The sequence below is a fragment of the Balaenoptera musculus genome, chromosome 2 (genome assembly GCF_009873245.2).
Source record: "Balaenoptera musculus isolate JJ_BM4_2016_0621 chromosome 2, mBalMus1.pri.v3, whole genome shotgun sequence".
Classification (NCBI taxonomy): domain Eukaryota; kingdom Metazoa; phylum Chordata; class Mammalia; order Artiodactyla; family Balaenopteridae; genus Balaenoptera; species Balaenoptera musculus.
The window spans coordinates 120181518-120325696 of NC_045786.1; positions in this window are offsets into that span (position 1 = coordinate 120181518).

A 144179-nucleotide genomic window follows, 5' to 3' on the forward strand; every position below is an offset into this window, starting at 1 on the left:
TTTCTCTTGCTCTCTCTTTTTTTCATTCTAAAAGCTCTCTCTCTAGTAAATAGAATGTTCAACCTTGTAACAAACTTTGTAACAAACATGCTGCTGGAAGATACAGACTTGCTCTCACCTTCAGTATCCACATTTTCTCCATTCCTGGGAATGAGTATCATCTTGGTGAATATTCTCATTCATGAATCACCTCTTTTGCAGTTGCATATTATGTATGATTTCCAAAAATGCAATCAAGAATATAACACCCAGAACTTTAAAAAATGATATTTTATTAATTACAACAAATTCCTATTTCTCAGAGGTCTGTATGCTATTCCAATTCTGTCTTAAGCATAATTAAAAGTTATTAATTACTAGACATAAAATAAAACTACTATTCTAGATATATATTGTGATTCTGAAATGCCCACCTCTTTCAATTTCTCTTACCATTTTTTACGCTTTTATTAAAATTGGAGTATAGTTGATTTACAATGTGTTAATTTCTGCTGTACAGCAAAGTGATTCAGTTATACATATAAAAACATTGTTTTTTACATTATGTTCCATATGGTTTATCATAGGATATTGAATATAGTTCCCTGTGCTATTCAGTGGGGTCTTGTTGTTTATCCATTCTGTATATAGTGGTTTACATCTGCTAACCCCAACCTCCTACCCCATCCCTCCCTCCTCTCCCCTCTTCTTTGGCCACCACAAGTCTGTTCTCTATGTCTGTAAGTCTGTTTCTGTTTCATAAATAGGTTCGTATCATATTTTAGATTCCACATATAAATGATAGTATTTATCTTTCTGACTTACTTAACTTAGTTTGATAATCCCTAAGTCCATCCATGTTGCTGCAAATGGCATTATTTTGTTCTTTTTTATGGCTGAGTAGTATTTTATTGTATACATGTACCACAAGTTCTTTATCCATTTATCTGTTGATAGATATTTAGGTTGTTTCCATGTCTTGGCTATTGTGAATAGTGCTGCTATGAACATAGGGGTACACGTATCTTTTTGAATTACAGTTTTGTCCGGATATATGCCCAGGAGTGGGATTGCTGGATCATATGATAACTGTATTTTTAATTTTTTGAGGAACCTCCATACTGTTTTCCACAGTGGCTGCACCAATGTACATTCCCACCAACAGTGGAGGATGGTTCCCTTTCTCCACACCCTCTCCAGCATTTGTTACTTGTAGACATTTTGATGATGGCCATTCTGACTGGTATAAGGTGGTACCTCATTGTAGTTTTGATTTGCATTTTTCTAATAATTAGCAACGTGGAACATCTCTTCATGTGCCTGTTGGCCAGCTGTATGTCTTCTTTGGAGAAATGTCTATTTAGGTCTTCTGCCCATTTTAAGATTGGGTTGTTTGTTTTTTTGTTGTTGAGTTGTGTGAGATTTTGTATAATTTGGAAATTAAGCCCTTGTCAGTCATGTCATTTGCAAATATTTTCTCCTAGTCTGTAGGTTGTCTTTTCATTTTGTTTATGGTTTCCTTTGCTGTGCAAAAGCTTGTAAGTTTGATTAGGTCCCAATTGTTTATTTTTGCTTTTTATTTCTATTTTTGTTTTTCCTTGGGAGACTGACCTAAGAAAACATTGGTATGATTTATGTCGGAGAATGTTTTGCGTGTGTTCTCCTCTAGGAGTTTTATGGTGTCATGTCATATTTAAGTCTTTAAGCTATTGTGAGTTTATTTTTGTGTATGGTTGTGAGGGTGTGTTCTAACTTTATTGATTTACATGCAGCTGTCCAACTTTCCCAACCCGACTTGCTGAAGAGACTGTCTTTTTTCCATTGTATATTCCTGCCTGCTTCAGTGTGGGTTTATTTCTGGGCTCTCTGCTTCATTGATCCACATGTCTCTTTTTGTGCCAGTACCATGCTGTTTTGTTTTGTGCCAATACCATCAGCATGGCACTGTCTCACATCTCAGGGTTATGCCTCCTGCTTTGTTTTTTTCCCTCAGGATTGCTTTGGCAATTCTGGGATTTTTTATGGTTCCATATAAATTTTAGGATTATTTGTTCTAGCTCTGTGAAAAACATCATGGATAATTTGATAGGATCGCATTAAATCTGTAGATTGCTTTGGGTAGTATGGCCATTTTAACAATATTAATTCTTCCAACTCAAGAGCATGGGATATCTTTCCATTTATTTGAATCATCTTCAGTTTCCTCTATTAATATCTTATAGTTCTCAACATATAAGTCTTTCACCTCCTTGGTCAGGTTTATTTCTAAGTTTTTTTGCCGTTGTTTTGTTTTTTTTGGGGGGGGGATTTCAGAGGGATTTTTTCTTTACATTCCTTTTATGATATTTCATTGTTAGTGTAAAGAAATGCAACCTATTTCTGTATGTTAATCTTGTATCCTGCTACTTTGCTGAATTCACTTATCACTTCTAGTAGTTTTTGTGTGTAGTCTTTAGGGTTTTCTATATGCAGTATCATGTCATCTGCATATAATGACAGTTTACCTCTACCTTTCCAATTTGGATACCTTTTATTTCTTGTCTGATTGCCGTGGCTAGGACTTCCAGTACTATGTTGAATAGAACTGGTGACAGTGGGTGTACTTATTTTGTTACAGATTTTAGTGGGAGGCTTTCAGCTTTTCACCATTGACTATTATATTGGCTGTGGGTCTGTCATAAATAGCTTTTATTATGTTGAGATATGTTCCCTCTATACCCCTTTGGAAAGAGTTTTTGTCATGAATGGATGTTGAATTTTATCAAATGCTTTTCTGCATCTATTGAGATGATCATGTGTTTTTTGTCTTTTCTTTGGTTGATGTGGTATATCACATTGATTGATTTGCATATGTTGAACCATTCTCTTGCCTTTTAAAGTCACCTTGGTCTATACTACAAAATTCAAATTTTGCTTAAATGTGTGGTCTTTTTAGTTATGTCAAATTAAAAATATATTAAGATGAAAAATTTCCAATGTGGTTATGTTTACCATAACATCACCTAGTTATAGCTCCATCAGTAAAATATCTATCTAGATCAAAGTTTCTCAGCCTCTATATTACTGGAAATATGAGCCATATAATTTGTTGGTGTGGGGAACTGTCTTGTGCATTTTAGGATATTTAGCATCATCCACGACCTCTACTCACTAGCTGCCAGTAGCACTTCTTCCTTACCACTCCTCCTCCCCACCAGTATGACAATCCTAAAGGTCCCCACACATTGCCAAATATCCCCAAGGTTGCAAAATGTTCCCCCATTGAGAATCACTGCTCTATATGAAAGGTTACCAAGTAGAAGTATTAGTATTTTCTAAGTGTTAGTAAAACATTTTTTTTCTCAAATATTGAGAATGTGAATGACTCTAATATCTGGGTATCAAATCCTCTTGCAAGACAGTTTCAAATTTGTTTCTTCAGCGTAATAGAAAGGAAGAGCTAAACAATTTGTCAGTCAATGATCATGGACATTAATTTTTAGGGTAGGTCTTTATTGATTTCTTTGGCCTATTTGCAAAATCCTATAAAATTCAAAGAATGAGTTTAAATAATTTTCCAGTTCTATCTTTGCACATATATGTGCAAGTTTTCCCAACACTCACATCTATAAGTATGAAAAAATAGGATTAGAATTGATTAAATGAGAATAATTGAATAAATGAGAGTAATTTATTATTCTCATTTCAACAATAATTTAATTTATTCAAATATATGAGTCAAGTGAAGAAAACTACCTTCATAAGCTTTATAAGATACATTTCTAATAAAATGATATCCTTAATTCTTAATATGTATTAATATTAGAAATATGATTATTATGAGCTACTTTGCTCTAATAATGGTTATAAAAATAACTCATTTTGGAAAAATTGAACACTTGGCATTATGACCACAAGAAATAATAAAAAATGCATTTAAATTTACATATATTTTTCTTTAGAGCCGTATGATGGTGAAATCAATGAGACTTCAGAATAAACATATTAACTTTAAGATAAATGTCTGTAGGAGAAAAGGAATAAAAGTAGGCATTCAAGGGAAAAAAGAAGTAAGCTTTCTGGCTTTTACAAAAGAACTAGTTCATGAAATTATTTGAGTATTCTAGAGAAACTAACCGTTCTAAGGACTATGGAAACATGTGACCAATTATATATTTTAGATACGCTGTCAGGAGCAATTGTAAGAGGTTCTGATAAGGATTTATGCAGAACAAAATGTCAGAGGAAGCTTGATAAAGAATCATGAAGCAATAGAATATTAGAGTTAACCTGATAACGAATTATGAAAAACAGGGCATCAGAGTAAGCTCAAAGCTACTGATGTAGGCTTCCCTGGTGGCGCAGTGGTTAGGAATCTGCCTGCCAATGCAGGGGACATGGGTTTGAGCCCTTGTCTGGGAAATTCCCACATGCCGCGGAGCAACTGAGCCCTGTACCACAACTACTGAGCCTGCGCTCTAGAGCCCATGAACCACAACTACTGAGCCTGCGTGCTGCAACTACTGAAGCCCATGCGCCTAGAGCCCATGCTCCACAACAAGAGAAGCTACCGCAGTGAGAAGCCCGCACGTTGCGATGAAGAGTACACACAACTAGAGAAAGCCCACACACAGCAACGAAGACCCATCACAGCCAAAAATAAATAAATGAAATAAATAAATTAAAAAAAATAACTACTGATGCAAATTGAATATCTGCTGACTACTTACTAAAAGTGGGATATATATAACAATTGTAGGTTTAACTGCATATAAATGGAACAAGAAATTTATTAAACTCCATAGAGTTTAGATTTGCTGGCCCTATATAAATTCAGGGTATCTGTGGTGGTCAAAAGCAAAAGTAAAACAAAAAATTCTCAGCTAATCCTATATTTTTGATTTGTCATGTTCCTTTAGGGCTTGATTTATTTTCTTCTTGAAAATATCAGATGTTAAAGTAATTAGACACTATTGAATACTTTTAAAGTGGCTATGACATTTTTGTTTAAATTATCCATAATTATAGTATACCAAAAAGTAAAGAATTTGCAACTATTTTAAATTATAATAAAAATGTTAGTTATTAATGTGGAAATGTGTTAAGAAAAGGAGTGTATTCTTTTAGGGGTTATAAAAGCCAAAACGGTTTGAAAATCCTATGCTGTACCCTAACAGGCATATAAATCCTGCATAAAACCAAAAAGTTTTCTCAGAAAACTTTAAATAATGAAAACAAAGTTGAAATATTTAAAGAAAATTATAGGCATATTTTATAAATAGTCCAATTACTTCAAGTAGTGGAAAATGATTTTATTGATGTAGCTACTTGATTGCTATGACTGTTTTATTGATAAAACTGATTGAAATAATTAAAAATTTTTAAATAGCTGAAAGCTTATTCCAAAAAAGATTATCGTATACAGTGATTATATCATATACATTATACTGTTATAATCAGTGATACAGTAGAAAACATGTAGAGTTTAGACATGAGAAAGTCCAAATAGTTTTATTACCTTTTACCTGTTTAATCTTAAGCATATCTCTTACCTCTTTAAATCTTAGTTTATTACTTATAGTAAGAATAAGAATATTCTATTTGTTCTGAGAACTTTAATAAGATTAATATTGGTTCTTGTCCTTTCATAATAATCTTAAATTGTTTTGAAATTAGTGTATGTACTTAAAATCTATTCTGTGATAGAATATCTATTAACATTTAAAAAATCAATATATAGGAGCAATAAACCATCTTCTTAATATTTTCATAAGTAATTTTACTGAAGGCAACCTCTTCATGCATAACTTTTCTGACCGCATCCGTGTAACTCATGGATGCAAATCCCCTGAGACTTTACTACTGTTAATTATCAACAGTCACGTATGTTCCTGGGAAATCTACAGGTTTCAAAGTCTAACACTTTTCAATCATCATTCTTACCAAGAGATGATTGATAAAATATCATACAATGTATCTTGAAAGCTACCAGAGTTGTAAGAATGCTATCTGGGTAATGTTCATATAAATGATGAGACTAATATTCTTTCTGACAACTTGCCAATTACAATGTTGGAGAAGAATGAACAAAATCTAACATAGACCCATTATTTATATTTCTTTAAAGTCATTATGAAAATAATTTGAGAAATAATTCAGGGAAAAATACAGATAAGCAAACAGAAAAATTAGCCACTTGAAACTATCCAACAAATCAGTTTAAAATTTAGAGAGATAGTATAAAAGATCAAAAGAGAGAAGAATTATGAAGATAATAATATTTTTACTTTTGATCTGAGTTGATAATTGATTTTTTATGTTTACCCATATGAATCAATAATTAATTATTTCCTGATAACCATCTAAACACAAACTATTCTGTTTTTCCCAGGTCTGGTAGAAACTATTACTATGAATCATAAATTTCAGACAATTATTAATTGTGAATGATCATATGATTCAACATATGCCTGCCTCTTTATAGCTTTCAAAGATTTTTCATCTGATGTAATCATCCTAACATCACTGGGAAATTATTATTAAAATATTCTAATACATAAATGAAAAAGTAATAGCTAAGACTCTAAATAATGCCTTCTGATTTCAATGTAATTTATGAATAAGTATAAAATAACAATTTTTATAAAACAGCATATAAAGAGGGAAGTAGGAGCTTTTCAGGAACAATCAAATTTGCTCATAATATATGTTTTCAGGATAGTACAACGTCAGCAAACTTGATTCCTTTGCAGGTCAAGGAATCTATCCATGTTTTGGTGTTCACAAAATAAAGTGTATAAATACATCTTGAAAGCAAATCTTTCAGATGCATAAGGATAACTACTATAATAACAGACTAGCATAAGGCAAGGAACAATACTAACTAAAAATGTTTCTTCAATCCAGCGTGCTCCTTCTTGAGATGTGAAATCTAGACTCCACTTTCATTTTTCTACACCAAATCAGAGAGAAAGATTATTGTATTGGGTAGGTGTAATAAGATGAAGAAACTTTTGTAATTCTCTCTCATAATATTGGAGAATTGTAAATAAGTACATTACAGTGAAGAACATGATTGTCATCTCTGTATTAACTTATTTAGGATGTCTTGCAAAAATTATGTTGGCATAAACTGATCAGTAATAATAAAATAAAAATTCTATAATTGGTTCTGTTTGAATACTTTAAGAAATCTGTCATGCCAGAAATATTGTTTAACCACTAAATATCATTTTTCTTTACACTATGTAAATTAGTCATTTTCCTTAAAAATTTTCTAATCATTTGAAAATTTTGAATTGTTTCCAATAAGTAAGAATAATAAAAGTTCAGATAATTTAAAGAATTTTATAAATGATAGTAGAACAATTGAGTTAGATTCCAATTTCTTTAAAAATTATGATGTGATGAAAGTGATGAAAGTGATGAAAGACATCTCTAATAAAATATTCACTGAAAATTGGAATTTGAAAAATTTATCTGCTAAATCTATGAAAGTAAAATAAGAAAAAAGAAACAGATATGCTAAATGAATTATATGTCTAACTCAATACAATGCAGGGAAATACTATTTTAAATCAGTCAGATTAGGAAATATATAATATTTTAAGTTACCATGATTGTTACCTAAAATCGTAAAACTACAAAGACATCTAGATATATTTCAACATGATTCCTTTTTTGAACGATTTTACTTTATAAAAATTTTCCTATTTAAGTAATCCATCATGATTTCCAGGAAAGTCACTGAAACTCTTTGCTTTAAATTTTGTAAAGATAGCATAAAACGTGAACATAGGAGGAGAGAGCTGAAGAAGATAATGATAATATTTAATTTCAATTTGATCTAAGATGATAGTCTTGTGTGTTTACCCATTTGTATTAATAGCTACCTTTCCCTTAAAACCATCTGAGCAGACTAGTATTCTTTCTAAAACTTAGTGTAAAACATTTTTCTTGTGATATGTTTTTATGACAACACTAAAGCGTCAAAGAAAGCGCTACAATTAAAATTAAAGTAAGCAAGTACTTTAGTTTTTATTTCATGTACTCACACATATAGATCTTGTGTCACTACAATCATGTACCTACTGAAATGAAACCCTACAATCCCAACTGCCAGCAGCAACATGGTTTTTTGTGTATTTAGAAAAATGTAAGTATTTTAATGTATTACAAAGGGTATATCTCCAGCATCATTACCATTACCATATTTATAATTATGGTTATAATAAGATATGGTTAATTCTCAACCATATCTTAATGTTAAACATCCGTCACTATTATGGCACATACTTCATTAAACTTGAATATTATACCTTTTTGATATATAATTCTTTTTGTTGTCAATCTATAATTAGTGATTCAAATTGATTCATAATGGTTTTTTTTTAAATTAATTAATTAATTTATTTATTTTTGGCTGTGTTGGGTCTTCGTTTCTGTGCGAGGGCTTTCTCCAGTTGCGGCAAGCGGGGGCCACTCTTCATCGCGGTGCGCGGGCCTCTCACTATTGCGGCCTCTCTTGTTGCGGAGCACAGGCTCCAGACGCGCAGGCTCAGTAGCTGAGGCTCACTGGCCTAGTTGCTCCGCGGCATGTGGGATCTTCCCAGACCAGGGCTCGAACCCGTGCCCCCTGCATTAGCAGGCAGATTCTCAACCACTACGCCACCAGGGAAGCCCCATAATGTTTTTATAAATTATAATTTAGGATTGACTTGATGCCTGAATTGTCACCTTTGCACTTTTCAAATATTTTTGTGTAACACAAACACAATTTTCTTTACTACTTTCGATGATTAGGGCAAATTCCACAAGCAGCGAACTGAATGTGCTACGTAGTCAGTATTACTGTTTACTAAATAATCCCAGATCTTTACTTTCCAGACAAATGGTAGGTTTGCACTTTCTCACCTTTTTTTACTGAAGGTAATCATGGCCGCAAATTTGGTTGACAAGTGAAATGCAAACCATAGTGACTTAGCAGACATTAAGTTTTGTCAGTTACAGGTGGGAGGTTTAAGAGCCAGCATGTGACTTCCTACATCCTCTCTCCTCTGCTACACGATCTTGGAGAACCTACATATTGATGGGAAGCCTCAGTCAGCCTCAGTGACTGCAATGAGAACCATCCTAACAAATGGATGTATACACACACACACTCATGCCCATACCCACAGTGGACATAGAGAATCCGTGATATATAAACTTGACCATGTTTATCTGCTGGCACTTTTCAGTTGTCTGTTACCGCATCATAGCCTAGTATAATCTCACTGATGCACAGAAATAAAAATTATACTGAATTTTATATATAGGATAATATAAAAGCCTTGAAAGGAATATACAAATGATTTTAATAGTTACTGGGATTGTAAAATTATTTTTCTTTCTTACAATATGCTTCATTAAAAATTATTTAGAAATAACATCAGAAGTTAGAAACACTGTTATTGTGAACATATCATAAGGTTTATAATTCACTTATACAAAAAATTCTATTTTGTGCCTACATGTGCTCATCACTGGGGACATTATGATGAAGTGAACAGATAAGACCTCTGCCTCTTGGAGTTATATTCTATGGGGGAAATCAAATATAGAATGTAAGAGAACTAGTTTGTAAAATAATTTCTAGCAAAAATACTGCTGTTATCAAGGATATGTGGTCTAATTCCTACTAGTGACCATGACTTTGAAAAAGTCTATTTAATAAGTTTATGGTTGATCCTTGAACAACATGGATTTGAACTGCAATGGTCAACCTATATACGGAAATTTTTCAATAGTAAATACTAGAGTATTATATTATAGACCATATATAATCTGCAGACCAGATTATATATGGTCTGCGGTTGGCTGAATCTGCAGATATGGAGGAACCCCAGATATGGAGGGCCAACTATAAGTCATACAAGGATTAACCCTCTGCGTTGTTCAGTTGTCAACTGTACTTACTTATAAAGAAACATAATAATTATATTTATGCTCAGACATTACCGAAAACTGAACAAACCATCAAAACTCATTCCCAAATTCCATCTTTCTCCTCTTCTTGAAGAGCCTTTAAAATATTGATTTAAGCAATGTGCTAGGTCCTCAATTTACATCTGTCTTTCTGCAATCTCCTTTGCATCCTCTCTGGGCCACTGAAGCTACTATATGAGAAGTCATTGATGACCTCCAATCTACTTGCAGACCTGGATCTATCTGAAGCCTTTATTTTTCCCCTTGGGCAACTTTAACCTGTCCCATGACTTTACCTACATCCATTCCTTGATTATTGTTTTATATATATTTTGCAAATTGAAATCTGTAGCCATAGCCTTTGTCGTGATATCCATTCTTAACCTTTCAAATGCTTTTGGACATTTTAATGTATGTTTAATGCTGAACATAATTTTAATCAAATATATTTACAAAAGAAGAATTTCTCAGATTGATTAGTTGATTAAATTGTGTTAAATTTTTAATATTAGCTTTAATTTAGAGAATTGAGGGAAATTACTTGTTTTGTTGACTTAATCATTTTAATTAAAATCTTATTTTTATTAATAATATCTTCTCAGAAATTAAAGAAATAGTTATCCTCCATTATAGTTTTTACACTCAAAGATGTTTGATAACCAATTCAATTGATTCTTCTTTTAGTTAAATTAGTTCCTATTTATTCCAGACACTCTCACCAAATATTTCATGGCCCTTTCCCTCACATGTACATAATTTGAACATTTTCTAAATGATCTCTCTAATTCTTCTTTTTCTTCAGTATACATAAATTTATGTACAGTCCAGATTATCAAAAGCCCTATTTAACTCAGGTTCCTTTGAAGAAGATAGAAAAATATTTACAGTCTATACTTCATTGTCTAGAAATAAGTCAAATTTATGCTTAAATACTTGCACATTTTATCTTGCCAACTATACTACCAAGGCTTTGAGGGCGTTTTCAGTGGTATACTTTATTTACTAAAGAATTTAACATCTGTCTTGCACTTTGTGTGCTCAGTAATCATTAGATTACTGATTTTTCAGTAACAGTTTTAGCAAAATTATGCCATATTGTGAAAATATGTATATTTTATTTGGCCCAGATGGGGCTGGGAAAAAATAATTACAACTTTTTTTCTGCATCAAGAGTATAATAGCAGTAACATACATATTAACACCCACACACGAGCATGCACACACACACACACAGCGACACATTTTAGTCAAAATAATAAAACAATATTTAGATATAAAGCCAGCATAAAATTTCATATTTCCCTTATTGTTCTTTCGGTATTTTTATCACTTTTTTTCTTTCTCCTGTATTTGGATGCCTAAGGAATTTTATTAAACTACAGACTATAAATCACTTTCCTTTTTGTCACATGAGAGTGTATATCACTTTGTATTGCATTACTTTTGCATGGATTTTATTAGGATTAATTGGTTTGCATTTCCATTGGAATCTCCTCAGCTTGCTTAATGGATTCTTTTCTTCCTAGGCCTCAACAGCTTTATCCGTGATTCTATTACATGATGAAGTAATGCCTGCTGGCAGTAGTAAAATGCCCTGTGGTATTTCTATTTCTGATACCATATTTCATAGGTTTAGCACCAACCATAAATAATAGATGTGAAACTAGAAGATAAATTTTGACTTGGGATTTTTACAAGTGCTGAACTAGTTCAGCTTTGTTAAATTTTACTGCTTCTTTTTTTTTTTAATTTGTAGATGGTAACGTGCTAATTCTGCAGTTTTATGGTATTTATAGCTATGCTAACTTTTGAGAACATACATCAGTTAATTGGGATTATATAAAGTATCCTACATTCAGAAAACAACCGTAATTTTTTTTCTTTTATTTCTGCTAAGGAAACTTTACCATAAATTAAATTGTTATTAAAAATCATTCTGTGAACTAAGTTACATATTTATGTTTGTTATATGCTACGTGTTGAAAATCGCTTTTCTCCCTCACATTCCTAAATAATGTAGATTTGCATGATATACAGTTTGGGTCAGGTCACTAACTTTCAGGTCACTAAGTATCAAACCAGTGTGGTAGTAAGGAAAGTAGAAACTACCTGATTTATTCCAGGGAATTATTATTTCATTTGATGATTTTGAATAAAAGTATTGGAAATAAGATTTTTCTTGTTTAGACTATTACCTCTGTAATGAAACTATTTTAACCATAAGTTTTTTTTTTCACACACACATGCTGTATTTTATTTTTACAAGAGATAAATAGACTGACACCAAGCATTGTATATGGATGACCACAACAAAAGCAACAATGATTGCAATTACCAAACATGAAACACACTCATACTATGTCATAATATTGACATTCAGTCCAGTAATCCTCCACTGTAACAGCTCCTTTACTTTGCAGTGAAAATTGATTTGTATATTCTTTGCCTCTGAGTCCTTGTGGGATTTTTTTTTTTTTAATTCAAACAGAAAGTCACAAAAATTATACTCATCCTCATCAGTTCACTCAGTCCCATGTAATTAATTTTTTTTTTCATCTTGATCTTTTGTTAGCACTTTTATGAGTTCATCAGTTTTTCATTAGAGTTCTGAAAATGCTTATTCATTCAGTTCAGCAGTACAGTCAGCTACCAGAAACCTGTACTTGTCAGAGTCTTTTCCATGAATTCCTTGAAGATGAAACCCTTTTATAGGAACATATTTGCAAAAGCATCAGAGTACACCCAGAACTGTCTGTAAATGACAAAAGACTTAAAAATGACCACGGTTAAAGATTTGATGAAAGTTCTTAATAATGCAGTTGACAAGAAAATTAGTTATTTCTGAGATATACATTTTAAAGTAATAACTAGGTTTATGACTTATAACATTATACCAGAACATATAAGATTTTTAGAAATTTCATGTAATGTCTGAAACATTTATATTAACATATTTCCATACAAATAACCCAATGAAAGTTTAATTTTAGTTGTTTTGTTTGTTAGTTTGTTTATACTGCAGGTTCTTATTAGACATCCATTTTATACACATCAGTGAATACATGTCAATCCCAATCGCCCAATTCAGCCCACCACCATCCTCACCCCACCGCAGTTTTCCCCCCTTGGTGTCCATATGTCTGTTCCCTACATCTGTGTCTCAACTTCTGCCCTGCAAACCAGCTCATCTGTACCATTTTTCTAGGTTCCACATACATGCGTTAATATATATTTGTTTTTCTCTTTCTGACTTACTTCACTCTGTATGACAGTCTCTAGATCCAACCACGTCTCAACAAATGACTCAATTTCGTTCCTTTTTATGGCTGAGTAATATTCCATTGTATATATGTACCACAACTTCTTTATCCATTCGTCTGTTGATGGGCATTTAGGTTGCTTCCATGTCCTGGCTATTGTAAATAGCGCTGCAGTGAACATTTGGGTGCATGTGTCTTTTTGAATTACGGTTTTCTCTGGGTATATGCCCAGTACTGGGATTGCTGGGTCATATGGTAATTCTATTTTTAGTTTTTTAAGGAACCTCCATAATGTTCTCCATAGTGGCTGTATCAATTTACATTCCCACCAACAGTGCAAGAGGGTTCCCTTTTCTCCACACCCTCTCCAGCATTTGTTGTTTGTAGATTTTCTGATGATGCCCATTCTAACTGGTGTGAGGTGATACCTCATTGTAGTTTTGATTTGCATTTCTCTAATAATTAGTGATGTTGAGCATCTTTTCATGTGCTTGGTGGCCGTCTGTATGTCTTCTTTGGAGAAATGTCTATTTAGGTCTTCTGCCCATTTTTGGATTGGGGTGTTTGTTTCTTTAATATTGAGCTGAATGAGCTGTTTATATATTTTGGAGATTAATCCTTTGTCCATTGATTCGTTTGCAAATATTTTCTCCATTCTGAGGGGTGTTTTTTCGTCTTGTTTATGGTTTCCTTTGCTGTGCAAAAGCTTTGAAGTTTCATTAGGTCCCATTTGTTTATTTTTGTTTTTATTTCCATTACTCTAGGAGGTGGATCAATAAAGATCTTGCTGTGATTTATGTCAAAGAGTGTTCTTCCTATGTTTTCCTCTAAGAGTTTTATAGTGTCCAGTCTTACATTTAGGTCTCTAATCCATTTTGAGTTTATTTTTGTGTATGGTGTTAGGGAGTATTCTAATTTCATTCTTTTACATGTAGCTGTCCAGTTTTCCTAGCACCACTTATTGAAGAGACTGTCTTTTCTCCTCTGTATATCTTTGCCTCCTTTGTCATAGATTACTTGACCATAGGTGCGTGGGTTTATCTCTGGGCTTTCTATCTTGTTCCATTGATCTATATTTCTGTTTTTGTGCCAGTACCATATTGTCTTGATTACTGTAGCTTTGTAGTATAGTCTGAAGTCAGGGAGTCTGATTCCTCCAGCTCCGTTTTTTTCCCTCAAGACTGCTTTGGCTATTCGGGGTCTTTTGTGTCTCCATACAAATTTTAAGATGATTTGTTCTAGCTCCGTAAAAAATGCCATTGGTAATTTGATAGGGATTGAATGGAATCTGTAGATTGCTTTAGGTAGTATAGTCATTTTCACAATGTTGATTCTTCCAATCCAAGAACATGGTATATCTCTCCATCTGTTGGTATCATCTTTAATTTCTTTCATCAGTGTCTTATAGTTTTCTGTATACAGGTCTTTTGTCTCCCTAGGCAGGTTTATTCCTAGGTATTTTATTCTTTTTGTTGCAATGGTAAATGGGAGTGTTTCCTTAATTTCACTTTCAGATTTTTCATCATTAGTGTATAAGAATGCAAGAGATTTCTGTGCATTAATTTTGTATCCTGCAACTTTACCATATTCATTAATTAGCTCTAGCAGTTTTCTGGTGGCAGTTTTAGGATTCTCTATGTATAGTATCATGTCATCTGCAAAACAGTGACAGTTTTACTTCTTCTTTTCCAATTTGTATTCCTTTCATTTCTTTTTCTTCTCTGATTGCCGTGGCTAGGACTTCCAGAACTATGTTGACTAATAGTTGTGAGAGTGGACATCCTTGTCTCATTCCTGATCTTAGAGGAAATGCTTTCAATTTTTCACCATTGAGAATGATGTTTGCTGTGGGTTTGTCTTATATGGCCTTTATTATGTTGAGGTAGGTTCCCTCTATGCCCACTTTCTGGAGAGTTTTTATCATAAATGGGTGTTGAATTTTGTCAAAAGCTTTTTCTGCATCTATTGAGATGATCATATGGTTTTTCTTCTTCAATTTGTTAATATGGTGTATCACATTGATTGATTTGTGTATATTGAAGAATCCTTGCATCCCTGGGATAAATCCCACTTGATCGTGGTGTATGATCCTTTTAATGTGTTGTTGGATTCTGTTTGCTAGTATTTTGTTGAGGATTTTTGCATCTATCAGTGATATTGGTTTGTAATTTTCTTTTTTTGTAGTGTCTTTGTCGGTTTTTAACCATAAGTTTTGATTGGGATTTTCAACAGTTTTTTAAAGCAATCTTGTATGTAAAAAAAGCAAATTATTCCTGATGTACATCAAGTAAGATCATGTTATTTAGCTTTTACCTTGAGATGATTGCTGTATATTGAAAGAAATAATATGTATATATCTAGTATTTAGAAGAAAAAGATATTTTTATTGATGACCAAGGGTTAACATTTTTATTAAGTACATGAATTAAATTTTCTCTATCTCTTCAACAGATAATCTTGGAATAAAAATACAAAATACTCAGACTTGACTACATTTTAATAGTTAATCTAAGGGTTGTTCACACTCCATCTGGTAATCATGTTTTCTCTTATTTAGTTTGACAATAATAATATGTCAATGTCTTCCTCATAGAATAGAAATATTTACCAGCAATGTTCATTACATATGTGTTAACAGAAATACAACAATGTTTGGTACATCTTCTACCTTTAATGAGCTTAACTAAAATCGGAGAGTGACTACATATTTGTGAAGAGCTAACCATAGTCTAAATAACAGTAATGGTATGAAACATGAAAATTCTCATATAAACTGCTGTGTATAAACTAGCAAAGTTAGTTCATCAAAATCTTGGTTGAAGATACAGCTTCTGTTGATCCAGAAGTTTTTTTCACTCTTAGCTTATGTGATAGAGAGATTCTCAAGTTTGTATGCAAAGAAATACAAACAAGGATGTTCATTATACCAATGTTTGTACTATAAAACATTTTAAAACTACTGTCCATCAGTGTATTAGTATTTTTAGGGCTGCAATAACAAAATACCACAGACTGAGTGGTTTAAACAGCATAAATTTATGTTCTCACAGTTCTAGAGGCTGAAAGTTTAAAATCAAATTTCGGCAGTTTACTTTCTCCTGAGGACTCTCTCCTTGGCTTGCAGATAGTTGTCTTCTCGCTGTTTCCTCACATGGAAACATGTGAATGGAAAGGAATACCTTTCTCTGTGTGTTTCCTTGGTATCTCTTCTTCTTCTTATAAGGACACCAGCTATCAGATTAGGGCACAACCCTCATGACATCATTTCACCTTAATTACCTCTTTAAAGGTTCTGTCTCCAAATATAGTCACATTGGGGGTAACAGCTTCAATGTATGAATTTGGGGGGGGCACATTTCCGTCAATAACAATCAACCAAAAAATAAATAAAAATTTTTGGTCTATATACACAGTTAAATATTCAATAGCAATGAAACTAAATTACATCAGTCAGCTTAACCTATACTTATGCTGTGCTAACAAATGATCCCAGTGGCTTACAATAAAGTTTATTACTCTCTCACACTACATCATAGATTAGCCTCTGTCCTGTTTTCCAACCTTTGCACTCTGGAAACAAATTGACAAAGATATTTCTATAAGGATCATCAAGATTTTCATGGAAAAGAGAAAGAAATCACAAAGTCATACCACTGACACTCATCACTTTCCTTCACATTTCATTGTCTAAAACAAATCTTATGGCCATTTCTGACATCAACAGGACACATATAATTCTCCCACTGGAGAAGCAGAAAATATTTTATACTCTACAACAGAAAAAAATCAATTTCATTTTTTAGGTATCAGTATAGATAAATCTCACATGAACGAGTGATAAAAAGGAAGCTGAAGATAGATACAGCGTAATATGGCACTAGCATAAAACACAACTTAATACTTTGAGGATATTTATTTAACATCAGTATAAAGGCACTCAGGGGAAATAGTAAGTACAAAATCGGGGATATTGGTTACTTCTGAAGAGAGCATGAAGATGTGTTTGGGAAGTGGACAAACAGATGTGCGTTATATTATTCTATGTATCTTCTTCATGTTTGAAAAGATTCAGTATAAGAACATTATTTTAAAAGACCAGAAATAGTTGTTATGAGGATAATGAGATCTCTATTGGATTTTCTGACATATATTAGTGGTTTATTATTATTTTTGTATTGAATTAAATCTGATGGTTAAAGAGTGCGTGATAAACTTTCCTAGTTGAAAACTTCTGCAATGTAAAACTTTTTACTGTACTTATGCTTGTATATCTCTTGGACTGTGTGCAGCTTAAGGAGGTATAGGACTTAATCACTTTTACATGAACTGTGCCTAGAATGGTAAACATATATCTAGAGGTAATAAAGCTTCTTTAAATTCAACTTCTTCCTTTATTCTATATTTCAAGTGTTTTACATCATGCAAGGATTACATTTTAAGAGAAAAAAGTAAAATTCCATTTAAATTTCTGTCTTATGCTTCCCAGTAATCAGTGTGCTATTTGACATTTAATTCCTTGACCTTCTTATCACCAATGACCTTCTCCTCCACTTAATTTACTAGCTGTCATGAATAAATCTTCTATATTGTCATTTCTCTATATTTAAAAATATTGTAAGTCAAACATGTCACTTCTGATCACAACCTCTTCAATTTTTCACAAGTACTCAACTTTGGAGTTTTACATATGGATGTGACAAAGTGACAGAAGGGCAAGAAAGTTTAAGACATTGGCAAAATTACTATTAAATGGTGAACTGTAGCGAATACTGTAGTTATTTACCTAGTACACTTTCCTCAGTTTTTTACTAACAAAATCTCTTTTAGTTGGAAGCAGCACCAGAAGATGAATCAAGATGGGGGTCGGGGAGAGGACACTTCTGGGAATCTTTTTTTACTTTTTTACGACAGGAACACCCTTTGGCTGTTCTTTTTCTTCCTTCTTATGTGAGAAGTTAGTGAGAGGACAATGTTTGGGACTGCAGGATTCTTCTTCTCACCATTAAAGAAATACCAAAAAATTTGCACAGACACCAACGCCCTGATATTATTGCACTACTGGAGGGACTCAAGTCTTTACCTCCAAACATTTTGTTGCATGAGGAAAATTAATGTACTTTTATAACCCATTCAAAGTCATGCATGTGTTTTGTGTTTAGCCATAATCTAGATTTTAGAATCAAAGCTAATTAAGTAGGCAAATTTCAAAGGAAATAGACATGCTACACAGATTGGAAGCAAATAGACTAGGTGAAAATTAGGGGAAAGTATTGAGAGCTGGGTTCATAGAATGCAACCAACTGATCCTAGAATTACTTTATAAGTTAATAAAAGGCTACCAACTTCAAATGGACCAGAAATATTTCCCAAATTCTTACTAAGTTTTTCTGCTCAACTTAGTCTTGGTTTCCACAGTGAAATCTTCACTCTCCTCAGACTTCTGTCTTCTGCTACTTCTGAATCCTTGTTTTCCTCAGAAGACATTTCCCTCTTTACAAAGAGAAGAGAAACTCTTTAGCGAGAACTTTCTGAACATTGTCTGCAGATCAGTCTTAGAAACTGAGTTCCATCTTCTCCTTCCCTGCCTCCCTCTTACAATCCAGAGACTCTTCTTTCTCTCATCTAAGAACTACTCTTCCACCATTTCTTAAGGCTCCTATTCCTCCTCATCCAGAATCAGATTTTATGTATCCTTTCTATTTCCTTTGAAACTCCCACTCAAGTGGCTTTTTAAAAATATCATAAACTCTTTCAAGATGTATCTGACCAAATCTTTTGTCTGTTTTTCTGTTTGGTTGTCCACCTTTTGCTTACTAATTTGTAGTTCTTTTCATATTCTTCAAACATGTTAGATATTTGTATTTTGAGAATTGTTAGACATATCTATAGTAAATATTTTTCTCACCCTGCCCCATGTATTGCATGCTTTTTTAATTGAAGTATAGTTGATTTACAGTATTGTGTTAGTTTCAGGTGTATAGCAAAGTGATTCAGTTATACGTATATATTTTTATCAGATTATTTTATATTATAGGCTATTATAAGATACTGAATATAGTTCCCTGTGCTATACAATTATTCCTTGTTGCTTATCTATTTTATGCATAGTAGTTTGTATCTTTTAATTCCATGCTCCTAATCTATCCCTCCCCCCTCCCTTTCCCCTTTGATAATCATAAGTTTATTTTCTATGTCTGTGAGTATGTTTCTATATTGGATATAGATTCATTTGTATTATTTTTTAGATTCTACATATAAGTGATATCCTATAATATTTGTCTTTTTCTGTATGACTTACTTCACTTACTATGATATTCAGTAGGTCCATCCTTGTAGCTGCAGATTACAATATTTATTTCTTTTTCATGCCTGAATAATATTCCACTGTATGTAATATATACCATATCTTATTAAGCCAATTGTCAGTTGATAGGCACTTGGGTTATTTCCATGTCTTGGTTATTTTAAACAGTGCTGATATGAACACTGGGGTGCATATATCTTTTAGAATCAGACTTTTTGTCTTTTCCAGATACATGCCCAGGAGTGGGATTGCTGGATCATATGGTAGCTCTTAGTTTTCTAAGGACCTCCATACTGTTTTCCATAGTGGCTGTACTAATTTACATTCCTACCAGTGGTATAGGATGGTTCCCTTTTCTCCACATCCTCTCTAACATTTATTACTTGTAGACTTTTTGATGATAGCCATTGTGACCAGTGTGAAGTGATACCTTATTGTGGTTTTGATTTGCATTTCTCTAATACTTAGTGATGTTGAACATTTTTTTTTTTTATGTACCTGTTGGCCATCTGTATGTTTTCTTTGGAGAAATGTCTGTTTAGGTCTTCTGCCCATATTTGATTGGAATTTTTTTTTTTTTTGATATTGAGTTGTATGAGCTGTTTGTATATTTTGGATATTAAACCCTTGTTGTTTGTATCATTTGCAAATATTTATTGATGGTTTTCTTTGCTGTGCAAAATCTTTTAAGTTTGATAATGTCCCATTTCTTTATTTTTACTTTTATTTCTTTTGCCTTGGGAGACTGATCTAAGAAAATATAGCTACAATTATATCCAAGAATGTTTTGAGTACATTCTCTTTTAGGAGTTTTATGGTATTGTGTCTTATATTTAGATCTGTAAACCATTTTGAGTTTATTTTTGTATATGGTTAGAGGGTATGTTCTAATTTCATTGATTTACATAAAGCTGTCCAGCTTTCCCAACACCACATGTTGAAGAGACTGTCTTTACTCCATTGTATATTTCTGCCTCCTTTGTCATAAATTAATTGACTGTAGGTGTGTGGGTTTATTTCTGGGCTCTCTATTGTGTTCCATTTATATATCTGGTTTTGTGCCAATATCACACTGTTTTGATTACTATAGCTTTGCAGTACTGTTTAAGTCAAGAAGATTTTTGTGTCCAGCTTTTTTCTTTTTCCTCAGGATTGCTTTGGCAATTCTGGGTCTTTTGTAGTTCCATATAAATTTTAGGATAATTTGTTCTAGTTCTGTGAAAAATCCCAGAATATGGGATTTGATTTTTATTTTGTTCTAGATTCAAGTATAGAAAATAAAAATTTGAAATTTCAAACATTTTTTAACTCCAAGATGGTTTCCTATGGTTGATTATGTACCAAATTTAACTAAATTCTTATAATAGTAATCTATTAGCACAATAATGAAAGAAATACTAGTGTACCCAAAATGAACCTAAGTGGTATTACAGTGAGGCATAGTAATATTTTTACACATGAGCATTATTGTAATATGATAGATTACTTTTTAAGAATATGTTTAAGGACAGCAGTCTAACATATTTTTTTAAGGAGTAACAAACCAGTGTGGAACAGAAAAACACTTCTGGTTATATTGAGTATATTCTGAGACCTTCAAGATGGTGGAGGAGTAAGACGTGGAGATCACCTTCCTCCCCACAAGTACATCAGAAATACATCTACATGTGGAACAACTCCTACAGAACACCTACTGAACGCTGGCAGAAGACCTCAGACTGCCCAAAAGGCAAGAAACTCCCCACGTACCTGGGTAGGGCAAAAGAAAAAAGAAAAAACAGAGACAAAAGAATAGGGATGTGACCTACACCTCTGGGAGGGAGCTGTGAAGGAGGAAAGTTTCCACACACTAGGAAGCCCCTTCACTGGCAGAGACAGGGGTGGCGGTGGGAGGCTTCAGAGCCACAGAGGAGAGTGCAGCAATACGGGTGCAGAGGGTAAAGCAGAGAGATTCCCGCACAGAGGATCGATGCCGACCAGCACTCACCAGCTTGAGAGGCTTGTCAGCTCACCCACCGGCGTGGGTGGGGGCTGGGAGCTGAGGCTTGGGATTCGGTGGTCAGATCCCAGGGAGAAGATGGGTTGGCTGCGTGAACACAGCCTGAAGGCGGCTAGTGCACCACAGCTAGCCAGGAGGGAGTCCAGGAAAAAGTCTGGAGCTGTCTAAGAGGCAAGAGACCATTGTTTTGGGGTGCACGAGGAGAGAGGATTCAGAGCACTGCCTAAAGGAGCTCCAGAGATGGGCGCGAGCTGTGGCTATCAGCACGGACACCAGAGGCATGAAATGCTAAGGCTGCTTATGAAGCTACCAAGAAGACTGTATGCAACAACAGGTCACTATCCACACTTCCCCTCCTGGGAGCCTGTGCATCCTGCCACTGCCAGGATCCCATGATCCAGGGACAACTTCCCTGGGAAAACACACAGTGTGCCTCAGGCTGATGAAATGTCACACTGGCCTCTGCCACCGCAGGCTCACCCCGCATTCCATACCGCTTCCTCCCCCCAGTCTGAATGAGCCAGAGCCCCCTAATCAGCTGCTACTTTAACCTCATCCTGTCTGGGTGGGGAATACTCACCCTCAGGTGACCTACATGCATAGGCAGGGCCAAATCCAAAGCTGAACCCCAGAAGCTGTACGAACAAAGAAGAGAAAGGGAAATTTCTCCCAGCAGCCTCAGGAGCAGAGGATTAAATATCCACAATCAACTTGATGTACTCTGCACTTCTGAAATACCTGAATAGACAAAGAATCATCACAAAATTGAGGAGATGGACTTTGTGTGATTCTGTCTATATAGCTTTGCTTTTACCATTTGTCCTAGGGTTCTGTTTGTCCATTTTTATTTTTTAAGTATAATTTTTTAGAGTTTGTTATCATTGGTGGATTCGTTTTTTGGTTTGGATGCTCTCCTTTTTTTTAATTACTTTTCAATTTTTTGTATTTTTAATTATTTATTTTTTATTTTAATAACCTTCTTTTCTTTTCTTTTCATTCTTTCTTCTTTCTTTCTTTCTTTCTCTCTGTTTCTTTCTTTGTTTCTTTCTTTTTTTTTTCTTTCCTTTTTTCTCACTTTTCTTCTGAGCCATGTGGCTGACAGGGTCTTGGAGCTCTGGCCGGGTGTCAGGCCTGTGCCTCTGAGGTGGGAAAGCCGAGTTCAGGACATTGGTCCACTAGAGACCTCCTGGCTCCATGTAATATCAAACAGCAAAAGCTCTCCCAGTGATCTCCATCTCAATGGTAAGACCCAGCTCCACTCAACGACCAGCAATCTACAGTGCTGGACACACTACACAAAACAACTAGCAAAACAGGAACAAAACCCCACCCATTAGCAGAGAGGCTGCATAAAATCATAATAAGGTCACAGAGACCCCAAAACACAACACTGGACACAGTCTTGCCCATCAAAAAGGCAAGATCCAGCGTCATCCATGAGAACATAGGCACCAGCCCCCTCCACCAGGAAGGCTACACAGCCCACTGAATGAACCTTACCCACTGGGGGTACACCAAAAACAATGGGAACTACTAACCTGCAGCCTGTGAAAAGGAGACCCCAAAAATAGTAAGTTAAGCAAAATGAGAAGACAGAGAAACACACAGCAGATGAAGGAGCAAGGTAAACACCCACCAGACCAAACAAATGAAGAAGAAATAGGCAATCTACCTGAAAAAGAATTCAAAGTAATGATAGTAAAGATGATCCAAAATCTTGGAAATAGACAAAATACAAAAACGTTTAACAAGGACATAGAAGAACTAAAGAGCAAACAAAAAATGATGAACAACACAATAAATGAGATTAAAAGCTCTCTAGAAGGAATCAATAGCAAAATAACTGAGGCAGAAGAATGGATAAGTGACCTGGAAGATAAAATAGTGGAAATAACTACCTCAGAGCAGAATAAAGAAATAAGAATGAAAAGAATTGAGGACAGTCTCACAGACCTCTCACAGACCTCACAGTCTCACAGACCACAACATTAAACACACCAACATTCAAATTATAGGGGTCCCAGAAGAAGAAGAGAAAAAGAAAGGGACTGAGAAAATATTTGAAGACATTAGAGTTGAAAACTTCCCTAATATGGGGAAGGAAATAGTCAATCAAGTCCAAGAAGTGTAGAGAGTCCCATACAGGATAAATCCAAGGAGAAACACACCAAGACACATATTAATCAAACTATCAAAAATTAAATACAAAGAAAAAATATTAAAAGCAGCAAGGGAAAAGCAACAAATAACATACAAGGGAATCCCCATAAGGTTAACAGCTGATCTTTCAGAAGAAATTCTGCAAGCCAGAAGGGCATGGAAGGACATATTTAAAGTGATGAAAGGGAAAAATCATCAACCAAGATTACTCTACCCAGCAAGGATCTCATTCAGATTCGTTGGAGAAATTAAAACCTTACAGACAAGCAAAAGTTAATAGAATTCAACACCACCAAACCAGCTTTACAACAAGTGCCAAAGGAACTTCTCTAGGCAGGAAACACAAGAGAAGGAAAAGACCTACAATAACAAACCCAAAACAATTAATAAAACGGTAAGAGGAACATACATGTCAATAACTACCTTAAATGTAAATGGATTAAATGCTCCAACCAAAAGACATAGAGTGGCTGAATGGATAAAACAACAAGACGCATATATATGCTGTCTACAAGAGACCCACTTCAGACCTAGGGACACATAAAGACTGAAAGTGAGGGGACAGAAAAAGATAGTGCATGCAAATGGAAATCAAAAGGAAGCTGGAGTAGCAATTCTCATATCACACAAAATAGACTTTAAAATAAAGACTATTACAAGAGACAAAGAAGGACACTACATAATGATCAAGGGATCAATCCAAGAAGAAGATATAACAGTTATAAATATTTATGCACACAACATAGGAGCACCTCAATACATAAGGCAAATGCTAACAGCCATAAAGTGGGAAATCGACAGTACACAATCATAGCAGGGGTTTAACACCCCACTTTCACCAATGGACAGATCATCCAAAATTAAAATAAATAAGGAAACACACAAGCTTTAAATAATACATTAAACAAGATGGACTTAATTGATATTTATAGGACATTCCATCCAAAAACAGCAGAATACACTTTCTTCTCAAGTGCTCATGGAACATTTTCCAAGATAGATAATATCTTGGGTCACAAGTCAAGCCTTGGTAAATTTAAGAAAATTGAAATCATATCAAGTATCTTTTCCGACAACAATGCTATAAGCCTAGATATCAATTATAGGAAAAAATTTGTAAAAAATACAAACACAAGGAAGCTAAACAATACACTACAAAATAACCAAGGGATCACTGATGAAATCAAACAGGAAATCAAAAAATACCTAGAAACAAATGACATGAAGACATGATGACCCAAAATCTATGGGATGCAGCAAAAAGCAGTTCTAAAAGGGAAGTTTATAGCAATACAATCCTACCTCAAGAAAAAAGAAATATCTCAAATAAACAACCTAACGTTACACCTAAAGCAATTAGAGAAAGAAGAACAAAAAACCCCAAAGTTAGCAGAGGGAAAGAAATCATAAAGGTCAGATCAGAAATAAATGAAAAAGAAATGAAGGAAATGATAGCAAAGATCAACAAAACTAAAACCTGGTTCTTTGAGAAGACAAACAAAATTGATAAACTATTAGCCAGAGTCATCAAGAAAAAAAGGGGGAAGACTCAATTCAACAGAATTAGAAATGAAAATAGAGAAGTAATAACTGACACTCCAGAAATACAAAGGATCATGAGAGATTACCACAGCAACTATATGCCAATAAAATGGACCACCTGGAAGAAATGGACAAATCCTTAGAAAAGCACAACCTTCAGAGACTGAGCCAGGAAGAAAGAGAAAATAAAAACAGACCAATCACAAGCACTGTATTTGACACTGTGATTAAAAATCTTCCAACAAACAAAAGCTCAGGACCAGATGGCTTCACAGGCGAATTCTGTCAAATATTTAGAGAAGAGCTAACACCAATCCTTTTCAAAATCTTCCAAAATATAGCAGAGGGAGGAACACTCCCAAACTCATTCCACGAGGCCACCATCACCCTGATACCAAAACCAGACAAAAATGTCACAAAGAAAGAAAACTACAGGCCAGTATCACTGCTGAACATAGATGCAAGAATCCTCAACAAAATACTAGCTAATAGAATCCAACAACACATTAAAAGGATCATACACCCTGATCAAGTGGGGTTTATCCCAGGAATGCAAAGATTCTTCAATATACACAAATCAATCAATGTGATAAACCACATTAACAAATTGAAGAATAAAAACCATATGAACATCTCAATAGATGCAGAAAAAGCTGTTGACAAAATTCAACACCCATTTATGATAAAAGCCCTCCAGAAAGTAGGCATAGAAGCATACTTCATAGAAGTATGCATAGAAGAAACTCACCTGAACATATTAAAGGGCATATATGACAAGCCCACAGCCAACATCGTTCTCAATGGTGAAAAACTTAAACCATTTCCACTAAGATCAGAAAGAAGACAAAGTTGTCCACTCTCACCACTATTATTCAACATAGTTTTGGAAGTTTTAGCCACAGCAATCAGACACGAAAAAGAAATAAAAAGAATGCAAATTGGAAAAGAAGAAGTAAAGTTGTCACTGTTTGCAGATGACATGATTCTATACATAGAGAATCCTAAAGATGCTACCAGAAAACTACTAGAGCTAATCAATGAATTTGGTAAAGTAGGAGTATACAAAATTAATGCACATAAATCTCTTGCATTCCTATACACTAATGATGAAACATCTGAAAGAGAAATTAAGGAAACACTCCCATTTACCATTGCAACAAAAGGAATAAAATACCTAGGAATAAACCTACTTAAGGAGACAAAAGAACAGTATGCAGAAAAGTATAGGACATGGATGAAAGAAATTAAAGGTGATACAAACACATGGAGAGATATACCATGTTCTTGGAATGAAAGAATCAACATTGTGAAAATGGCTATACTACCCAAAGCAATCTACAGATTCAATGCAATCCCTATCAAACTACCAATAGCATTTTTCACAGAACTAGAACAAAAAATTTCACAATTTGTATGGCGAGACAAAAGACCCCAAGTAGCCAAAGCAATCTTGAGAAAGAAAAACGAAGCTGGAGGAATCAGGCTTCCAGAATTCAGAATATACTACAAACTTACAGTAATCAAGACAGTATGGTACTGGCACAAAAACAGAAATATAGATCAATGGAACAGGATAGAAAGCCCAGAGATAAACTCACGCACATATGGTCACGTTCTTTTTTTTAAAGGAGGCAGGAATATACAGTGGAGAAAAGAATGCCTCTTCAATAAGTGGTGCTGGGAAAACTAAACAGCTACATGTGAAGAATGAAATTAGAACACTTCCTAACACCATACACAAAAATAAACTCAAAATGAGTTAGAGACCTAAATGTAAGACGAGACACTATAAAACTCTTAGAAGAAAACATAGGCAGAACACTCTATGACATAAATCATACCAATATCCTTTTGGACCCACCTCCTAGAGAAATGGAAATAAAAACAAAAATAAACAAATTAGGCCTAATGAAACTTAAAAGCTTTTGCACAGCAAAGGAAAACATAAACAAGACAAAAAGACAACCCTCAGAATGAGAGAAAATATTTTCAAATGAAGCAACTGACAAAGGATTAATCTCTAAAACTGACAAGAAGCTCATGCAGCTCAATATTTAAAAAGCCAGAAACCCAATCCAAAAATGGGCAGAAGACCTAAATAGATATTTCTCCAAAGAAGATATACAGATTGACAACAAACACATGAAAGGATGCTCAACATCACTAATCATTAGAGAAATGCATATCAAAACTACAATGAGGTATCACCTCACACCAGTCACAATGGCCATCATCAAAAAATCTACAAACAATAAATGCTGCAGAGGGTGTGTAGAAAAGGGAACCCTCTTGCACTGTAGGTGGGAATGTAAACTGATACAGCCAGTATGGAGAACAGTATGGAGGTTCCTTAAAAAACTAAAAATAGAACTACAATACAATCCAGCAATTCCACTACTGGGCGTATACCCTGAGAAAACCATAATTCAAAAACAGTCATGTACCACAATGTTCATTGCAGCTCTATTTACAATAGCCAGGGCATGGAAGCAACCTAAGTGTCCATTGACAGATGAATGGATAAAGAAGATATGGCACATATATACAATGGAATATTACTCAGCCATAAAAGGAAATGAAATTGAGTTATTTGTACTGAGGTGGCTGGACATAGAGACTGTCATACAGAGTGAAGTAAGTCAGAAAGAGTAAAACAAATACCATATGCTAATACATATATATGGAATCTAAAAAAAAAAAAAAAAGGGTTCTGAAGAACCTAAGGGCAGGACAGGAATAAAGACGTATATGTAGAGAATGGACTTGAGGACATGTGGAAGGGGAAGGGTAAACTGGGAAGAAGTGAGAGAGTGGCATGGACATATATACACTACCAAATGTAAAATAGATATCTAGTGAGAAGCAGCCTCATAGCACAGGGAGATCAGCTCAGTGCTTTTTGACCTCCTAGAGGTGTAGGATATGGAGGGTGGGAGGGAGACACAAGAGGGAGGAGATATGGTATATATGTATATGTATAGCTGATTCGCTTTGTTATAAAGCAGAAACCAACACAGCATTGTAAAGCAATTATACTCCAATAAAGATGTTTAAAAAAAAAAGGAAAAGAAAAAAAAAAGTATATTCTGTAGAATAGAATTTAATAAATTATTTTAAGGGACTGTGATATATATCTAGAAATCAGTTTTAGAAAGGTATCAAATCAAATACATTTTCATATTTGTAGTAACATATCCATGTTTTTCATAGAAAATCCTAGTTTTCAGTTTTATAACATCTTAAAGTATGGAAGTGTCCTGTATTATTCTCTTTAAAAAGTCATTTAGTTTTGGCTGCATTCAACATTTAAAACTTATAATTGGGAAAAACATTTTTTTCTATAAATAATAATCACAGTAATTTCAAATGTATTTTCGTCTGTATGTAACCTAAGAGCCAGTATTATAGGAATTTTTGAGACTCTACAACAGAAGGATAATAACAGAAAGGAAAATATTATTCCATATATTTTCAATTTTACATGTTCTTCATGAAATAAATTGAACTATCATGAAATCACTGCAAAATTATTACTATATGCTTTTGTTTATCTCTTTTTTGCAAAAGGGAAAATTCTACTTTCTCCACATGCTTACAAAGATAATGTGGCATACAAGGAATAACACATGAGAAAAAAAATCAAATCATCTGGAAATACGGAATTCTGTCCGAACAGTTTAGATATTACTGACTGGTAAGACTGGTTAATTGTACTGAGAGTTTCTCTAAAACATTTCCAACCTGAGTGAAAATGAATCAATATTTACTGATGAAAGATTATACATCTTTGAAAGAAGCAGACAAACTCTGAAATTGGTCTCTTACTACCTGAAACAAACTCCTGTTAGTGTACAGTCTGTGGGATGTAGAATAAAATAACATTACCTTTGACATGTAATTGATTTTAGTTTTTAGAAGATACTAAACTAATCAATAACAATTATGATGACAGGAACTAGCGTCTCACTTTCAGAAGTTCACTAAAAAATATTCTCTATATTCATAGGAATGTGAAGGTAATAGGCACGAGCTCTCTGCCATAAAATGCCTCTCCAAATAGCTACAGTGATGTGCAAATCAATATATGTCCAAAGCAATGGGTGATATGCAGAATCTTCCAATTGAGTACAATAGTATAAAGTGATGGTAAAATCAAAACTCTGAATTTCAGTGAGACTGCTTTTGGCTGTAAGTATAGCAGAGCCACCTATAATAGATAAAATAAGAAAATATATTTGCTCAAACAACTAGAAGTCCAGAGGTACAACTGATTCAATCTAGCTAAATCCATTGCATCTAGTCTGTATCTCTGCAATTTCCCAAACTATGAATTCATCTGTCTTCATTCCTAAGGTAGTGTCCTTCATGAGAACAAAACAACTATGGAATGTCGAAGCTTCACAGTCACATAGCACAAAATTAACAGAATGAGAAATTATATCTTCTGGTGGTTTATTTTAGGAAATAGAAAACTTCTTTATCTTTAGCCCCCAGCAAACCCCTTTTTCACCTCTTTGTCTTGGAGTCAGCCATATGCCAATCCTAGAAGCAAAGGGAATTTGCAGTTAATTGGTTTAGGGATTACCATTGGATTTATCAGGCTCCTCCCTGGACCTGTAGATGAAGGAAGATTTCCATTTTCTATGAAGAAAATATAGTAACCTGAAAAAAAAATTAGAGTACTCCCCAAATTAGAAATAAGATAGAGTTTCATATATTGGCAAATAAAAATATTATTAAGCTCTATTTTTCAGCTATACTAAAACAATAAAAATTATACTCAAAAGGAAAATATAAGCTTTATCTATAAGAGGAATTGTCAAAAAAAAACAACACAAAAACAAAAACAAAAACAAAAAACAGTGGCCAGGTAAAATCTATTTATTCACACATTCATTCTTTAATGACATCTTCTCCTCATTGAGATTATATTCTAGTTAGGAAGATAAACAAATCAATAATTAAATGAACAAAATAACTACATAATGCTAAAGATCTATGAAAGAAATAAACCAGGAACTATGATAGAGAATAATAGGTGGAAGGTCGGACTACTTTTTGTAGAATGATCAGAGAAAGATTACCTGAGGAGACAACATTTAAACTTAAATATGAATGTTGAAAAACAAGTAAAGAACAATGGAATAGAGAAGGTTGCTTGAGAAAAAGGAAACAATGGGTAAAAGCTCTTTGATACACACACACATTCTGGCCTGTGGAATCAAGACTCACGCTGTTAAGAGTGAAAGTGAGGTAGAAGAGACTTACAATAACGAAACAATGCAAAATAAGTATGTAAAGTTGATCAGTGCTTTCAACAGAAATAAGTGGGGAAGGCTTGAATAAGATGGGAATGATGAGGATAGGAAAAGGTTGGACATGTTAAGAGTGATCAGGAAAGAGCTTCAAAGAAAAGGTGAAATTTGAACAAACACCAGAAGGAAATGAAAGAATAAACCATTCATGGATCTGGAGGAAAATTGGCTTAGGCAGAGGGAAATGGAAATACAAACACACAAGATGAGAGATTGCCTGATGTTTTTGGTAAAAGCAAAAAGGCCAAGTAGCTAAAGCAAAATGAGCAAGTTGGGAGAGAAGAAGGAGCTGAAGTATTGTATAACTTTGTAGGTCTTGGTAAGAACTTTCGCTTTTACTCTAAGATCAAAGCCATTGGAGGATGAGTTGAGTAAGAGCTACAATGATCTACATGATCTGACAGATTTAAAAGATCACTCAAGCTGCTGTGTTGTGAATTAGAATACAAGGGGGCAAAGGCAAAATGGGGCCTTATTAGGATGCTGTTGAAAAATCCAAGTAGTAGATAACAATTGGGACAAAGCAGTAACAGTAGAGGTGGTTGACAATGGTTGAATTCTGGATATGTATTAAAGCAAAAATGGAAAGGAAAGGATTTCCTGATGGATTAGATGTGGGTCTGAGAAAAAGTATCCAATCTATTAGGAAAAAAAATGACAAGTTCCAAATTTCTAGGGGAAATGGCTATTCCCAAGTATATATAAATATAAATAATGTAACAAGATAAAAATTGCTTCATGTATTGTAATTCTTCATGTCTTTTTCAATAAATTTTATTACTTTTAACAAAGAGAATCTCATAATGGTGAGCTTAACTTTACTTCTGGAAGTAAGTTATTCTGTGATAAGTAAACAATGAGCAATTACACCAACATTATTTTTACAAGTATTGTTTATTTATTTATTTTGTTTTGTTTTTAATTTTTATTGGAGTATAGTTGATTTACAATGTTATTTTAGTTTCAGGTATACAGCCAAGTGAATCAGTTATATATATATCCACTCTTTTTTAGGTTCTATTCCCATATAGGTCATTACAGAGTATTGAGTAGAGTTCCCTGTACTATACAGCAGGCTCTTTTTAATCTATTTTATATATGGCAGTGTGTATGTGTCAATCCCAATCTCCTAATTTATCCTTCCCCTACCTTACCCCCTGATAACCATAACTTTGTTTTCTACATCTGTAACTCTATTTCTGTTTTATAGATAAGTTCATTCGTACCCTTTTTTAAATTTCACATATAAGTGATATCATATATTTGTCTTTTAGTGTCTGACTTACTTCATTCAGTATGACAATCTCTAGGTCCTTCTATATTGCTGCAAATGGCATTATTTTGTTCTTTTTTATGGCTGAGTAATATTCCATTGTATATATGTACCACATCTTCTTATCCACTCCTCTGTTGATGGATAGTTAGATTGTTTCTTTGTCCTGGCTATTGTAAATTGTGCTGCAATGAATATTGGGGTGCATGTATGCTTTCGAATTATGGTTTTCTCAGGATATATGCCCAGAAGTGGGATTGCTAGATCATATGGTAACTTTATATTTAGTTTTTTAAGGAACCTCCATACTGTTCTCCATAGTGGCTGTACCAAGTTACATTCCCACCAATAATGTAGGAGGGTTCCCTTCTCTCCACACCCTCTCCAGCATTTATTGTTTGTAGATATTTTTGATGATGGCCATTCTGACCAGTGTGAGCTGATACCTCACTGTAGTTTTGATTTGCATTTCCCTAATAATTAGTGATGTTGAGCATCTTTTCATGTACTTTTTAGCCATCTGTATGTCTTCTTGGAGAAATGTCTATTTAGATCTTTCACCTGTGTTTTGATTGGGTTGTTTGTTTTTTCAATTTGAGCTGCATGAGCTGTATGTATATTTTGGAGATTAATCCCTTGTCAGTTGCTTTGTTTGCAAATATTTTCTCCCATTCTGAAGGTTGTCTTTTCATCTGGTTTATAGTTTCCTTTGCTGTGCAAAAGCTTTTAAGTCTCATGAAGTCACATTTGTTTATTTTTGTTTTTATTTCCATTACTCCAGGAGGTAAATTTAAAAAGATATTGCTGTGATTTATGTAAAAGAGTATCTGCCTATGTGTTCCTCTAGGAGTTTTACAGTATCTGGTCTTACATTAGGTCTTTAATCAATTTGAGTTTATTTTTGTGTATGGTGTTAGGGAGTGTTCTAATTTTATTAGTTTATATGTGGCTGTCCTGTTTCCCAGCACCACTTATTGAAGAGGCTCTCTTTTCTCCATTATGTATTCTTGCCTCCTTTGTAACAGATTAGATGACCAAAGGTGCTCTGGACTTCCTGTCCTGTTCCATTGATCTATATTTCTGTTTTTGTGCCAGTACCATACTGTCTTGATTACTGTAGCTTTGTAATATAGTCTGATATCAGGGATCCAGATTCCTCCAGCTCCGTTTTTCTTTCTCAAGATTGTTTTTGTTATTCATGGTCTTTTGTATTTGCATACAAACTGTAAAATTTTTTGTGCTAATTCTGTGAAAAATGCCATTGGTAATTCGATAGGGATTGCATTAATCTGAAGATTGCTTTGGATAGTATAGTCATTTTCACCATGTTGGTTTTTCCAATCCAAGAACATGGTATATGTCTCCATCTTTTGTGTGATCTTTTATTTCTTTCATCAGTATCTTATATTTTTCTGAGTACAGGTCTTTTGCCTCCTTAGGTAGGTTTATTACTAGGTATCTTATTCTTTTGGATGCAGTGGTAAATGGGATTGTTTCCTTGATTTCTCTTTCTGATCTTTTGTTGTCAGTGTATAGGAATGAAAGAGATTTCTGTGCATTACTTTTGTATGTTGCAACTTTACCGAATTCATTGATGAACTCTAGTAGTTTTCTGGTAGCATCTTGGGAATTTTCTGTGTATAATATCATGTCATCTGCAAACAGTGACAGTTTTTCTTTTCCAGTTTGGATTCCTTTTATTTCCTCTCCTTCTCTGATTGCTGTGTCTAGGACTTCCAAAACTATGTTGAATGATAGTGGTGAGAGTGGACATCCTTGTCTTGTTCCTCATCTTAGAGGAAATGGTTTCAGTTTTTCACCATTGAGAATGATGTTGGCTGTGGGTTTGTCATATATGGTCTTTATTATGTTGAGGTAGGGTCCCTCTATGCCCACTTTCTGGAGAGTGTTTATGATAAATGGGTATTGAAATTTGTCAAAAGCTTTTTCTGCATCCATTGAGATTATCATATGGTTTTTATTCTTCAATTTGTTAATGTGGTGTATCACATTGATTGATTTGTGTATATTGAAGAATCCTTACATCCCTGGGATAAATCCCACTTGATCATCGTGTATGATCCTTTTAATGTGACGTTGGATTTTGTTTGCTAGTATTTTGTTGAGGATTTTTGTATCTATGTTCATCAGTGATATTGGCCTGTAGTTTTCTTTTTTTGTGACATCTTTGGTTTTGGCATCAGGGTGATGGTGGCCTTGTAGAATGAGCTTGGGAGTGTTTCTTCCTCTGCAATTTTTTGGAAGAGTTTCAGATGGATAGGGGTTAACTCTTCTCTAAATGTTTTAGAGACCAAACATTTAGTCCATCTGATCCTAGACTTTTGTTTGTTGGAAGATTTTTAATCACAGTTTCAATTTCAATACTTGTGATTGGTCTGTTCATATTTTCTATTTCTTCCTGGTTCAGTCTTGGAAGGTTGCACCTTTCTAAGAATTTGTCCATTTCGTCTAGCTTGTGCATTTTATTGGTGTATAGTTGCTTGTAGTGTTCACTTATGATCCTTTGTATTTCTGTGGTGTCCATTGTAACTTCTCCTTTTCATTTCTAACTTTGATTTGAGTCCTCTCCCTTTTTTCTTGATGAGTCTTGCTAAAGATTTATCAATTTTGTTTGTCTTCTCAGAGAACCAGCTTTTAGTTTCATTGATCTTTGCTATTGTTTTCTTCATCTCTACTTCATTTATTTCTACTCTGATCTTTATGATTTCTTTCCTTCTACTAACTTTGGGTTTTGTTTGTTCTTCTTTCTCTAGTTGCTTTAGGTATAATGTTAGGTTGTTTATTTGAGATTTTTCTTGTTTCTTGAGGTAGGAGTGTATTGCTATAAACTTCCCTCTTAGAACTGCTTTTGCTGCATCCCATGGGTTTTGGATCATCGTGTTTTTGTAGTCATTTATCTCTAGGTATTTTTTGCTTTCTTCTTTGAGTTTTTCAATGATCCATTTAGTAACATATTGTGTAGCCTCCACGTGTTTGTGTTTTTTTACAGTGTTTTTTTCCTGTATAGCATTGTAGTTGGAGAACAAGTGTGATATGATTTCAATTTTCTTAAATTTACTGAGGCTCGATTTGTGACCCAAGATGTGTTCCATGTGCACTTGAGAAGAAAGTGCATTCTGCTGCTTTTGGATGGAATGCTGTATAAATATCAATTAAGTCCATCTTGTCTAATGTGTCATTTAAGGCTTGTGTTTCCTTATTAATTTTCTGTCTGGATGATCTGTCTGTTGGTGTAAGTGGGGTGTTAAAGCTCCCCACTATTACTATGCTGTTGTTGATTTCCCCTTTTATGGCTGTTAAGATTTGCCTTATGTATTGAGGTGCAACTACGTTGGGTTCATATATATTTACAATTGTTATGTCTTCTTCTTGTATTGATCCCTTGATCATTATGTAGTGTCCTTCCTTGTCTCTTGTAATAGTCTTTATTTTCAAGTCTATCTCGTTAGATATGAGTATTGCTGCTCCAGCTTTCTTTTGATTTCCATTTGCATGGAATACCTTTTTCCATCCCCTCACTTTCAGTCTTTATGTGTCCCTAGGTCTGAATTGGGCCTCTTGTAGACAGCATATATACAGGTCTTGATTTTGTATCCATTCAGCCATTCTTTATATTTTGGTTGGAGTATTTAATCCATATACATTTAAGGTAATTATCGATATGTATGTTCCTGTTGCCATTTCCTTAATTGTTTTGGATTTGTTTTTGTAGGTTTTTTTCTTCCCTTCCTTTTTTTGTTCTCTTGTAGTTTGGTGACCATCTTTAGTGTTGTGTTTGGGTTGCTTTTTCTTTTGTGTGTGTTTATCTATTGTAGTTGTTTGGTTTTAATTTTTTAAGAAACCTCCATACTGTTCTCCATAGTGGCTGTATCAATTTACTTTCCCACCAGCAGTGCAAGAGGGTTCTCTTTCTCCACACCCTCTCCAGCATTTATTTTTTGTAGATTTTTTGATGATGACCATTCTGACTGGTGTGAGGTGATACATCATTGTAGTTTTGATTTGCATTTCTCTAATGATTAGTGATGTTGAGCATCCTTTCATGTGTTTGTTGGCAATCTGTATATCTTCTTTGGAGAAATATCTATTTAGGTCTTCTATCCATTTTTGGATTGGGTTGTTTATTTTATTGATATTGAGCTGCATGAGCTGCTTGTCAGTTTTGGAGACTAATCCTTTGTCAGTTGCTTCATTTACAAATATTTTCTCTCATTCTGAGGGTTGTGTTTTTGTCTTGTTTATGGTTTCCTTGGCTGTACAAAAGCTTTTAAGTTTCATTAGGTCCCATTTGTTTATTTTTGCTTTTATTCTATTTCTCTAGGAGGTGGGTCAAAAAGGATCTTGCTGTGATTTATGTCATAGAGTGTTCTGCCTATGTTTTCCTCTAAGAGTTTGATAGTGTCTGGCCTTACATTTAGGTCTTAATCCATTTTGAGTTTATTTTTTTGTATGGTGTTAGGGAGTGTTCTAATTTCATTCTTTTACATGTAGCTGTCCAGCTTTCCCAGCACCACTTATTGAAGAGGCTGTCTTTTTGACATTGTATACTCTTGCCTCCTTTATCAAAGATAAGGTGACCATATGTGCATGGGTTTATCTCTGGGCTTTCTATCCTGTTCCATTGATCTATATTTTTGTTTTTGTGCCAGTACCATACTGTCTTGATTACTGTAGCTTTGTAGAATAGTCTGAAGTCAGGAAGCCTGATTCCTTCAGCTCCATTTTTCTTTCTCAAGATTGCTTTGGCTATCTGGGGTCTTTTGTGTTTCCATACAAATTGTGAAATTTTTTGTTCTAGTTCTGTGAAAAATGCCATTGGTACTTTGATAGGGATTGCATTGAATCTGTAGATTGCTTTGGGTAGTATAGTCATTTTCACAATGCTGATTCTTCCAATCCAAGAACATGGTATATCTCTCCATCTGTTTGTATCATCTTTAATTTCTTTCATCAGTGTCTTATAGTTTTCTCCATACAGGTCTATTGTCTCCTTAGGTAGGTTTATTCCCAGGTATTTTATTCTTTTTGTTGCAATGGTAAATGGGACTGTTTCCTTAATTTCTCTTTCAGATTTTTCATCATTAGTGTATAAGAATGCAGGAGATTTCTGTGCATTAATTTTGTATCCTGCTAATTTACCAGATTCATTGAGTAGCTCTAGTAGTTTTCTGTTAGCGTCTTTAGGATTCTCTATGTAAAGTATCATGTTATCTGCAAACAGTGACAATTTTACTTCTACTTTTCAAATTTAGATTCCTTTGATTTCTTTTCCTTCTCTGATTGCTGTGGCTAAAACTTCCAAAACTATGTTGAATAATAGTGGTGAGAGTGGGCAACCTTGTCTTGTTCCTGATCTTAGTGGAAATGGTTTCAGTTTTTCACCATTGAGGACAATGTTGGCTGTGGGTTTGTCATACCTGGCCTTTATTATGTTGAGGTAAGTCCCTCTATGCCTACTTTCTAGAGAGTTTTTATCATAAATGGGTGTTGAATTTTGTCAAAAGCTTTTTCTGCAACTATTGAGATTATCATATGGTTTTTATCTTTCAATTTGTTAGTATGGTGTATCACATTGATTGATTTGCGTATATTGAAGAATCCTTGCATTCCTGGGATAAACCCCACTTGATCATGGTGTATGATCCTTTTAATGTGCTGTTGGATTCTGTTTGCTAGTATTTTGTTGAGGATTTTTGCATCTATGTTCATCAGTGATATTGGCCTGTAGTTTTCTTTTTGTGTGACATCTTTCTCTGGTTTTGGCATCAGTGTGATGGTGGCCTCATAGAATGAGTTTAGGAGTGTTCCTCCCTCTGCTATATTTTGGAAGAGTTTGAGAAAGATAGGTGTTAGCTCTTCTCTAAATGTTTGATAGAATTCGCCTGTGAAGCCATCTGGGCCTTGACTTTTTTTTGTTAGAAGAGTTTTAATCACAGTTTCAATTTCAGTGCTTGTGATTAGTTTGTTTATATTTTTTATTTCTTCCTACTTCAGTATCAGAAGGTTTTGGTTTTCTAAGAATTTGTCCATTTCTTCCAGGTTGTCCATTTTATTGTCACATAGTTGCTTTTAGTAATCTCTCATGATCCTTTATATTTCTGCTGTGTCAGTTGTTACTGGTCCGTTTTCATTTCTAAGTCTGTTGATTTGAGTCTTCTCCCTTTTCTTCTTGATGAGTCTGGCTAATGGTTTATCAATTTTGTTTATCTTCTCAAAGAACCAGCTTTTAGTTTTATTGATCTTTGCTATCGTTTTCTTCATTTCTTTTTCATTTATTTCTGATCTGATCTTTATGATTTCTTTACTTCTGCTAGCTTTGGGGGTCTTTTTGTTCTTGTTTTTCTAATTGCTTTATGTGTACGAACACATGGATCCTAAATGATAAGCTACTAAATAACAAAGAGATCACTGAAAAAATCAAAGAGGAAATCAAAAAATACCTGGAAACAAATGACAATGAAAACACAATGATCTAAAACCTATGGGATGCAGCAAAAGCAGTTTTAAGAGGGAAGGTTATAGCAATACCATCCTACCTCTAGAAACAAGAAAAATCTCAAATAAACAACCTCACCACACTACATTGATCCCACTGATGTGACAGTGGTTTAAAGGTAATTTAAATACTCAAGCTGAACAGATATGACCTGTGACCCAGCAATCACACTTTTGGGTTACATATGACACAGAAATGTGTACATACATTCACCGAACACATGTACATATATTCATAACAGTATAATTTGCAGTATGAAAAAGCTAGAAATAACCTAGATTGGCCAATAGAATCAATAAATCATCATATATTCATTCAATGGAATATAATACAATGCAAAAAATTAGTTTATTGGCACTGACAACCATATGGGAAAATTGGACAAACCAAATGATATTGAAAGAAGCCATTCAAAAATAAAAAATACAGTATGATACCATTCTTGTAAAGTTCCAAAATAGGCTAAACTAAACTGTGGTGTAGCGGGTGGGCTGCAGCAGGTTGCTGGATTCTGGATGCTACTTCTGTGCTATTTACTGACCCAGGTTATGGTTACATGGATGTATTCACTTTGTGAAAATTCATCAACTTATAATGTGTGCACTTTCCTGTATGCATGTGGAATACTCATGTAAAATTTACCCCCCACTCCCCCAAAATGGGTAAATACAATAAACAGATATAGGGAGCAGGATATTACATGAAAGAAAATATATTTTCTCTAATTTTATTATTTTCATATACTCCTAGAAATATAAAATGACAAAGTAAAATAGTAAGTATATAAGTAATTTACATAACATCTGGTTAAGAATTTGTAACATAGTGATTTTTTAATAATATATCACAGATAATAGCTCAAGATTACTGTTTTCTGATCTAAACATAAATGAAGTTTTGTGGGAGCTCCTTATTCTTTTAAATATCCCAAAGATTTTTAGTGGTTAGAGATGACATATATTTTCTTTACTTCCATTCAATTGTCCTACTTCCTTTGAATTAATTAAAATGATAGATGCTTTCACTGTTACATCCTGACACAAAGATACCATGGAAAACAGCTACAGTCTTTGATTTTTCCCCCAGATAAAAACAAATCAAGTATATAAGTGTCTGTGTATTTAGTACACTTCACTGAAGATTAGCAATATGGAAAGATGAAGTGAAGCATAAATTTAGCCTTCCTTTTTTCTAAAAAATCTCTCTAACATTTTTGTCAACTGAGATCTCAGCTTTTAAAGGGAAAAGGAAAGGAGGATGGGAAAGAGAGAGAGATGGGGTGGGGGAGCGAGGGAAAAAGGGAGAGAGAGAGAGAGAAGAGACAGAAGAGAGAGACAGGAGAGAGAGAGAGACACACAGGGAGGGAGAGAGGGAGAGAAAGAAAGAGAAAGAGAGAGAGAAATTGACAGAGAGAGAACCAGTTGATTTTCCTATGCAGAGTATTCTCTCTCTTCCTCTAGGTCCGATCAGATGGACTCCAAAGGAAGAACTCAATCCCACAGTGGAGCTCTTAGCCTCCCTGAGAATAGCCAAAATTCATAAGTATGTACATTTTCTCCTAAAGGATGGTCATCTATTCAGGATCTTACCCATTTTTTTTCTATTCCACTAATGAATATAAGTGAAAGGAAGCAGTAGAAAAATTATTTCTATTAATACAATTAATTATGCATAAACATTAGAAGGCAGAAGAAATTATTACCAGTTTTAATTTTAAAAATTCCCATTTGTATTTTTATTAACAGGATACAACAACTTCAACATTAATTTCTAATGGTATATGCCACCATGAGCAAATTCATTTTAGCATTATGATAAAATGAATAGAAATAAATACATACTATATGTTCAAAAGCTATTATTAAAGTATTATAGAGAGAAGAATATTCTTTTCAATTATTCTGAAAAATGTATATGCTTTCATATACTTTTTTAAAAATTAATTAATTAATTTATTTATTTTTGGCTGTGTTGGGTCTTCGTTTCTGTGCGAGGGCTTTCTCTAGTTGCGGCAAGCAGGGGACACTCTTCCTTCGCGGTGTGTGGGCCTCTCACTATCGCGGCCTCTCTTGTTGTGGAGCACAGGCTCCAGACGCGCAGGCTCAGTAGGTGTGGCTCACGGGCCTAGTTGCTCCGCGGCATGTGGGATCTTCCCAGACCAGGGCTCGAACCCGTGTCCCCTGCATTGGCAGGCAGACTCTCAACCACTGCACCACCAGGGAAGCCCTATGCTTTCATATACTTCTAAGGCTTTGTTTACAATTGCATATAGGCTTACTCAATTTCTCACCAACAATAGTAAGACAGTAAAAACTACAATTATAGACCATATTTTAAAATGTTTAATCATTATTGTAATGTAGTTCTTATTCTATTCTATGCATAAAATCTTATTTTGAGAAAATGTATGGCATACATACAAGGAAACACTTCTATGTACTTAGCATTCAGAATTAAACAAATATTACTATAGAAGAGTAACTACTGGGATTTAGCAACACATTTTGGATTTTCCAGCACTTATTTGTAATATTTGTGTTTAGGAGAGGGAAGAGGGCATTTAACATAATTTTTAAAATACGAAATACATTCACATATTACAGAAATTAACAACTACATGATAGTGACTACATATGCACTTAATTTATCAAAACCTAATGATTAACAATACTTTGAGCAAGTTATTCCTTAGTAACAAAAGGATCTTAGAAAATGTTAACACCACTACTATACTCTCAGTTGATTTTGAAAAAGTATCATTATTGTAATTCTATCTGTTTTTTTAACTGCACATATAATTATCACTGTTTAATACAATTGGCATTTATTAAGATTTATTCTTGAATTTACCAATTTATTTTTGCTCCATTTGTTCTGGTATCACAGGCGTCCCTTCTGAGATCACTTTCCTTCTGCCTGAAGGACAGCCTTTCAAATTTCCTTTAATAATTGCAAGCTCTGTATAGGTCTGAAAACATCTTTGGGAGTATAGATTTCTAGGTTGAAACTTTTCTTCTCAGTAAGAGAAGGCTTCCATTGTTGCTGTTTAAAAGTGAGCTATCAGTCTTACTATCACTCCTTGAAGAATATTTTTTCCCTTAGACAGGTTATAGCATTTTCTCTTTGAATTTTTCTTTTATTGTTCAGTTTCACTTTGTCATCCTTAAATGTAAATGTTTTTCTATTTATCTAGCTTGGGATTCATTGGGCTTCTTGAATCTGTGGCTTCTGTCTGTCCCTTAATTCTGGAAAATTCTTACCCATTATCTCTTCAATGTTGCATCTGACACATTCTTGATATTCTTTTACTATGGTTAGGCTTTCTTACTTATTCACCATGTTGCCTAACTTATTTTAAATATTTCCAGTCTGTGTCACTATCTGCTGTATTCTGGATAATTTTACTGCTCTATTTTTCAGGTCCTTTGTTGCATTATGAACTGTATTTAATCAGCTTGTAAACCCATTTACTCAGTTTTTCTTTTAGATTACTCCATATTTAATTTATTCAATTTCTCTTTCCTTTTTTTTCCCCCCAAATCAGATAGGTCACTGTATATAGTGTCTATTTTCTATAGAAGTTTTGAAGACTAGAAATATTAAAGTAAGCAGAGCTATTTTGTGTGTCTGATATTTATTATATTTAAGGCTTCGTAGGTCTATGTTTGCTATCTGTTTTTAAAAGCTGATTATCACTCATGGTGCTTTTTCCTTGGGTACCCTTTTATTTTTTTATTCTAAGCTTCAGGTTTTTCTTGAAAAAATTTTATTAAACTACTTTGAGCCCTAGGATGAAGTTTTATTTCTCCAGAGAGAAACAACTTGCTTTGAGCATTTTTATTCCTTTTTAGCAAGATGGTTTGTCTGAATAAACTAGTCTGCCATAATACTGGAAATGAAAGTCCTCATGCCATCAATTACTATATCTTTAACACATAAATAAAATTTAACCTAAAAATGTATGTTGCTTTAGTGAGTACATCCTTTAGCTAATGTTCAAGTTTTAGTACTAATTTGTTTTCTCTTAGGGACATAATAGAAAGACTTATTTGTAGCTTTTCTTTATTTTCTCTCTTACTCTTTTTAATTTGTTTTCTTCTCTTTCTGTTCTTTAGGACAGAATTTTCATGTTCTCCTTATCTGAACACATATTCTATGTTTTGAAAAAAATTTACTTTCTTAAAACAGCTTTATTGAGGTATAAATGATATTTTTAAAAAACTGAACGTATTTATTGAATACAATTTGGTGAGTTTGGGGATATGATGAATATGTTTATTGCCTTGACTGGATGTCTGAGAAGTTTTACTCTTCATTTTCACATTTCACAATCTTTCTTTTGTGATTTCTCAGAAGCTAAGTTAGTCCACTGTGGGTCTCAGTAAAAAGTTCTGAGGCAAAACCACAAATACCTATTTAATTTCTAGGGAAACTGAAACATTCGGCTTTTGTAGAAAAGATTAAAAACAAAAACAACAACTTGAGGCAGCATAACTAAATGAATAAAAGAGAAAAAGTTTAAAGATGAACAATGTCTCTCTTTTCTTTTTTGAATTTATAAAACTAAATGCTGATGTTTAAGGATGGAGATGCAAATTTAATTGGAACTTTGATCACAGTTTTGAACATATTTTCTAACCAGTTTAATGGATTTAAATGTTTATAGCAGTATGTCTCTATAATGTTTCATTTCACTTTAAAAGCTCATAAATATATCATTAGATCTGAACCATTTATCACTAGTGTCTTTCAGGAAAGTCATATAGGAAGTGAATGGAGGAAACAATGAGGACAAGTTTGAAAATATTTTTTCCTTGTATGGTAAGCAGGTGAGGTAAAGGAGAATGGAGAAGGAAGAGTTGTTAAGGCATCTAGCCCCTATTATATGCTCATAAAAATAATGTCTCCACTGATAAAAGCTTCAAAGAAAATGCAAGTTAGTATTTTGGCAAGGTCTCCATAATTAAGGAGGGAGTGTGAAATAATAGAAAGATTTCTGCTACTTGTCTGCTTGGTGATCCTGGACAGGTTAATTGTTTCAACCTCAGTTTCTTCCTGTGTAAAAGGGGAGTGATAATATTGACTTTTTCAAACTACTAGAAATATCTAAAATAATGCATGTAAAATACTATATGCATACTAGGGATTGGAGAGTGTGTACCTCCTGTTATTAATGTTGATTTTCTTGTGATTAATTTGATCCTCCTGCATTTCATATGTGTATATCTCACAGCTAAAATTATATTAATTCCATTCTCTTTCATTCAAACAATTATTTAGTCGGTACAGTGGGTTGCATTGTGCTAGTCACTCTAGAGCAGGCAGGAGGCTAAAGAGTCAGTGCAAGGGATCTGTAATTCATACAAGAAACACATTTTTTTCTGGAGACTGAATAAATAACATCATCCACATATAAGTACTACTGTTTTCCAGTGCATGTGGTTGTGATTAATAAAGATGATTAAAGACATTTTTAAGGAGAGGGCTCTTTATTTATCCTTTGTTTTAAAATGATTACTAGAGATGAACACATGCTGGCTGAGAAGAGTTGGATGTATAAGCATATATAAATGAATATATGTTCACATGAGCAAAAAAGGGAATAAGCATAGGGAAGGAAGCTGATTAGTTACAGTAACTAATCATTACTAATCATGTGGTAAGAACATTTAACAAATATTAATTGAGCACTTTGAACCAGGCACAGAACTAAGTTCTGTTCCAAGTTAGGATTATAAATACTTAACAGGTAAACATGATTATGTGTGATTCTCTGATAGGAAGAAGAGAAGAAGTGTTGTACAGCTCCTATCTTTAGTTCCCTGCAGTGTTTCCTCAGATAGTTCAATCAGGCCAGAACAATGAATCTATCCATCCAGGCCAAAGTCCATGATATGGGCTAGTGCATGTTTGTAGCCCAGAAATTGTGTGTTAATAGCAATCATCCTCAGAGTTTCCACTTGTCTTCACACGCTGCTTATCACAGGAAGGTGAAAATCAAAACAAGAAACTGTTTTTTATACATCAGTGAATTTATTTAATTGTTTTTGAAAAATTTTACTAGTGAAACTGCTGTCTTTAGGCACTAAAATAACATTTTTTAAAACAAGATTTGTGAATCAGTATCTTATTTTTCAAGGAATTCTAATTTGCTAGAATATAGTTTATAAACTCTTCAGCAATCTTTTCCTTTGAGACTAAGGAAACTATACACACGTAGATTTTTCCCTGACTCATTACGCCTACAAATCATACCTAATCTTGGTCGTCAACTCTACTCAAGTTCCAATGTCTTCTAGCAATTGTTTAAGTCTTTTATTGAAAGATCTAAATTGTGGACATAAGCCCCAATCTTGGCTGATTTATTGCCATTAAACTTATTATATATTGAGTTATATAGATTTAGATGTGAAAATCCAGGGTAATTTTATTTGAAAGAAATACTATAGCTTCTCCCAAATTTCTTGTTTTTATATGACTATTCAGATGAGAATATTATCCAAATTGAGACATGTAATACATCTGTCAGTTTTGCATAAAATTTATTTAGAAAAACAATGAAGATATGTAACAGAATTAATATTTTTAGCTTTTTTTAAACTACATTTCCACCTCTGTCTGAAAAGAATAAAATCTATCATTCTTCATTCTCAACCCCTTCCTCACTATCTAAATCTCCATGCTCTCATTTTTTAATTTTAAAGAATGGATAAAAATTAACTATGGTGATACTTACAATTCAGATGAATTCATAAGGAAAGTATATCTTAATAAAATTTCACTTGGTTTCTAAAGCATTATAGTGAAAATACTGATTTTCACTGATAATTTCTATTTGTCACAAATGATTTGAATAAAAAAAGTCAGCTAGTGATCAGGTAATTCTATAATTAATAAAAACTTTTAACCCAATCTTTTTGAAGAAGTAATAATTTACAAAATCCTAAACAACTACACAGAAGTCATACACATTCATACTCTGAATATTATGTGGTCATGTTATTTATGTCCTTATGAGACATAATGTTTTTGCAAATTTTTTGTTTGTTTTGTTGTTTTTTTACCTCTGGTGAGTTTTTTTTTTTTTTTTACAAAGTTGCCTTGGGTTTTTTTTTTTTTTTTTTAATATTTGGCTGTGTTGGGTCTTCGTTTCTGTGTGAGGGCTTTCTCCAGTTGCGGCGAGCAGGGGACACTCTTCATCGCGGTGTGCGGGCCTCTCACTGTCGTGGCCTCTTTTGTTGTGGAGCACAGGCTCCATACGCGCAGGCTCAGTAGATGTGGCTCACGGGCCTAGTTGCTCCGCGGCATGTGGGATCTTCCCAGACCAGGGCTCGAACCCGTGTCCCCTGCATTGGCAGGCAGACTCTCAACCACTGTGCCACCAGGAAAGCCCGAGTTTTTTTTTTTTAATAAATTTATTTATTCATTTATTTAATTTTTGGCTGCATTGGGTCTTCGCTGCTGCACGCAGGTTATCTCTAGTTGCTGAGAGCGGGGGCTACTCTTTGTTGTGGTGCACGGGATTCTCATTGCGGTGGCTTCTCTTGTTGTGGAGAGTGGGCTCTAGGTGCGCAGGCTTCAGCAGTTGTGGCACACGGGCTTCAGCAGTTGTGGTGCACGGGCTTAGTTGCTCGGCAGCATGTGGGATCTTCCCGGACCAGGACTCAAACCTGTGTCCCCTGCATTGGCAGGTGGATTCTTAACCACTGCAGCACCAGGGAAACCCCCCTCTGGTGAGTTTTTAAACATTTTAAATTTCTTAATTTTCTTTCCCTTTGAAATTGAATATATATTTTTCATAATTGACTTAAAATGCTTTTGTAGTTTCTTTTATGAATCATTTCCTAAGCATTCATAAATAGTGCATGAGAGAGTGGCATGAACATATATACACTACCAAATGTAAAATAGATAGCTAGTGGGAAGCAGCTGGATAGCATACGGAGATCAGCTCAGTGCTTTGTGACCACCTAGAGATGTGGGATAGGGAAGGTGGGAGGGAGATGCAAGAGGGTGGAGATATGGGGATATATGTATACATATAGCTGATTCACTTTGTTTTACAGCAAAAACTAACACAACACTGTAAAGCAGTTATACTCCTATAAAGATGTTAGAAAAAAAAAAAAAGATTAAATGAATTCATGCATGTAAAAGTCTTAGAAGAATGTCTAACACATAAGTTCTATGGAAGCTTTACTTCTCTTTTATTATTAAGAATAATAATAAATAAACAATGACTGTTTCAGTCATTGTTCTAAGAGTTAAAAAAATAAATTAAATAGTGCCTGAAGTACTTAAGCTGTAGGGAAATGACTCAAAAACAAACAAAAAAAGATAAGCCTTTCTTAGCAAAACAAGGGAAAAAAATGACAGGAAATCTACTGGTCAAAGAGAAAAACAGGGCTTCCCTGGTGGCGCAGTGGTTGAGAATCTGCCTGCCAATGGAGGGGACACGGGTTCGAGCCCTGGTCTGGGAAGATCCCACATGCCGCGGAGCGACTAGGCCCGTGAGCCACAATTGCTGAGCCTGCGCGTCTGGAGCCTGTGCTCCTCAACGGGAGAGGCCGCGATAGTGAGAGGCCCGCGCACTGCGATGAAGAGTGGCCCCCACTTGCCGCAACTAGAGAAAGCCCTCGCACGGTAAACGAAAACCCAACACAGCCATAAATAAATAAATAAATAATTCCCATTAAAAAAAAAAAAAAAAAAAAGAGAAAAACAGGTTCTTAAAGTCCAATCAAAGAGCATTTAGATGTGAAGGAAGTTGTAATGTAATCAACAGTATTAATACATCAAAAAAGTAATATATTACTGTAATAAGGATGGTCAATTGAGATACCTAGAAAATGAATGATGAGAGAGCAACAGTTTGACACTATTTATTCAATGTATCCCCCATCCAGTTTTGAGGGATGCTAGTATTATGAACACTCTATTCTGGGAGGTGATCTCTGCTATGTGACACAAAGTGTTCACTGTACCTGTGATAATCTCACCTCCTTTCGCTCAGACATGTTCACCAAAACAACTTTCTGATTTTTTATTCCAGTTTTTTTTAGGTTTTACAATTTTAGAAATGGAGTGCCCTGGATAGAGGGCAGAAAAATTTCAGTAATTATAAAGGAATGATCTAGTGAAATGTTGGTATATTGACCATATAGCTTATTCATCATTCTTTTATAATTTTAAGAATTTAAGGACTTCCCTGGTAGTCCAGTGGTTAAGACTTCATTCTTCCACTGCAGGGGGCATGGGTTCCATCCCTGGTCTGGGAACTAAAATCCTGCATACCATGCGGCGTGGCCAAAAACAAAAAGGAATGTAGTTAAATACAACCAGTCCACCCCTGTTGGCATTCAAGTGGAGTTAAGAAGCTTAATTGAGTTTTTGCACATACATGGTAAGAATAGAACTGAGACACATGGTTAATTACTTCTACCCTAATAGGCCTTGCCCTAGATGCCAGCTAATTCTTCATTCACGTCTATATGTAGAGCATATATATGTTATGGGCTCTAGAGTTTCTTTTTATTTATTGCAATCCTGTATGTCAAAAATAAAATATTTGGGGATTCTGGAAGGTGTAAGTTAGGACTGGAACAGTGTTATGAAGCTCATAGCAGTCATTAACAAGCCTATTGAAAATCACTCTGTATAACTGAGAAGGGTGGGGAATACAAATAAATCCCAAGGTATTTATATCTTGGTGGCGGGGTGGGGGGTGTGGTGAATTTCAGAAACTCTCCTATTCATTGTAAATAAAATTAATCAAATAACAGTTCAAAACAATAATATGAGAGGTGTCTCAAAGCAGTAGATGGTCAAATACCAATTAATGATTAATGTCATGGGAATTCAGAGGAGAAGGAGATTACATTTTATGGTGGTGATCAAAAGCAGGGTAAGATAAATTGGGTTTTAGAGAGGAAAAGTAGAGAATTTGTAGGACTGGGACAAGATACAAATTGATATTCAACCAGGACAAAGAAGACAGATTCTGATCTGTTTCTAAACAACGCAAACTATAACCTGTGCTAAGGGATTCACTCCCAAATGAGACACAGTGCCAAATAAATAGTCCATCTCCCTTTCTGTATCAATTTTATGATTGTGAGAGATCTTGCAGAAAGTCCTCTTCTGTGAAGTCCAGTTCTCCAAAATATTTCAATTTCCTTTCAATTTGGAAAGTATAAATCTTACATCAGCTATGGGGTACAATCTCCTGTGTATACCATGTCACCCCAGCTCCCAATAAAAATATGCTTTATTATCTAAATATACTAACCCGCCCTAATGTTTTAAGTATTCTCAACTGATTCTAAGTTTTGTTTGTTTCATTTTAATGAGGAAACTGCATTTATCTATTTATCTTTTAAACACTGAAGATAGATGACAGTTTGGGGGGGGTGTTAATTGCAGTAAGAACATTTAACATGTGACGTATCCTCTTAACAAAATTTTAAGTGCACAATACAGTATTGTTAACTACCTGCACAGTGTTGGACAGCAGGTCTCTAAAACTTACTCATTTTGCATAACAGAAACTATATCCATTGAACAGCAACTTTCATTTTCCCCTCCCCCCAGTCTCTGGTAACCATTCTACTCCCTATTTCTATAAACTTCGCTATTTTAGATATCTCGTATAAGTGGGATCATGTACTGTTCTTCTGTGTTCTTCTGTGACTGGCTTTAGCAATAGTCAGGAAACGTACTATACTATTTGATGAACTGGGCCCCTAACTGGCTGAGCCAAAATTTTTTGGAGGGAATCTTTCTCCACAGTACAGGAATACACCTCAAGACCCAATGAATAAGCATGAAATTTTAACCAGAATTTTTAATTCTTTCTATCCTCACCACTATCTTTTATTATTTTCAGAATTTTCACTGAACTGGCCAGACTTTTTATTTAACTAGAAACGTGCTGTCTATGTTTTGGCTACAACAGCAAGTATTTAAGCACAACCATGTTTTTTGTTTTATTTTTACATTTCTGTGTATTTTGAGTAGAAAGAGGTAAGAAGAAGAAGTGCTGTTCTGTCCCCCAAAACAGCCAATTGCTTATTTTTATGTCTCTGTCTACTGTATTATATGAGAGATAATCCAGGGCTCTTTGATTCCCTCAAGTCTTTGCTGCTACTAATACTCTATGATAGGAGGTGACGCTGACAAAAATATTGTTTGCCATAGCTTGTTTCACTAACACCAAAAAATACCTGTAAACATGTGAAAACAAACTTTGAAGTCCTGAGATGCCACATATTTCTATAAAAATATTCTTTCTTAACATTTAAACTTAATTTTCCAAGATGATTTATTTATGTATCCCCAGGTTGCTTATGTTAAATTATCAAATAGCCAACCTTGAACTTAACAAAAAGAGCAATCCTCTATGACCTAATTGGTACAGCAAGTGCATTTAGAATCCTTTGCTTAGATATAGAGTTACCCCTTTGCCAGTGGCAATAATAACCATGGAGTAGAATATTTCAGCACCTTGAGTGACATTGTGATATCTCCTCCTCTATCTGCTTTGGCTATATGTTAAGAGATTAAAAATTCTGAGAAAAAAGAAAAAGTTTAAAAGTTGGCAGCCCCTGGCAATATTCATTAAAGAGCACGGCACAGAAGTTGAAAAGCTCATCTTGGAACTACAGTCAGCATTAACACAACAGGGCTTCAGCACTTTACCAGAAAATGCGACACCTCTAGGCATTCTTTGAATTCTGATTGCCAGCGAAAGCAGAGCACCAAAGGCCAGAAAGAGTAAGAAAAATTGATCTTCTGTCAGCAACCTAAATGACCCCATAATCTTTCCCTACTTGCAAACTGTTAGTAAGCTGTGAAAAGACTTGGGAGAAGGAAATTTGGTAGAAACATCTTTCCTGAGATCCTTCCAAGATACTATTCTCAAATATCTTAGAGAATCGTGTACCCACGGATGCTTAGGGAAAATGATAAGAAACAGAATACTTTATGTTTGCAATGTAAGAGGTACTATGCTGAGCACCTTAAATGGATAATTCTATTTAGTTCTTAAAACAACACTATGAGGTAGATACTATTATTTCCCCCATTTTACAAGTGATGAAACTGAGGTGAAATGAAATTAAGTAACTTGCTCAAGACTACATCACTAGTAGATGAAAGAAGTGAGGCTCAAACCAAGTAGTCTAATGCCAAATCCTGCTTACCTAACTACTATAATACATGGCCTCAAAATAACATCAAAATATAAAAATTCAATCTCTCCTATGCCAAAGAGAGGCTACTCCTTTCCTATAAATATACCCCAAAATGACTATGAAAAAACTAAGAGTTGAAAAGGGTCAATCATTTGACAACAAAACAAGCGACTAATTATGTGAAATCCCCTTTGCTCAAGAATATCATTTAATCTTTGGTACTCTCTATAACCATGTAATTTCTTTCCCACAAACATCTTTCTAACTATCTCTTTTCATTGTCCTTCACCAATATGAAGAGGCTTTTCTTATTATTACTGTATTTCTCCTCAAACAGAGAATCCTTGAAGATAGTTATGCTCCTATATTTTAGAAAGACTAGGTTCATTAAGCAGATCTTGTACATTTTCTAAGTATAACACTTGACACCATGCCGTTGATGAGGTAAGTAAGGAATCCATTTGCTCTGCCAGAAGCTTCATTAATTCTTGTAAAAAGTGGCAGAAGTTCAATAATACAGGGAGGCATTCTAAAGTTCTACCAGGAGATAAATATAAATACTGGATTGCATAGTTATGCTCAACCAAATGGGTTAGAACTGAAAACAATATTTATGACACCACACCTTAGGCTAGGATTTTTAAAGATTCATACAGACATAAAATATATCTATGGAATAATTATTTTCTCATTAATTTTCATATTTCATTTTAGATATCTTTTTAATGATAGTGAATAAAATTAACTCATTGTTTGAATTGGATTTTACATATGTATTTTACCAGAATCACTTTTATTATGCAAATTATTTTCTTTTAAAAAAAGTATCAATGATTTAGCCTGACTCCCTTTACAAACCTATTTTAAATTTATCAAGGATTTGTAATTCAAAAGAGCAAGTATTTAGGTCATTGCTAAGCACATGAACAGCAGCATTATCTTGCCACCAAGTGGTAGTTTCTGAATTGCATTGTCAAAGTTTGTTGTAATTTCACAAATATGTCTTTTATATCATCTTTAATATTTGCTAAGAAATCATCAAACCCATTGTGAAGGTGAAATTAGCAGTAGCTAATGATATACGCTTTTCCAAAAATATTCATATTTAAGGTGTTTATGATAAAAGGACTTGATATTTGTTCTTCCCAGTTTGTTGGATTGATTCAAATTCCATCAAGTTTTAAAGTACCCAAGATAAACAGAAGGTGATTAGATGGAAGTACTCTAAGAGCTTCATTAAGGACTTTGAATTTGAAGGCATGGTATCATCCTTTAATCTCTGTTAAGGATGTAATACTGTCCTTCCAAAAGGTATGGTGAAGCCTTAACCCTCCCAGTACCTCAGAATATGACCTTATTTGGAAATAGAGTCATTGCAGATCAAATTAGTTAAAATGAGGTCATATTGGAATAGAGAGATCCCCTAATCCAATATGACTGGTGTCCTTACAAGAAAAGGGGAATTTGGATTAGATGGATACACCTTCAAACCATGGAATAGCAAGGATTGCTGGTTTCAGAGAACCCTAATGACATTGTGATTTTGGACTTCTAACCTCCAGATCTGTGAGACTGCAAATTTCTGTTATTTTAAGCCACCTAGTTTGTGGTACCTTGTTATAGCAACCTCAGAAAACTAATGTAATTTCCCTTTCAAATTTAAAATATTTGTGCTAGATAACTAGTTAGAAACTGATGCTGAGAAGGCAAAGATTTATAAAAATGATTAGTCTTAACTGAGTTCCTCAAACAAGAAACATCTTTACTGAATTCTTAGTTCATGCACTGTTATCAAGGGATAAAAATCAATGCAGTTTCAGAGAAGTGAATGTCAAGGTAGAACTGAGAGTGAACAAAAAACAAAAAAACAAAACAACTGAGGTGACCATCTAAGTTGGCTAATTTGCTTTATCCAAAAGAAAAACTTCTCATATCTTTAGTCCAAGAGGGAGTTTTACAAATAGAAGTTAGACTCTTACCCTCCCACAAAGACTGAGAGATAGGAAGGCTATCTTCCCTAATGAGTACATTTCTAAGAGAAAGTTCTCAGGTCTGCGAGAAAGATAGCCTTGTTTCTGTAAATTGGGAAGAGGCTTTTAAAATGATTCATATCTCAAAGGGGCAGAAAAAGAATCGCAAACAATTTCAAGTACATGTTTTCTAAATAAATGCTCTAAGAAAAAGGAAGACCTCTGTGGTTAGGCCTGGGTGAGAAGGAAATCAGGGGCCTAGAGGCACAAAGAAGCCTTTGCCAAGTCTAGTTAGGCTGAGGGAAATGTGAAGGCCTTCTTTTCATGTCAGAGAGGAAGAAATTGTCCTCTATCTTCCTAGGTTCTTCTGGCTGGTTTATGAATTAAATTAATGTGATACAGATTAACAGGAGGAAATCATATAAAAGTTGAATACCATGTATACCTGGGAGAGATTCAGGAAAATTGAGTAACCTGTCAAAATGGCTGAAACCCTTACCTTAAATATCATCTTCAGCTAAAGACAAAAGAGAATGTTGGGGGTAGTGGTTTGGGACTTCAGAGTGGGGAAGGCAATTGAGATAGAGATAGAAAAGCAAATGTTTGATAAACAAATGTTTGCTGGGCCATACAGAGACAGTGGGACACAGAGAGGAATTTAACTGACTTTGCTAGGTTCCTCCCTGTCTACATGCCTAGTTCATACTATAGTTATCTATGGTGATATCTCCCTTCCTGGAACAGGTCTTCTATCTACATTCTTCAGGCAGTTAGGGGGAAGGTCAAAGGTTCTTCCTGAGTCTCTCTGGGCCTTGATTGTTTTCAGCTTAAGAAAATCCACATGCCAAAGACATTTTGAGGTGGCAAGTTCTGCTCCCTTAGAGTCACTCCTTATGGTTAGTTCTTTTCATACCTGATAGAGGCTATGGGTATCATTCTCAAGGTCTTCCTCTCACTCAGGTTCAATCCCAAAGCCTTTGGTTTTTATCTCCCAAATGTTTACATGGTCTTTCCCTTTCAAATTATCCCCAGATTCTCTATCATTGGTCAAGTGCTCTCTCATGCTCTGGCCAGGACCATAATAATAGCCTCTTACTGATCCTTTTTTCTCCATCTACTTTCTTATCACTGTGACTATTTTAGAATTTGGACTTGTTTCTTGTCATTTGGTTGCTTAAAGTCTGTCACTAATACCTCATGTCAAAAGATACAAAATCCAAGCTTTGAGGAACTTCATTAACATTGGAATACTTGTGTCCATTCCTTGCAAAACAAACGTCATTAACCAGGTAAGAGGAAAGTAACCAAATACAGACTGACTTGATAGAACTGCATTCTTATAGTCAGTCTGTGCTGATAACTAACTTTATGACATTGAGCAAGTTTTGTAACCTTTGGTAACAGGACCATGTAATCAATCAATCAAAGTTAAATTAGAAAAGGGACCTCCTGCTCTCCAATCCCACAGTTTATTTTGGCGACTCTCTCCAATTCCACAGTTTATTTTGCCGAATGGGATTGGCAGCACAAATTTTCCTTCTTTGGTCTTTTACCTTTTGGTTAAATATGTCTCCTAAGGATACAGGAAGGCACAGCACCAAGGAGATTATATATACAATAATTTCAGGGACTTTACTTACTTTTTTCTTAAAAGGTTTGCTAAGAAAAAAAAAAAAGAAAGATTCACAAGGCTGTTCTCTCAGGCAGTTTTCTTGAGTTCTAATTACCTAGGCCATTAAAGGTGTTATTTTTACTATTGCCTATGGATATTTGTGTGAGAATTTTTGATAAGAGAATGGAAAGGAGAATAAAGTTCATAACCCTCACTTGCTAAGACACCTACTCTGGAAGGATACTAAGATCTCTTGGGTAAATTTACTTTAAACTGTTAATATCAATTTAGTATAGTATTTCTCTAGAAGTCATTTTAAAATATGATGGTACAACAAGTTTTTGACCTTAAGAAGATTGTGTAAAGAGAGGAAAAATTACTGAAAGCTAACTTTGGAGTCATATTACAGCACAGAAAAAAATCAGAATAATACATGTCTTAGAAGCTCAATTTTCTATCCCAATTAAAGTAAAATGGGATTTTTAATTCAGAATGTATAAGCACCCCATATGTTTCCCATATTGTGATTGTATCAGAACACTGTCAACATATTTTTGAATCATTGCCAATTAGAAATTGTTTAAAGAAGTACATGCAATTGTTTAACTTTAACAACCAGAAAATATCAATTATTCCAGTCTTCACATAATGACAATTTAAACAATATCTCCAGGGGCTGTTAATGCCTCTGATATTAGAGCAGTTTTGAATCAAATATTAAAGTTTTCACTCTGATTTTAAAATAACCAGGGGATTTTGTTTGTTTGTCTGTTTGCTTTGTATTTTCCTTTCTTGGGAGATTTTTAATTTCCTTAATATAGCCACTTCAGTTTAGTAATGTCTATAGAAGTCATCTTCCACAAAATATATGGTTCCTTATATGTGTATTATAAAGACATAATATAGCAGTAAACACTTTAGGGCAGCACGTAAATCTAATTACAATAACTATATTCTGATTTACCATTTGATAATGTGTCCTCTAAGAATACATAATACAAATAAAACTATTTTACATGCAGAAAGCATATTATGCAAAATATCCTCATATTTTCCCATTTGACAGGTTTTATTAGCTGGATAGAAGTGAAAACTATACTGGACAATTAAGAGACAATGAAAATTACATAGAAAATTAGGTTCACTGTCTTTTCTCATATTTTGCCAAGTGATTATTTGATATAAAACATTAATTTCCTAAATCAACTTGAGATAATAGAAATACAATCTAAAGGTAATATATAAAGAAGACCTATGTAAATTAGTATATGCATTACATGTTGTAAAATCTTATTAATTTGCTGCAAGTGGACTGCACATTCAGCTTTGAATACTCTAGCAGTAATACAAACATGGGAACAGGATCAATTTTAAATAACCCATTTCTCAGCAGAATCAACACTATTCCTACAACAGAAACCAGAAGGAAATTTCACTTTTAAGAAATCTGAGTAATCTAATGAAAGATATAATAAATACTTTTAAAGTAATCAAACAATGAATCTTACAGGGTTGTTTCTGACAGTAAAGATAGTAACAAGAACTTAAATAGCATTTTTATGTGTCAGGCACCGTCTCAAACTCTTTATATATTTTCATTCATTTAATTCCATGATAATTCTATGGAGTAACTACTATTAATATTCTCACTTAGCAGATGAGGGAACTAAAAATCAGAGAGGTTAAGTAACTTTCCCAAGGTCACACAGTTGGTAAATTGTGAAACTGGAATAATAAACTCAGGAGCTCCAAATTCGTTGTTCTAATAGCTACATCAATTACTTCCTAAGATGACGTAAAACTAAAGCACTGTTACTGAATGGAAGAAACACCATTTATCAGGAGCTAACAATAATTAAGCCATTCAACTAATTAAACATTTTTAAAGTACTTATCTTTGCGAGGCACGGAATCGAACCTAGGGATACAATTATGAACAGCTAGCCCAGGGGCCCATTAGTACATACAAGACCTCTGGAAGAATTTTAAAAAGAACCTGATAATCAACTGCAAAACTGTACTACATCTGGTGGGAAACTGACAGAAAGAGCAAATGGCTTAGTAAAGAGTGAAACATAGACCGAAACAAAACATGCACCCTTGGATGGGCAACTTTGTTCAGTATATGAACTGCAAAATCCTGCTGAATGGGCCTGAGGTAGACATAGGTGTTGCTCTCACCAAGCTCTAGTCTAATAAAAAATACAAATAATAAAAAGAGCAAAAACAGAAAGTGTAATAATAATTACAAGCAAGGGAAAGCCTGTGCTGTGTGAGTTACAGTGTAAGAACACATACCTAATATGCTGAGACTTGAAAAAAAGTTAAGTAAAAAAGATAGGAGTATCAGCATTTGCAAGGCTTATAGCAAAAAGAAACCATCAGTGGTGGGGATTTCAGAAAAAGAAAAAGTCATGATGGTGACCTAAAAGTAGTGAGGAGGGGGATGAGAAAGATAACAGATCTGACTTTATTTTAAAGAGAATGGAAATTGATTTATCTTTACAGTGCCACTGTAAAATATTAGCTTCTTATAAAATATTATAATGCCCCTAGACATGTTAGTGAGGCAATATGCAAAAAAACAAAATAAGACCAAAATGAAACCATAAAGACACTATCTGAGGTGAATATCATAATCTCATCATACTAATAACCCACATAAGCACACTCAAAAGTGATAATTTTAAAAATGTTGAAACAGCTGAAATAAAGTGCTTAATGAAGTTCAATGTACTGTAGATTTATCAAATGCTTTTTCTGCATCTATTGAGATGATCACATGACTTATCCTTCTTTTTATTAATGTAGTGTATCGCATTGACTGACTTGTGGATGTTGAACCATCCTTGGATCCAAGGAATAAATCCCACTTGATCATGTGTATGATCACTTTCAATGCATTGTTGAATTCAGTTTGCTAATAGTTTGTTGAAGATTTTTACATCTATGTTCATCAAGGACATTGGCCTGTAATTATCTTTTCTTGTGCCATCCTTGTCTGGTTTTGGTATTGGGGTAATGCTGGCCTTATAAAATGATACAAGTGTTCCATCCTCCTTGATCTTTTGGAAGAGCTTGAGAAAGATGGGTATTAATTTTTCTTAAAATATTGGGTAACATTCTCCAGTGAAGTCATCTGGTCCTGGACTTTTCTTTGTGAGAGGATTTTGACTACTGATTCAATGTCTTTACAAGTAATGTGTCTGTTCAGATTTTCTATATCATCATGATTAATTCTTGGTAGGTTGTATGTTTCTAGGAATTTATTCACTTTTTTCTAGGTTGTCCAGTTTGTTGGCTTATAACTCTTCATTGAATTCTCTTATAGTTGTTTGTATTTCTGTGATATCAGTTGTAACCTCTCCTCCTTCATTTCTAATTTTATTTATTTGGGCAATCTCTTTTTTTCTTGACAGTCTGACTAATGGTTTATCAACTTTATCTTTTCAAAGAACAAGCTCTTAGTTTCATTGGTCTTTTCTTTAGTCTTTTTAGTCTCCATTTATTTACGCTCTAATCTTTATTTCCTTTCTTCTCCTAACTGTGGGCTTTGTTCTTCTTTTTCTAGTTCCTTGAGGTATAAAGTTAGGTTGTTTATTTGAAACTTTTCTTGTTTCTTGAGGAAGGCATATATTGCTATGAATTTTCCTCTTAAAGCTGTTTCCATAAATTTTGGTATGTTATATTTCCATTTTTGTTTATCTCTTCATTTTGTATTTATCTTTTGTTTTCTTCTTTGACCCATTTATTGTCCAGCAGCATGTTGTTTAATCTCCACATATTTGTGAATTTTCCAGTTTTTGTTGTATAATTAATTTCTAGTTTCATACCATTGTGGTCAGAAAAGATGTTTGATATAAGATGCTTGTGGTTGGTCATATATAACAAGCCCGCAGCTAACATCATACTAGATGGTGAAAAGCTGAAGGCTTTTCCTTTAAGATAGAAAAAAGTAAAGGATATTTACTCTTGCTACTTCTATTCAACATAGTATTAGGAGTCCTAGCCAGGCCAATTAGATAAGAAAAATAAATAAAAGGCATCCAGATTGGAAAGGAAGAAGTAAAACTGTCACTATTTTCAGATGGCATGGTATTATATAGAGAAAACTAAACACTCCATCAAAAACTGTTAGAGCTAATAAATTCAATAAAGTTGCAAGATACAAAATAAATACAGAAAAATCTGTTGCATTTCTATACACTAATAACAAACTATCAGAAAGAGAATTAAGAAAATAATCCTATTTATAATTGCATTACAAAGAATAAAATACCTAGACATAAATTTAAGGCAGTGAAAAACCTGTATATTGAAAACTGGAAGACACAAATAAATTGAAAGATATTCTGTCCTTATGGATTAGAAGAATTAATATTATTAAAATGCCCATACTATGCAAAGTAATCTACAGATTCCTCAAATTTTCACTGGACTGCAGTTCCAGAAAAGAACATGTTTCTTCTTTAATTTTGGTGTCTACTTCCACTTTAAGGTCTACCTGTCTACATAAGATCTACATTTTTTTAAATGTACATAAATCAACATAGGGGAGGGAAAGAAACTGAAATGGTTAATTTGTCATTCATATGCCTAAAATGTTTTCACTGGAAATGGAGAACTCAGTCACACTAAGTATTCAGGGGGAAGGACACTTGATTTGGCAACACAGACCTGGTTTTGATTCATGACTTTGCAACTCAATTAGCTGTGTGGTCTATGGTAAGCTATTGAAAGTTACCAATCTCAGTTTGGCATTTGTAAACATAGAATGAGATTCTATTTTAAAAATTGTGTTAAGGATTATATAACATAACATCTAAAGTGCCTAGCACTGAGCCGAGCATAAAGAAGGCACTTAAGAGATGGTAGATACTACTAAATATTTCAATTTTCCTGTAATGCACTTTCCACTGTTTCATTCCACATTACCTTAATGGCTCACAGAGTAGAACTATTTTGCAACTATGGCAAAATCTTCTGACATAGCTCTTTGCAAAAGAATTGATAGGTGTGCAAATTTACCTTTCAGTCCTGTTAAGCATTGAACTATTAAGTATCTTCAGGCTATTTCTTTGAATTAAACAGTTACTCCTTATCTGAAGTACCAGCTACCAAATCACTCTCAGCAGGGGCAAACACATTTTTGCTGACACTGTTAAGTATATACAGGAAAACCAAGAAATTCATTCATACCTATAAATTTGGGTGCATTCCTTTTACCTTGAAGTCCCACCCCTCAAATCTACTAACTTTCCTAAACTACCAGCAAAGACCTGGCAAGTCAAAGAATAGGTAACAGACCAGTTTCCTAGAAGGGTTTTGTATATGCATTGCTTTCACATATGAAGAGCAAACTTTAATGGCAGGCTTGTCACTCCATAATAAATGAAATCTATTCTCAAGTATGAAACTCTAGGAATGGCCTTGTTTGTACAATCAGTATGTCTAATTATATCCTAGTACAAAGGAGGACAGTTTCTTATTGAACATATGTAAATAACTATGTAGCCATTCAAAGTAGAGACTAGTTAAAAGTATTTCTTTCTCAATCCTAAGGGTTTGTCAAGAACAAGATACAATTTTTTAAATGTTTTGTTATGGTTTGCAAAACCCTAGTCTACTAAAATGAGAGTTAAGTATAGATCAAGAAGAAAGAGAAGAGTCTTCTTTATAAGACTGTCAGATAAGAAAATGTTCAAAAATCTAACCATAATACATAATAATAAAAAATAAACATATTTTTCTCATTCATTTACTCAGTCCTACATAATTAATTCTCATTCTGTCAGATCAGGCAACCTATTACTCCGAATGATAACAGCTTCTTTTAAAATATAGAAGAAGTAATACAATTATAAGGATTTTTAAAACTGTTTAAGGAGTGAAGAAATTCTGTCATTTGTTTGTCATTTTTAAAATAATTACGGGCAAGACAAATTCAGCACAAAAGCACATAAAGTTATTCTAGTATGGCAAGAAAGTTTTCATGGCTGGGCAGACTACATTACCTTTCCTTAAGAGCAAACTGCATAATTCCAAATCAATTTGTCACTTGAACAAAAAGAAAACAAAATTCTAGTCTTGAGTAATATAAAAAATGGCAGTAAAGAGCTCATAAGATTTGATTTTCTTTAAATAATCCAATCCAAACAGAGTTAACTTTGTCAAAATTTTTGCACATTTCATTGTTTCTTTTCAGACTCATTACTTGCAGGTATTTAAATCAAAAGATATCAAGTTCACTTTCCCTTAAACCTTCTACCACTTTCTATATTCCTGCAAATTGATGTTTTAGTATCTTCTTTCACCTGCTGGTACAACCACACATTTTTACTTTAAGAAAATAGTGTCTTTGTTTCTCTCTCTTTTTTTTAATAATCAGAAACGACAATCCTGATTAAAACACACACATACACTATCTTCAATGCACATTTGCATTCCTTTAATATCATTGGTTCTATTAGAGTCTTGATTATCTATATTAATTTTAATTGGAACTGAAACAATGATTTTTCTTATGGACATACAGAAAATAGGGAGAAGGGTATATGTTCCCCTCCAATCACACATGCCCGTTTACATGTCTTAAAGTGAGAAAAGATATAGCATTGATACTATATTAGTTTTCTATTGCTGCATAAGGAATCACTACCATCTTTCCAGCTTAAATTAACACTAATTTATTATCTCAGTTTTCATGACTCAGGAGCTTTGGCATGGCTTAATTGAGTTCTGTGCTCAGTCTCACCAGGCTGAAATCCAGACAGCACTTTAATCTTAACTGAAGTTGGGGCTTTTTCAAAATCCATGCCAGCTGTTAGCATAAGTTCCTTGTGACTGTAGAACTAAGGTTCCATTCTCTTTCTGGCTGATACTAGGGGTCACTCTTAGTCCCTGGAAACTGCCCTCAGGTCTTAGCCACAAGGCTCTCATACAACATGTCATCTTACATCTTCAAAGCCAACAGGAGAATCTCCACTCGGCTTCTCTATTGTTAAATTGTGATTTTTGTGGGCAGCCGAGGACTGAGAGTTCCTATCCTGCAATCTTGCTGATGTGGAAAGTTCAAGGACTTTTTTATTAACTAGCTTTCCAGGGAAAAACAAACCAAATCCTTAAAAATTTTAGATATACACTTTTATTATATTCTATACAAAATTTTCAAAATTAGTTTTTGTTCTAGCAGCTTCGGTAAGAAGGCATTCTTCTGAAAAGTCTACTATATTTAAGGTATTAGAAGTTTAGCTTCTTTCTTCTTTTTGTACACCCAAATTGAATCTCATGAGCATTTCTATCAGATTCATTTATTCTTTATTAGCCAATCAGAATAGGAACTTCTTTAATGTTAAGAAACTTTATAATTTAATGTGTTATATCTTAGGAAAAGATTTCATGTTAATATAATATTAACACAATAAGAAATAAAGGCTCTTTTCTTTTATAGATAAAATGCCTAAGATCACAAAGAGCTTTGCAACTTCCCTTTTACAACTTTTTTCATAGATGAAATAAAACACAGGCACAAAAAGACATAAAAACAATTCCTGTAGGGTTAAGTGGACCAAAAAAAAGCCCACAGAAAATCCAAAAAAAATTTCCAATAGGCAAATCTTTAAGAAATGGTAATTTCTTACTCTGATAAAAATATATGTATACTTTACTCTTTCTTCAATTATAAGACCTACAGGCTCCTGTGGGCCACTACTTTCCTTCCCACTTACTTTGTGATTCTAACAACCCTCCACCCGCCCCACCCAAGCCATGAAATTCCTTAAACAAAAGAAACACTAACAGACATCTGAAAGTTGATTATTTTATTTCACCATTTGAAGATTTCACAGATTTTCACATTGAAGCAGTGGCATCCCAGACAGTATGCCAGTTGCAAAACTAAAAAGATAGGTGTCCAAGCAGAGCCAGATATACAAGGCTCTGACTCTAGAGGAAAAGAAAATGCCACCATGAACTCCAAGACCAAGTCAGACTAAATATTTCAAACTCCTATTTGAAAGATAATAGATTAATGAGGAATTGACCATCTTTTAATCGACTGTCAGTCATTACTTATAGGTTTTTTTTATTTTCTAACTTCTGGAAGATAAAGACACATTAGGTCATTAGATATTAACATATGGGAGCTCTGAAAATAAGGCCATTCTGCCACAACTCAGCAAGAACTTACTGATCAGTAAGGTCAGAGGTTTCAAAGTTGCACTTGTAATTTCCTTGATCCATGAGCTGTTTCCTAATCCAGTGAGTGTAACATCTCAGTGGGACTTCCATAAGAGTCAGTTATAATTCTCAAAATGTTAAAAACATAATGCTCAAACAAATAAAATTTATATATCAAAATTTCATTTACTTAATGAGGGAACCAGCAGGATGCAAGGCTAGTTCAAAAAGGATTTGAGAACTGACATTTTATACAGTCAGTGAAGAAAAGGAAAAAGGTAGAGAGATCAATAAGTTACAAACAACTGATTTTTTGATAAACTTTTGAAGGGCTACTGTCTTTTATTGGACAAAAAAATCATGCTTTATTAGTTGTATACAATTATAAACTATACAAGCCCCAAGATATTGTTCAAAGTTGCATTCCTCCAAAGAGTGAGGCAGCCTCACTCACTCAGGCAGCCTTGTTAGAAAATGCTCTAGTATAGTCTTTAAAGATTACATAGTCATTTTTTTTATCTTAATTTAAATTTGGATAATTTTTATTAACATATACAAGTGGATATCTTTCCTTTTACTATGACAAATAATCATACACACACAATTCATGCATAATAAAGATATAGTAAGAACCCATTAATCCACAATCCAAGTTAGGTATCAGGAAATGGCAAAATAAGTATATTTTTGAGTGCTGTTTATACAAATCACTGATTCCAACTCTCTCTCTTCTCACCCAGAGGAAACTAATCACCAGAATGTTGTGTTTATAATTTTGTGGTTATAGTTTTTGTGCAAATCTACACATGCCTAACCACATACTGTTTAGTTTTGTATGGGTTGCTCTTTATATTTAGCATTATCATATTGATTATTTTCTTCTCTGACTGAGTAGGAACTGTATCCATTTTGATACATTCAACTATATTTCATTAATGTTCACTATATGAACATGTTGTAATTTATTTATCCATTTCCCTATTGATGGAAACAAATTGTTTCCAGTTTTTTCCTATTATAAACAGAATTGCTTGGGCGTATTGGAGATGTTGCCTGGTGCATAAGTCTATTGAATATATATCAAGGATTATAGGTCATAAATTGTTTACCTTCTCAGTTTTAAAGATAATATCAAAATGGTGGTCCAAATGATTAGACTTTTTTTCATTCATAAGTGAGCATTTGAGCATTGTTTTTATTTATTCCACGTCTTTACATGAAATCTTGTTTTATAACATATATAGAAGAAAATATATGAAAATGTCAATGGCCTTTAACTAACGACCACCAGGAAAGCACCTGCAGTAAAATACAGTTTATTACTGTATTTATTACTGAGTTTATTACTTATTGCAATGGGGTAGAACACATAGCATTGAGAACTGTAGAGTGCATTAGTAAGAGGTTGTTAGAAAAATCCTATTATAGTGTTTAGGCTTTGGTTGGGAAATTTGGGGAAGGTACTAAAGAAGCAGGGGCTCATTCTAGATTGGGTGCTGTCAGAAAGTGGGACAACTGCATGATTGGGCATTTCCATAAATTTTTTCTACAAGAAGGCAGACCAAAATGAGGATAAAACTGTAATTGGTAAAGACACTTAGAATGAGGGATATTTAGTATTTTGTGAATTTTCTAGTGACATTGTTTTTGTCTCCTTATATCATTATCTCAGAGTAATCTCATCTGATACAGATATTCTGTCACATTGTTATGTTCAATAGTAAAACAAAATGACTAAACTGTAAGCATTAAATCATTTTGTAATAACATCAAGGCTTAGCTATGAGCATTAGACTAGGTTCTGGATAGCAGGGGCTTCTTTTTTTTTTTTTACTTTTTTCAACAAAAATATCAGCAAGCCTTGGAAGAAAGAAATGGAAGTATGCAGTTATGAGGTTCTTAAGGGACCTCATAAGGGAGTATAATATCACTTAAAGGTAAAATGTGCTAATTTAAACATATATATAAATCCTAAAACAACCATAAAAGAACAAAACTAACAAGTCAACAAAGGAGATAAAATGAGATTGTAAAAGAGTACTAAATTTGTTTAAAATAAGGTAGAAAAAGAGGAAAAATGGAGCGAGAACAGATGGTACACACAGAAAACAAACAGCAAAATGATAGATTTAAACCCGGCAATATCAATAATCGAAATAAAGTAAATGAGCTAAATACTCAGGTTAAGAGACAGAATTTATTATAATGTATAAAATAAAAAGTGAAGCCCAACTACATGCTGCCTGCAAGAAAATCACATTAAATATACAACTAGAAAAAGTAGAAGTAAAATAATGGAAAAATATACCATCTTTCAAAAAAGATAGTGGTGGTTCTACTAGTATCAACATAGATTTCAGAGCAAAGTATAAAGAGAATAATGACAAGAGGATCAATTCATCAACAAACAAACAACCCCCCCCAATCCTAGATGTTTCTGCACCTAATAACAAAGATTCAAAATACTTAAGCACAAACTGATAAAATTAAAAGGAGAAAGGCAAATCCATAATAGTACTTGCATATTTCAAAATCCCTCTCTCAAGAATAGAGAGAACAAATAGATAAACCAGTAAGGATTGAAAACATTGAACAACACTATTAAACAAGTTAATCAAATTGACATTTATAGAACACTTCATCCAATAATAGCAAAATACACATTCTTCTCCAGTTCACATAGAACATTTATCAAGAACATTCACTATTTTCTTTGCCATAAAACAGAGCTCAATAAATTCAAAAGGATTCAAGTCTACCAAGTAAGTTCTGTGACCATGAAGGAACTAAATTAAAAATTAATAATTGAAAGATATCTGGAAAATCCCCAAATATTTGGAAATTAAATAGCATACCTCTAAATAACACATAGGTCAAAGGAGAAATCAAAAGAGAATTTAAAAACATTTTGAAATTTGTGAAAATGAGAACACAGCACACTTAATTTGTTGGATGCAGCTAAACTTAAAGGGGAATTTACAGCAGTAAACTAAATTAGAATGAAATAAAGGTTTCAAATCAATATGTATAGATATTACCCTGAGAAACTAGAGAAATAAGAGTAGATGAACCATAAAGTAAGCAAATAAAAGGAAATAAAAAAGATCAGAGTAGAAATCAATGATACAGAAAACAACAAAAAAAACTCAATGAAAACTAAAGTTATTTCTTTCAAAAAATTAATAAAAACAGTTAACTTTTGTCCAGACTTATGTGAAAAAGAGAGAGAGAAGACATAAATTTAAAATATCAGGAATGAGTGATGGCACTTATAGCACCAAAAATACAAACTAGTTAGAGACATTTCAGGCAAAAAATTCTGAGGACTATTCACTGAAAACTACAAACATTGCTTAAATACATTATAGGAAACCTAAATAAATAGTGAGATATACAATGTTTAGGGAGCAAGAAACCCAAATATATTTATTATTTCAATTCTTCCTAAACTGATCTGTAGAGTCAACACAATCCCAATCAAAATTCCAGCAGTGTTTTCGTAGAAATCAATCAACTGAAATGCATATTGAAATGCAAAAGACCTAGAGTAACTGTCATGGTTAAGTTTATGTGTCACTTTGAATAGACCACAGGGTGCTAGCAATTTTGTCAAACATTATTCAGGGTGTTTCTGTGAAGGTGTTTTGAACGAGACTGAAATTTAAACTGTTAGACTGGACGTAACAAGTTACTCTCCCTAATATGGGTAGGCCTCATCCAATCAGTTGAAGACCTGAACAGAACAAAATGACTGACCTTCCTCCAGGTAAGAGACAATTCTTCCTGACTACCTTAGAACTAGGACATTACTTTTGTTCCTACCTTAAGACTCAGACTGAAACATTGATTCTTTCTGGATATCAAGCCTGCCAGCCTTGGAGTCTCCGGCTTGCTGATTCAACATGTAGATATTGGGACTTGTCAGTATATATATATATATATATATATATATATATATATATATATATATATATATATATATATATATATTTATATATTTATATATTTATATATTTATATATTTATATTTATATACACACACACACATACACACACATACACACACACACACACATCCTGTTCATTCTGTTTCTCTGAAGAACCCTAATACAGAAACCAAAACAGCTTTCATAAAATAGCAAAGTTGGAAGATGTGTTTTATAACAATATAAATTTACTGTAATCATTAGCATGTGGTACTGGCATAAAGATAGAAAACTAAATCAATATAGAGTTCAAAACTAGCCCCCCATAATTCAGAATATAAAGTTCACAACTGATCCATACATATGTGGTCAGTTTATATTTGTCAAAAGTACAAATACTCTTCAGTGGACAAAGAATAGTCTTTTCAACAAATAGGGCACAACCCATGACTATAAAACTTCTAGAAGAAAACATAATGGGAATTTTTGTGGCTTTTTGTTAGGAAAAAAAATTCTTTCATATGACACAAAACCCATAATCACTAAAAGTGAAAATGAATAAATTGTTCTTCATAAATATTAAGAACTTTTGCTCCTCAAAGATACTGTTGAGAAAATAAAAAGCAAACTACAGAATGGGAGAGAATATTTGCAAGTAATAAATCTGATAAAATACATATATTCAGAATATATGAAGACTTCTCAAAATTCAACTGTAAGAAAATAAAAAACTTAATTTTTTAAATGAGTGGAAGGTTTAGTCAGATACTTTACCAAAGAAGATATACAGATGGCAGATGAGCACAGGAATATTTCAAAATCAGTCATTAGCAAATGTCAGTTATAGTACAATGAGGTTCCATTTTATACTGTCAATGAAAAAATTTAGTCAGTTGTTCAAATAAAGAAGTGGAAAATTTTATTTGAACTAAATTGAGGATTATAACCCAGGAACAGCCTCTCAGAAATTTCTGAGAACTGTTCTGCTCGTTAGAGCCTAAAGCACAGTTATATAAAGTTTTGAGAGAGAGGGCTATACATTAAATGAGGTATTATTGACAGTTTACACAATCCAGGACTACACATACAAAGTGAGTAGTAGGTCATGGGTCATCGTGGCCCCTTACAAGATTAAGCAAGAAGATTATCTCCTAAGGAGTAACCTTGTCGATGTGGGAGAATGTTGCTCCTTATGGTTGAATAGGTATTTCTGCTGATAGAGAGGTTTGGTCAATGCATAATGCAGATACACAATGCACAGTAGAGGGGAGAGAGGAGGCCAAAGGGCAGAGAAAAATTTTTATGTTTAAATTTTCCTTGATTTGCCTTAGAATACAAATTTTTATTTCATCAATACCTATTAAAATGGTTTAAATTCTAATTAACAACAACAACAAAATATCAAGTGTGTGAGCATATTGAGCAACCAGAATGCTCATAAACCTAAAATAGTATGATCACTTTGGGATAAGGGAGAAGGTAACAGTTTGGAGTGTCATAAAAGATAAACCTATGATTACCACATGACTGTGGCATTATATTACTAGGTGTTTACTCAAGAGAAATAAAAGAATGTGTCCATACAAAGATTGCTATGCAAAATTTCACCAAGAATTTATTTGTAATAGTTCAGAATTATAAACAACATAAATTTTTTTCAATTGGTGAATCGATAAACAAAATGCACTTTATACTTAAGATGAAATACTACCTAGACATAAAGAGGTATAAAAACTTTGGTACATGTAGCAATATGAATCAATTTCAAAATAGTCAAGCTGAGTAATAAGAGCCAGACACACCCCCATCCCCCAAATAAAGATAGTATACTAATGATTCCACTTGTGTAACATTCTTGGAAATGCAAACTAATCTATAATGACATAAAGTAGAACTATGGTTAACTGAGGACTGGCGTGGGGAGTTTGACGGGGGTGGACATAGAGGTGAAAAGTGGCGGGATGAATAGAGGAAGTAAAAAGGAGCATAACAAAACTTTTGGACGTGATGGATATCTTCATTATCTTGATTGTGGTGATGATTTCATGTTTACTAACACATCAAACTTACCAATTGTGCACATTAATATATACATGTCAACTCTACTTCAATAAAGCCATTTAAACAATTTGCATTTCTTATATGACAAATGAAGCAGAGCATCCTAGATGACTAATGAAATAAAGCATCATTTATATAGGTTTTTCCAATTCTCTGAAACACCAGCTCTGTCTTTTGACTTTGGTTCTAAGACCAATGTGCAGTTTTCCTTTAGAACTATAATGCCCCCAATTCTTTTTTTTTCCAGCTTTATTGAGGTATAATTGCCAAGTAAAATTGTAAATGTTAGAGAGTACAAGGGATGATTTGATATACATATACATTGTGAAATGATTACCACATCAAGTTAATTAACACATCCATTCCCTCACATCGTTACCTTTTGTGTCTCTGTGGTGAGAATGCTCCAAGTTCTGATTTGCTGTGCTAGACTTTTGCCCTGAGGGAGCAACACCGTCTTCTGCATTCATTCATCCTTTTAACTTACCTTTTAATTTCTAGAATCAGATACATTGTTTTATTGTAGGGGTATGTATGTTTGTTTGTTTCTCTTGGATGTTTCTCTTATAAGTGCTTAAAAACTTGGCAATACATTTCTTGTAGTATATCTGGCTCCTAAATATTTTGCTTTTCATAATATCTAGAATGCTATACTATCATAAATAATGTCCTAGATAGATTTGAGTGTGTGTGTGTATAAAATGCTGAAGACTCGTGTGTTTATATGATTCTCCTGGAACCCTGGAAGAACAGGAGAGAGATCAACAAAGTCTATAAATTCATAAAAATTTCAAATGTATAACTGCAAATCTTTTCATATGAGATGATTTCCAAATTGATAATAGAGAAAATTATGTTAAAAAATATTTTTGTGGGTTTTTTTTTTTCTGTGAAAGATGGGAATTCACAGAGGTTGGTATGCAAGAAAGGATTAAAACTAAGAGCAGAATTATTCTAGATCATAAGGTGGGGTGAGAGAGAGAGGAAGCAAGGGAGGGAGATTGAGACAGAGATATTGAGAGGGATTAAGAGGTTAAAAACCAGGAAATTTGTGAAAGAGCAGATATCCAGAAAAAGAAGAATCTAAATCATGGAACCCTGATATGCTCTGAATCTCATGCTCAAGCTTTAACTCTGCCACACACTAAATGTAAATCTGGTAAAGTTACATATCAAATATGAAATTCAATTTTCCTTCTGTAAATTGGCACTGTTAATCATGCTTAATATATAATTTTGTTGTGGTGAATTAAATGAGATAAGGCAGTGACTTTCAAATGTTTTGCCCATGTCCTACTATAAGTAGTACAGTATATCAAGAACAGATAGGCATGCCCACGTGTGCACACACACTCATAAATAGAGACATAATACAAAATTGAAACAAAAGTTACATGAAGAATAATGTTTAATGTTTCTGAAAGTGATGAACTCAGAGATGTATATATTTTTTCATACTATTCTGTTAGAAAAGGTTGTTTGAGACACTAAGATGATTCCATGTTGCACTAGAGGTTATAACCCACCATTTTAAAACATAAACTACTTATCACAGTACCTTCCAAGAAATTTTTCACAAAGATTTATGTCTCAGTTGTACCATATTTTTCATTCTTTTTATTTTTGTTTCTTGTCTTATTTTAATTGAAGTATAGTTGATTTTTTATTAGTTGATTTTTAATATTATATTAGTTTCAGGGATACAAAATAGTAACTCAATATTTTTATAGACTATACTCCATTTAAAGTTATTACAAGATAATGGCTATAATTTCTTGTGCTGTACAATATATTCTTGTTGCTTATCTATTTTATACATAGTAGTTCATATTTCTAAATCTCATACCTGTAACTTGCCCCTGCCCCTTACCTCTCCCCACTGGCAACAAGTTTATTCTCTATATCTGTGAGTCTGTTTCTGTATTGTTCAACTTATTTGGATATTTTTAAAATTCCACATATAAGTGATAACATAGAAGATTTGTCATTCTCTGTCTGATTTATAGCCTTAAGCATAATAACCTCTATGTCCATTTGTGTCATTGCAAATGGCAGAATTTCATTCTTTTTAATGTCTGAGTAACATTTCATTGCACATATATATAACACTTCTTTATCCCTTCATCTATTAATGGAAACTTAGACGTCTTCCATATCATGACTATGAAAATTGGGGCACATGTATCTTTTTGAATTAGTATTTTTTTCTCCTTATATGTACCAGAAGTGGAATTGTTGGATCATATGGTAGTTTTATTTTTAGTTTTCTGATGAACCTCCATACTGTTTTCCAAAGTGGCTACACAAATTTACATTCCCACCAACAGTGTACTACATCTCCCCTTTCTCCACATCCTCACCAACATTTGTTATTTTTCGTCTTTTTTATGACAGCCATTATGACAGGTGTCAGTTGATAACTCGTTGTGGTTTTGATTTGCATTTCTCTGATGATTAACAATGTTGAGCACCTTTTTATGTGCCTGTTGGCCAACTCTATGTCTTCTTTGAAAAAATGTCAAGTCTTCTGCACAGTTTTAATTTGGTTGTCTGGTTTTTTGATATTGAGTTGTATGAGCTGTTTATATATTTTGGGTATTAACCCCTTGTCAGTCATATCATTTGCAAATATTGTCCCCCATTTAACAGACAGTCTTTTTGTTTTGTTGATGGTTTCCTTTGCTGTGCAAAAGATTTAAGTTTAATTAAGTCCCACTTGTTTATTTTTGCTTTTGTTTCCTTTGCCTTAGAAGACAAATTAAAAAAAATTGGTATGATTTATGTCAAAGACTGTCCTGTCTACATTTCCTTCTATGAGTTTATGGTTTCCAGTCTTAAATTTATGTCCTTAATCCATTTTGAGTTTATTTTTGTATATGGTGTGAGGAAATGTTCTAATTTCATCCTCTTACATGAGCTGTCCATTTTTCCCAGCATCACTTATTGAAGAGACTATCTTTTCTCCAGAGTATATTCTTGCCTCCTTTGTCATAGAATAAGTGACCATAAGTGCATGGGTTTATTTCTGGACTCTCTATTCTGTTCCATTTATCTGTGGATCTGTTTTTGTACCAGTACCATACTGTTTTGATTAATGTAGCTTTGTAGTATAGTCTGAAGTCAAGGAATGTGATACTTCCAGCCTTGTTCTTTTTCCTCAGGATTGCTTTGGCTATTTGGGGTCTTTTGTGTTTCCATATAAATTTTAGGTTTATTTGTTCTAGTTCTGTGAAAAAATGTCATGGATGCTTGATAGGGAATGCATTAAATCTGTGGATTGCTTTGGGTAGTATGGACATTTTAACAATGTTAATTTTTCCAATCTATGAACACAGGATATCTTTCCATTTCTTTGTATCATCTTCCACTTCCTTCATCAATGTTCTATGGTTTTCAAAGTGTACGTCTCTCACCTCCTCGGTTAAGTTTATTCCTAGGTATTCTTTTTAAACAGGATTGTTTTCTTTCTTTCTCATTTGATAGTTCATTATTAATGTATAGAAAAGCAAGAGATTTCTGTGTATTAATTTTGTATCCTGGAACTTTACTGAATTCATTTATTAGTTTTAAATTTTTTTGGTGGAGAATACAAGGATATATACATATATATATATATATAAAATCTGCAAATAGTGACAGTTTTACTTCTTCCCTTCCAATTTGGATGAATCTTATTTCTTTTTCTTGTCAGATTGTTGTAGCTATGACTTACAATACTATGTTAGATAGAAGTGTAGGCATCCTTCTTTCATTCTTGATTTTAGAGGAAAAGCTTTCAGCTTCTCACCATTGAGTATGATGTTAGTTTTGGGTTTGTTATAAATAGCCTTTATCGTGTTGAGATATTTTCCCTCTATACCAACTTTGGTTAGAGTTTTTATCATAAGTGGATGTTGAATTTTGTCAAATATTTTTCTCCATCTATTGAGATAATTATTTTATTTTTATCCTTCATTTTTTTTAATTTGGTGTATCTATCACCTTGATTGATTTGTGGCTATTGAAACATCCTTGCATCCCTAGAATAAATCCCACTTGATCATGGTATATGATCCTTTTTATAATTGTTAAATTCTATTTGCTAATATTTTGTTGAGGATTTTTGCATCTGTATTCATCAAAGATGTTAGCCTGTTATTATATGCTTTTGGATGGAAAGTTCTATAAATACCTATCAAGACCAACTGGTCTAATGAATAATTTAAGACCACTGTTTCCTTATTGATTTTCTGTCTGTTTGATCTGTCTGATGTGAATTGGGTGTTAAAGTCCCTATTATTGTATTATTTTCAATTTCTCCCATCATGTCTGTTAATATATATTTTATATACTTAGGTGCTCCTAAATTAGGTACATATATGTTGATGAATGTATTATATATTCTCTTCTTGTATTGATCCCTTTATCATTATGTAATGCCCTTTTTTGTCTTTTGTTACAGACTTCATTTTAAAGTCTATTTTGTCTTATGTGAGTATTGCTACCCCACCTTTCTTTTCATTTCCGTTTGTATGAAATATCTTTTTCCATCCGCTCACTTTCAATCTGTGTGTGTTTTTAGCTCTGACATGAATCTTTTGTAGGCAACATATGGGTGGGTCTTGTTTATTATTCAATCAGACACCTTATGTCTTTTGATTGGAGCATTTAGTGCTTTAGCGTTTAAAGTAATTATTGATAGGTATGTACTTATTGCCATTTTATTACTTGTTTACTGGTTGTTTTAATAGTTCTCTGTTCCTTTTTTCTTCTTATAGGTTTTTCCTTTTGGTTTGATAATTTTCTTTAATGGTATGCTTGTGTTCCTTCCTTTCTAGCTTTTGTATATCTATTGTAGGTTTTTGATTTGTGGTTTTAATGGGGTTCATACATGTTAACCTATGACTATATACATGTTTTAAACTGGTAGTCATTTATGTACAAATGCAGTCTAAAAGATCTACTATTTTAATTCCCTCACCCACATTTTGTGTTTCTGGTGTCATATTTTACATTTTCATGTTTATCATTTAACCCTTTATTGTGGTTGTTGCTTTTCCAATTTTTTTCTCTTTTATTCTTTGTACTAGCTTATTTACATGATAAACCACAGCTTTTACTATATATTTGCCTTCACCAGTGAGATTTGTTTTCCTTTCCTATAAATTCTTATTACTTGTTGTAACCTTTTTTTTTCCACTTAGAGAAGACTCTTAAACATTTTTTTAGGGTCAGTTTAGTATTGATGAATTCTTTAATTTTTTGTTGGTCTGAAAAGTTTTTTTATCTGTTCTTCAACTCAGTGATAATCTTGCTGGGTAGAGTATCCTAGGTAGTAGGGTTTTCCCTTTCAACACTTCAAATATATCATGCCACTCCCTTCTGGCCTGTAAAGTTTCTGCTGAAAAATCAGCTGATAGTGTTATGGGAGTTCCCTTGTGTATGACTTTTTTTTTTCCTTGCTGCCTTTAGAATTCTCTCCTTACCTTTAACTTTTGCCATTTTAGTTATGATATAATTTGGTGTGGGTCTCTTTGGGTTCATCTTGTTTGGGACTCTGCACTTCCTGTACCTGGATATTTGTTTTCTTCTACAGGTTCCAGAAGTTTTCAGCCGTAATTTTATCAAATACATTTTTGACCCCTTTCTCTCTCTCTCCTCCTTCTGGGACCTCTATAATGCTAATGTTGGTACATTTGGTGTTGTCCCAGAGGTCCCTTCAACAGTTCTCTCTCTCTCTCTCTTTTTTAAATTTGTTTTTCCTTTTGCTATTCTGACTGAGTGATTTCCTTTATTCTATCTTCCAGATCAGTATGCATTCTTCTGTAACATGTAGTCTGTTTTTAATTCCTTCTAGTGTGTCTTTCATTTCAATTATTGAATTCTTCAGCTCTGCCTGGTTCTTTTTTATATTTTCTCATTCCTATAAAAATTCTCACTGTGTTCATTTATTCTTTTCCATAGTTCTGTTACCATTCTTATTACTAATGTTTGAATATATTTATCTGATAAATTGTTTGTGTCTCTTGCATTAGTTGTTTTTTTAGGGTTTTTTCTTGTTCTTTTGTTTGAAACAAATTCTTCTGTCTCCTCATTTTGCTTAACTTTCTCTGTCTCTTTGACATTAGGTGAAACAGTTACCTATTGAAGTCTTGAAGAGGTGTCCTTGTGTTGGTGTGTCCCTACACAGTCTTTGTGTGCCCAGTGGCTTTGGTGGGAGAGTAGGATCTGAAGTGAGAAGCAGTCACATCTTTCCCCACAGTGTGCTGGCTGCTATCACCTGGGTGGGAGGTGGTACATGAATTTTTTAATTGTCTACAGAGTATTAAAAAGACAAAGTGCTTCATACTATAAAAATTATATTAAGTATCTGAATAAATTTTAAATTAAGATAACATGATGTTGCAATATCATACACTTCCTAATATTTAAAAGTACTTATTACTGAGGAGAGTAGATCAGATTTTTTTGATTTCAATTTTACTCTCTACATTAAATTATTTACCAGATTTTTTTGCCTTAATTGCTATCTGTGGAATCAAACCTGAATTAGTGGGGTTTTTTTGCAACCTCACACCATTCAAATGTGTCTCATTTATGTCTGTTTCCCCAGTGCCTAAAACAGAAGACATACTATAGGAGTTCAATAACCTTCAATGTCTGGGCATTTTAAGTAAGTCCTCAAGATAAATGTGGTTTATAATTTTAATGGTACTAAATATTTAGAAAGAAGCACTGTAATTAATGTCTTAGGATAAGATCAATAAATAATCCATGCACAGTGGTAATAAACTCAAAGTTTCAATACGTGGTTTAATGTATTTTTCTTTAAATATAATTGATCCCATTGGACAAAGAACTCTTCTGGGACTGGACAGTGTCTTTTTCATCTTTATATCTCTAGTACTCATCACAGTTCCCAGAACACATAAGACACTCAATAGAAGTGTTTTAAACAATGGAATCAATAGGTTTCAAAATATATTAAATAAATGGACAAATAACAGTTTAAGACACAGCATATTAGAAATCTGTGATCATCAGGTATTACCAACTATTCTGTTTTGAAATTCTACCTCTAAATATGAGTCATAGGCAATATAGCAGACATTTTATTGAGTTTAAGTGATTTTTTTAAATTTTGAAAATATCTGCCAACTTCTTGAGATATATGAAATCATCTGAAATAATTCAGGGGAAAAAATATCTAGGTTTATTAATAGAAAAAAGCTAAATTTATTAGGGAAGATAATAAGTATGGTTTTTTCCTTTTTTAAAAGATTAAAATTCAACAACCCACAAAAAAGACTTACTAATTTTATGGTGTAATGGTATATATTTGTTCACTGTTTTTACATGCTTTTTAGTTTGTAATAGTTTTAGATAGTTGTACCAATATTCTGCATACAATTGTGAGTCCTTTTTTCACAAAATATAACAAGTGTTCTGTCATATTTTCACATGTATTTGGCAGCTGTTTTAATAACAGTATTTCAATAAAATGGCTTTCTATAACTGTTTAACCATTTTCTTTGACATTTTTTAATATTATAAAGATCATTATTATTAAACTCACCAAATCTGTTTCATCACCTCTAAAATGAAAAAATTAATAGTATATTAACTGCAGGGTTTTTTAATGTTAGGAAAATTAGAAGATTCTTTTAAAACACTGAGCAGAGTGTTTGGCACACAATTTTTAATGAATAAATGTATTGAATATAATCAGTATTACTCTAATCATGGTTATTTTATTAGGCAAGTCCTAGACTAAACTGCAATAGTGAGAAGATTAAATGATACTGTGTTATTTTTTAACTCTCATGGAACAGACCAGACAGAGGTTGGTTTTCTAGATTTAGTAGGGTAATTAAACTTCATGAGGTCATTCAAGGACCATAGTTTCTTCTCCTTTTTTTATTTTTATTATTATTATTAAATTTATTTTTTGCTTTACTGTTCATTATGCTACTGTTATCGTCTGAAACCGATGAGGCTCACCAAGAGATAGTTGTTCTCTTCTGTTTGCAAAGAAATATAGTCTGTGGGTAGGTGGTTAAATGCTCAGAAGAAGGGAAGAAAGGGATAAGTGACATTAAGGAACAATTCCATCCCTCTGAACACCAACATATCCAAGGATATACGTCTTACAATACTTACACCTCCTCAAAAAGAAGACAATGTTAAAGGGACATCCATAGATTCCATATCCAGCTGTAAACCCATGATTTCTGAGTAATATGCAGATGTGCAGGGCTCCTCCACCAGGTCCAGATATAGATCTTCATTTTCCTGTGGCCTATAAACTAAAATGTAAGTTTACTCCACTACACACATGCAGCTGATGTACACTACTGGTATAGGAACTGGATGACTTCAGTAGAATCCCCATTCTTAAAATATCCATTTTTAAAAGAAAAGAATGGGGTGGACATGTTGGGGACAGAGTTACTTTTCCATTGCAATTATTAAAATCTGAAGGGTAGGAATTAAAGACTCACTGACTGGGCATATGGGCTTCTCCTTTATTATTAGTTTTTTTGGAAACAAACAAAAACAAACAAACCTGTCTATTGTCCTTTCTGGATTCTGGATTTGCTAGGAGCTTCTTATCGATCCATTATCCTTCATGGTCACATCAAATGACACTGGAGTAAGTATGTATCCTCCTCTGCAATGACACAACTTCTACAGCCTGACTTCTTGTGTAAAAGTTGTGGGCACAGAGGTTACAAGTTGTTTTAGGAGTTGACGTGTCAAAGGTATTGGAGGTGACTTTTTGGTTTCTTGGGCAATATATTCACTGAAAAACTTAAATTTTGGACTATTTACTGTCAGAAAGTTCTAAGTGTAATTTACCAAAGCCAAAATTCTCATCTAAATATAGTTTTTAAATACAAAGTATCTCATTTATTTACTGTTTTCTCTTCTCAGTTCATGCCCCTCTTTCTCAATTTAATGAAAACTTGTGGCCATCTAAGCACTAAGTTTGACTGGGAAGGATGAGTCTGGGGGATGAATCCCATTGTCTGATAGAGCGCACTTGTAGGGAGGTCCTTGAGAAAGGCTCTGAGTTTATCTCCTTATCTTTGTCATTGGAAAAAACTGAGTTTTTTCCCCCCCAAATTTGCAAATTCTGGTTTCTGGTAAATTTAGACTTTAGGCAGCTGACAGAGTCCCTTAGCAAAGCTAAGCAGAGTGTTTGCAAAACGTGTAAGTGCTTAAGGTTTTCATGACTTTGCTGCTTTTGACAATTACAGGCTACTTAATTGTAGATTGTCACTCAGTTTGGTTTTGTCTGATGTTTCCTCATGATTAGATTAATGTTAAATGCCTTTCACATAGCTATTGTAGTAGTTTGCTAGGGCTGCCATAACAAAGTACCACAGACTAGGTGGCTTAAACAACAGAAGTTAGTTTTCTCATAATTCTGGAGGCTAGAAATCTGAGGTTAAGGTGTCAGCAGGGTTGATTTCTTTTGAGGTCTGTCTCCTTGGCTTGTTGATGGCTGTCTTTTCTCTCTGTCTTTATGTTGTCTTCCCTCTGTAATAAGTATTTCTGGGGGTGGGGTGTTTATACTGTCTATGTATTAGTAACTCTCCTCACTCACCATGAGAAACCTAGCCCCCACCATGCTTAATATATTGAACGGTTTTGAGACAGGTGGGGACCTGGGACCTGGGACCTGGGACCCTTTACCGGAGTGCTTGCACCTGGACAAATGTATCCTCCAGCAACAGAATACAAAGAAACTGTAAGGGACTGAAAATAACTGCACCCATATGCAGTTGGGGAAAAGTATGAACAATAAGATACAAAAAGGCCAAAACCCAACTGCCATTTTTGAGGTCCTGGAAGCAAAAGCAGGGTAACATGCAAGATCCCTGTATCACCTCCTGTCTGATCCACCTATCAGCTCCCATCCTCACACCGTTTAAGAAACCAGCTTGCCCCGACTTGGGGAGCGAGCAAAGGAACCTGTTACTTGTTTTTACTCCCTCATGCTGCAGCATGAGTCCCAATAAAGCCTTGCCTGAATTCCTCATCTGGCCTCTTATCAATTTCTATTGATTAAAGAGTCCAAGAACCCTGGTCGGTATCAGGTTGTTCTATCTTCATGGGTTTAGGACCCAAGGTGGGTTAAGATGTAATCCCACGGAGGCATGGCCAGGACAGAGGAGCCCAAATATGGTGAAAAATGTCAATAAAAGGCAGCAGTCTGATGAGGGGAGTCTTAGTTTCAGTGGGGTCCAGAGAGCTTCCATGAGTAGGGGCATTTTGGTGTCCATTGTCAGAACTAAAATGGGGTAAGGAGAACATCAACATGTGATGGTGGCCCAGAACAGAGATCTACAGCCCAAGCAGGAAGAAGAGGTCATCCACATAGAGGAGCAGCATGGCATGGGCTGACAGAACCCAAGTGCAGGGAGGAGGGTGTCTGGGTGGGGAGCCAGGGAGGAATCCTACTACAAGACCTGAAGCTGGATGAGGGGAACATCCATGCTGGGGGATGACCTTAATGAGGTATTGGAATCCTACCAGGGTGAAGAGAGCAATTGTATGGAGTGGTATGGTGGAGGGTGTTTAGAGTTCAGCCTGGGATGTCAGAGCCCAAGAATGTGAGGGGAGTAGTTATGACAGAGACTGTTTGACCGCAAAGCTTAAAACATTTTTAAAAAATGTGATGATGCCTGACCTAGAAAACAAAATTTAAACTCCAGTATATTGACTCCATTATATAACTTCCTTCAATAAATTATACTCTTAAACTTTTTACCACTCTTTAAGCAGAGTACTTATAGCTTTCCAAAAGCTATTTCTTATGATGGTGATATACTTTCCTACATAATCCATGTGATAAACTGTTACTACTTTTTGAGATTCAGCTTAATTCTCACTTACTCTGTGAAACACTTTTTGATTATCTCCAACCCCTAGTAGAGAAATGCCCTACTTTCCTTTTGTTACTATTTTTTACTTATTCCTCTACAACTCCCTCTCACATACCACAGTTTGGGGTAAGGTACACATCCACACGTATATATACATAGGTGTGCACATATACACATTCCTATATATGCATGTGTACCTTACAACGAACTGTGATTTATATGAGAGATTTAAATATCTAAAAGATTGTTCTCTATTGTTTACAATGAATGATTGCTAAATACATGAGATAATATAACAACATAATTTTACTGAGGGAAAAAGGCTATCCCCATAACTTCATGTTTCATCCATCTGATTTCTGCCTATTTAAGCGCCAATGTCTTAAAATTTTACCCATTTTTCTGGTCATTTTTTTTCCCTAAAAATCTAGTTTATACTTTTACTGCTTCATAAGCCGACTTGACCATAATTCAGACTTTACTTGATGACTCAGCAGTCTCATAACAATCTTTTATCCTTTTACTGTATGGCAATATCATTCCAGGAGAACTCATTTTTTCTTCATTCAATCTTAGGACTGTCAGCTAACTCACTTTTTACCTGTCCCTAAGAGTCTCATTCTAGTGTTCTATTCCATTGGGCTATAGTCTGATACCAAATAACTAATTTTAAGAGTTATATGTTAAATGAGAATTAATGAAACTCTGAATAAGAACTAATAAGTACATTGGATATATTCCTTGAATAAACCTCATGACAAAACTTTATATATTCTAAGACGTTCTGTTGTTTTCTACTAGGTTTATGACTTTGTTACTAAACACTGAAATGTTATTACTGAACATGTAACCTTGAGACAGTGCTTATGTGTATATTTTGATTTAGATTAAAAACCTAAGGTTTTTTTTTTAAATTACATTTATTTCTCTGTGCTTTAAAATTCACTTAGAAGAAATATTTCAAATAGTCTAAGTAATTTTTACTGATGTTGAATTTGAATTCAGAAGGTTAACACTATATATATAGTTATTTTCCCACTACCAACCCTAATATTATGTTTATACTATGCATTAGTGACTCAGAAAGCAATACTGCTGTTGTAAACTGTTCAGCTTGTGCCAAATATTCTTGCTCTTCCACCCCTGCTTCAAAATGTCATGTCTTTCAGCTGTTCAACTTCTAGCTGCCAAAAATCAACCAGCATCTGCTGGTTCCATTTTGTTGTTCTAAATCAAAATCCATTGCCAACTGGAAACTTAATCAACAATAAATTTTCTATATGATATTACTTGTGGTAATAACAATAACAAATATATCTACCAAATACATGAAGCATCTAATTTTTTTTTTATTTATACTTTTCAAATAGAAAAGAAAGTGAAAGAAGTTTGCTCTTTTAATCTATTAAAAATCTTTGTCATATATACATATATTTTATATATGTATGTAGTATATATCATATCTAATATATGTAATACATATGATATCTATCTTTCTGTCTATCTATAATCGCTGTTGCATGTATTGTGGATCCCAGTCACATGTTCAGTTGGTTTTACGGAAATAAAGTCAAGTCCTAAGATCATTATTGTCCAAGTAGTAGAAGTAACTAAAGGAATGGTGTTTTTGTCACAACAAACTCACATTCATATAACATCAATATAAACTCAAGTTTGTAATCTTTTTTGTGATTTCCTTACAACTTAGCTAAAGTTTCATATAGAAAAGCAGAGATTACAGCAAATTCTGTGATTGAAAGTTTTCACATTAGTACCAGTACTTCAAATTTCTACTTTAGCTTTTCAAAAAGTGCTTTCACAAGCCTTTATCTTCAGAGACATCAGTGCTATTTTCCATTGAAAATGCTAAAATTGTTAAATTAAGGTTGTCAATTTTTAAGATGTCTAAAATTTCCACATTAAAATTGAAAGTGACCATAGATAAATAGATTGATGGAATGGATATGAGGGAAAACATACTAACCCATACACATATATTTGTCACCATTTTTGTGAATGAAGGAAAAAGACTGAATTTTTGAACCAAATTTTAGACATTTACAAAAGTAGATCTAGTCCAAGTTTATAAACTAATGCTCTTATAATGTCTTTATTAGTCTACTTCAGTATTATTTCTCCCAATGAGTAATACTTATATTAGATATATCTCTCTTGGTCTGACATCTGAAAAGGACTAAAATTAAGAGTAAGAACAATTTAGAACAGGAATAGCAATTCTTACACACAAAATATGATTTCTAATTAAGATGTTGCCCTCTTCATTCCATAAACTCTTTGCTCTACTTATGCAAAAGTTATCATTTACTATCAGCTGGAAATCTCCCCTAGGCAAGAAATAACAATTTATTTTAAGGAAACAATTTTGGTGTAAAAAGTTTTCTAGCTGGATTAATGAGAAGAGACCTAGACACATGGAAGTTTGCATTTCCATTTAAAGGCTTTGCATATGCTGATTTTCACTGGGTAAAGCTGAAGATTACCTATGTAAGTGTCAGAATAGTCCAGCATGTAGGTCAGGTGGCCCTGAATTAATCTCACTATGCTGAACAATACCTACTTTTCCTCAATTATTCATGATTTATTCTTATTAATGTTTGCAAACTCAACATATTGGTCAGGCCTCACTAAGGTGTATTCAAGAAAATTAATGTGTCAGAAAAAGCTATAGCTAATGTTTATGAATAACACTTAGAATTTAGGGAAATTTTTAAATGTCAGGGTTTTAAAAATGGACTTATTGCTCCACTTTCTGTTTTACAGCTGAGCAAATGGCACTATATATTTATTCTATGTGTTTTCTCTTAAGGTAATAATGTCTGGATAAATTTCAATTTTATTCATGATGTAGTAATACAGATCTAAACAAGTAAACTTGACATGCTAAGTATTTATAAAACATGTTTTAATTTTCCTTTTCCAAGAGAAGCTTTTTCCCACACAATGCAGTTTTTCGTTTGAACACCTTTTCCTCCATATTGTTGCTGCCTATAATGATGCCAAGTGGCAGTGCCCTGAATATAGCATCTGTATAGTTATGTATTTCCAGAAACTGGCCACATAATAACCCATCACCAGTCCACTCCAACATGTCAAACTGTGATTATCTGCTTAGTTGTATCTCTCAACCCTAGCCTCCTTTCATTTTGAGCACACAACTGCACAGCTATTTACTGTTGTCAAAGGGTCTGTTTGGGGGCATGTCATCAATTCTAGTGCTGTTGGCGTCAAATAGTTGGCCAGATTCCCTTGTGGAATTTTATAATTTGTTTTCTTTATATTTTGGAGCAGGACAGTAACTTTTTAGAAAGGAAGATTATGGATCAGATGGATAGTTCCCCAGACATTGTATCTGTTTTTGATATGTAAGTATGTTCTTTAATCATCAAAACACTTAGGAGACATGCTCAGTTGATCAGGCATTTTGGGACAAAAAAAAGCAAGAGGGAAGGTAGTCAATGAAAGACAAGAAACCCATGAAAAAATGGATGTTTTCCTAGAGGAAAGGCTGAAACAATTGAATTTATAATAGAGATATCATTAAGTAAATAGGCATTCAGTGAAGTGAAGAGAATTTTAGAAAAGCTAAATAGACTGTCACTGAGTGAAAGTTCCTGACTCAGGAGTCACAAAGTCCTTGGTTCAAGTCCTTAAAGCCATTTAATGCGGGTGTTGGTGGGAACAGTTCTCTTGTGTAAAATGGAGAAAATATTAGCAAACTCAAAGTGGTGTTATATAAACTAATGAGAAAATTGTAGTTGATTAATCATTATAGTTATTTCCTTTTTTTCCCCTTTAGATCCCAAGGCCTTGTCTGACTCTATTTAAAATTCTTTAAAAATATATATTTTATATGCATTAGGACATGTTCTATTTTTATAATCATTTAATCTCTTTGTCTTATTCCTCAAATTAGAGACTTCCTTAGGGCAAAAACAATATCTTATTTCTTGATTATCTGCCAATAGTCTCTCTTCTAATAAATTCAAAATATTAGTTAAGCAATAGGTTTGTAATTGTTTGACATCTGGAGGGAAGGAAGACTTCCCTCTGGTGTAGAATCATTTCAATGTTCTCAAAAATCCTACAGAGTCATAAAATAGAATTGCAATGCAAGTTTTTCCTCATCAGCAACATTTCTGTAATTAATGTCACTTCTTTCAGTTATTTATTTAATCAGGTTCCATGAAAAAAGATAAATAAAACACCATTATTTTGTGTTATTGATGTTATTTTATTATGATAAATAAAACAATGTGTGCCTGAAGTTCCAAGTTTAGTTCACATGGCTAAAAAAAAAGAATGCAATAAATTATGTAATAAATATATACACCAGTCCTAGGAGAAGAGGTAGAATTGTGCCTGTAGAAGTCTTCCTAGATGAGGTAAAAATTGATTCGATCCTTGTTGGATGCATATCAATTTAGAGATACACAAAAATGAAATTAATTTCAGATTGAAAGAAGAGCATATATCGATCAACGAAGAAGTGAAAGAGCATCAAATACACAGAAAACTACACATTTCCGAGGATTGCTGAAGTATGGAGTGAGAAGAATGGTTTGAAGGATTAAGTGCTACAGAACCTAATATGTCTTCTTAAGAGTTTGAGTTTTTTCCAGAAATAGAATAATTTTAAGATAAGCAGAGGCTTACAAGTTTTGAAATTTTAAAAGATAATTTTATAACTGTTTGAAGGATGGGTTTAATGAAAAAATAAATAGAAGCAAAGCAGTTAAAAGAAGTTAAGTAAGTCTGGTATAACATAATAGCAGTGAGGATGGGAAAGACATAACAGATTTCGGAGCTATATATGAGATAAATGGCAGATTTTAATAATTGAATAAATTTAAATAAAGAGAATGTCATAGGTTAAGCTTCCCTGGAAACAGATCTTGTGGCAGAGCTGTGTGTACACAAAGGTCATTTGGGAGTGCTCTAGGAATCAACCCAATGCAGGAATAAAGGGAGGCAGGATTTGGCAGAAGAGGTTGGGTTATTGATGTAGTCTAAACAGAGGTCATTCAATATGACAAGGACCTCTGAAGCTAGGATGGAAGTTCAGAATTGTTCAGAATTGGGCATGGACCAATCTTTGAACTTGACCCTAGGAGTATCCTTGAAGTAAGGTCAGGGTGATGGGGTTGGGGGCTTAGTTGTGAGCTGTTAGCTCCAGTGGAATAAATGTCTTCGTCTAGGCAATGCACGATTGCATTCAGTGCAGAGAAGGAAAGGGAGAGACCAAAAATTTTTTCTAAGCTATGCGATTAAGATCATCTAAGTGTGATTTATGGACAGTTTCTTAAAAATATATATTTCTAACAATAACATTAGGTATTATATAGTACTATTCATGTTCTTTTTGAGAACAACCAAGAGCAACAAGACCCCTTTTGTTATTGTCTTTAAGGAAATGGAAAAGACCAGTGAGAACTTCTTATGACAAGTCATTGCAATTGTGTCTTTACTACAGTACAGTAGGCCCTCCATATCTGCAGGTTCCACATCTGTGGATTCAACCAAATCTGGATTGAAAATATACGGGGAAAAAAAATCCCAGAAAGTTCCAAAAAGTGAAACTTGAGTTTGTCCCTAGCTGGCAACTATTTACATAACATTTACTTTGTATTTGCAGCTGTTAACATAGCATTTACATTGTATTGGGTATTATAAGTAATCTAGAGATGATTTAGAGTATACAGGAGAATGTGTGTAGGTTATATGTAAATACCAAGTCACTTTATATAATTGACTTGAGCATCCATGGATTTTGGTATGGAAGGGGAGTGGTCCTGGAACCAGTCCCTTGCAGATACCAAGGCACGACTGTAATCAGAAACAGCCAACCTCAGAAAACCATAAAAAATTAGAAGAATGGATGTTTTGTCTTATTGACTAACAAAATTAAATCAAGCATTTAAATAAAGCATTTCAAATTATAACATTAAAACACTAATGTGATCTTATCCTAAAAAGGATGAGACCAAATTAACAATTAGGCAGAGCTTTTCTTAAGAATGAATAAAGTTTATTATGTCTAGCATTACTAACCTTGATGTTTGTCCCCTCAATGGCAATGTTCTCCAAATATGTTTGCCAACATATTTTAAATTAAAAACATGCATATCTCCTTATACAATTTAAAGTTGCTATCTAAAATTTTAAATAGTTTGACTGGATACATTTTCTGGCATATTGTATATTACATATGTGCTTTAAATATATTTCTATCAAAGCCTTGGAGCTACAGAGTTAGGTCATTCAATTTGTGAAAAAACATTCACCATGTATTACCTAATAGTACATCTGGTCCTCACTGTCAAATCTATCAACCAAATTTGATTAGCTTGCTGCCAAAAAGGTATAATTTCATTCTTTTCTCCTTCCAACACATGTCCTTTCTAACTACTGAATTCTAATTCTAAGATAGATGGAGTGAAAGAAAGAAGAAAAAGAGGGAGGGAGGAAATTATATTCAACCTGGAAAAGTACTTAGGGCAGTTGAAAATCTAAATATCGGTTGTTTTAAAGAAATCTGCAACTGAGAACCTGCTGGAAAGTCTGTTTTTCCAGGAGTACATATACTCCAGTAAGAAGATCACTGTGCTGTGGGAAGAAGTTTGCATTTACGTAGCTACATTAATTTGTACAATTATCATTTTCTTGTGGTCACTAACTACTTCTTTTTAGTAATATACTCAGACTAGAGGAAAAGTTACTTAGTTTTTTTCATAATATTTATCACTACATTTTATTCTATCATATACCCATTTGCCTATTTTATTTGTTGCTTGTTTCTCTTCAGTAAAATGTAAGCAACCTAAGGGTAGCTTCTTCACACTATATTTCCATTATTTACAATAAAAAAACCATTTCTTAGATATGTAGATAAATTTCAACCGTTCTTATTTGATTTAGAAACAACTATAGATAACTTGGCAGGATCCATATAGAAGGAGCTAGGAACTGTCCAAGTGGAATAAACAAAATTTAGAATAATTGTCTAATTTTCTTATACGTACTGCCTAAGTAGTAAAGCTGTTGGAAAGTCAGGTCATAACTGAATCAACCAAAGATGCATGGACACCTTTTACTTTATAATATTCTCTCTCCTTTTTCAATTTGCAGATCAACGTTTTCTTTATAAAACAAATTTTAAATGTCTTATTTTTCATTTAAAGATGACAATTTCTTTTTTGTTGCAGTGAAGATCTTATATTTTTTATTGAGCTATAATTGACATTTATATTAGGTTCATGTGTACAATATAATTATTCAATTTATGCATATATTACTAAACAATAACTACAATAAGTCCAGGTAACATACATCACCACACATAGTTACAATCTTTTTCCTTATGATGAGAACTTTTAAGATCTATTCTCTTAGCAACTTTCAATTATACGATATAGTATTATTAACTATAGTCAGCCCACTGTACATTACATTCCTAGAACTTATTTATCTTATAACTGGAAGTTCGTACATTTTTACCACCTTCACCAATTTCATCCACCCCCCACTGCCTCTGGTAACCACCTATCTGTCTATATCTATGAGTTCAATTTGTTTTTTTTTAGATTCTACATCTCAATGAGATTATATGGTATTTGTCTTTCTCTGTCTGATTTATTTCACTTAGCTTAATGCTCTCACAGTCCATCCATGTTGTTGCAAATGGCAGGATTCCCTTCTTTTTATGGCTGAATAATATTTCATTGTGTATGTGAGTATGTATCACATTTTTCTTTACCCATTTATGCATTGATGGACACATAAGTTGTTTCAATATCTTGGCTATTGTAAATAATGCTGCAATAAACATAGGGATGCAGATATATTTTCCAGTTAGTGTTTTCATTTCCTTCAGATAAATACCTACGTGTGGAATTGCAGGATCATATGGTAGTTCTATTTTTAATTTTTTGAGGAACCTCAATACTGTTTTCCATAGTGGCTGCACCAATCTACATTCCAAGTAACAGTGCAAGAGGGTTCCCTTTTCTTCACATCTGTGCCAACACTTGTTATATCTTGTCTTTTTGATAATAGCTGTTCTAATAGGTGTGAAGTGATATCTCATTGTGGGATTGATTGTATTTCCCTGATGATTAATGATGTTGGGCACCTTTTCATGTACCTATTGACCATCTCTATGCCTTCTTTGTAAAAATTTCTATTCAGATCCTCTGCCCATAATTAAATTAGATTTTTTTCTTTTTTCCTTTTTTTTTTTTTTTTGGCTGTTGAGTTGTATGAGTTCTTGATGTGCTTTAGATGTTAACCCCTTATCAGATATACAATTTGCAAATATTTTCTCCCATTTCATAAGTTGCCTTTTCATTTTAATGATGGTTTTCTTTGCTGTTCAGAAGCTTTTTAGTTAGATGTAGTCCCAATTGGTCATTTTTGCTTTGGTTGTTTTTGCTTTTGGTGTTAAATCCAAGAAATTATCACCAAGAACAATGTCAAGGAGCTTACCACCTATGTTTTCTTCCAGGAGTTTAATGGCTTCAGGTCTCACATTCAAGTCCTTATTCCATGTTGAGTTGATTTTTGTGTATGGTGTAAGATATTGGTCCAGTTTCATTCTTTCACATGTGGCTGTCCAGTTTTCTAAATATCATTAATTGAAGAGGCTATCCATTTCCCATTGTATATTCTTGACTCCTTTGTCATAAATTAATTGACCATATATGTGTGGGTTTATTATGGGCTCTCAGATCTCTTCCATTGAACTATATGTCTGTCTTTATGCCAGTGCCATACTGTTTTGATTACTATAGCCTTGTAAATATGTTTTGAAATCAGGACTTGTGCTACAACCAGCTTTGTTCTTCTTAAGTTTGCTTTGGCTATATGGGCTATTTCATGATTCCATATAAATTTTAGAGTTGTTTGTTCTCTATTAAAAATGCCATTGGAATTTTGATAGGGATTATAATGAATCTGTTGTTTGATTTGGACAGTATGAAAATTTTAATAATATTAATTCTTCCAACCTCTGAGCATGAAATATCTTTCCATTTACTTTTGACACCTTCAGTTTATTTTTATCAATGTCTTATAGTTTTCAGGGTACACGTTTTTCACCTCCTTGAAAAATTTTATTTCTAGTTATTTTTTGAATAAAATTGTAAATAGGATTGTTTTCATAATTTTTCTTTCTGATAATTCATTATTAGTGTATAGAAAAGCAACAGATTTTTTTTTTTATTCATCTTTATCCTGCAACTTCACTGAATTCATTCATTAATTCTAATAGTTTTTCTGGTGTAGAATTTAGGGTTTTCTGTATATATCATGTCAACTGCAAATAGTGACAGTTTTAATTCTTCCATTCTAATTTGGATGATTTTTATTTCTTTTTCTTGCCTAATTGCTCTAGGTAGAACTTCCAATACTATGTTTAATAAGAGTGGCAATAGTGGATAGTCTTGTCCTGTCCCTCATCTTAGAGGAAATGATTTCAGTTTTTTACCATTGAGTATGATGTCAGCTGTGGCCTTGTCATATATGGCCTTTATTATGTTGAGGTAAATTCCCTGTATACCCACTTTCTTGAGAGTTTTTATCATAAACAGATGTTGAATTTTGTCAAAGGCTTTTTATATATCTATTGAAATAATCATATGACTTTTATTCTTCATTTTGTTAATGTGATATATCATGTTGGTTGATTTACAGTTGTTGAACAATCCTTGCATCCCTGGAATAAATCCCACTTGATCATGTTGTGTCATCATTTTAATATATTGTTGAATTTAGTTTGCTAATATTTTGTTAAAGATTTTTGCATCTGTGTCCATCATGGATATTGGCCTATAGTTTTCTTTTCTTGTAGTGTCCTTATCTGGACAGAAAATGACACCATAAGAAAACTATAAACCAATATCCTTAATGAATATAGATGCATAAATTCTCAACAAAACCCTAGCAAACCAAATTTAATAGCACATTAAAATGATTATAAATGATGACCAAGTGGGATTTATACCTGGGATGCACCAAGAGTGCACAAGGGCTCCAATTATTGTTATTCAACCCCACTGGTTATGCTGTTATCTGTTTTGTTTAGGTTTTTATGATGGTCACCCTAACATGCGTGAGGTGATATTTCATTGTAATTTTGTTTTGCATGTTTCTGATGATTAGTGATGTTGAACATTTTTTATATACCCATTGGCCATTTGTATGTCTTTTTTGGAGCAATGTCTATTCAGGACCTTGCTCATTTTTTTAATCAAGTTACCTGTTTTTGTTTGTTTGTTTGCTTAGTTTTTGTTTTTGCTATTGAGTTGTAGACGATTCTTATATACTTTGGAGATTAACTCTTTATCAAATATATGATTTGAATTTTTTTTTTCCTTTTCCACAGATTAACTTTTCACTCTGTTGAATGTTTACTTTCCTGCACAGATGTGGTTTGATGTTCCACTTGTATGTTTTTGCTTTTGTTGCCTGTGATTTGGTGTCAAATTCAAGCAATCATTTCTAAGACCAATGTAATGGTATTCTCCTTATGTTTTCTTCTAGGAGTTTTATAGATTCAGGTCTTACATTTAAGTCTTTAATCCATCTGGAGTTGAATTTTTTGTATTGTGTAAAATATGAGTCCTATTTTATTCTACTTCTACTTCTTCCTTTTTAATTTGTACGCCTTTTATTACTTTTTCTTAATTATACTCACTAGTAGTTCCAGTACTATGTTGGAAAGAGTTGGTGAGAATGGGTATCCTTGTTTTGTTCCCTAATCTTAGAGAAATGTCTTTTGGTTATTATTATTATTTTTACTGTTGAGTATGATTTAGCTGCAGCTTTTATTATGTTGAAGAAATTTTCATTATTCCTTGTTTGTTAGTGTTTTTAATAATGAAAAAGTTTTAAATTTTGTCAAATTTTCTGCATCTATTGAGATGATTATATAATTTTTATCTTCTGTTTTGTTAATATGGTGTATCACACTGATTCATTTTTGTATGTTGAACCATTCTTGTATCCCAGGAATAAATCCCACTTGGTCATGCTGTATGATTCTTTTAATGTGCTGATAAATTCAGTTTGCTAGCATTTTATTGAGAATTCTTGCATCTGTATTCATCAGGGATATTGCTTTGTAGCTTTCTTGTAGTGTCTGTTTCTGGCTTTGGTATCAGGATAAAGCTGGCTTCATAAAAAAAACTTGGGAAATATTCCCTCCTCTTCGTTTTTCGGGGAGGGTTTGAGAAGCATTAGCAATCTTCCCTAAATAATTGATAGAATTTACTAATGAGTCCATCTGGTTCTGGTCTTTTCTTTGTTGGGAGGTTTTGGATTACTGATCTCCTTGCTGAGACTTAGTCTTAGGTTGCTGTTTCTAGGAATTTATCCATTTCTTCTAGGTTCCCCAATTTGTTAGCATATGATTGTTCACAGTGGACCCTTATGAGCCTTGTATTTCTGTAGTATCAGTTGCAATGTCTCCTTTTTCATTTATAATTTCATTTATTTAAGTCCTCTTTCTTTTTTGCTTGACTAGTCTAGTTAATGTTTTATCTATTTTGTTTGTTTTTTAAAAAAAAAACAACTCTAAGTTTAGTTGATCTTTTTTTTTTTTTAAACATCTTTATTGAAGTATAATTACCTTACAATGGTGTGTTAGCTTCTGCTTTATAACAAAGTGAATCAGTTATACATATACATATGTTCCCATATCTCTTCCCTCTTGCATCTCCCTCCCTCCCACCCTCCCCATCCCACCCCTCTAGGTGGTCACCAAGCACCGAGCTGATCTCCCTGTGCTATGTGGCTGCTTCCCACTAGCTATCTATTTTACATTTGGTAGTGTATATATGTCCATGACACTCTCTCACCCTGTCACATCTCACCCCACGCCCTCCCCATATCCTCAAGTCCATTCTCTAGTAGGTCTGTGTCTTTATTCCCGTCTTGCCACTAGGTTCTTCATGGCCTTTTTTTTTTTTTTTCTTTCCTTAGATTCCGTATATATGTGTTAGCATACTGTATTTGTTTTTCTCTTTCTGACTTACTTCACTCTGTATGACAGACTCTAACTCCATCCACCTCATTAAAAATACCTCCATTTCATTTCTTTTTATGGCTGAGTAATATTCCATTGTATATATGTACCACATCTTCTTTATCCATTCATCTGTCGATGGACATTTAGGTTGCTTCCATGTCCTGGCTACTGTAAATAGAGCTGCAGTGAACATTTTGGTACATGACTCTTTTTGAACTATGGTTTTCTCAGGGTATATGCCCAGTAGTGGGATTGCTGGGTCGTATGGTAGTTCTATTTGTAGTTTTTTAAGGAACCTCCATACTGTTCTCCATAATGGCTGTATCAATTTACATTCCCACCAACAGTGCAAGAGTGTTCCCTTTCCTCCACACCCTCTCCAGCATTTATTGTTTCTAGATTTTTTGATGATGGCCATTCTGATCGGTGTGAGATGATATCTCATTGTAGTTTTGATTTGCATTTCTCTAATGATTAATGATGTTGAGCATTCTTTCATGTGTCTGTTGGCAATCTGTATATCTTCTTTGGAGAAATGTCTATTTAGGTCTTCTGCCCATTTTTGGATTGGGTTGTTCGTTTTTTTTGTTATGGAGCTGCATGAGCTGCTTGTAAATCTTGGAGATTAATCCTTTGTCAGTTGCTTCATTTGCAAATATTTTCTCCCATTCTGAGGGTTGTCTTTTAGTCTTGTTTATGGTTTCCTTTGCTGTGCAAAAGCTTTTAAGTTTCATTAGGTCCCATTTGTTTATTTGTGTTCTTATTTCCATTTCTCTGGGAGCTGGGTCAAAAAGAATCTTGCTGTGATGTATGACATAGAGTATTCTGCCTATGTTTTCCTCTAAGAGTTTGATAGTGTCTGCCCTTACACTTAGGTCTTTAATCCATTTTGAGTTTATTTTTGTGCATGGTGTCAGGGAGTGTTCTAATTTCATACTTTTACATGTATCTGTCCAATTTTCCCAGCACCACTTATTGAAGAGGCTGTCTTTTCTCCACTGTATATGCTTGCCTCCTTTATCAAAGATAAGGTGACCATATGTGCGTGGGTTTATCTCTGGGCTTTCTATCCTGTTCCATTGATCTATATTTCTGTTTTTGTGCCAGTACCAAACTGTCTTGATTACTGTAGCTTTGTAATATAGTCTGAAGTCAGGGAGCCTGATTCCCCCAGCTCCATTTTTCGTTCTCAACATTGCTTTGGCTATTCGGGGTCTTTGGTGTTTCCATACAAATTGTGAAATTTTTTGTTCTAGTTCTGTGAAAATTGCCAGTGGTAGTTTGATAGGGATTGCATTGAATCTGTAGATTGCTTTGGGTAGTAGAGTCATTTTCACAATGTTGATTCTTCCAATCCAGGAACAAGGTATATCTCTCCATCTATATGTATCATCTTTAATTTCTTTCATCAGTGTCTTATACTTTTCTGCATACAGGTCTTTTGTCTCCTTAGGTAGGTTTATTCCTAGATATCTTATTCTTTTTGTTGCAATGGTAAACGGGAGTGTTTTCTTAATTTCACTTTCAGATTTTTCATCATTAGTGTATAGAAATGCAAGAGATTTCTGTGCATTAATTTTGTATCCTGCTACTTTACCAAATTCATTGATTAGCTCTAGGAGTTTTCTGGTTGCATCTTTAGGATTCTCTATGTATAGTATCATGTCATCTGCAAACAGTGACAGCTTTACTTCTTCTTTTCCAATTCGGATTCCTTTTATTTCTTTGTCTTCTCTGATTGCTGTGGCTAACACTTCCAAAACTATGTTGAATAATAGTGGTGAGAGTGGACAACCTTGTCTTGTTCCTGATCTTAGTGGAAATGGTTTCAGTTTTTCACCATTGAGGACAATGTTGGCTGTGGGTTTGTCATATATGGCCTTTATTATGTTGAGGAAAGTTCCCTCTATGCCTACTTTCTGCAGGGCTTTTATCATAAATGGGTGTTGAATTTTGTCAAAAGCTTTCTCTGCATCTATTGAGATGATCATATGGTTTTTCTCCTTCAATTTGTTAATATGGTGTATCACATTGATTGATTTGCGTATATTGAAGAATCCTTGCATTCCTGGGATAAACCCCACTTGATCATGGTGTATGATCCTTTTAATGTGCTGTTGGATTCTGTTTGCTAGTATTTTGTTGAGGATTTTTGCATCTATGTTCATCAGTGATATTGGCCTGTAGTTTTCTTTCTTTGTGACATCTTTGTCTGGTTTTTTGTATCAGGGTGATGGTGGCCTCGTAGAATGAGTTTGGGAGTGTTCCTCCCTCTGCAATATTTTGGAAGAGTTTGAGAAGGATAGGTGTTAGCTCTTCTCTAAATGTTTGATAGAATTCACCTGTGAAGCCATCTGGTCCTGGGCTTTTGTTTGTTGGAAGGTTTTTAATCACAGTTTCAATTTAAGTGCTTGTGATTGGTCTGTTCATATTTTCTATTTCTTCCTGGTTCAGTCTCGGCAGGTTGTGCATTTCTAAGAATCTGTCTATTTCTTCCAGGTTGTCCATTTTATTGGCATAGAGTTGCTTGTAGTAATCTCTCATGATCGTTTGTATTTCTGCAGTGTCAGTGGTTACTTCTCCTTTTTCATTTCTAATTCTATTGATTTGAGTCTTCTCTCTTTTTCTCTTGATGAGTCTGGCTAATGGTTTATCAATTTTGTTTATCTTCTCAAAGAACCAGCTTTTAGTTTCATTGATTTTTGCTATTGTTTCCTTCATTTCTTTTCATTTATTTCTGACCTGATCTTTATGATTTCTTTCCTTCTGCTAGCTTTGGGGTTTTTTGTTCTTCTTTCTCTAATTGCTTTAGGTGCAAGGTTAGGTTGTTTATTCGAGATGTTTCCTGTTTCTTGAGGTAGGCTTGTATTGCTATAAACTTCCCTCTTAGCACTGCTTTTGCTGCATCCCATAGGTTTTGGGTCGTCGTGTCTCCATTGTCATTTTTTTCTAGGTATTTTTTGATTTCCCCTTTGATTTCTTCAGTGATCACTTCGTTCTTAAGTAGTGTATTGTGTAGCCTCCATGTGTTTGTATTTTTTACACATCTTTTCCTGTAATTGATATCTAGTCTCATAGCGTTGTGGTCGGAAAAGATACTTGATACGATTTCAATTTTCTTAAATTTACCAAGGCTTGATTTGTGACCCAAGATATGATCTATCCTGGAGAATGTTCCATGAGCACTTGAGAAAAATGTGTATTCTGTTGTTTTTGGGTGGAATGTCCTATAAATATCTATTAAGTCCATCGTGTTTAATGTATCATTTAAAGCTTGTGTTTCCTTATTTATTTTCATTTTGGATGATCTGTCCATTGGTGAAAGTGGGGTGTTAAAGTCCCCTACTATGATTGTGTTGCTGTCGATTTCCCCTTTTATGGCTGTTAGTATTTGCCTTATGTATTGAGGTGCTCCTATGTTGGGTGCATAAATACTTACAATTGTTATACCTTCCTTTGGATCGATCCCTTGATCATTATATAGTGTCCTTCTTTGTCTCTTATAATATTCTTTATTTTAAAGTCTATTTTGTCTGATATGAGAATTGCTACTCCAGCTTTCTGTTGATTTCCATTTGCATGGAATATCTTTTTCCATCCCCTCACTTTCAGTCTGTATGTGTCTCTAGGTCTGAAGTGGGTCTCTTGTAGACAGCATATATATGGGTCTTGTTTTTGTATCCATTCAGCCAGTCTGTGTCTTTTGGTGGGAGCATTTAATCCAGTTACATTCAAGGTAATTATCGATATGTATGTTCCTAATCCCATTTTCTTAAATGTTTTGGGTTTGTTATTGTAGGTGTTTTCCTTCTCTTGTGTTTCTTGCCTAGAGAAGTTCCTTTAGCATTTGTTGTAAAGCTGGTTTGGTGGTGCTGAACTCTCTCAGCTTTTGCTTTTCTGTAAAGGTTTTAATTTCTCCATCACATCTGAATGAGATCCTTGCTGGGTAGAGTAATCTTCGTTGTAGGTTTTTCTCCTTCATCACTTTAAATATGTCCTGCCACTCCCTTCTGGCTTGCAGAGTTTCTGCTGAAACATCAGCTGTTAACCTTATGGGGATTCCCTTGTGTGTTATTTGTTGTTTTTCCCTTGCTGCTTTTAATATGTTTTCTTTATATTTAATTTTTGACAATTTGATTAATATGTGTCTTGGCGTGTTTCTCCTTGGGTTTATCCTGTATGGGACTCTCTGTGCTTCCAGGACTTGATTAACTATTTCCTTTACCATATTAGGGAAGTTTGCAACTATAATCTCTTCAAATATTTTCTCAGTCCCTTTCTTTTTCTCTTCTTCTTCTGGGACCCCTATAATTCAAATGTTGGTGCGTTTAATGTTGTCCCAGAGGTCTCTGAGACTGTCCTCAGTTCTTTTCATTCTTTTTTCTTTATCCTGCTCTGCAGTAGTTATTTCCACCATTTTATCTTCCAGTTCACTTATCCTTTCTTCTGCCTCAGTTATTCTGCTATTGATCCCATCTAGAGTATTTTTATTTCATTTATTGTATTTTCATCGTTGCTTGGTTCCTCTTTAGTTCTTCTACGTCCTTGTTAAATGTTTCTTGCATTTTGTCTATTCTATTTCCAAGATTTTGGATCATCCTTACTATCATTATTCTGAATTCTTTTTCAGGTAGACTACCTATTTCCTCTTCATTTGTTAGGTCTGGTGTGTTTTGACCCTGCTCCTTCATCTGCTGTGTGCTTTTCTGTCGTCTCATTTTGCTTATCTTACTGTGTTTGGGGTCTCCTTTTCACAGGCTGCAGGTTCGTAGTTCCCGTTGTTTTTGGTATCTGTCCCCAGTGGCTAAGGTTGGTTCAGTGGGTTGTGTAGGCTTCCTGGTGGAGGGGACTATTGCCTGTGTTCTGGTGGATGAGGTTGGATCTTGTCTTTCTGGTGGGCACGTCCCCATCTGGTGGTGTGTTTTGGGGTGTCTGTGGCCTTATGATTTTAGGCAGCCTCTCTGCTAATGGATGGGGCTGTGTTCCTGTCTTGCTAGTTGTTTGGCATAGGGTGTCCAGCACTGTAGCTTGCTGGTCATTGAGTGAAGCTGGGTCTTGATGTTGATATGGAGATCTCTGAGAGATTTTCGCCATTTGGTATTACGTGGAGCTGGTAGGTCTCTTGTGGACCAATGTCCTGAAGTTGGCTCTCCCACCTCAGAGGCACAGCCCTGATGCCTGGCTGGAGCACCAAGAGCCTTTCATCCACACAGCTCAGAATATAGGGGAGAAAAAAATAGAAAGAAAGAAAGAGGATAAAATAAAATAAAATAAAGCTATTATAAGAAAAAATAAGACAAAAATTATTGAGTAAATGTATTCAGAAAAAAATTTTTTTAATTTTTAAAAATAGATTTATTAATTTTTTATAGTAAAAAATAAGAAAAAAATTAAGAAAAAAATTTTTAATTTTTTAAAATAAAAAATATAAAAAACTTATTAATAAAATTTTTTAATTTCTAAAAATAGAAAATATGGAAAAAATTATTAAGAAAACATATATTAGGAAAAAAAAATTTTTTTAAGTAAAAAAAAAGTAAAATGAAATAAAAAATAAAACGGACGGACCTAACCCTAGGACTAATGGTGAAAGCAAAGCTATACAGACAAAATGTCACCCAGAAGCATACACGTATACACTCACAAAAAAAGGAAAAGGGGAAAAATTAATATATCCTGCTCCTAAAGTCCACCTCTTGAATTTGGGATGATTCGTTGTCTATTCAGGTATTCAAAAGACGCAGGCACATCAAGTTGTTTGTGGAGCTTTAATCCGCTGCTTCTGAGGCTGCTGGGAAAGATTTCCCTTTCTCTTCTTTGTTAGTACAGCTCTCAGGGTTCAGCTTTGGATTTGGGCCCGCCTCTGCATGTAGGTCGCCTGAGGGCGTCCGTTCCCCGCCCAGACAGAAAGGGGTTAAAGGAGCAGCTGCTTCGGAGGCTGTGGCTCACTCAGCCCGCGGGGAGGGAGCGGTAGGGAGGACGCGGGGTGAGCCTGCAGCGGCAGAGGCTGGCATGACGTTGCAGCAGCCTGAGGCACGCCTTGCGTTCTCCTGGGGAAGTTGTCCCCGGATCACGGGAGCCTGGCAGTGGCGAGCTGCACTGGCTCCTGGGAGGGGCGGTGTAGAGAGTGACCTGTGCTCGCACACAGGCTTCTTGTTGGCAGCAGCAGCCTTAGCGTCTCCTACCAGTCTCTGGGGTCCGCGCTGTTAGCCGCGGCTCGCGCCTGCCTCTGGAGTTCATCTATGCGGCACTCTGAATCCCCTCTCCTTGCGCACCACGAAACAAAGAGGCAAGAAAAAAAGTCTCTTGCCTCTTCGGCGGCTGCAGACCTCCTCTCGGGCTCCCTCCCGGCTAGCCGCAGCGCGCCAACCCCTTCAGGCTGTGTTCACGCCGCCAGCCCCAGTCCTCTCCCTGCGATCCGACCGAAGCCCGCGCCTCAGCTCCCAGCCCCCACCCACCCTGGCGGGTGAGCAGACAAGCCTCTCAGGCTGGTGAGTGCTGCTCGGCGCCGAGCCTCTGTGCTCTCTGCGGGAATCTCTCCGTATTTCCCTCTGCGCCCCTGTTGCTGGGGGATCCGCGCTGATAGCCGCTGCTCGCACCCGTCTCTGGAGCTCGTTTAGGCGGCGCTCTGAATCCCCTCTCCTTGCCCACCACGAAACAAAGAGGCAAGAAAAAGTCTCTTGCCTCTTCGGCAGCTGCAGACTTTTTCCCAGACTCCCTCCCGGCTAGCACTGAAGCCCGAGCCTCAGCTCCCAGCCCCCGCCCACCCCGGCAGGTGAGCAGACAAGCCTCTCGGGCTGGTGAGTGCTGGTCGGCACCGATCCTCCGTGTGGGAATCTCTCCGCTTTGCCCTACGCACCCCTGTGGCTGCACTCTCCTCTGCGGCTCCGAAGCTCCCCCCTCTGCCACCTGCAGTCTCTGCCCGCAAAGGGGCTTCCTAGTGCCTGGAAACCTTTCCTCCTTCACGGCTCCTTCCCACTGGCGCAGGTCCCGTCCCTATTCTTTTGTCTCTGTTATTTCTTTTTTCTTTTACCCTACCCAAGTACGTGGGGATTTTCTTGCCTTTTGGGAGGTCTGACGTCTTCTGCCAGCGTTCAGTGGGTGTTCTGTAGGAGCAGTTCCACGTGTGGATGTATTTCTACTGTATCTGTGGGAAGGGAGGTGATCTCCGCGTCTTACTCTTCCGCCATCTTGCCCCTACTCTTGTTGATCTTTTTTATTGTCTTTCTAGTTCCTATTTTATTTACTTTTAATCTCTATTAGTTCTTTCCTTCTGCTAATTTTGTGCTTAGTTTGTTCTTTTCTAGTGTCTTGTGGTGTAAATTTAAATTGTTTAAGATCTTCATTTTTAATGTTGGTGTTTATTGCTTTAAATTTCCTCTGAGTACTACTTTGCTGCATGCTGTAAGTTTTGGCATGTCATATTTTTGTTTGCAAATTGTCTCAAGATATTTTCTAATTTTCCCTCAATTCATTTTTTGACTTGGTTGTTTCAGAGCATGATGTTTAATTTCCACATATTTATGAATTTTCTAACTTTCCCTCTGCCATTGCTTTCTAGTTGCATTCCACTGTGATGAGAAGATATACTTAGTATTATTTCAGTCTTCTTAATTTGGTGGCCTAATATGTGATCTGTCACAGAGAATGTTCTATATGCACTTGAGGAGAGTATGTGTTCTGTTGCTGTTGAGTGCAATATTCTGTTTATGTCTGTTAGACCCGATTGGTCTATAGTGTTTAGTCCTCTGTTTCCTTAATGTTCTTCTGTCTGATTGTCCTATCCATAATGAAAATGGGTATTAAAATATCCTGCTATTATTGCATTGTTATCTATTTCTCCCTTCTGTTCTTTCAATGTTTGCTGACAGGAAAGGATTTAGTATTGCTATCTTTTTAATTGTCTTGTCTGTCTTGTAGCTTCTTTGTCTTTTTCTCTTTTGCTGTGTTCCTTTGTGTTTCATTATATTTGTTGTGTCTTGTAGCTTCTTTGTCTTTTTCTCTTTTGCTGTGTTCCTTTGTGTTTCATTATATTTGTTGTGACATACTTTTATTTCGTTCTCATTTTCTTTTGTGAATTTTCTCTAGGTATTCTCTTTGTGATTACCATAGGACTTACATAAAGCATATTATAGTTACAAAAATTTATTTTCAGCTTATGATAACAATTTCAATCATACACAAAATTTTACACTTTTGCTTCTTCGTCTTCCACACACATTTTATGCTGTTGATGTCACAAGTTATTCCTTGTTTTACCCTGTATTCATTAATATATTTTACATAGATTTTTCTTTTAAATTCTATACAGGAATTAAAAGTAATTTACATACCATCATTACAGTATTACAGCATTCTGTATTTGTCTATATATTTACCCTATCAACATTCTTATGCTTTAGTATTACTATAAGGCATCCTTTTTTTTCAACATGAAGGACTCCCTTTGGCACATTTTCTAAGTCAGATCTAGTGGTTGATAAACTCCCTTAGTTTTTGTTTTTTGGAGAATGTCTTTATTTCTCCTTCATTATTGAGGGACAGATTTGCTAGGTATAGTATTCTTGGTTAGATTATTTTTGTTGTTTCTTTCAGCCCTTAGAATATATTATCCTAATCCCTTCTGATATGCAATGTTTTTGCTGATAAATCTACTGATAGTCATATTAGGAACTCCCTCATACACAGTGTGTCAATTTTTCTTGTTTTCAAAATTTTCTCTTTGTCTTTGACTTTGACAGTTTTATTATAATATATCTCATTGTAGATTTCTTCAGGTTCCTCTGCTGAGCTTCTTGAATCTGAATGCCCAGATTTGAGAAGTTTTCAACTATTATTTCTTCAAATGAGCTTTCTCTCCCTTTCTTTCTCTTTTAACCTTTTGAGATCCAATAATGTGTATATTGTATATCATATGTATAATGAGTACATATGGTGTCCCATACATCCCTTAGATTTTCTTCACTATTCTTCATTCTTTTTTTCTTTTTATTCCTCTGGCTGGATAATTTCAAATGACTTGTATTTTAATTTGCTTATTTGTTCTTCTGCTAAATCAAGTCTGCTCTTGAATCCCTTTAATGCACTTTTCAATGCAGTTATTTTATTTTTGAAATCCAAAATTTCTCTTTGGGTCTTTTCTTATATTTTTTATCTCTTTGTTGAAATTCTCATTTTGTTTGTGCATTGTTTTTCTAAACCCAATGAGCAGCTTTATGATAAATGTTTTGAATTATTTTTTCAGATAATTTATAGACCTCTTTCTATATGTTCAATTTCTAGAGATTTATTTTGTTACTTTTAATGGTCTATGTTTTCCTGTTTGTTCATGTTTCTCATAATTTTGTGCTGGTATCTGTGCACTTTAAAAAACAGCCATCTCTCCCAGTCTTTACAGCCTGAGTTCCTATGGGAAATACCTACTAGAAATTCTGGGGGCTTCTCATAACTTTTTGGTAGATGTGTCTTCTCTGGACATGTACATGTAAATTTCCAGTTATAGTCTTTACCAGTTTCTCTTTTCAGAAACTTGTAATGTCTTGCTCTCTTTTGTGCTGATTTGTGGTACTGCTGGTTTTGTGGAGCAGCAGGAGGCCACAGTTAAGTGGCCTGTCCCTCTTTTGTTCTTATTGGCCCCAGGATCTGGAGTTTCTGGGTGCCATCCATGCTCCCATGTAGGCAAGACAGAAACCAGTCCTTCAGACAGCCCCCTAAAAAGCCAGAATATTATATGTGCACTTCAGCTATCTCTCTTTCCAAGAAGTCAGGAGCTGGGGATTTACTCCTGATTGCTCCATGCTGTGCCGGGGGAGAAGGGCTCTGGCAGGTGTATACATGTGTACATAGTATTCCATTGCCACCTTTGTTCTCAGTATCTCCCAACTTGATACCCTTTCCTTTCAGCTCTTAGATTTGGAAAAGACAGAAACAAGTCTCTTGGGCAGTCCCCTCCCCCAGAACTGGAAAGTTGGACACACAGTGCAACTGTTCTCCTTTTTCCCAGCGGTAGAATTCACCAAGCAAATTGATCTCTGTCTGTTGTACCATGGGTCTTGCAGAGCAGGAACAAGCCTCAAGCAAGCTTCCCTCCTCTCTTTTGTTCTCATTAGCTCTCAGGCATCTAACATATGCTGATCCCATCAGCACTCACAGAGGCGCAACACAGAAACCAGATGAAAGAGCAGGCTTCACCCCTCAATGCCCCAAAAACCAGAAGGTTGGACTGGTTCAGTTGCATGCTCCAACTTTTTCTCCTCACAAGGAATAACCAACAGTTGGGTTTTTTACTGATTGCTTTGTGCTTTTCCATGTGGGAGGGGCTCTGGTGGGTGCATACCTGGTATTCTAAACCATCACTTTTCTTCTCTAGATTCAGGAAAAATAGAATCCTGTCCCTCCAGCAGGTTTCTGAAAAGTCAGAACTTTGGATGTATGGTCCATCCTTCTTTCTTTGTCTCTATGAGAACCTGAGAGTTGAGATTTTCTTCTCTATTGCACTGTGGTATGCTGAGGGGAGAGGGTGTAGAGAGTGGGTGCCAAAATTTTCCTTTCTGCTTGAATGCAGCTGTCTTCACACTCACCTGGGATGCAGGAACCTCTTAACTGGTTTCTGAATTTCTCATGAAGGGAGTTGTTCTGTGTATTTTTAATTTGAAATCTTAGTAGGGAGGGTCTGAGGCTTCCTATTCTACCATCTTGCTGACATCACTCCTTCTCAAAGTCACTATTTTTAATCTAACTGTGCAGTTATAAACTTTCTTCCTCTGACCTCTGTATCATTTTATTTTAATATCTTTTCAAACACTTATGTTACCTTGCATGATAAATATTTAACATTTACTCTATAATCTCTTAGAGATTAGAATTTTCTGAGGGAAGCAATTATGTCTTTTTCAACTTTGTATCACCTCACTGCTTAGTAAATAATTATTAAATGAATGAATCATGTATTCGTTTCAATTTATTTTTCTATACATATAAAACAAAAAAATCTATGCCTTCATATTTCAACAATAAGATCCCAACCCTTTTCTTCACATGCTTATATGTGTAGCTATCATTAGATCTTACTTGCCATTGTATTTTTAATTTTAAATTCCAATTGTTCATTACTGGTATATAGGCAATCAATTAACTTTTGTATATTAACCATTTATCCTGAAACATTGCTATAATTATTTACAAGTTCCAGGAGAATTTTATTGATTCTTTAGGATTTTCTATAGACAATCATGATATCTGAGAACAAAGACATTTTTATCTCTTTTTTTCTCAATCTGTGTACCATTTATTTCATTTTCTTGTATTTTTGCAATAGCTAGGATTTCTGATACAATGTTGTATAAAGTGGTGAGACAGGGCATTCTTGCCTTGTTCTTTGTATTATGGGGAAAGCATCTAATTTCTCACCATGAGGTAAAATGTTAGCTGTAGGTTTGTTGTAGATGTTCTTTATTAAGTTGAAAAAGTTTCTCTCTGTTCCCATTTTGCTGAGATATTTTTATCCACAAATGGTTTTTGCATTTTGTCAAAAGCTTCTGTTGCATCAATTAATATAAACAGATAAATTTTTCTTCCTTAATTCATTGATGTGGTAGATTATATTAATTGATTTTTTTAATGTTGAATCAGCTTTGTATATCTGGAATAAACCCTATTTGGTCATGGAGTATACTACTTCTTATATATTCTTTGATTTGACTTGCTAATATTTTAAGAATTTTTATTTTTTTTCATGAGAAATATTGATCTATAGTTTTTCTTTCTTTTAATGTCTTTATCTGGTTTTGGTATTAATGTTGGTCTAATAGAATGAATTGGAAAGTTGGATTAGTTCGCTGGAAATGCCAAAGTAAAAATATCACACACTGAATGGCTTACACAACATAAATTTATTTTCTCACAGTTCTGGAGGCTAGAAATCCAAGATCAAGATGTTGGCAGGTTTGGTTTCTACTGAGGCCTTGCTCCTTGGCCTGTAGATGGCCATCTTCTTGTTATGTCCTGACATCATCTTTCCTCTGTGCATGTGCATCCCTGGTCTGTGTGTGTGTGTAAATTTCCTCTACTTTGAAGGACACCAGTCACATTGTATTAGGGTCTACCATCACAGTCTCACTGTAACTTTACCACATCTTTAAAGACTTTATCTCCAAATACAGTCATATTCTGAGGCACTGCATATTAGGGTCTCAACATATGAATTTCAGAGACACAATTCAGTTCATAAGAGAAGTGTTCACCCTACTTATGTTTTCTGCAAGAGATTATAAAGAATTGGCATAATTTCTTCCTAAAATGTTTGGTAGAATTCATTATTGAAACCATTTGGGCTTGATGCTTTCTTTTTTGTGGTGTTATTAATTATTTATTTCATTTCTTTAATAAATATAGACCTATTAAGATTCTTTTTCTATATGTGAGTTTCAGTTATTAGTGTATTCAAGAATTGGGTCAATTTCATCTAATCTATGAAATTATGTCCATAGGGTTATTCAGAATATCCCTTTACTATACTTCTGATGTCCTTGGGATCAGTAGTGATGATTTTTCTTTCATTTCTAATATTGGTAATTATATCTTCTTTTATTCTTGGTTTTTCTGGCTAGGGGTTTGCCAATTTTATTTCGTTTCAATAACCAGCTTTTGATTTTATCAACTTTCTCAATTGACTTCTGTTCTATTTTTTATTATTTTTTTCTTTTGATTGCATTAGTTTTCTAAGGTAGAAACAAATTATTGATTTTAGATCTTTCTCTTTTTCTGATTTATTCATTCAAAGCTATACATATCTCAATAAGTACTGTTTTGCTCCATACCACAAATTTTCATTAAGTTCAAAATACTTTAATATGTCTCTTGAAACTTCTTTGACCCATATTTTATTTAGAAGTGTGCTGTTTAACCTCTGGGTATTTTGGGATTTTCCAATTATCTTTTTGTTAGTGATTTCTGGTTTCATATTTGTGACCTGGTAGCATATGTTGCATGATTTCTATTATTTTAAATTTTTTTCAGATGTGTTTTATTACCTAGAATGTAGTTTACCATGTAATGTAGTTCCATGTGAGCTTGAGAAGAATGTGTATTCTGCAGTTGTTGGATGAAGCATCTATAAATGTCATTTACAGCAAGTTGATTGTTGGTGCTTTTCAGGTCAAATATATCCTGACTGATTATTTGCCTACTTAATCTATCAGTTACTGAAAGAAGAATGTTTAAATCTCTAACTATAACACTAGATCTATTTCACCTTATAATTTTATTTAATTGTTTATTTATTTACCTACCTACCTCAGGTATTTTGACACTGTTGCTATGTACATAAGTGTTAAGGATTATTATGTCTTCCTAGAGAATTAACCCATATATTATTATGTAATCTCCCTATTTATCTGTAATAATTTTCTTTGTTATGAAGTCTGTTTTGTCTGAAATCATTAGAGCTACTTAAACTTTCTTCTGGTTAGTGTTAGCATAGTATATCTTTCTTCATCCCTTTACTTTTAAACTGAGTCTTTAAAGTTAAAGAGAATTTCTTATAGACAACATATGTTGGTGTATTTTTTTAAAATATACTCTGATATTCTCTGTCCTTTATTTGGTGTATTTAGCACACTCATATTTAAAGTGATTACCGAAATTGTTTGTTTAATCTGTACCATATTTGTAACTGTTTTCTATTCATTTAAATTTTTTTTTCTTTTTTCCTCTATTTTACAGGCTTCACTGATTTTTATAGTTCATTTACATAATTTCATTTTATCTCCTCTCTTAGGATATTGATTATATTTCTTTTAAACATTTTTTTAGTGTTTCACTAAAAATTTTGCAGGATTCAGTTACAACTAATCTAAGTCCATACTCAAATAACACTGTACAGCTTTATGGGAGTGCAAGCACCTAAAAACAAATGATTCGCAATTCTTCCTTCCCATCCCTTATAATGTGGGTGTCATTTATTTCACTTTTCCATATTTTATAATCACCCAATACATTGTTGTCATTCTTATTTTGAATAAACAGTTTTCTGTTAGATTAGTTCAGAATAGGAAAATAAAATATTTTATTTGACCATCATTTATTCCTTCTCTGACACTATTCCTTTCTTTATGTAGATCTGAGTTTCTGACTATATCATTCTCTTTCTTCATGAAGAGCTTGCTTTAACATTTTTTTGCAGAGAAGATCTACTGGTAATGAATCCCCTTAGTTTTTCTTTGTTTATAAAACCCTTCCTTTGTTTTTCATTTTAGAAGTAAACTTTTGAAGACCTCTAGGTTGGTGGTGGTGGTGGTTTGTTTTTTTTTTTTTTTTCTTTTAACTGCTTAAATATTTCACTCTACTTCTTATCATGTTCCTCCTCTAGTAAGGTGCTTTTTTAAATTTTTAAAAAAATTATTTAAAAAACTTTTTTGCCCACATGGTATGGCATGTGGGATCTTAGTTCCCCTACCAGGGATCAAACTCATGCCTGCTGCATTGGGAACATGGAGTCTTGACCACTGGATCACCAGGGAATTCCCATAAGATGCTTTTCTTTTTTCCCTTTCTGGCTGCTTCCAAGATTTTCTCTGCATTTCGTTTCTTGCAGTTTGAATATGATATGTCTAGGTGTATTATTTTTGTTATTTTTCCTTCATGGTAATTGTTACTAAGAATCCTATATCTCTGTTTTGGTGTCTCTATTAGTCAAAGTTCTCCAGTGAAACAGAATCAACAGAGTGTGTATGTGTGTGTGTGTGTGTGCATGCACACGTGCACACACATGCATGCATATGAGAGAGAGAGGGAGGGTGTAGAGAGTGAAAGAGGTTTATTCTAAGGCATTGGCTCACATGCTTGTGGTGGTTATGTCCAAAATCTGCAGGATTGGGAGGCAGACTGGACACTCAGGCAAGAGTTGCACTTTGAATACAAAAGCAATCTACTATCAGGATTCTTTTGTGGTGAGAATAGGTCGGTCTTTGTTTTATTAAGGCCTTCAGCTGACTGGATGAATTCCATTCACATATGGAGAGTAATTAGCTTTACTCAAAGTCCATGCATTTAAATGTTAGTCTAATCCACAAAACACCTTCACAGAAACATCCAGTATATTTGACCAAATATCTGGACACTATGGCTTAGCAAAATTGACATATAAAATTGACAATCACAGTGTCTGTCATTAATTTTGAAAAATTTGTGGTAATTATTACTTCAATTATTTCTTCTGTTTCAATATATCTTTTTTCTTTCTGCTACCCAATAACATATTCAACTTTTGAATTGTCTTACAATACTGGATGTTCTGTTGTGATTTTTCTCCCCATCCTTTTCTCTTTTTGCTTTTCTTTTTCTTTTTTTCCTTGTTTAATGCTTTTATTTATTTTTAACATTTTTATTTTACATAAGAGTATCGTTGATTAACAATGTTGTGTTATTTTCAGGTGTATAGCAAAGTGATTCAGTTTTACATATATATGTATCTATTCTTTTCCAAGTTAGGTAATTATAGAGTATTGAACAGAGTTCCCTGTGCTCTACAGTAGGTCCTTGTTGGTTATCTATTTAAAATATAACAGTGTGTACGTGTCAATCCCAAACTCCCAATCTATCCCTCCCCTCACCCTTCCGCCCGGTAACCATAGTTTGCTTTCTACATTTGTAACTATTTCTGTTTTGTAGATCAGTTCATTTATGTAATTTTTTTAGATTCCACATGAAAGTGATATCATATGATATTTGTCTTTCTCTAACTTATTTAGTATGATAATCTCCAGGTCCATTTATGTTGCTGCAAATGGCATTATTTCATTCTTTTTAATGGCCGAGTAATATTCCATTGCATATATGTACCACCTCATCTTTATATCCATTCATCTGTCAATGGACATTTAGGGTGCTTCCATGTGTTGCTATTGTAAACAGAACTGCGATGAAATTGGGGTGAATATATCCTTTTGAACTGTGTTTTTCTCTGGATATATGCCTAGGAGTGGGATTGCTGGATCATATGGTAACTCTATTTTTAGTTTTTTAAGGAACCTCCATAATGTTCTACAGAGTGGCAGTACCAATTTACATTCCCATCAACAGTGTGGGAGGGTTCCCTTTCATGCACACCTTCTCCAGCATTTAGAGTTTGTAGACTTTTTGATGATGGCCATTCTGACTGGTGTAGGTGATATCTCATTGTAGTTTTTGTTTGAATTTCTCTAATAATTAACAATGTTGAGCATCTTTTCTTGTGCCTCTTGGCCATCTGTATGTCCTCTTTGGAGAAATGTCTATTTAGGTCTTCTGCCCATTTTTTGATTGGGTTGTTTGTTTGTTTTGATATTGACCTGCATAACAGTTTATAAATTTTGGAGCTTAACCCCTTGTCGATCTCATCATTTGCAAATATTTTCTCACATTCTGTGGGTTCTCTTTTTGTTTTTTTTATGGTTTCCTTTGCTGTGCAAAAGCTTTTGAGATTAATTAGGTCCCATTTGTTTATTTTTGTTTTTAGTTCCATTAATTTTGGAGACATATCAAAAAGATATTGCTGTGACTTATGTCAAAGTGTGTTCTGCCTATGTTTTCCTCTAAGAGTTTTATAGTATCCAGTCTTACACTTAGGTCTTTAATCCATTTTGAGTTTATTTTTGTGTACAGTATTAAACAATGTTCAATTTCTTTTTTAACATGTAGCTGACCAGTTTTCCAACAGCATTTATTGAAAAGACTGTATTTTCTCTACTGTATAATCTTGCCTCCTTTGTCATAGATTAATTGAGCATAGGTGTGTCAGTTTATTACTGGGTTTTCTACTTGTTCCATTGATCTTTATTTGTTTTTCTGCTGTTTTAATGACTACTATACTGTTTTAATGACTAACTTTGTAGTATTGTCTGAAGTCAGGGAACCTCCTCCAGCTCCATTTTTTTTTTCACAAGATTGCTTTGGCTATTCAGGATCTTTTGTGTCTCTATACAAATTTTAAGATATTTTGTTCTAGTTCTGAGAAGAATTCCATTGGTAATTTGATAAGGATTGCATTGAATCTGTAGATTGACTTGGGTAGTATAGTCATTTTGACAATATTGATTCTTCCAATCCGAGAACATGGTATATCTTTCCATCTATTTGTGTCATCTTCAATTTCTTTCACCAGTGTCTTTTAGTTTTTGGAGTACAGGTCTTTTGCTTCCTTAGGTAGGTTTATTCCTAGGTATTTTATTCTCTTTGATGCAATGGTAAATGGGATATTTTCTTTAATTTCTCTTTCTGATCTTTCATTTTTAGTGTATAGAAATGCAATCTATTTCTGTGTATTAATTTTGTATCCTGCAACTTTACCAAATTCATTGATGAGCTCTAGTAGTTTTCTGGTGGCATCTTTAGGATTTTCTATGTATAGTATCATGTCATCTGCAAATAGTGACAGTTTTACATCTTTGTTTCCAATTTGGATTTCTTTTATTCCTTTTTCTTCTCTGATTGCCATGGCTAGGGCTTCCAAAACTATGTTGAATAAGAGTGGCCAGAGTGGACATCCTTGTCTTGTTTCTGGTCTTAGAAGAAATGCTTTCAGTTGTTCACCATTGAGTATTATATTACCTGTAGGTTTGTCATATATGGCCTTTGTTATGTTGAGGTATGTTCCCTCTTTGACCACTTTCTGGAGAGTTTTTATCATAAAAATGTATTGAATTTTGTCGAAAGCTTTTTCTGCATCTATTGAGATGATCATATGGTTCTTATTCTTCAGTTTTTTTAATGTGGTGTATCACATTGATTGATTTGAAGATTTTGAAAAATCCTTGCATGCCTGGGATAAATCCCACTTTATCATTTTATATGATCCTTTTAATGTATTGTTGGATTTGGTTTGCTAGTATTTTGTTGAGGATTTTTGTGTCTATGTTCATCAGTGATACTGGCCTGTAATTTTCTTTTTTGTATGTGTGATATCTTTGTCTGGTTTTGGTGTCAGGGTGATGGTGGCCACATAGAATGAGCTTGGGAGTGTTTCTTCCTCTACAATTTTTTGTAAGAGTTTCAGAAGGGTAGGTGTTAACTCTTTTCTAAATGTTTGATAGAATTCATCTGTGAAGCCATCTGCTCCTGGACTTTTGTTTGTTGGAAGATTTTTAAATCACAGTTTTAATTTCAGTACTTGTGATTGGTCTGTTCATATTTTCTGTTTCTTCCTGGTTTAGTCTTGGAAGGTTCTACCTTTCTAAGAATTTGTCTATTTCTTCTAGGTTGTCCATTTTATTGGCATAAGTTGCTTGTAGTAGTCTCTTGTGATCCTTTGTATTTCTGTGGTGTCAGTTGTTACTTCTCCTTTTTCATTTCTAATGTTATTGATTTAAGCCCTCTCTCTTCTTTTCATGATGAGTCTGGCTAAAGTTTTATCAATTTTGTTTATCTTCTCAGAGAACCAGCTTTTAGCTTCATTGATTTTTTTCTATTGTTTTTATCACCTCTATTTCATTTATTTCTGATATTTATGATTTCATTCCTTCTATTAACTTTGGGTTTTGTTTGTTCTTCTTTCTCTAGTTGCTTTAGGTGTAAGGTTAGGTTGTTTATTTAGATTTTTCTTGTTTCCTGAGGGAAGATTGTATTGCTATAAACTTCCCTCTTGGAACTGCTTTTTCTGTGTCCCATAGGTTTTGGATCTTCGTGCTTTCATTTTCATTTTTCTCTAGGTATTTTTTGATTTCCTCTTCAATTTCTTCAGTGATCCATTGGTTGTTTAGTAGCTTATTGCTTCGCCTCCACATGTTTGTGTTTTTTACAGTTCTTTTTTTCCTGTAGTAGATTTCTAATCTCACAGCATTGTGGTCAGAAAGGATGCTTGATATGATTTCAGTTTTCTTAAATTTACCGAGGCTCACTTTGTGGCCCAGCATGTGATCAATCCTGGAGAATGTTCCAGGTGCACTTGAGAAGCAAGTGTATTCTGCTGCTTTTGGATGGAATGCTCTCTAAATATCAATTAAGTCCATCTTTTCTAATGTGTCTAAGGCCTGTGTTTCCTTATTGATTTTCTGTCTATATGATCTGTCCATTGATGAAAGTGGGGTGCTAAAGTCCCCCACTATTATTGTGTTATGGTCAATTTCTCTTTTTGTGGCTGTATTTGCCTTATATATTGAGGTGCTCCTATGTTGGGTGCATATGTATTTACAATTGTTATACCTTCTTGGATTGATCCATTGATCATTATGTAGTGTCCTTCCTTGTCTCTTGTGACAGTCTTTATTTTAAAGTCTATTTTGTGTGATATGAGTATTGCTACTCCAGCTTTCTTTTGATTTCCATTTGAATGGAATACCTTTATCCATCCCCTCATTTTCAGTCTGTATGTGTCCCTAGATCTGAAGTGGGTCTCTTGTATGCAGCATATATATGGGTCTTATTTTTGTATCCATTCAGCCATTCTCTGTCTTTTAGTTGGAGCATTTAATCCATTTACATTTAAGGTAATTATCGATGTGTATGCTCTTATTGCCATTTTGTTAATTATTTTGGATTTGTTTTTGTAGGTAATTTTTCTTCCCTTCCTCTTTTGTTCTCGTCTCTTGTGATTTGATGACTGACTTTACTGTTTTATTTGGGTTCCTTTTTCTTTTTTGTGTGTGTATCTATCAGAGTTTTGGTTTGTGGTTACCATGAGGTTTTGATATAGCAGTCTATATATAAACAAGATTAAGTTGCTATTCTTTTAATTTCAAATGCATTTCCAATCTCCTGCATTTGTGCTCTCCTCACAATTGCTTGTTGATATCATATTTGTGTGCAAATGATTTCCTACCTTTACTGTATATTTTCCTTTACTGGTGTGTTTTTCTTTCATAATTTTCTTGTTTCTAGTTCTGGTGTTTTCCGCCTAGAGAAGTTCCTTTAACATTTGTTGCAGAGCTGGTCTAGTGGTGCTGAATTCTCTTAACTTTTGCTTGTATGTAATGCTTTTGCTTTCTCCTTCAAATCTGAATGAGAGCCTTGCTGGGTAGAGTATTCTTGGTTGTAGGTTCTTCCCTTTCATCATTTTTAAATATATTGTGCCACCCCCTTCTGGCCTGCAGAGTTTCTGCTGAAAAATCAGCTGATAACCTTATGGGGATTCCTTTGTATGTTATTCATTTCTTTTCCCTTGTTGCTTTTAATATTTTCTTTGTCTTTAATTTTTGTCAATTTGATTACTATGTGTGTTGGCATGTTCCTCCCTGGGATTATCCTGCCTGGGACTTTCTGCACTTCCTGGACTTGGGTGACTGTTTCCTTTTCCATGTTAGGGAAATTTTCAGCTATTATCACTTCAAATATTTTCTCAGATACTTTCTCACTCTCTTCTCCTTCTGGGACCCCTATAATGTGAATATTAGTGAGTTTATTGTTGTCCCAGAGGTCTCTTAGACTGTCCTTATTTCTTTTTATTCTTTTCTCTTTATTCTGTTCCATGGCAGTGATTTCTACCACTCTGTCTTCCAGCTCACTTATCTGTTCTTCTGCCTCAGTTATTCTGCTATTGATTCCTTCTAGTGTATTTTTCATTTCAGTTATTGTATTGTTTGTCTCTGTTTGTTTGTTTTTTAGTTCTTCTAGGCCTTTGTTAGTTCTTTAGTTCTTCTAGGTCTTTGTTAAACATTTTTGTATCTTCTTAATCTGTGCCTCCATACTTTTTCCAAGATCTTGGATCATCTTTACTATCATTACTTTGAATTCTTTTTTGGGTAGATTGCCTATCTCCACTTCACTTAGTTTTTCTTCTGGTGTTATATCTTTTTCCTTCATCAGGGACATATTCCTCTGCCATCTTGTTTTGTCTCACTTTCTGTGATTGTGCTTTCCATTCCTTAGGCTGCAGGGTTGTAGTTCTTCTTGCTTCTGCTGTATGCCCCCTGGTGGATAAGGCTGTCTAAGAGGCATGTGCAGGATTCCTGATGGGAGGTAGTTGTTCCTGCCCACTGGTGAGTGGAGCTGGGTCTTGTCCCTCTGGCACTCAGGGCCATGTTCAGGAAGACTTTAAGCAGCCTGTCTGCTGATGGGTGGGGCTGTGTTCCTGCCCTGTTGGTTGTCTGACGTGAGGAATCCCAGCACTAGAGCCTACTGGCTTTTGGGTGGGGCCAGGTCTTGGGGAGAAAATGGCAGCCTCTTGGAGGGCTCACACCAATGAATACTTGCCAGAACTGACACTGCCTGTGTCTTTGTCCCACAGTGAGCCACAGCACCCTCCACCACAGGAGGTCCTCCAATATTAACAGGTTGGTCTGGCCCAGTCTCTTATGAGGTCACTGCTTTTTTCTCTGGGTCCTGGTGCACGCAAGACCTTGTGTGTGCCTCCAGGAGTGGAGTTTCTCTTTCCCCCAGTCCTGTGGAATTCCTGCAATCAAACCCCACTGGCCTTCAAAGTCAGATTCTCTCGGTGCTCCTCCTCCCATCGCCAGACCCCCAGGCTGGGGAACCTGACATGGGGCTCAGAACTTTCACACCTGTGAGAGAACTTCTGTGGTATAATTATTTTCCAGTTTGTGGGTTGCCCACCCAGCATGTATGGGATTTTATCATGATTTTTATCATGATTGTGCCCCTCCTACAGTCTTGTTGTGGCTTCTTCTTTGTCTTTGGTTGTAGGGTATCTTTGTGGGTAGGTTCCAGCATTATTTGTCAATGTTTGTTCAGCATTTAGCTGTGATTCTGGTGTTTTTGTTAGAAGAGGTGAGCTCACATCCTTCTACTCCTCCATCTTGTCTCCATCCCCCCGCCTCCAAAAAAAAACAACAAACTCTTTTTGCTTTTCAATTTGGGAAGTTCTTACTGACATTCAAGCCCACTGATTCTTCCCTTGACAGTATATAATCTACTGATGAGCCCATCAAAGGCATTCTTTGTTTCTATTACATTTAAAAAAAAAATTCTAGCATTTCCTTTTGATTCTTTAGCATTTCTATCTCTCTGCTTATATTATCCATCTGTCCTTGTATGTTGTCTACTTGTTCAATTAGATCCCTTAACATATTAATCACAGCTATTTTACATTCTGGGTCTGATAACTGTAAAGTCAATATTATATTTGAGTCTGATTAAGATGCTTGCTTTGTCTCTTCAGACTGACTTTCACCTTGCCTGTAGAATATTTTTATTTTTTCAAAATTGGATATGGTATACTGGGTAATAGGAACTAAACTAAATAGACCTTTGGTGTGAAATTTTATGTTAATCTGGCTAAAAGTTGGTATGTGTTTATTGTGTGCTGTAGATGTAGGTGCCAAATAATTCAAATTTATCTGGATCCTTGTTTTTGTATCCCCTATTGACTTTGGCTTTTGCTATAAACTCTTTAAAAGGAATCTAAGCCTTGCATCTCTTTCAGCTATAATCCACTGTTACACTGAAACCCCACTGTAAGGTGTGGAGAACAGAGATGCATTCTTTAATTTTGTAATTTAGCCTCAGTCTTTTTCTGTTCCTGGGTCTCTGGACTATAACTTTCACAAATATTTCTGCTTCCCTGCTCCCTCCTTAGGTTAAATCAAAAAGCTGGAGGGTGTTAGAGATAGGTAACTTCCCTTCCCCCACAAAATATATGGCTTTGATAAAATATTTTCCTTTACTAGGAAGACCATTTTCATGGAGAATATTCTGGTTGTATTTCAAAATGGTAATTTTTCATTTGCCCTGCCAGAAATATGAATATTTTGCTTGATTCTTCACCATAGGAACCTGGTAGAGTTCCTGGAGATAAAACTCACAAAAATGTGTAGGGCCACCCTAAGGCTGTGGTCCTCAGGAGTTTCTCACTCAACACACTAACCTACATTCCATCTCCAGCAATTTTTTAGTTATCATTTGTAGTAGTTTCCTAGGGCTGTCATAAAAAATTAACATTTGGTGACCTAAAATAATAGAAATTTATTCTCTCCCAATCCAGGAGGCTAAAAGTCTAAAATTAAGATATCAGCTTCTTGGCTCCTTTTGGAAGCTCTGAGGGAGAATCCATTCCATGCCTCTCTCCTAGATTCTGATGGCAGACTCCAATCCATAACAGTCCTTGGCTTAGAGCTGCATTGTTCCAATCTCTGCCTCTTTCTTTATATGGCCTTCTTTACTGTGTCTCTTCTGTCTCTCCCTATGAGGACATCAGTCATTAAACTTAGGGCATACCCTATCCCAGTATGACCTCATCATAACTGGATGATATCTGCAAACTCTATTTCCAAATGAGGTAATAGGTGTTATGTCTTGAATATATCTTTTGAGGAGACACAGTTCAACCCAGTATATTATTTAAGTTTTCCTACGAGTTGATGGCACTAGCTGCTTCTACTCCGAATAAGGTGATCTTGGTGGTAGCTCTCTGTTTACCTTTCTCTCCAGACTTTAGGGTGGCAGTTTGCCTCATGATCTTAGTTGTCTTATGGGTAAAAGACAAGTCATTGGTTTCAGTTTTTTCAGCTTTTTTCTAACTAATACTGAAGTGACTATTTCCAAGTTTCTTAAATATAAGGACTGAAACCAAAAGTTTGTATCACCTTATTGACTAATCCATACTAAAGGCTCAGTAATAATTGTTGAATAAATAGAAAATAAATGAATAAATGTATGAATTATCTATTATTTTAGACTTATTTTCTATATAGATTTTTTAAAGTCTATATAATTTTACTTCAACAATAAGATCTCAAACCCTCTTCTCCATCTACTTATTTCTTAGTTTTCATTAGATCTTAATAGCAAAAATATTCATATTATTCCCAGGTGAAGTATTTAAATGTTCAGTTTATCAATTTTTTTTTCTGTAAAAATTGATGATTGTTACTGACACAAATATTTTCTAGTGATTGTTCTTTCTTTTTTGCTTAGTTGTTTTACTTTGATTTTTTTACTTTGTTTTCTTTTGTCAGAAGATAGAAAGAGTGGGGGCCAAGAACAAGATCAAAGTGATTAGAAAATAGTGGATCTTTCTTTTTTCTTAAATCTGGAGGTGTTCTCTACAATGCATATGTTTAAACAAAAGGCTCTATATAAATATCTATAGCAGTTTTATTCCTAATAATCCCAAACCAAAAACATCCCAGGTGACTTTCAATAGGTGAATGTTTAAACTGTTACATATGCATACTTTGGAATAATACTCTGCAATACAGGAATAAACTACTGATACACATTCATGATAAACTTCATGAGTGAATCTCCAAAGAATTTGCTGAGAACAGATAGCAAATATCAAAAGGTTACATTTCATTCATACAGCATTATTAAAATGACAAATTTATGGAAATGGAAAACACAAAGTCATGGCCAGGGATCAGAGTCTGGAGTTAGGTGGGAGAGAGAGTTGAGGAGAAGAGATGTGAGTCTGGCTGTAAAAGAGCAACATGAAATGATTCTTGTTTTGATGGAATTATTCTGTATTTGGACTGTCAATACCTGGTTGAGATATTATACTATTGTTTTGCAAGATGTTACCATTAGGGAGACTGGGTAAAGTGTACATGGACATCTCTGTATTATTTTTTACACCTGCATGTGAATCTACAAATATCTAAATTTTTTAAAATTTAATTTTTAAAAATGGGCTTATCACAATATCTTTGTTTAAATTGTCAAATTGCATTTTACAATTGAAGCACTAACATGTTTCTTAAATAACTGAAGTACTACCATGTTTCTTAAATAGTTTTAAAATCATTAACTAGTAAATGAGGCATATCTTGTTCAATTCCTTTGTATTTCTCTTTTGAAAGTTTGTGTACTTTATGATAGTAGAGGTAATACTTTCCTACTGTAAAACAATTTATAACATAGACAGGTATAATGAATTATCCTCTTTACATCAGCCTCATCTTTTTCATTCTTTTTTACTATAATGGAGTTAGTTCTTTTCTTGAAATGAAGCTGGTCATTTTTCTTATGCTTTGTATCCTTCATTTTTTTCCACTTTTCAGTATCTTTGAGCTGTCAGTTAACCCTTTATCTTTAAACTTCTACATAATCTTATTTTGTTTCCATTAGCAATTACATATGCTCAATTCAGTCCAGTTTAAAACACCAAGTCAAAACAAAATGACACTTTCAAAGTTACTTTCCCCCTCTCTGCATCTGATTCTTTCCTTTTACCAAATTCCCTTTACTTCTGTACTACAATATAATTTCTATCCTTAAATTTCCACAGATGTTGCAATCATTAAATGCACCAATAACCTCAGTGTTGTCAAAAGTATACACAAAAGATTCTACCAATTAAAATTTTCATTATCAGAGTCATTGCTTCCTCATTCCCAAGGTAGCACTAAGCACATTATATTTTGTATTTAATCAAAAGAAGGTACATTTGGTATTTAATCAAAAGAAAGTGAAACTAATAATACTTAAGATTTAGGATACTTTAGTTACACTGTAAGAAGCACTAGCAATGTATTCACATTTTTGTGTATTTTGGACGGTTTTGGAAAGTAAGATTTTTATTGTAAAAGTTTAATACTTTGGTCTTTTTACACTTTAAATTGCTCTCATTTACAATTCCCTTTCTTTCGAGTGACATCGGCATGGTCTCTGACATTTCCTGGATCTAGATAAGGGGGTGTTGAGTTTGGCCGTAGTAGGAAATATTTATGTGTTTCATAGTTGCCTTTGTAAGTCATTCTGATATAGGAATGACTTCCATCTTCTATCTCCCTCTGTGCCAATACATTAGATATCATGACAAGATATACCTTATTGAAATATAAAAGAGTCTGTGATACACAATCCCAAAATATATCCCACAAAGAAAAACTTGAAATCAGTAAAGCCAAAAGCTAATCTTTGGAAAATTCCTTAAGTAATCACATGTGAAAAGTCGTAAGCAGAATGTTTGGTTCTCTTTGAAGCATGGTCCAACCAGAAGTTTTCTCCTGACAAGAATATAGGAAGAGGTGATCAAAGATTATGCATCCAAACCTTTAGAGAAAACCGTGTTTGAATGGTGTGTCAAGCAGTTTATTACTACAAACAATGTTGTTTTTCTGGATATTTTCAAGTTTGTGGTAATTTAGAGACTTTTTTCTTAAATTCTAATTGTAGTGATTTTTTAAAAATTCTAAATGGGCACTTATTATGTGAATTTGTACTTTTAACTGTGTATTCTTTTTTAAAAACAGCAACCAAAATTTTAAATACTCAGTTTTCACAAAATCTGGAGCTACCACTGTTTATTCCAGTGCTCATTTATACTTCACAGATGGTACATGGTTATAGAGCATCACATCTCAGCTGCCTGCCATGCCTTATTTTAGAGCACATGGCTCCTCCTCTGAGCTGATGATTCCAACTAGACATCCTTGGTCTAACCTCTCATATGCATGCACATATATATGTACAGCCTTTTTGCTTGTATGTTTGGGGGGCACAAAAGTACCCCCAAAATGGCTTTACCATTCTCATTCCAGCAGCTGGCAAATATTTCTTGATACTTCACATCTATCTTCCAGATTTTTCCCCATACTAGGTATAAAATCATATATCATTTTAACTTGCATTCTTAATGCATGTTTATGCATCTCTTCATGTGCTTGTTGGACTTCCACATTTGTTTTTCTGTATATATCTGTTGCCTATTTTTACAATGAGGTTGCTGTCTTTTTATTTCTGGTTTGAGTGTATTATTAGTGTATTCTAGGTATTTGATTTTTTTTCCTTAGGCACTACATATAATCTCTCATTCTATCACCTATGTATTCACTTTATCTATGGTATCTTTCTTTGTACAAAATCCTCTAATTAAGGTATTTTTTAAAATAAAAGGACAGGCTACAGATGGAGCACATTGATAGGACTTTAGAATAAGTAGCTTTATAAGAATTAGCACTGCTGAGCTGTCTTCTTGGTGTAACTCGGAGACATTTCTACTAAGCTAATTTCTAATTCAGGATCACATTCCCCATTTTCAGGCATTAAGTCTGATGATTTTTAAGATAGAGGCTGCTATTCAATCAGGCCTTGTTTGGGCCGGTTCATAGAAGGGCTATTATCTGAGTGAAGTTCACTTAAACTTCCTTAGCCTCTGCTACCATAAGTACAGTGCTCAGGAGACTAGAAGTTCCCCGTTGGGTTCTGTGTGAGGCCAAATTAGTTCAGATGAACTTATTCCTAGAGATTTGTTAAATCTGATATTTTTGAATTTTTAAAACCTAGATAGTTTAGAAACACTTTTTTATTCATATTGTACAACTTAAAAAGTTATGAATCTGAGTGGCATTTTCATACACTCTTAATACTCAGTTTAAAAAGGAGACCATATGAGCCTATCCTTATTGCTCTTATAAATGTATCACATTTTCCATGGCTTTTTATCTCCCTTATTGTATCATTTTTCCTTCCAGTTTTATTGAGATATAATAACATATGGCACTGCATAAGTTTAAGGTGTACAGCATAATTATTTGACTTACATACCTCATGAAATGATTATCACAAGTTTAGTGAACATCCATTATTTATATAGATATAAAATTAGAAAAAATGTGTGTGCAATGAGAACACTTAGGATTTAGTCTGTTAACAAATTTATTATATAACATACAGCAGTGTTTAAATGTGTATAAATATAAATTATATTTATCATGTTGTATATAACATCCCTAGTACTTACTTATAAGTGGAAGTTTGTAGTACATTTTGACTGACTTCATCCAATTCCCCCTCCCCCCCAGCTTCCACCTCTGGTAATCACAAATCTGATGTCTTTTTCTATGAATTTGTGTGTATGTTTGGTTGTTTGTGACTATAATTATCCTACAACACTATGATAGTTCCTGTTACATAACATAGTGATTTTTTTAATACATTTCAAAATAATCACCAAGATAAATCTAGTTATATGTCACCATACAAAGATATTAGTTATTGACTAAATTCCCCACACTGTACATTTCATAACTGTGACTCATTTGATGTGGAACTGGAAGTTTGTACCTTTTATTCTCCCTCACCTATTTCTTCCCTCCCCCCATCCCCTCATCTCTGGCAACCACCTGTTTGTTCTCTGTATCTATAACTCTATTTCTGTTTTGTTATATATGATCATTTGTTTTGTTTTTTAGACTCCACATATAAGTGAAATCATACAGTATTTGTCTCTCTCTGCCTGACTTATTTCACTGAGCATAATACCCTCTAGGTCCATCCATGTTGTCCCAAAAGGCAAGGTTTCATTTCTTTTATGGCTGATATTCCATTATATGTGTAAATTACATCTTCTTCATTCATCTATTGATGGGCCATTTGGGTTGCTTCCGTATTTTGCTATTGTAAATAATGCTGCAGAGCACATAGGGGTACATACATCTTTTTGAATTAGAATTTTCATTTTCTTTGGATAATACCCAGGAGTGGAATTGCTGGATTTTATTGTAGTTCTATTTTTAATTTTTTGAGGAACCTCCATACTGTTTGCCATAGTGGCTGCACCAATTTACATTCCCATCATCAGTGCATGAGGGTTCCCTTTTCTCCACGTCCTCATCAACACTTGTTATTTGTTGAGAATAGCCATTCTAATAGGTTTGAGGTGATATCTCATTGTGGTTTTGGTTTGAATTTTCCTGATGATGATAGTGATATTGAGCATCTTTTCATGTGCCTGTTGGCCATCTGTGTGTTTTCTTTGTACAAATGTCTATTCAGATCATCTGCCTATTTTTTAATTGGGTTGTTCGTTTCTTGTGTTTCATGAGTTCTTTTTATATTTTGAATATTAACCCCTTATCAATCAGATATATAGTTTGCAAATACCTTCTCCCATTTAGTAGGTGGCCTTTTCATTTTGTTGATATTTTCATTAGCTGTGCAAAACCCTTTTTAGTTTGATGAAGTCCCATTTGTTTATTTTTGCTTTTGTTTGTTTCCCTTGCCTGAAGAGACATATCCCCAAAAATATTATTAAGACCTATGTCAAAGAGTTCTGCCTATGTTTTCTTCCAGAAGTTCTATGGTTTCAGGTCTTACATTTAAGTTGAGTTTATTTTTGTATATGGTATGAGAGTTGTCCAGTTTGATTCTTTTGCATGTAGCTGTACAGTTTTCCCAACAACAAGTATTGAAGAGGTAATCTTTTGCCTATTGTATATTCTTGACTCCTTTGCCCTAGATTAATTGCCCATGTAAGTTTAGGTTCATCTCTGGGCTCTCTATTCTGTTTCCATGGCTTTTACTGCCTGTTTTTCTAGTACAAAAAACATTGTTTTCTAATATCATCAACCTATTAGGTATGACTTTATAATAATCTATGATAAATTTTGACAGTAGAGACCTCAAAGATGAATCAATCTCTATCTCAAATGCTTCAAGATATTTTAGCAAATTCAATATAAAATAATGAGTCACCCTTCTTCCTCATCTTTTCACCTAGATACTTAACACATTTAACATTGATAAAGTTTTTAAATATTGTGGATGCTAAAATTATTATTTTATGGACTACTAATTTAAAATTAAGTGATTGCAATTTCTAAGGATATGAAAGAAAGGATAATGAATAGAAGATGAGTACTTATTCATATACCACAGCAGAGAGGAAGAATTCCTATAGCTACTGGGTGTATTTGTGTGTGTGTGTGTGATGAACACACAAAAATGGAATAACCTTGGCTTGTAGTTTATTATTAACAAAGCAACATATACAGCATGACAATAAATGAGAGGCTGGTATCTATTACATAGTAATCTAGCACATAATTAGTGCTGGCTGTTCCAATGATGCCTCTCAATCACTCTGTAATACATCATTAAGTTTATGTTGTAGATAAGAAAATGAAAGCTTAGAAAGTTTAAATGATGGGTCTAAAGTTACACAAGTGGTTAGAGAGAAAGTCAGGGTATTACCCAATTAAGACTATATACCACACTGCCTCTAGGTAACATGATGTTAATGCAGTCCTAAGAGGAGAGAAAATTGTGAGAGTTACGCATTCAATCATATATAATCATTTTTCTTTTTCCTTATTGGAGGCATCAGAGAAAAATGATTATTCAGAACAGTCATTTCAAGTATATTAAACTAAGACTAGGCAAGTATATTTCTCTTTTTAAAAAGAAGTATCTCTAAATAATACATTTATAAGCAATTTATATAATTGTATCAACCAAAGCTCTATCAGAATTCTTGTGTCAGATTTTTGTTAAGAAAATAAGAAACAAATGCTATGGATAAAAAGAATAAAATTTTTTGGACATTACATAAGTATAAAGGTATTCTAATCTGACTTCTGATTTAGATTTTCTTAAAAGATTAAATTTTAAATAAATAATTGGCATTTTTCATGAACAATTTTATCAGAAATGTTATATACTGTTATACCATAGAAAATATGTAAAGAATCATGTCATTAATTTGATTTTTAATTTGCAACATCTGTTTCAGCCATACGTATCATTTTCTTTAAGAACAAAAGCTACCAGTTTGTCATCTATTTCTGTGTACTACACCTGAAAAACTGCTTTATGTTTCCCAAAAGGGAGCCCAATTAGCATATCATTCTTTAAGATGCTGCTCCCTAAAACAACCTGTAAAATAGATTAGACATTTGTTTTTGGAAAGTAAGTATTATCAAGCAGGCCCACAAAAACAAGAGGTAAAAAAAGACAGTCCTAAAAAAAAACTGGTAATGCTGAGACTACAATTCCTAAAACCTGTCTGGTTAAGCAGCCATTAAAGCACCTGGATATCCCAAGGAGATTGACATAGTGACTAAAGAAAGACTACCTAGGAGAGTTTTGCTCAGTCAGCCAGAGATTTGGCTTTTACTAAATGTACTCTGACATAGAGCAGAAGAAAATCTGAAACACGTTTAAAGGATCCAAGTTAAGGCTGCCTAAGCACAGATATGTATGCTTGTTTGAGGCTTTGCAAACTGGCTCAGAATATTGCAAAGCCTTGCCAATACCACCGAGAGAGTCTCATTTGAAGCAGCAATAGTATATTGGGCTTAACTAGGCTGCCATAAGCAAAGGGTAAAAAAATATATTTTAGGAAACTATGGATATAGCTTAATTGACAAACAGTTTTTCTGCCAAAAATTCATTTGTAAATTGATCCTTGGAAATCTGAATCTATTTCTCAAAATATATAGCAATGACTAGTGCATCAAAGATAAGCCACAGATGCCTAACTCAATCCTTAAAATATATAAAATATAGTATTGATTAATGCTTTTTACCCTAGCAGATATTTTTACATGGTTAAATTGTATTCTAAGTTCCAAGTAAGGTTGCCAACAATACATATCACTAGCTGATGATGGACAGACCCACAGAATCCTGCTGGCTGTAGTGGTGATCATCTGGGGCGTACTTGGGTGGACTAGGACCTCAGAGAAAACCAAGCAATGCAGATCCTCTAAGAGCCTGTTAAAAGTTTTCTAAATAGCAATCAATGCTCGTTATAACACTTTATAAGAGAGTTTAATTAAAACACGTGGAATAGCGTTATAAAAATGGGATTATATTTATGATCCTAAAGAATATTGTTTTACTGATATTTCTCTATTAATGTTTATTTTTTACAATGGCATTAAATCTTGCTTGGGAAGCTTCTCATATTCGTTAAATCATTATCCACTAGGAGATGTTTCTTAAGATTTTTACAACTGGGAAGAGAAATAACATCTGGCCAAATGATTTCTTTAATTCTCAAATAATTAAATAGGTTTGTCTTTGACACATTAATGTGATTAAATCAAATAATTTTTGTAATATAGATCTCTTAATATACACATTTAGAATGTATAAAAAGAAATAGGATATGTGCTTATCTTAATACCAGTATTTATTTAATATGTCAGGTAAGAGCCATTCCCCTAAGTTGCCAGTTCTGAGGAAGAAATAATACTTTCTTAACACTGAGGGAAAGGACTTTTTTACCTCGTTTTTTGGTTAGTTTTTTCCCTCTCTCCTCCTCCGATGTTGTTCTCTTCTACTCTTGCATACTCTGTTCTGACAGATAATTATATGTTCTGTGCACTGTAATAGGTGTTGAAGATATAGTGGTAACCAGAGATGTGCCGCCCCATGACATCAACACCTGACCTCTATTGGATACAAAAACATATATTAGAAGTGGGATGATTATTACCACAAACATGAAATATAGGGTATTGTGGAATATATAAAATAAGTTTCTGACTGTAGGTTTATGCCTGAGATAGAGAATGAGGAAATTTATCGTATTTGGGGAAATTAGGTAGTATACTTAATTTTTTTTTTAACATCTTTAATTGCTTTACAATGGTGTGTTAGTTTCTGCTGTATAACAAAGTGAATCAGCTATATGTATACATATATCCCCATACTTCCTCCCTCTTGTGTCTCCCTCCCACCCTCCCTATCCCACCTCTCTAGGTGGACACAAAGCACAGAGCTGACCTCCCTGGGCTATGCAGCTGCTTCCCACTAGCTATCTATCTGTTTTACATTTGGTAGTGTATATATGTCCATGCCACTATCTCACTTCGTCCCAGCTTACCCTTCCCCCTCCCCGTGCCCTCAAGTCCATTCTATATGTCTGTGTCTTTATTCCTGTCCTACCCCTAGGTTAATCAGAACCATTTTTTAAAAATTCTATATATATGTATTAGCACATGGTATTTGTTTTTCTCTTTCTGGCTTACTTCACTCTCTATGACAGAATCTAGGTCCACCCACCTCACTACAAATAACTCAATTTCATTTCTTTTTATGGCTGAGTAATATTCCATTGTATATATGTGCCACATCTTCTTTATCCATTCATCTGTTGATTGATGGGCATTTAGGTTGCTTCCATGTTCTGGCTATTGTAAATAGTGCTGCAATGAACATTGGGGTGCATGTGTCTTTTTGAATTATGGTTTTCTCTGGGTATATGCCCAGTATTGGGATTGCTGCATCATGTGATAGTTCTATTTTCAGTTTTTTATGGAACCTCCATACTGTTCTCCATAGTGGCTGTATCAATTTACATTCTCATCAATAGTGCAGGAGGGTTCCATTTTCTCCACACCTTCTCCAGCATTGTTTGTAGATTTTTTGATGATGGCCATTCTGACTGGTGTGAGGTAATACCTCATTGTAGTTTTGATTTGCATTTCTCTAATGATTAGTGATGGATACAAAAACAAGACCCATATATATGCTGTCTACAAGAGACCCACTTCAGACCTAGGGACACATACAGACTGAAAGTGAGGGGATGGAAAAAGATATTCCATGCAAATGGAAATCAAAAGAAAGCTGGAGTGGCATTCTCATATCAGACAAAATAGACTTTAAAGACTATTACAAGAGACAAAGAAGGACACTACATAATGATCAAGGGATCAATCCAAGAAGAAGATATAACAACTGTAAATATTTATGCACCCAACATAGGAGCACCTCAATACATAAGGCAAATGCTAACAAACAGCCATAAAAGGGGAAATTGACAGTAACACAATAACAGTAGGGGACTTTTAACACCACAATTTCACCAATGAACAGATCATCCAAAATGAAAATAAATAAGGAAACACAACCTTTAAATGGCACATTAAACAAGATGGATTTAATTGATATTTATAGGACATTCCATCCAAAAACAACAGAATACACTTTCTTCTCAAGTGCTCATGGAACATTCTCCAGGATAGATCATATCTTGGGTCACAAATCAAACCTTGGTAAATTTAAGAAAATTGAAATTGTATCAATTATCTTTTCTGACCACAACACTATGAGATTAGATATCAATTATAGGAAAAAATCTGTAAAATATACAAACACATGGAGGCTAAACAATACACTACTAGAACCAAGAGGTCACTGAAGAAATCAAAGAGGAAATCAAAAAATACCTAGAAACTAATGACAATGAAAACAAGACGACCCAAAACCTATAGTGTATTTAAATTTGATACTTAGTGTTATATACCAATATAATTCCTTGGTTGTTTTGTTTTGTAACAATGTTGTTTTAACTTGAGAGCAATTACAGAGAAAACAAAAAGAATGATTCAGTATTGGGACTTGACATGACAAAATGATAAAGGAGTTGGATTTTTGGACTCCCAGAAAAGTCTTCCTTTAAAAGTATGTGTACAATCAACTGTCTGCCTTTCAGGTGATCTGTTATTTACCCCTGTTCACAAGTGTTTTATTCTAGGAAATGTAAAACAAGAGGTGAAGGAAGTAAGTTGGTCTCTAATCCTCTGACTGTGCTTGATCTGCTGTTGCTAGTGCTACCTGTATCTTTTCCTCTTTGTCTCTTCTTGTGTATTTTGTAGACACTTGATGCTTAAACTCTTTTCCTTTGTTTCCCGCTTCTATTAGCCCAGGTGCCTGTGGCTGAATATCCACTGTTTTATGACTCAGCCTGTGGCTTGAATTATTTCTCTGTCTTTCACTACTAATGGTTTCCCCCATAAGTGTTCCTTCCTCCTTTAAAAAAAATATCTGTATCTGACCCAGCCTGCCTTGTTGAAATCTTCACTACTTACTGATCTCATTTGACATTTGCCAACTGCTTTCCTATGTGGAACAGGTTTTATGCCTTTTTCTCTTCACTTCTGACACCTCAGGGTCAGAATTTGCCATGCCCATAGACTTGTTATAGCCTGCCAACTGTCCTCTCTGCCATCTGGTCTGCCTGTGGGCAGTTTCAATTTAAATCTTCATAGTTTTCTCCACCTTTTAACTTGATGCTTACTAAACTGATTTGTGCTGCTCTTTCACCCTTTAGGCCATAGTCTCCTGTGGTCAGGCTTGTTTCCATTTTAGCCACACTGAATGCCCAGCATTCGACAAATATTTTTGAAAAATTAATTTTCTTCTTTTGCTTTAGATCTCATGTTTATAAAAAATACTTATAATTCTACTCTTAAGCTTCTGCAAGTATGTTTACATTTCATAACACTTTGCTTTTCAGTCATGCATCAGACTCAGTAAGTATTTAAACCAACCTTTCCAAGGAGAAACTATGCTAAAGTTTGTTTTTTTTAGTTTTTTTTTTTAGTTTTTTAGGTCACACTATGCTTACTTCTGACTTAGCTCCATAAAAATAAAACTCCCTGAGTATTAATAAATTTTATAGCCTTCTTAATAAGACACCTTCACCAAGGCCTCACACATTGTTTATTTTGAATGAGGTGTATCATGCATTCTCAATAGCACAAGATCACTCCTGAGGGGGAAAGTCATTTTGGGTGAGGGTAAAAAAATCTTACTCTTTTTGAGGGAATGAAGAAGATGGTGGAGAAGAGAATGTGGAACTCACCTTCCCCCATGAACACAACAAAAATACATCTACATGTGGAACAATTCTCACTGAAAACTAACTGGAAACTGGCAGAAAGACTCCTGTACAACCAAGGCTATAAGAAAAATCCACACATAATCAGGATGGAAGGGAAGAAAATGATCAAGTCGAGACCTGTGCCCTGGGAGAGGAAAGGGAGAAGATACACAGGCAGAGACCAAACCTGAGAGTGAACAGTGAGAGCCACGGATTGGATGCCCTAGTCCTGGGGTCATACACAGGGGAGACAAGTCCCCTTGGCTGAGTGGAGAACTGCTGAGACTAATTGGAGGCCTGTGGAAAGGCTGAACTCTGCTCATGAGGATTGCATGCAAGCTGGCTTACCCCTGAGGCTGGTCAGGAAGGGCAAATTGAAACAGCATGGCTGGCTGACTCATTTTTGGTGACCTACTCAGTGTGGGCTCCAGCCCAATCCTAGTGAACCCTCAAGCCCTGCTTATTCCACATCACAGCATGGCATTGGATCTAGGGCTAACATGACTGGGGAGAAAACTCCACCATGGGATACACACACAGAGGCAACTAGGTCCCAAGGCAGAACCTGGGTGGGGCAGCAGTGACCATCCTTGGCATTTACTCAAGCAGTGCATCAGAAGCAGCCCAGAACTCTGGAGGTGGCTACTCCCCAACAGCTCATGCCCTGGTATACACCAAGAGTCCATGTAGACCCTGCCTGCACTGCCTGCAGTGTGATTCCACAACAGTTGAGGGTGATGGAGGCTGTGGGGGGTGATTGGCTGTGACAGACAAAGGGGACTTGGACTCAGGACTGTGTCCTAGCAGAGTGAATGGAAATTGCTGGTGCCTGCACAGGCATTAGAGATGGCACAGACCTCTGTCTGTGGCTGACACGGGCCAAGAGGCTTCAGGGACCACTTGCTTTGGTGCTCCTCCCCTGTCACAAGGGTCCCACAGCAGGGAGAGGGAAAAGTGCACAATTAAAGAAAACAGAGCCAGCTCAGGCCTGACCCTCAAGGCTTCTGCTATAGCAACTTGGGATCAGACTCCACCCTTGATAGGGCAGTGATGGCCACTGAGCATAGGAGAAATCCTGCCTCACACACAGTACTAGCTCTAGCCCCTCTATCTGCAGTCTTACTTTCTATCAAGGTGATAGGTGCAGCATACCATGAGGAAAAATGTGAATAGCATCTAAATCAAATCCAGTTCTCCCACCAAAGGCATTGGGCACACACAGTTTGTATAGGGATGCTTCCACATAAGAACACACATTTAAGACCACAATAGGTAACTGTTTCACCTAACTTCATAGAGGCAGAGAAAGTTAAAAAAATTAAAAGGCAGAGGAACTGGTCTCAACTGAAAGACCAAGAGAAAACCCCTGAAAAAATAAAACAGAAATAAACAATTTACCAGATAAAAAATTCAAAGCACTCATAATAAGACTGCTAACTGAATTAGGGAAAAGAATAAGTAAACAAACACAGTGAGAACTTTAACAAGGAATTTGAAAATATGGAAAAGACCCAATCCAAAATATAAATAATTTAATAGCTAAAATAAAAAGCATACTGAAAAGAATGAATAGACGACTGACTAAGTGGTACAGAAGAAAGCATAACTGATCTGGGAGCTAGAATAATGGAAATCACCCAATGAGAACAACAAAAAGGAAAACAAATTTAAAAAAATGAGAAGAGATTAGGAGCTCTGTAATAACACTAAGTATACTAACATCAACATCATAGGGGTCCCAAAAGGAGAAGAGAGAGAGAAGGGGATTGAAAATGTATTTGAGGAAATTATGGCTAAACCTTCCCAATCCTGAAGAAGGAAACAGATATCCAGGTACAGAAAGCACAGAGGGTTGGTCCCAAACAAGAGAAACCCAAACAGATCCATGCCAAGACATATTATAATTAAAATGGCAAAAGTTAAAGAATAAAAGAGAATTCTAAAAGCAGCAAGAGAAAAACAAAGACTCATATACAAGGGAATCCCTATAAGTCTATGAGCTGATTTTTCTGCAGAAACTGTCCAGTCCAGAAATTAGTGGCATGATATGTCCAAAGTGCTGAAAGGGAAAAACCTTCAACCTAGGATACTCTACGTAGAAAGATTATCATTTAGAATCAAAAGAGAGATAAAGAACTTCTCAGACAAGCAAAAACTAAAGGAGTTCATCAATATTAAACATACCCTATATGAAATGTTAAAGGGTCTTCTCTAAGAGGAAAAGAAGAAAGAATCTATAGGAAAGGGAAATCCCATGAGGAAAGGCAAATATATACTAAGGACAGAGGATCAACCATTAAATAAGCCAGTATAAAGATTAAAAGACAAAAATATTGTAAAAGCAATATAACTAAACAATTAAGGGATAAACACAAAGATATAGAATATGACAGCAAAAACACAAAATGTGGGGAAGGGGAGTAAAAATATGTAGAACTTTTAGAATGTGTTTGAGCTTAAATGGCAACCAGTTTAAAACAAGTAGATATAATTATAGGTCAACATATATCAACCTCATGGTAACCACAAATCAAAAACCTACAATAGATACACAAAAACTAAAAGGGATAGAAGCACACTACTAAAGAAAATAATCATACTGCAAAGGAAGAAACAAAAAGAAGAATGGAGAATAATTACAAAAACAACCAGAAAACAAGTAATAAAATGGCCATAAGTACACACCTGTAAATAATTACTTGAATTGTCAATGGACTAACTGCCTCAATCAAAACACAGATGGTGGCTGATTGGATTAAAAAATCAAGACCCATCTATAGGCTGCCTACAAGAGATTCACTTCAGAGCTAAAGACACACACAAGGTGAGGGGCTAGAAAAAGATATTTCATGTAAGTAGAAATGACAAAAGTGGGGGTAGCAGTACTTAGAAAAAATAGATGTTAAAACAAAGGCTATAACAAAAGACAAAGAAGGGCTTTATATAATGATAAAAGGATCAATATAAGAAGAGGATCTATTCTCATTAACATATATGCACCCAAATACAGGAGCACTTAAATATATAAAGCAAATACTAACAGACATAAAAGGAGAAATTGACAGTAATACAATAATAGTAGGTGACTTTAATACCCCACTTACATCAATGGACAGATCATCCAGACAGAAAAATCAATAAGGCAACAGTGGTCTTAAATGACACAATAGACTGGTTGGACTTTATATATATCTACAGGACATTACATACGAAAACACCAGAATACAAATCCTTTTCAAGTGGACATGGAAGGTTTTTCAGGATAGATCACATGCTAGGCCACAAAACAAATTTCAACAAATTTAAGAGGGTAGAAATTATATCAAACACTTTTTCTAACCACAACAGTATGAAACTAGAAATCAATTACGGAAAGAAAAATGGGAAAAGAACAAACACACGGCAACTAAACAATATGTTGCTAAAAAAAAAACAGTGGGTCAATGAAGAAATCAAAGAGAAAATCAGAAAATACCTTGAGACAAATGAAAATGGAAACACAACTTTCCAAAATCTCTTGGATACAGCAAAAGTAGTCCTAAGAGTGAAGTATAAGGGATATAGGCCTTCCTCAAGAAACAAGAAAAATCTCAAATAAACAACCTATCCTACTATCTCAGAGAATTACAAAAAGTAGAACAAAGAAAGCCCAAAATCAGCAGAAGGAAGGAAAGAAATAATAAAGACAGAGACAAATAGAGATGAAAGAAAGAGAGAAAGAAAGAAAGAAAGAAAGGAAAAGAAAGACAAAGAATAAGAAAATATCAAAGAATCCAAGAGCTGCTTTTTTAAAAAGATAAACAAAATTGATAAACTTTCAGCCAGGCTCATCAAGAAGAAGAGAAGAGATGCTAATAAAGAAAATAAAATATGAAAGAGGAGAAATAACAACTGATACCACAGAGATACAAAAATCATTAAAATAATAATACAGACAGTTATATGCCAACAAATTGGACAACCTGGAAGAAATGGACAAATCTTTTTGAAACATACAACTTGCCAGGACTGAGTCAAGAAGAAAAAGACAATCTGAACATTCCAATCACTATAGTGAAATTGAATTTGTAATTTAAAAACTCCCAGCAAACAAAAGTACAGTAATACATGGCTTCAAAGGGGAATTCTACCAAGCATATAAAGAAGAATTAATACCTATACTTCTCCAACTATTCAAAAAAATTGAGTAGGAGAGAACACTCCCAAATTCATTCTACAACTCCACCATTACCCTCATACCAAAAGCATACAAAGACACTTCAAAGAATAATAATAATTACAGGCCGATATCATTGACGAATATAGATGCAAATATCCTCAACAAAACGTTAGCAAACCAGATCCAACAATATATAAAAAGAATCATATACCATGATCAATTGGAATTTATTCCAGGGACATAAGAATAGTTCAATATTTGCAAATCAATCAATGTGATACACCACAATAACAAAAGAAAGGATAAAAATCAAATGATCATCTCCATAGATGCAGAAAAATCATTTAACAAAATTCAACATCCATTCATGATTTAAAAACTTTCATTAAAGTGTGTAGAGATGGGACATATTTCAACATAATAAAAGCCATTTATGACAAACCCACAGCTAACAGCATACCCAACAGTGAAAAGATGAGAGTTTCTGGTAATTCAGGAAAAAGACGAGGGTGCCTACTCTTGCCACTTCTATTTAACATAGTATTGGAAGTCCTAGTCACAGAAATCAGACAAGAAAAAGAAATAAAAAGGCATTCAAATTAGAAGGGTAGAGGGAAAAGTATCACTATTTGTAGATGGCATGATACTTTATATAGAAAATCCTAAAGTCTCCATCTGAAAGCTAATAGAACTAACAAGTAAATGCAGCAAAGTTGCAGAATTGAAGAAAATATACAGAAATCTGTTGCTTTTCTATGTACTAATAATTAACTATCAGAAAGCAAAAGTTAAAAGGAATCCTATTTAAAAATCACATCAAAAAGAGGAAAATACCTAAGAATAAACTCAACCAAGGAGGTGAAGGATCTATCATCTTAAATCTATAAAACATTAATGAAGGAAATTGAGGACGATTCAAAGAAATGGAAAGATATCCCATGTTCTTGGATTAGAGGAATTAATGTCAAAGTGGCCATACTACCCAAAGCAATCAACAGATTTAATGCAATCCCTATCAAAATACCCATGACATTTTTCACAGAACTAGGAAAAATAATCCTAAAATTTACATCAAACCACAAAAGACCCTGAATTACCAAGGCAATCTTGAGAAAAAAACAACAACACTGGAGTTATCACCCTCCCAGACTTCAGACTATACTAATATATTACAAAGCTACAGTATTCAAAACAGCATGGTACTGGAACAAAAACAGACACAGCAGATCAATGGAACAGAATAGAGAGCCCAGAAATAAACCTATGCACTTATGTTCAATTAATCTAAGACAAAGGGGAAAAGAATATACAATGGAGAAAAGACAATCTCTTCAATAACTGGTGCTGGGAAAATTGGACAGCTACATATACAAGAATGAAATTAGAACATTTCCTCACACTGTATGCAAAAATAAACTCAAAACGTATTAAGGACATAAATGTAAGAACAGAAACTATAAAACTCCTAGAAGAGAATATAGACAGAACACACTTTGACGTAAATCATAGCAATATATTTTGGAATGTGTCTCCTAAGGCAAAAAAAATAAAAACAAAAGTGAACAAATAGGACCTAATTAAACTTAAGAGCTTTTACACAGCAAAGGAATTCATCAATAAGATGAAAAGACAATCTATGGAATGGGAAAAAATATTTGCAAATGATATGACCAAAAAAGGGTTAATAACCAAAACATATAAACAGCTTATATAACTCAATATAAAAAAAAATAGAAATAAAAAAATGGGTAGAAAACCTGAATGGACATTTTTCCAAAGACTTACAGATGGCCAACAGGCACATGAAAAGATGCTTAACATCACTAATTATTAGAGAAATGCAAATCAAAATAATAATGAGATATCACCACAGAATAACAAATGTTGCAAGGATATGGACAAAAGGGAACACTTGTGCACTTTTGGTGGGAATATAAATTGGTGCAACCACTTTAGAAAACAGTATGGTGGCTCCTCAGAAAACTAAAAATAGAACTACCGTATGATCCAGCAACTCAAGCCTAGGTATATATCTGGAAAAATTAAAACCACTAATTCAAAAAGGTAATGTACCTCAATGTTCACAGCAGCATGATTTACAATAACCAAGATATGGAAGCAACCCAAGTGTCCATCAACAGAAGAATGGATAAAGAAGAAGTGATATACATATAATAAAATATTAGCCATAAAAAAGAATGAAATTCTGCCATCTGCAGCAACACGGATAGACTTAGAGAATCTTATGCTAAGTGAAATAAGTCAGACAGAGAAAGTTCTGTATGATAACACTTATGTGTGGAATCTAAAAAAACACAAATGAATGTACATAGCAAAGCAGAAATAGACTCACAGAAGTAAACTCACAGATATAGAAAAAACTAATGATTACTTGTGAGAGAGGGAAGTGTAGGAGGGTAAGATAGGAGTATGGGATTAAGAGATACAAACTACTATGTATAAAATAGATAAGCAACAAGGATATATTTGACAGCACAGGGAATTATAGCCATTATTTTGTAATAACTTTTAATAGGGTATAATCTATAAGAATACTGCATCACTATGTTGTACACCTGAAACTAATATACTGTAAGTCAACTATACCTCAAAAGAAAATGAATACAATAAAATAAAATAGGAAAAAGTTGTACTCACTTTATATATAATGCACAGACATTTATACAGTACATAAAAAATATATAGTATATTTGTGATACTAACATTTCATGGAGGTGATTAGGGAAAAAATGCTTAAAAAGGCTCCTTGTGGAGGGTGATAATGAAAAAAATGTTGAGAAACACTGGTAAACAAAGGTAAGAAAGAGCTTCATATCTGCTTTGCAGAAACATCCAAGTCAACAGGTAAAACTTACCAGGGATTGACTCCTTTAAGAAGTGACATCTTTTGAACAAATTGTAAGCACAGCCTCTAAAATGATATGGTAGTCACAGAGGAACATAGTCAAGAGATACTTCCTGGATTACCAACTTCTTTCAAACTTGAAAAATGTTTTTCAATGTATTATTTTCTGACAATCTTTCAAGTTTTTAATTATTTTTCCAATCAACTACATCAAATAAATAGCCATTTATACACACATAACCTTTTTGCACTAATGCCATATTACTTTTTAAACATATATAGTTATGTCAAGAACTTATTTTAGTTTGAAAGTGCAAAATCAAATTCAAAGAGATATCTCTGCTGTCTCATGAATCACAAATTCATTTAGTCACAGCTACTTCTAAGAGCAAACTATTTTCTCTAGAAATAATCCATTTCAGGTACAGCCAACTTAGCACAACCCTCATAGGCCCTATATACTCTTAACAAGTGAACACTGTTCATATCTCAAGTGCAATAAGAGACATGACACCAACATTTGAAAATACTTTCTTTGGATTGATGACTTACATTAGCTTCACCATCCCTAACCTTACCCTCCATTGCAAATGACTTTCTCTATTGTGCCAATCAGATCAATATACTTCAATACTTGTAATCTTGGAATTCTAGAACACTAACATTTTATATTTATTTCTTTGGCATTCCTATTACTTGTTAAATACAATCAATCAAGTGATATCTTCTAAAATCTCATCCACTTGATCTTTTGGTAACATTTGACAGATTTTATTATTCCTTAAAATTTCTGATTTTTGGTACATTTTGTGGTACAGTAAGTCCCTACATATGAACAAGTTCCATTCTGAGAGCACATTTGTAAGTCCAATTTGTTCGTAAGTCCAACAAAGTTAGCCTAAGTACCCAACTGACACAGTCGGCTATATAGTACTGTACTGTAATAGGTTTATAATACCTTTCACACAAATAATACATACAAAACAAACACACACAAAAAAGAAAACATTTCTAATCTTACAGTACAGTACCTTGAAAAGTACACTAGTACCAGCCACATCACTGCTGCTTTTACTCTTGCTTCAGACATCCTAAGCGAGATAAAGATACTATACTACTGTACTCTATACAGTACTGTAAAGTACACAAAAGCATAACCATTTGTAGAGGATGCACGTGCATGACAATGTACGCCTGACACATGAACTAACTTACGTGACTGGACATGGGAACACACGTTTGCATTTTGAAAGTTTGCAACTTGAAGGTTCGTATGTAGGAGACTTACTGTACTGCATTTTCCAGATTCTTCTTTGACCAATCTGAGTTCTCTTTTGAATTCCCTTTCCTTAGCCCTTCTGCTCTAAGCACATTTTTCTGTCTGTAGACATTCTCATCAACTTCCATGAGTTCACTGTGTAATGTACCAAACTATATTAATGTGCAAGTTGCTAGGTATACAAAGATAAACTAAATATAGTTCTGCATTCTAGAAGCTCTGTTAACATCTTTCCTAAACGTCATACATATATTTCCAACATGATTTTAGAAATATCCACTTTCAAGCTCTGTGAACATCTCAAGCTGACTATATACAAACTTGAATTTTTTGACCCTAAAACATACTCTTCTTCCTTGGTAAATGTCACAGTATCCACCATAACAACTATATAGTTAACTTTCTCTCCTGTTTCTTCCTTAAACCTCAAATAGAATCAGAGAGAAAATTCAATTTCAACCAGTTTCAAATCCTGGTTTCTCCACTTATAACTTGTGTGGTCTTTAACAGGACAAATAAAATCCTTGTATCTCAATTCCCTTATTGATACAATGAAAATATCCTCTAAATAATAGAATTCTGTAAGAATTACTTAAACATGTGAAGAGCATAACACATAGTATGTACTGAATTCATTTTTGTTTTCTCTTCCCCCAAATGTTTCTCCTTTTTTCATGTCACTGACATAGACTATATTTTTATTCAGTGCCATCTGGATATTCTGGAACAGATTTACATGCCTCTATTCTCTGTCAATATTTATCTAAACACCACAATGTTATTTAATTAATTAATTATTCTGCTGAAAGCTTTCCAGAATTTTCAATTGCCCACAAGAAAAATGTTAATTCCCATGACATACCAAATAAGAATCTTTATCACATCTTACATACTTCTGTATATGACCAGTAGAGTACAATTTTAGGCTTACAGCAGATATTTGCCAAATGTTTTCAGGTTTTGCTTACCTCCCTTTTTAGAAACTTGTGTATAAAGTCCATGATTAATGCTTTGTAGATATTACTGAGATTTGAAAGGGGGCTATTATATGCAAGCTAACGTTGATTTAAGAATTCCTAGAGGGATGGAGTCAAGATGGCTAGGAGGACGTGGAATTCACATCTCCTCACAACTAGGACACTTACCAGGCACTGGTGGGGGACAATGGACAGCTAAGGGGACAGGGGGAACCCCCAGGGACCAGTTGTTTCAATTATAGTTTTATTTTTCCTAATATAGTTTTTATATTTCAAATTTTATTTTGTTTTTTATTCTTTGATATTGTACTGCTGCTTTTTTCTTCCTTCCTTTTTTTTTTTTTTTTTTTTTTTTTTTTTTTTTTTACCACACCACAAAGCTTGCAAGATCTTGTTTTCCAGGCCAGAGGGCGTGCCCAAGCACCTGTGCTGGGAGCTCTGAGTTCTAAAAGCTGGACTAACAGAGAAACTCAGACCCCGGGAAATATTAATCGGAGTGAGGCCTCCTGGAAGTCCTCATCTCAGCACCAAGACCCGGCTCTATCCAAACGCATACAAACTCCAGTGCTGGACGTCTCAGGCCAAACAAACATTAAGACAGGAATACAGCACCACACATTGAAAAGAGAAAAAAAAAAAGAAGAAGAAATGAAAAAAAAATATGTCACAGACAAAGAAGCAAGGTAAAAACCTACAAGACCAAATAAATGAAGATGAAATAGGCAACCTACCTGAAAAAGAATTCAGAGTAAGAATACTAAAGATGATCCCAAATCTCGGAAACAGGATGGAGAAAATACAAGAAACGTTTACCAAGGACCTAGAAGAAGTAAAGAGCAAACAAATGGTGATGAACAACACAATTACTGAAATTAAAAATATTCTAGAAGGAATCAAGAGCAGAATAACTGAGGCAGAAAAACGGATAAGTCAGCTGGAAGATTAAATGGTGGAAATAAATGCCAGAGAGCAGAATAAAGAAAAAAGAATGAAAAGAATTGAGGACAGTCTCAGAGATTTCTGGGACAACATTAAACACACCAACATTTGAATTATAGGGGTCCCAGAAGAAGAAGAGAAAAAGAAAGTGTCTGATAAAATATTTGAAGTGATTATAGTCAAAAACTGCCCTAACATGGGAAAGGAAATAATCAAGTCCAGGAAGCACAGAAAGTACCATACAGGATAAACCCAAAGAAAAACACGGCGAGACACATAATAATGAAGCTATCAAAAAATAATTACAAAGAAAAAATATTAAAAGCAGCAAGGGGAAAGCAACAAATAATATACAAGGGAATACCCATAAGGTTAAAAGCTGATTTTTCAGCAGCAACTCTGCAAGCCTGAAGGGAGTGGCAGGACATATTTAAAGTGATGAAAGGGAAAAACCTACAACCAAGATTACTCTACCCAGCAAGGATCTCATTCAGATTCGACAGAGGAATTTAAACCTTTTCAGACAAGAAAAAGCAAAGAGCATTCAGCACAACAAAACCAGCTTTACAACAAATGCTAAAAGAACTTCTCTAGGCAGGAAACACAAGAGAAGGAAAACACCTACAAAAACAAACCCCAAAACAACCCCCCCTAAAAATGGTAAAAGGAACATACATATTGATAATTACCTTAAATGTAAACGGATTAAGTGCTCGAACCAAAAGACATAGACAGGTTGGATGGATACAAAAACAAGACCCATACATTTGCTGTCTAAAAGAGACCCACTTCAGACCTAGGGACACATACAGACTGAAAGTGAGGGGATGGAAAAAGATATTCCATGCAAATGGGAATCAAAAGAAAGCTGGAATAGCAATCCTCATATCAGACAAAATAGACTTTAAAATAAAGACTATTACAAGAGACAAAGAAGAACACTACATAATGATCAAGGGATAAGTCCAAGAAGAAGATATAACAATTGTAAATATTTATGCACCCAAAATAGGAGAACCTCAATACATAAAGCAAATGCTAACAGCCATAAAAGGGGAAATCCACAGTAACAAAATAATAGTAGGGGACCTTAACAACCCACTTTCACCAATGGACAGATCATCCAAAATGAAAATATATAAGGAAACACAAGCTTTAAATGACACATTAAACAAGATGGACTTAATTGATATTTATAGGACATTCCATCCAAAAACAACAGAATACACTTTTTTCTCAACTGCTCATGGAACATTCTCCAGGATACACCATATTTTGGGTCACAAATCAAACCGAGGTAAATTTAAGAAAATTGAAATTGTATCAAGTATCTTTTCTGACAACAATGCTTTGAGGCTAGACATCAATTACAGGAAAAGAGCTGTAAAAAGTACAAACGCATGGAGGCTAAACAATACGCTACTAAATAACCAAGAGATCACTGAAGAAATCAAAGAGGAAATCAAAAAATACCTAGAAACAAATGACAATGTAAACACAACAACCCAAAACCTATGGGATACACCAAAAGCAGTTCTAAGAGGGAAGTTTATAGCAATACAATCCTACCTTAAGAAACAGGAAACATCTCAACTAAACCACCTAACTTTACACCTAAAGTAATTAGAGAAAAAAGAACACAACCCCAAAGTTAGCAGAAGGAAAGAAATCATAAAGATCAGATCAGAAATAAATGAAAAAGAAATGAAGGAAACAATATCAAAGATCAATAAAACTAAAAGCTGGTTCTTTGAGGAGAAAAAAAAAATTGATAAACCATTAGCCAGACTCCTCAAGAAAAAAAGGGAGAAGACTCAAATCAACAGAATTAGAAATGAAAAAGGAGGTAGCAGGAACTCTGGTCTGAAGGGCCCGGGGCGAGCACGCTGTGAGCCGGTAAAAGCAGATGAAACACAAAGGAAAAAAAAGGAAAGAGATCTTCACATAAACAGATTCTTACTGGCTGGTGTGAAGAGTCATTCCAAGCCATGTGGACAAAAGGCTCTTGCTGCTCCAGCCAGGCATCAGGGCCGTACCTCTGAGGTGGGAGAGCCAACTTCAGGACACTGGTCCACAAGAGACCTCCCAGCTCCAAGTAATACCAAACGGCAAAAATCTCTCAGAGATCTCCATCCCAACATCAAGACCCAGCATCACTCAATGACCATCAAGCTACAGTGCTGAACACCCTATGCCAAACAATTAGCAAGACAGTAACACAGCCCTATCCATTAGCAGAGAGGTTGCCTAAAATCATAATAAGGCCACAGACACCCCAAAATACACCACCAGACGTGGACATGCCCACCAGAACTCAGGCACTATTTCCCTCCACCAGAAAGCCTACACAACCCACTGAACCAACCTTAGCCACTGGGGACAGATACCAAAAACAATAGGAACTACGAACCTGCAGCCTGTGAAAAGGAGACCCCAAACACAGTAAGATAAGCAAAATGAGACGACAGAAAAACACACAGCAGATGAAGGAGCAGGGTCAAAACACACCAGACCTAACAAATGAAGAGGAAATAGGTAGTCTACCTGAAAAAGAATTCAGAATAATGATAGCAAGGATGATCCAAAATCTGGGAAATAGAATAGACAAAATGCAAGAAACATTTAACAAGGACGTAGAAGAACTAAAGAGGAACCAAGCAACAATGAAAAACACAATAAATGAAATTAGAAATACTCTAGATGGGATCAATAGCAGAATAACTGAGGCAGAAGAAAGGATAAGTGACCTGGAAGATAAAATGGTGGAAATAACTACTGCAGAGCAGGATAAAGAAAGAAGAATGAAAAGAACTGAGGACAGTCTCAGAGACCTCTGGGACAACATTAAACGCACCAACATTTGAATTATAGGGGTCCCAGAAGAAGAAGAGAAAAAGAAAGGGACTGAGAAAACATTTGAAGAGATTATAGTTGAAAACTTCCCTAATATGGGAAAGGAAATAGTTAATCAAGTCCTGGAAGCACAGAGAGTCCAATACAGGATAAACCCAAGGAGAAACACGCCAAGACACATATTAATCAAACTGTCAAAAATTAAATACAAGGAAAACATATTAAAGGCAGCAAGGGAAAAACAACAAATAACACACAAGGGAATCCCCATAAGGTTAACAGCTGATGTTTCAGCAGAAACTCTGCAAGCCAGAAGGGAGTGGCAGGATATACTTAAAGTGATGAAGGAGAAAAACCTACAACCAAGATTACTCTACCCAGCAAGGATCTCATTCAGATGTGATGGAGAAATTAAAACCTTTACAGACAAGCAAAAGCTGAGAGAGTTCAGCACCACCAAACCAGCTTTACAACAAATGCTAAAGGAACTTCTCTAGGCAAGAAACACAAGAGAAGGAAAACACCTACATAACAAACCCAAAACATTTAAGAAAATGGGAATAGGAACATACATATCGATAATTACCTTGAATGTAACTGGATTAAATGCTCCCACCAAAAGACACAGGCTGGCTGAATGGATACAAAAACAAGACCCATATATATGCTGTCTACAAGAGACCCACTTCAGACCTAGAGACACATACAGACTGAAAGTGAGGGGATGGAAAAAGATATTCCATGCAAATGGAAATCAAAAGAAAGCTGGAGTAGCAATTCTCATATCAGACAAAATAGACTTTAAAATAAAGACTATTACAAGAGACAAAGAAGGACACTATATATATAATGATCAAGGGATCGATCCAAAGGAAGGTATAACAATTGTAAATATTTATGCACCCAACATAGGAGCACCTCAATACATAAGGCAAATACTAACAGCCATAAAAGGGGAAATCGACAGCAACACAATCATAGTAGGGGACTTTAACACCCCACTTTCACCAATGGACAGATCATCCAAAATGAAAATAAATAAGGAAACACAAGCTTTAAATGATACATTAAACAAGAAGGACTTAATTGATATTTATAGGACATTCCACCCAAAAACAACAGAATACACATTTTTCTCAAGTGCTCATGGAACATTCTCCAGGATAGATCATATCTTGGGTCACAAATCAAGCCTTGGTAAAGTTAAGAAAATTGAAATCGTATCAAGTATCTTTTCTGACCACAACGCTATGAGACTAGATATCAATTACAGGAAAAGATCTGTAAAAAATACAAACACATGGAGGCTACACAATACACTACTTAATAACGAAGTGATCACTGAAGAAATCAAAGGGGAAATCAAAAAATACCTAGAAACAAATGACAATGGAGATACGACGACCCAAAACCTATGGGATGGAGCAAAAGCAGTGCTAAGAGGGAAGTTTATAGCAATACAAGCCTACCTCAAGAAACAGGAAACATCTCGAATAAACAACCTAACCTTGCACCTAAAGCAATTAGAGAAAGAAGAACAAAAAAACCCCCCCAAAAAAAACAAAAAACAAAAACAAAAACAAAAACAAAACAAAACAAAAAAAACCCCCAAAGCCAGCAGAAGGAAAGAAATCATAAAGATTAGGTCAGAAATAAATGAAAAAGAAATGAAGGAAACAATAGCAAAAATCAATGAAACTAAAAGCTGGTTCTTTGAGAAGATAAACAAAATTGATAAACCATTAGCCAGACTCATCAAGAGAAAAAGGGAGAAGACTCAAATCAATAGAATTAGAAATGAAAAAGGAGAAGTAACCACTGACACTGCAGAAATACAAACGATCATGAGAGATTACTACAAGCAACGCTATGCCAATAAAATGGACAACCTGGAAGAAATGGACAGATTCTTAGAAATGCACAAACTGCCGAGACTGAACCAGGAAGAAATAGAAAATATGAACAGACCAATCACAAGCACTGAAATTGAAACTGTGATTAAAAACCTTCCAACAAACAAAAGCCCAGGACCAGATGGCTTCACAGGCGAATTCTATCAAACATTTAGAGAAGAGCTAACACCTATCCTTCTCAAACTCTTCCAAAATATAGCAGAGGGAGGAACACTCCCAAACTCATTCTATGAGGCCACCATCACCCTGATACCAAAACCAGACAAAGATGTCACAAAGAAAGAAAACTACAGGCCAATATCATTGATGAACATAGATGCAAAAATCCTCAACATAATACTAGCAAACAGAATCCAACAGCACATTAAAAGGATCATACACCATGATCAAGTGGGGTTTATCCCAGGAATGCAAGGATTCTTCAACATACGCAAATCAATCAATGTGATACACCATATTAACAAATTGAAGGAGAAAAACCATATGATCATCTCAATAGATGCAGAGAAAGCTTTCGACAAAATTCAACACCCATTTATGATAAAAGCCCTGCAGAAAGTAGGCATAGAGGGAACTTTCCTCAACATAATAAAGGCCATATATGACAAACCCACAGCCAACATTGTCCTCAATGGTGAAAAACTGAAACCATTTCCACTAAGATCAGGAACAAGGTTGCCCACTCTCACCACTATTATTCAACATAGTCTTGGAAGTGTTAGCCACAGCAATCAGAGAAGACAAAGAAATAAAAGGAATCCAAATCAGAAAAGAAGAAGTAAAGCTGTCAGTATTTGCAGATGACATGATACTATACATAGAGAATCCTAAAGATGCTACCAGAAAACTCCTAGAGCTAATCAATGAATTTGGTAAAGTAGCAGGATACAAAATTAATGCACAGAAATCTCTTGCATTCCTCTACACTAATGATGAAAAATCTGAAAGTGAAATTAAGAAAACACTCCCATTTACAATTGCAACAAAAAGAATAAAATATCTAGGAATAAACCTACCTAAGGAGACAAAAGACCTGTATGCAGAAAATTATAAGACACTGATGAAAGAAATTAAAGATGATACAAATAGATGGAGAGATATACCATGTTCCTGGATTGGAAGAATCAACATTGTGAAAATGACTCTACTACCCAAAGCAATCTACAGATTCAATGCAATCCCTATCAAACTACCACTGGCATTTTTCACAGAACTAGAACAAAAAATTTCACAATTTGTATGGAAACACAAAAGACCCCGAATAGCCAAAGCAATCTTGAGAACGAAAAATGGAGCTGGGGGAATCAGGCTCCCTTTCTTCAGACTATATTACAAAGCTTCAGTAATCAAGACAGTTTGGTACTGGCACAAAAACAGAAATATAGATCAATGGAACAGGATAGAAAGCCCAGAGATAAACCCACACACATATGGTCACCTTATCTTTGATAAAGGAGGCAAGCATATACAGTGGAGAAAAGACAGCCTCTTCAATAAGTGGTGCTGGGAAAATTGGACAGGTACATGTAAAAGGATGAAATTAGAACACTCTCTGAAACCATGCACAAAAATAAACTCAAAATGGATTAAAGACCTAAGTGTAAGGGCAGACACTATCAAACTCTTAGAGGAAAACATAGGCAGAACACTCTATGACATACATCACAGCAAGATTCTTTTTGACCCAGCTCCCAGAGAAATGGAAATAAGAACACAAATAAACAAATGGGACCTAATGAAACTTAAAAGCTTTTGCACAGCAAAGGAAACCATGAACAAGACCAAAAGACAACCCTCAGAATGGGAGAAAATATTTGCAAATGAAGCAACTGACAAAGGATTAATCTCCAAGATTTACAAGCAGCTCATGCAGCTCCATAACAAAAAAACGAACAACCCAATCCAAAAATGGGCAGAAGCCCTAAATAGACATTTCTCCAAAGAAGATATACAGATGGCCTACAGACACATGAAAGAATGCTCAACATCATTAATCATTAGAGAAATGCAAATCAAAACAACAATGAGATATCATCTCACACCAGTCAGAATGGCCATCATCAAAAAATCTAGAAACAATAAATGCTGGAGAGGGTGTGGAGGAAAGGGAACACTCTTGCACTGTTGGTGGGAATGTAAATTGATACAGCCACTATGGAGAACAGTATGGAGGTTCCTTAAAAAACTACAAATAGAACTACCATACGACCCAGCAATCCCACTACTGGGCATATACCCTGAGAAAACCATAGGTCAAAAAGAGTCATGTACCAAAATGTTCATTGCAGCTCTATTTACAATAGCCAGGACATGGAAGCAACCTAAATGTCCATCGACAGATGAATGGATAAAGAAGATGTGGCACATATATACAATGGAATATTACTCAGCCATAAAAAGAAATGAAATGGAGGTATTTGTAATGAGGTGGATGGAGTTAGAGTCTGTCATACAGAGTGAAGTAAGTCAGAAAGAGAAAAGCAAATACAGTATGCTAACACATATATATAGAATCTAAGGAAAAAAAAAAAAAGGCCATGAAGAACCTAGTGGCAAGATGGGAATAAAGACACAGACCTACTAGAGAATGGACTTGAGGATATGGGGAGGGGGTGGGGTGAGATGTGACAGGGTAAGAGAGTGTCATGGACATATATACACTACCAAATGTAAAATAGATAGCTAGTGGGAAGCAGCCGCATAGCACAGGGAGATCAGCTTGGTGCTTTGTGACCACCTAGAGGGGTGGGATGGGGAGGATGGGAGGGAGGGAGATGCAAGAGG